We start from the raw sequence: 105,267 nt of genomic DNA on the forward strand, positions 1-105,267 counted from the left end.
TTAAGTGTTTTTATTTGTCTGTATTTTGTATTTTTTCTTTTTTTTCCTTTTTCTTATTTTTGTAACCTTTTTTGAAACTTTAATAAATATCATTTTAAAAAAAGGAAGAGAAAAGACGAGAAACCCAGAAAGATGGGTTATCAACATAATAATAAATCAAAATATTAAGAATCGTTTTCATTTATTATGTTGATAACCCATCTTTCTGCAACAATCTCAAGGTGGCTTACATTAGCCTACCTGTCTTCCTTCCTCATTCCTCATTCCATCGCTGAACTCTTCTTGAATCAGGGAGCTGCCCCCCACCCCACTCCGCAGCCAGATTCTCTCTGGCCTCCCTGTTCCTCATGAACAAAGATCAACACTCACTATCCATATTGGCATCGGTCACATTCATTCACTGGTCGTACAGTCGTACGTATATGGTTCTTATCTTCATTAACTCCTCCTTCTCATTTTTAATTGCATTTACTTCATCATCCCATTGATGTGGCGATATTTCTACTTCCTCCTCCACACAGACCAGGGGATGGATCTTTGGCATGTGACAGAAGGAGGCCCATGCAGCCTTTCAAACCTAGGGAAGAAGCGGGAAAATAATCAGGAAATGGGTCCTAGAGACTTCCTTGATACTCTATATCTCTGTGCTGAATTTGGAGCACCTGGCAACTAAACCTACTTTCAGAAGCCTTTGTTGGAGAGTACAGCGAGCAGTTGAACCCACGGAGGGGGGCATCTTGTCAAAGGACCCGCCAAAATTGGGAGATGCTCTTCTTGTGATGATGCCCACAAGGGGGAACGCAAGCCATTTCCCTCAAGGCATCTAAGATGGCCCTGAGGACAATCTTCAAAAATCAATCTAACCATGACCCGATTCCCTATGTTTCTAAATCTTAAGTGGTAGCAAAAGAAGCAGACTGTGGAAAAAAGAAGAGCTCCGAATCTTACAGGCGAGATGAAGACATTTTCATTTTTCAGAAGACACAATTCATGTAAACAACCTCATTTCTTTGAACTATCCTCAAATAGTTGCTCTTCCCAAATTCTCAGCCAAGTCACTCAGCAGGGGGACATGTCACAATGGAGGACATGACCCTGTTACTGTAGCTATCATACTTAACAATTGGCATTGTTCCCCTTAACATGCATTTTTCAAATATATCTTTCAGTGGGTTAAGCGGTTTTATTCAATTTATTTAGAAAATATTGCGAGCTGGCTTTACAGACACATTTCTCCTCTCTGTATTCTGTGCTTTTCCTACTTTCTTGCGCTGTAAAGCACTCCCTGCCAAGTTTGGGTGAAGGGTGGTGCTGTATAAATTGAATAAGCCACATAATCATAATAATTCATCTCTCTCTTCCAGAAAGCTCCCGCCCAGGCACTTGAAGGAGCAAGGCGCAGCAGCCGCACCCCATTCGTCCAGGTTTCCCCCCCTCAAAAACGTGTTTTTTGCAGAATCAATGGGGTGTTTTTTGCGGACTCAACAAAACCTGGACGTATGACAAGGGGGTTTATTTTCTTTTTCCTTTTGAAAATAACCCTTTAAAAATCCGAAAAGGCCCCCAAACTACTTCTTTTTTTCTTTTTTCGTTGGGTGAGCTGTTCCCCCCCAAAAATCTGTCCGGATTTTCACTTGAGGGAATATGGCAAAGGGCGAGGATAAGCCTCCTCGTCGCGCGCAGGCGCATTCGCGTCCTGAAACCGTTGGCTGAGAGCACGCGACGAACCGCGCGGTCGGCTCCAGTGCGCACGCGCAGGCTCCTTCCGTTATTTTCCCCTCCCTCCCGCTTCGGCCTCTCAGAGGAAGGGGCGGGGCACCCGGAGCTCGCCGGAGACCCCCCGGAAGTCAGCCGCTCGTGGCGCGAGCCTGACGCAAGCCGGGCGCTCTGGCGGGGGCGACGAGGCCGCTCTCTATGGTGGCCGGGACGATGCTGTGGCGGCTGCTGTGGAGCCTCGGCCGGGGAGGTGCGTCCCGCCTCGGGGCGGAGGGAGGGCGCGGCGGGGGCCTCTCGCCCCTCTCCTCATCTCTGTCTCTTTCTCTCCCGTGCGCAGTGAGGCTCCCCGGAGGAGGGGGAGGAGGCGGCGGCGGCACCGTCGCCCTCTACCGCCACCGGCCTGTGGGCCCGGCCCGGCCCTGTGACGGAGACCCCTCGCCGACCGAGGACAGGTGAGGCGCCGAGACCCCGCCGCACCTGCAGCCGCGCTCTCCGTGGGGGGGGGGGGCTGTCATTGCCGTTATCACTGTTATTTATTGGGGCTTGTGAGCCGCTTCGTCTTGCCCACAAGCAGAGGCAGGAAAAATAAAGCACCAAGCAGGGCTGACAGGAAGAACCCCACCTGCTTCTGAAAAGGGCGAAGGGCTGCCCAGGGAAACGATGGCGCCAGGTGAGCCTCCCTGGGTTACCTGCGCAGGTGTAAACGACAACCCCCTCCCCCAGGCCTTGAAAGTTCCCTTGTTCAGGGAAGTTTTTAATGTATGATATTTTAGTGTTTTTTGGTTTCTATGGAAGCCGCCCAGAGTGGCTGGGGAAACCCAGCCAGATGGGCGGGGTACAAATAATAAATTATTATTATTATTATTATTAAAAGTTGCTGGATCAGCTTCGTCCCTTACGTTAATTCAACGAGAAGAACCTGTAATTGGATTTCAAATTAAACATGCAATTAATTGGTCACTCTTTTGCATTTTATTGGGTTATCGTCTTTCTTAGCGGGCCATGCAAACCACAGGGGCTCCCAAAAAGTTTGGGAAACAGCCAATAAACCTTTGGCTGTTACACAGAGACTTCAGATAGAGAGCAGCATCAGAAACAACGGCAGGCATGGCTGTGTGGAAAGAAGTGAAGTGCTGTCGTTTCCTTTTAATCAGACTTTGCTCCTGTGTGGGTGGATTTTGAAAAGGCAGTGAAAGTAGAAAAATAACGAGATTTATCCTTGCTTGCAATCTGAAACATGTTTTGGGTTGGATCGCTTGTGGGAATCTAAAACAATCACTGACAGAAAGAGAATCCCTTTCCTGTATAGTCAGGTACTATATCAGTGGGGCGAAAGGAGAAATAAAGAACAGCGGCAATTTTCTTGTTTATTTCCCCAACAATATATATATATATAAAATAGTAAAACGAAAACCTTCTGAAATTGGACTACATAACTGGCAATCATTTATTACTGTACAGTAACCATTCATGGCTGAAATAAAGTTATAAAGCATGAATTTTGTGCTTTATAACTTTAGACTACATTTGGATTGGTAAGAACAATTGTTACTATTCTAAGTGCAAAAGAAATGATGGAAATCCATACAGTGGTATTTTGGTTTGCATACGTCTTGGTTTGCATACGTTTTGGATTACTAACACATCAAACCTGGAAGTGCATGTCCCGGTTTGCAATCTTTTTTTGGATTACAACCCACGGGGGGGTGGATTACGAATAAATTATTTTTGGAGGTCCCATTGGTGAAAGCGCTCCTTGAGTTACAACCTGTTTTGCTTTACAAACAGACCTCCGGAACGGATTATGGTTGTAAACCAAGGTACCACTGTATTTTTGCAAATTTTCTTTTTAAATGGTATCACAGCTGTGGCCTTAATAAAAACAAATTGGCTAGAAATGATGGCATAGAATTGTGATTTGCTATAGTGAGGATCATAATAAGAAATGTATACCGTATTTTTTGCACCATAACACTCACTTTTTTCCTCCTAGAAAGTAAGGGGAAATGTCTGTGCGTGTTATGGAGGAAATTCCTATGGGTGGCATGCCTACAGATTTTCCTCCTCTAAAAACTACGTGCGTGTTATGGTTGGGTGCGTGTTATAGAGCGAAAAATACAGTAATTTTCGTTCGTTCGTTCGTTGGTTCATTCGTTGAAGGAGACCTAGCTGACCAAGATTGACCCACAGGCCAGAAGTTTCTCACCCCTGGCCTAAACTGACACCTCACAGCAAGCCCAGAATCTGGGCAAAACCAGGCCATAAGGCAGAAATGGGACTCTCCCCACACCACACCCCCTGGCTAGAATGTGTCCTTGGATTTTGATCATGCTTCTTGGATGGAGGATAGAGAGGGATGTCTGAGTGTATGTAAATACAAGTCTACTATACAACCTTAAAGTTAAAGTTTGTTGCTCTAATTTTGCACTGGTATTTCCCCCCCCCCCCGGAATGCTAGCTTAAAAAGAATTCATTTCTCAGTCTGAAAACAGGTTCTCCATCCCAGCCCTAACCTTGGCTCTTTTCAGCATTAGTTCTGTCCTGCGATATTCAAGATGGGTGGCAGCTCAAGCAGTTGTCCAGAAGAAGAGTTCTTGTTTGCCTGAGGCTACATTCTTTAAAGCAGATTTCCAGTGTGCTTAAAGGGAAATATGTGCAATTTATATTCTCAGCATGTGATTGTAATGATCAAAGCCATTTTTTCTCTGGAACAAGACTTTCAAGCTCATGCTCATTTTTCAGAGCTCATTGGCTTTGGTTGCAAAACTGTACAAATAAAGGGCTTTAGAAACTGCAAAGTTTATTCACCCTGGGGTTCTTTTTGTGGGGTGCGGAGCAGGGAAACCTTAGCTATTTCAGAGGGAGGTCTTTTCACATGAGGGCTCTTCAATAGAGTGTTTGCTACCTTCACCTTAGTGTAGTCAAATTTTGGCAACTGTAAAGTGATCAGGAAATATTGCTCACTGCAGACACATAGATTATCAATATAGCTTTGGCAAGGATTATGTTATTTTAATATCTTTGGGAGTCTTATGGAAATAAAGCTTTGAGCTTCTTGTTGCCTGTGCTTTTATGACTTCTGGTCTGCCCAGCTCCACATTACAGGTGTTTCAAAGATGAATTTTGGGCATAGTTATAGTTAAGGGTGGGTTGGGGGAGCTAATGTGCCTTGGAAGAGGGCCAGGTCTCTTCTTTCTCTTACTTCAACCCTCCACCTTGTTGTGTTGTATCAGTTTTAAGCTCATAGAATTGTGCCTGCAAGCATGATATTCTGCCCCAACAAGACATGGGTCCAATTAGGAAACTCTCAAATAGGAAATGTACATTTTCCTCAATTTTTGTTCAACCCAATTTGTAATAATATTAAACACATACACACAATGCTCTTTTGACATTTGGAAAAAATGGCAGAAAAAATACTGTTCGTATATTAGCCACTAATGCCCGTGAAGTACTATTCTAAAGCTAATGACCTCTCTATTAAGAATACATTATTTTGACAACCAAAGGGTTATTGTTTGAAATATTTTTACCAAAATCCATGCCCAATCTCAAGAAAGCAATTAACCTTGGCGTTAAGGAACCTTACCTGTAAGATGGCTTCATGTTTATCAACTTTTAGATCTATTGCAAGACCCTGTAGTCCACTCTCATGCCATTCATCTGTTCTCCTAATGGAAAGGTATTTGTGGTAGCAATGTTTAAGAGCTTACTGAATTTGTATTATGAGATTTTAAACAAGTTTAAAATCTAATTGGGAGATGAACCTGAGGGAAACCAAAGATGAAGCTGCCTGGTCAGGAATGTGGGGAGAAGGCCCCTTTAAATCTAACACTGTTCTTACAAGGGAACAGGCATTAAAAATCACTCATAAATGGTATTTTTCACTGGTCAATTTTTCCGGTTTCTCTTTGGAGTCCTACCATTTGTGCTGGAGAGAATACAGTCAACAGCGCACATATGTGGTGGGAATGTCCAAAACAACAAATACGGTTTGAGATATAAGTAAACATTTTAAAAATTATTAAAGACCATATTCAGTTTTCTCCAAAACTTGCTTTACTCTGGATATTTGAAGGAATAAATGAGGACATTAAATCCAAAGAACTGCATACCTTCCTGATTTCTTGCAGCAAGACTGTCTAACTCAATGCTGGAAGACACTTTTGATTTCAATATTACAAACTAGTGGAATAAGATTTGGAACTTTGCTCTTCAGGAAAATAATAATAATTTAATAACAATAGTTTTATTATTTATACCCTGCCCATCTGGCTGGGTTTTCCCAGCCACTCTAGGTGGCTTCCATCACATATAAGAACAAAAGATGTCAAACATTTCAAAAAAGCCAAGACGGCATTTCAGATTCCTAAAGGGAAAGGTAGAACCAGGCTCCTTCATGACAGACTTTGTTAAAACCCATCAAATACATCCACCTGTTCCTTCGGCAGTTACGGACCTCTGGGTCAAGTAACTTGCTCCATACTCACCTTGGCTGGAAGAAACGCAACCATAATCCTTCTCAACATAATCCTTTGACCCTCAACTTCTTAGTTGTCAGCTTAACCGCACTGATCCTTTATATAATAGTATAGCAATATTATGAACAATTGTTATTGCCCTATGCCTCATGTTTGTTTTTCTGTTAATGTATATGCAGAATATTAGTTTTGAAACTTAATAAATAAAAAACAGCTATGCCTGCCAGCTTTCCTTGGAAAACAGTGCCCACTGTCACTACGCAATTCTTTTGTAGCCAGAGGAACTGGTCATGTCATTCCAGTTCTTTTTCCATCGCTACTTCTACGCATACACTCAGCAAGGAGCTGTGGCCAGTCCTGGCTCTGATGAGTGTACCTGCATTATATATCTGTTTTCAAGCAGCTCCCCATTAACGCTTTATATTTTTAGGTGTGCATTTTATTTTATTTTTTAAAGTGATGAGTTCTGAAAGTGGTTTGTGTCAGTGACCCTATTAGAATATTGCTTTGATGTGGACGCTGGTGCATGTTCTCAGATTAGCACCCCATGCTCCAAGCATAGCCTAAGTCCCACTGCCTCCCTGAATCCCTGAGGCACTTGGGACAGCCATTACTGATACAGATTTAATAACACTGCAGTTCATTACATGGTCACAGGTTATTAAACAGAGAAGACTGAGGAATTAGATTTCAAGACTTTAATAATGCTCCAAATGATAGATGTAAACCATAAAATAAGCTGCAATACAATATTCCCTCATCTTACATGGGACTCAGATCCAAGGGTTTCACACAGCACTATTTTTCTAGAAAAAGAGGTGCTGGAACTCACCATGAATGCCTCCCTTGTTCTCCTATAATGGCAGTGCTGCCCACCTGAGAGGTGCCAGAACTGAGTTCTGGTGAGTTCCGGCTGAAAGAGAAACCTGGTTACATCAAGTCCTTGGATCTGCCCCATGGCTTGTGAGTAAGGAGGTGGGAAGAGAGCATCCCCAGCACTCCCAGATCTGGCACACTGAGTGGGCCTTGCTCAGCAAGCAAAGCATAGAGCTTTAAAACTTTTTTCACACTGGGTTGCCAAAGCAGACCTGGTGCTAAAATAGCTTTTAAGATCTCCGTCTTGCTTGTGGAGCAAGGACTGCTTGGTGTGCTGGCATGAGATCCCCCTCAAAAGTCAGATTGTCCCATGAGATCTTGTGAGAGTATTCCAAAGTTGGTGTGCCAAGTGGACCCAGTTCAGAGAGATCTTTTAAGCTACCTGCCTTCCTTTGAACTTCACCTGTGTGGTTTAAACCAGTCTGCCTTCAACAGCGTATTGTTGAGATCGCATGAGTCAAATGCATGCAAAGTGAAGGATTACTGTTCTTGGATTTCTCAGTTAAACAGAACTTCACCCTTATCCCTTTGGGGTTTCGAGTGGAACATTGCACATGCAGGGACAGTTTTTCCAGGCCTGCACTTGAGTCCATGCCTTCCTGTCTCACCTGCAGGATACTGTCCTAGGTGTGGGGATTACTGTCTGTGGGAGACACTGCTCCCAGCTGTTGGTAGAGCACAGAGTGTTAAAGCAATACATTTTGGTCAAGACACAGTATTCACATATAGCACAGTGTTGAGAAGTAAGTGGTGTGTGTGCACGCACAACTGCATGCCTCTGTGTGTTTGTGTATATATAGGCAACTCTGATTCACAGGTGTTCAAGGCATGTGCAACTGCACACGGGCAGCTGCAGAAACAATACCTTGTGGCATGGTTGCTGCCTTTCTTTGTTTACCTCTGTGGGGTACTTTCTTCCCGTTGTGGAGGTGGAGTGGGAGTTGCTGTTGAATATTTGTGTCTAGAGTTCCAAGGCAAGGTACACGTCTGGGTTCTAGTTAAAGGAGTGTTAGCTATGTGCTCTGACAGGCTGCTTTGTGCAGAGTGCCCTTTCTCCCTACATACCATCACCCTTGGGTGTTCTAAGTGTGCACACCCTGAGGCAAGAAAGTAATAGCTCCAGCATTTGAGTTATTTAGATTTGCAATCTAAAATCCAAAAAAAATTTCATCATCCTCTAGAAATCTGCATTTTGCTGCAGCTTGAATTACATCCATGCTGGAGAGGCAGAACACAACCAGCATCAGGCTTACACAAGTTCACAGATGGAACCATGTCCTCAACTCAAACGTCACTACACATTGGACACTTGCCCAGAGCTTCCAGTGCTATTGTTCTGGATCCACCTAACACTAAATCGAAGCAAACATAGGGTGAATAGTTCATAGGGGCAAAAAGAAAATTGTTCAGTTAACTTTTCTACCTCTTCTTACATACAGGAGAAACCTAGATGAATATTAATATGAAAACTGGGTGGCGGGTAACCCCGTCCGCAAAAAAAGGTGGTGTCTGAGTGTAGATTTTGGAGTAGGTCACACATAGCCTTTTCTCCAAAGCTTTGGTGCAGGCTGAATTAAATGCAAGCTTATTTTTCTGGTTTCCATACCGTTTTCTTTTCTTGTCCTTCTTTCTGAAGCCGGCATAGTAGGCAGCAGCAGCACAGAAGTTGTGGATGTGGGAACCTCTTGCATCACTGCACATCCTTCACCTTGGTAAGTAGGCCTGGGATGACTGCATGGAAGAAGAGAGTGGTCGCTTTGGGGGCAGAAGTCTTTATAATAGGAACAGAGTTGTATCTAGCCTTTAACAAAGCTGTTCTGATAGTCCCTAATCCTTGCTCTCCTTTGTTAGAGTGCATTGGCTGTTCTTGCTGTGGAGTTGGTGAAGCATGTTCGAAGGCTGAGCTCTGTGCAACCAGGTGGAGGAGATGTTGGGTTTTACCAACTGGAGGGTCATCTTGCTGTTTTGCCCCAAAGTCAACATTCAGGTAAGCTTGCTAGGGAATAGCACAGTTGAGTCTAGAGCATCATGTGCTGGGAAGAATACACTGCGCGCGCACACACACGCACACACACACTCTTCAGCTCTATGTAATGCACTTGAAACTCCAGCAGCAAAATTGTATCAGAATTGTAAAGACTCCTAGATGTTTGAAGATCTCTCTTTGTAAAATAGGGACTGAGACAGCATCCTATGTACTTTTAATATGTTTCCTCTCCTTCAGTCCCTCCCACAGCCCCTTCTGCTTGCTCCAGTGGGAAAGAGGAACAACATTTCTTCGTGGGAGACGACTCCAGCTATGCACCAAAGAATCCATCTAGCAAAACTTCACAGCCAAAACAATATCAACATGTTTCAGAAACAGGTACAGATCTTGATTTTAGAATGCAAAGACACGTCAGAAGGCATGGGGTAGTGGCCAGCTGCAAACGAGGACAGGCAAATCAGCAAGTCTTGCAAGCAGCCTGTTCTGAGGCAGAAGCCTGGAGAGAATTTGGCTTGGGACATGGTTGCCTGAGATGTCTCTGGTTAAACAGGAGATTCTCTTGTGGGCTTTCCAATCAGTAGCTGCTTTATGGAACTTTCCAGTCAAGTACCTTGTGTTTCAAAAGCATTTGTTATTATTTGGGTTGTTAAATAATGGGGACGACAGGTTAGAATGAATATATCACCCTTATTTTCATACTTTTAATGAAAGGAGAAAGTGGGACTTAAAAATGTCTATAAAAAGAGGAAGTTTAAACAAACTGATGAGCAACATAGTCATCAATAAACTATTAGTAACACAAATAGCTGCAAATTAAGAAGAAAAATTGTTTACATTATGGTAATTACCTTCTGGCCATAGGTGAAAGGGAATATTAAAATATATTTGGGGTTCTTGTAATCAACAGGTATTTGGGTCATTACAGAATCTCTACAATTCAGTAGAGAGAGTGGGTATAGCTGTACAGTAGCCTTGTGGCTAATGTGAGAGAAATCCTGTTTCTATGAACCAGTGAAGTTTCCTTACTAATTACTGTTTAGCCCAGTACTGTCTTCTCCAGGTGGCAACTGTGTTCCAAGGTTTCTGCAATAGCAATTTCCATCCCTCCTCTAAGATCCAGGGGTTGAACCTGGGACTGCTATATGCAAAGCATGTGTTCTTACACTAAGGTAATGTGGAGGCGCAGGAGCGTGCCCATCTAATCACACAACTGCTAGTAAGGAACCCCCTTATTAACCACAGGTTTCATCCCAGTCTGGTGAGCTTTTGTGGAGACAGGCAGCAGTATAGGCCTAGGTATAGTGCTGTACCTGACTGGGCTCGCCTGCTTCTGTCCAATTGTGTCACAGATTCTTGGTCCTTATTCCACTTTCATGCCACAGGTTGCTACCCATGCTATGCAAAGAACGGTTCTGGCCAAATTATTTATTTGACTGAGTTCTCAAAGATGACCAGGATGACTGTTGAGTCAGAATAGACCCATTTAAATTCATGGATAAGGTTGAGTTAAACCTGTTAATTTCAGTGGGTTTATTCAGAGTGAAAGTTAGTTGAAGGGACGTAGAAGAGAGCTGTCCGCTGTAAGGCATATCACAAAATATTGCTGATTTAACAGAAGAGTAGGAGGGGAAGCTGCAACTTCCAGGCCTGTGCAACCAGAACTATGGCAGGGAAGGCAACTCGGTGTTGAGGCCCAGACGGTCATTGCCTTATCTTTTTTTTGTTTTTTTGCAGGGGACATCCTCTTCCTATCCAGCACAGGTCCTGAACCAGACTCGTGCCTATTACGCTTGCAGGTAATTCCTCTTTTCTTTTTGTGGGACTTGACTTTTAGCATGAATTTAGCTCAGAGTTTCTAAAGTAAGAGATAATGAGCTAGGGAAGGGTCTTTAATTTTTCGAAAGCATGAACACACTCTCTGCATAACCTTGATACCACTTGCCGTATTAGTATCATGCGGATTTCATGTACATTTTGGTATACTTCAGGGACACCCGTGATAGCTTTGAGACCAACTAAATTCAGGGTAGAAGCAAAGGCACATATTTTAATGTTTGCTTTGGAACTCCTACCTTGACATGATTGTACAATGAGAGTAAGAAATGGATATGCCTACGTAGATTGAGCTATAAGGCAACACAGTCTTGGGCCATGATCACTAGCACCACCCCAGGTGAAAAATCTTGGCTTGTTTACTGAAGCGGTATTGTCCACGTTTCCTTTTGTTACCCAGAATTTGCAGGTATACCTTGTCTCTTGAAATGTGCCAAACATTGAGACAGCTCACTTAATGCAAACTGTATACATTGACATAAAAAGTGTTTAAAGATTTTGGCTTGACTCATCTGACAACAGTTGGTTGATGTGCAGTCACACAATGTGCATGTTCCAACTGTTCAGGGGATAAAGCTAGCAACAGAACATTCTCCAGCTTCTGTGAAAGAAGAAGAAAATACCAACTTTGGCGGGGATTAAAATTCCTATGCCTTCCCCATTCTGGCACTCTCCAGATGGTTTGGACTTCAGTGTCCATCAGCCCCAGCCAGCATGGCCCATGGTCCAAGATTATGCAAGTTTTAGTCTAAAACATGTGAAGGGCACCACATTGGGGAAGGCTGCCCAGAAACAGTGAGGAGAGATTCAGAATGGAGCAGAGCCTCAGAAGGAGGCTGAGTAGTTAGTACAGGCTTCCTCAAACTCAGCCCTCCAGATGTTTTGAGACTACAATTCCCATCATCCCTGACCACTGGTCCTACTAGCTAGGGATCATGGGAGTTGTAGGCCAAACACATCTGGAGGGCTGAGTTTGAGGAAGCCTGAGTTAGTGTGATGAGATACAGGAACCCAAGGGAAGGATAGGTGAAAGAGACTGAAACCTTTAAAAAAGCAGGACAGAGAAGACCAAGTGGTATCTGATAAGAAGGTGGAAAGCTCACATGGCTGTACAGATAGAAGAAGCTATATGGGAATAGCAGGAAGTAGGCTTGTGCAGGTAAGGAGAATATCTAACAGAGAGTGGTGGTGTCTCATCTAAGTGGTATCAAGTAGATGTGGGCTGAAAAACAGAGACTTGGGGAAATGATGGTGTCACAACCGAGATTGGAGATGGAACTGGATAGTGAACTTTAAACAACAGCCTTGCTGTGTCTGCCAGGTTGTTCAGGCCTGAGACACATGGTTCGGGAATTTTTCACCTAGTGCCTTACTAGGATTTCCAGTTTTACTAAAATCATGTTTAAAGATACAAGATGCATTTTAATCATGACTGTAGAAGTTTGGATTGATGAAAGAGGCAAGGAGAGTAAGGCTGGGGCAAGAGCTCACACAGTGCTGTGGCTGTGTACTCTTGAATTCAGGTTGTTGTCATTATTATTGTTGTTGTTGTTGTTGTTGTTGTTGTTACAATGGTACCTTGGTTTACAACCATAATCCGTTCCGGAGATCCGTTTGTAAACCAGAACAAGTTGTAACCCAAAGCACGATTTCGCCAATGGGGCCTCCAAAAAATTGTTGTTTGTAAGCCAAAAAAAATGGGTTGTGATCCAAAAAAAGGTTGCAAACCAGGACACGCACTTCCGGGTTTGACGTGTTTGTAATCCAAAACGTATGCAAACCAAGGTACCACTGTATTATTATTTCCTGCAGCATGTTGCACTCAAAATACCATACAAAAGGAAAATACGGGCAATGACCGATTAACACGCGTCTGAATGATGCGCAATCATGCACATGTGAACGATGCCAAACCTGGAAGTGACCCCAAAAGTCTCTAAACACTTCACTAAAAGGGTGGGATGGGGGCAGGGCAGGGTAGAACGGGGGTTACTTACCCACACTCCACCGGTGCTCACAGGGGCCAGGGACAGGTGGGTAATTTCTGGATCCAAATCTGGAAGCACACTTTTCATGCCAGAGGGCTGCATTCACATCTTTTGTATTATTATCAAGCCAGGCTTTATAGCTTCTGATACAAAAGCATTTTTAATTTTCCATAAGGAAGGACTAACCCATCTTGTTTTCTGGCAACAGTCCTTCCTGCCTCTTAATCCCGACAAGATGAAGAGTATCCTGTAATATATACTTCTGCCATCTGATGGCACCAAATCATTCCAGTACTGAAATTGCTGACTCTGTAGATTTGCTAAAGATTCACTGAAAAAATAAAACACTTACTTGGCTTCAGTAAAATTAGCATGTGCTAACTTTCTGAAATCTTCTTTTAAAGTGTTGACTTTAATGTCAAGAAATAAGGGATATACTGAAGAGTTAAGAGGGCAAAAAACCATTGTGTATACTTCACTTAAAAAGCCCTCTAAACATCTGACAGGAAGTGAAATAGCTATGTTGTATCTGATTATTAGAGATTCTCCAAATGTTCATTGCTGGTACTAGATTGAGAGAGGCTGGACTCAGTGAACCCTGTGATCAAGCAGAGCTGCTCTTGCTATAGCTGCATGTAAAGTCTTGAGTGCCAGTAAGTTATGAGTGCCACAGCTGTCAGGCTGAAACAGAAGGGAATAGTGTTAAAGGTGGAACTGCCTAGACCATCTCCCCACTAATGTGGTTTTCCAGGGCTTCCCCCACCACCACCCTGCCGCCTGATTTCTGTGACATGTTCCAAGTCTTCTCTTAGTAGATCCAGGGCATAGACCCCTGGGAAGAGGGATTGATTGAAGAACCACCGTGAGGGGAATAGAAGTCTCCTAGCAACTCTCAGCACCCTTAATGAACTATAGTTCCCAAGAATCTTTGAGGGAAATTCCTCCAGGGAATCTTGACTAAACACCCCAGATACAAAATTAGTTTGATCAAGACTTACAAGAAAGGGACATTTGTTTAAATGTAGGTCAGTTAACGCACAGACATGCAACCACAATTCAGTTCTGAAGCAAACTCCAAGAGCATGTTCTTCTACTACTGCAAATTTAGCATGCATTCTAGAAAAGTAGTACAGTTTATGTGTGTAAGCAATACCATTCTGTTCTACAATAACTGTGCAACAAACATGTAACATGATAAAGAAGGAATCTGTTCTGAAGAGATGGAGAATATGATTTAAAATGCATCATTTTGAGCTTTGGCATGTAGCCATTAAAAGTGCGGCCATATGTCATGAGATACATCTGAATGTATCTAAATTTCCAATTGAAAGAAAGGATAATGGCAATTTTGGATATTTTGAACTGATCTCTTACACTATATTTCTGTTGAGTTTTGAGTTCCCTCTTTCCATCTGGGGCCTATTCACATGGAGTTGGTATATTAGATTATTTGTAAAGAGTACCAAATTCACAGCCAGGATAGCATATTTCATGTCACCAAGGTCTGCAGTCCAAAGCAGTGTGAAAATGCCAGGACAGCCACTTGTGACATTTGTCAGTTCACACCTCTGAACTGCGGGGTCACTGCTATGGCAACATTCTGACCAGCAGTTTCCCAAAGCCCAGTGACAAGTCTACACTTCAGGAAATGACTCCACCTGTCCAGTCTCCTGCTGGAGGATATGATTATCAGTATATTAGTCTTGATATTCTCAGCAGTGATAGGAAATCAGACTTTGTGTTCAACACAAGTGGGAGAATGAAATAGTTTTTATCTGTCCACTTGCAAATTGCCGCAGTTGCTCCAGAAAACCATCCACTTCTTCCTCTCTTATTTTCGTGATCCTTCGGTTAAGAGCCATTAGGAAAGGACAGTCTTTTAATTCTCACTCCAAATGTCTGGTGACTGTAGGATTGCCACACAGTATGAGCATTTCTTTGGTACAGAACCTGGAACTAGCCCCCAAAACATCATAAAGATGTCACAGAAGGGGCGGAATGTGCGGGTTTGGAACATAACGCCTGCACAAAATGCGGATTCCTATATGTGAAATTGCATATAATGGGGAGCACCATCTAAAAAGCCAAACTCTGCCCCAAATCCACCAAACTCCATCACAATCATTTCTTCCAAACCTCCTTTCTCAAACGCATGTAGGTGGGGAAGATGCCTGTAATGTGAAAGCTAGTGCAAAGAGAGGATTGTCCACAGATGGGCAACCTATACACGGTTTTCATTTTTGCCTCTCCTGTGCAGGGTAATCTGGAAGAGGAGTCATCTGTTGGTGAAGCTGCTTCTCAAGTGCACCAGGTGTTTCAAGCCAGCATTTCCGTGGCATCAAACATCCTTGGTAACAGCTTATAGAGTTACTTATCCAGTCTTCGTCAGACAGGTCTTCTGTCTTCAACTGTGTCATAGACCTGACAGAGATACTAGAGGTTTAAGCCACTCACTTATGTTAAAAAGGGCAATGACTCAGGCCCAGAGAAAGGACTTATCTAGCACAGCGTTCTGTAGGTCCCTTTCCTTTCAGTTTTATGCAGCTTACTCAGCCCCCTAAGTATTCTGCATAGATTTATCTTGTAACATTTGCTGGGAGAGCAGAGCTGTTTGTTCTGGGATGCAGCAAAAACTCCCTCTTTGCCCCCCTTTTTATATGGCTAAACCTTTCCTTGGTCTTTGGTTAAATCACCTTAGCTTGCTCCATTCTCTTGGATGACCCAGTCTAACTTTGTAGAAGCCAGTTATCTTGTATACACCTCCCCCCGCTCCAGTACTTTCCCCATGAAAACCCACCCTTAACCACTGAATCAGAGCAAACAGCAATCCGCAGAAAACTCAGAATTGCCATTCGTTCCGCTTCAGCGTTAAAAGAGCAGGTTTCCGCAGGAAAAGCACTGGGGGGAGGGGGAGTGCTCAGACCTGGCACTTTAAAGCACAGACCTTCCTCTAGGAAGTGCAGCACAGAAGGGAGTGTGAATGAGCCCTGAGCATCGCAGCAGCAGGGAGAAACTCAAAAATCCTTCTGATGAGTCTTAAAATACAGTGGGAGCTTGAAATAATAACAAAGACAGTTAACATGCTGGGCTGGGCTGGGCTGGGGAGGGAATGAATTAATTAAAAACCATGATTTATAAACCTTTATACAGTTTTTTTGTGGGGAGGGGTTGCGGGGAAGAGGAGATGGAAGAATTAATAATGTGATTTGCACTGTCTTGAGGGGGGAAATGAATTAATTGGATGAAATGAATTAATTGCACTATCTTGAGGGAGAAATTGATTTATAAGAGTGGAAATAATAATTAATAAGTTTTCGCACGCTGTCCCTGGGGGGCGGGGATAATTTGTGCACTTTGGATTCAGTCATGGCCATTTTTGTGTGCAGTGCCGGATGGGTGGCCATGGGGGGGTAGGGAAGACCTGGGAAAAAGGTTCACCATAACGGCTCAATGGTTTGTGGCAATGATAGAGAGCATGTGTTGAATCCAGAAAGTCTCAGGTTCATTCCTCAGCAACCTACGTTTTCAAAGGGTCTCAAGTTAGAAGGCATTGGGGGGGGGGGTGTTTCTCACAGTGAAAACTGCTGTTGTTGAGAGTAGATACCAAGATGTAGATACCTAGATGTACCAAAGGTGTGACTTCATACGAAAGAGCTTCATAGGAGCTGTGCTTTAAGGTAGTTTCTTTCCATGTGTGCCTGGGTACATGAAATGACATGTGAAATATTTCCCATTTAAGTAAGAAAAAGCATTCATCCTGTGATGACTAGATAAGTAGGTGAGAGTGTGGTGCATTTGAACATTTTTTCACCAGAGTGCTTTTTTGCAACAGCATCCTATTTCACTATTGTCATGTCCTGCCTAGTTAAATAAGATAATAATAATAATAATAATAATTTATTATTTATACCCCGCCCATCTGGCTGGGCTTCCCCAGCCACTCTGGGCGGCTTCCAAAAGAATATTAAAATACTATAATACATCAAACATTAAAAGCTTCCCGAAACAGGGCTGCCTTCAGATGTCTTCTAAAAGCCTGGTAGTTGTTGTTCTCTTTGACATCTGGTGGGAGGGTGTTCCACAGGGAGGGCGCCACTACCGAGAAGGCCCTCTGCCTGGTTCCCTGTAACTTGGCTTCTTGCAATGAGGGAACCGCCAGAAGGCCCTCGGTGCTGGACCTCAGTGTCCGGGTAGAACGATGGGGGTGGAGACTAAAGGAAGACTTTGCAGAAGTTACATGACCAGCTGCTTGCTGCATAACTCTGTCCAATTTTATACTCCGTGCCACCTTAAGTACCTGAGTATGTACTGTTTTCTGTGTTTTTAGCTGTAAAACAGAGATAGTAGGACTTGTTGGATGTAGTGTAGTGCAGTGGGAACTTGTCTGAAAATGAATTTGAAGGTGCGTAACAGGAGGTACTGGAATCAGTACATTTTATATTGAATTGCCACTGCCTGCCTCATCTTCACTGCAGGATAGCCTCTGAATTAGTGAATAGTTTGAAGCATGAGTGTCCTCCTGAGGGTATTCTCTCTTTGATCATAGGTGCAATCACCATCTCAGGTTAGAATTTGGACCACTGTTTTTACATTATTTTCCCAGGGCTTGAGAACATGCATGACAAGCAGTGGGAAACGGCCTTTTCCTGCTTCAAGCTGGCTGCAGATCAGAACCACAGCAAAGCCCAGTTTAATGTGGGATTGTGCTACGAACACGGAAGAGGCACCAAGAAGAATGTGGCCAAGGTCCTCTATTCCCATTTGTTTCTTGGCTTGTGTGTTGCTGCTGTGCACAAGAGGGAAGGAGAGTGTGGGTGCAACTTCAGTGTGTGCCATATGTGTCGGGAGACATAATTTGTTTCTCTTTCTGAGTCAAAAGCTTTAACCCAGAGACCTGCAGTGGGATACTTGCTGCAGTTCATCACACACATTGGATTTGTATGTGAAAGTTCCGAGAGTCAATCCCCAGCATCTTCAGGTAGGGCTGGGAATGCTCCCTGCCTGAAACCCCTGAATTCAGCTTCCGGTCATTGTAGGGAATGCTCAGGTAGATGGTCTGACTCAGTAGAAGGCAGCTTCCTGTGTCCCTTCCTCAGATTTTCCCTGATAGTCTTCCCAGCTGATCCCAAGAGAGCATGGCTATCCCTGTAACACTCACTGTCATAAGAAACTAGCAACAAAACAGCTTTATGTGCGATGGCAGGCTAGAGTGGAGCATTTGCCATAACGATGGAGGTGGGGGTAGGGGGCAGCCACTCCAACTGCAGCAGTGACCCAGTTCATCTCCTGCTCCAGGCTGCCTGAGCTTCCTTTGTCAGGCTCTAGGCAGGAAATATCGGTCCTCCAAGTTGTGCCTTTTCCAAGTGTTCCAGTACAAGAGAAACTCATTTATTCAGTTACGAAGAATCTTCCATTATGCCGAAGCTCAAAGAGAACCTCAGTAGAGGTACTTAATGCCCACATTATAGCAGAGCCTCCAGTTGCATTATGCAACTTGTGCCTGCAGCTTAGTCAAAAGCTACCCTGTAAGGAGCCAATGTTTTCACACAGGAGAGCTAAAACATTCAGCAAGAGAGAGAAGGATGTCAGGGCTGTCCGAAGCAGTCTCCAGCTGCTGCCCCCTCCTCCCCCAGGCAGGTATTCCACTTTGTAGTAGTTCTTCCTTGCAATGGGGTTGGGGCTAACATGCCAGGCCACTTTCCTGCCAATCGTGCGTGGGACTGAAGCCAGCAGGGAGGGACAATTGCTTGTCTGGCAGGAGCACAGTTTATCGGATGTGTAGTAGTGTCCCTGTTCTCTGTTCTAGGCAGTCTTCTACTACCAGCGGGCTGCTCGCCAGGGACACCCCATGGCCCACCACCGCTACACTCAGTGTCTCCTCCGCCACTGCCCAAGAGCAGACAAGAAGGAAAATGTGCCCCAGGAAGCCGTGGGTTTGTTGGACGAAGGCGCTGCTGCTGGGCTGACAGAGGTGAACATCAGCTTGGAGAGATATGGCGTACCGTTCAGAAGTAGAAGTAGGCTGTCCATGGGTGACATGAGAATCCTTTTCTTTTGCCCTTTACAGTTTAGCTGTTTGGCATGCTTAGGTGAAGAGGTGCTCACCTGTTTCAGTCAAGGCATTTTAATGCAGGCTGCGCAACTATCCACTCCTCTTGCTTTCCATCTGGCCACAAACACAAGAGCCATGAGCTGCTATGCCTCTGTTTTTGCTAGGCTTTCTTTGTTCCTTGATAGCTATTCTTCAGTTCACTAGAACAAATGGCAGCCCAGTATCTGCCACAATCTAGGTATTTTTAAAGTGAACATAAGCCTTGGCAGCTGGGCTTTTCTTTTTAATTATGCATAGTGATAGATCTGGCTTTGGAGAATTTGCAGTTTTTTAAAAGGCAGCGCATGTGGAAAGGCCCAGGGCGGTGTTTACAGCTTAAGCATGGTCTTTTGCCTTGAACTGGATGGTTCTAAAATAATAATATACTGCATTTCAGGTGCATTGGAGTGGATGATTAATGCTCTTTATACGCATGTACTTGCATGTAGGATTTCTCAAGCAGCTTTCATTTGTGTGTTTGCTATGAAAAGGGCAATGGAGTCTCCCAGAACTCACCGACAGCAAGACAGCGTTACCAGGAAGCAGCAGCTGCTGGCTCCAAGGCTGCACAGGAGAGAATCAAAGTAATGGCACAGGAGGAGATAGCAGGTACTGAGTTGGGGGGGGAATGGTGTGGAAATGGTTCTTACTGGAGAATGAATGAAATGTTGGCTACTGCAGTTGTGATAATTATGCGATATTCTCTCTCACTTAGCTACACAGATCCGGGACCAGTCACCACTGGCAGCAAAAACCTCTTCATCCAGCCCTTGCCTTCAGCTCCTGGATCAGCTGCCGGCTTCTCACTTTGGACAGCCAGCTTTTGGCCTGCTTCACTCCTGGAGCACAGGAAGCCTTAGGGATGCAGCAAATAGCTCTGCAAACTGCATGCCTACCACAGCTTTCCCAGATAACCTCAAGCTGCAGTCTTTAGCGTGGTCTTCAGGAGTAGCAGTTGGATAACATGGCTAATGAGAAACTTTCTGCTCTAGATGGTGGCTGTGTTACTGGCTGCCACAGTGATCCTTTTAAGAGGCAAATCACATGGGCATAGCCGGCACCTGTTTCCGTCTCTTCCTAAATGTATAACTTCTTATTTGACAGTTTGCCCACAGCATAATGATACAGTGGAGGCTATCCACCTAAGCTATCCACCTGTGAATGGAGTCAGGATACAGGGTTCCTGCTGAGTGACCCTGAGTTCCTGCTGAGTGACCCTTGCACCATGGAAGCAAATGTTGCATCCGCAACACGGGGAGCCTATAGACTGCAGTTCTGAGGGCCAAGCCTTAAAGCACTTGGTGCTGAAGTTAAGCAGATGTGGACTTGCACATCCCATGTAAAAAGGGGATACAATCAAAAATGGTTTCTGAAAATCAGACAAGCGATTTCACACTGTAGTCAGAAATTGGGGAAGGAGTCTGCCCTAGTCTTCTTTCTCTAACAGATTTGAGCTTACTGAATTTGTTAATTGCACAAGGAATTCTGCTGGTTCTCCCCTTCAGTTCAGAAAGGAAAGGAGATTTTTAGCCATGTTTCAGAATCTTAAGGGAGCGAAAGGACCTTCTTTCTAATGGGAAGGAAATTTTAATGCAATAGAATAAAAACAGGAAGTGGAGTTTGGGAGGTAGACTGAATAATTCAAAGAACAGAATTTGGTTCCTGAGAGTTTTATTTTTATTATAAATAAATAACGGACTCAAGCAGCAGCTTCTAAATTTCATTGTTGTATTAAAGCCTGGTAACGGGTAAGAAGCACCTGCTGGAGACTCAGTGCCTGACCAAGAAGCAGCATTCCCTTACCTTAGCTCCTGCTCCCACTCAATTCAAAATAATTAAATAGTGGCCGGGAGGGGGTGGGCAGGGAGCCTTATTCTCCAGCTTGCCTTTCATTGTCCCATAGAGGTATGCTGATTTCCTGCAGCAGGGATGTGGTAAGAACAAAGAGGACTGGCCGCTAGTAGTTGTTCCGGAAGAGGTGAAGGTCTCCTTGCTACTGCAATTGCCAGTTCTGTTGCCCAAAGCACTGTCCGTTTCAGCCCCCACATCATCTCTAGTCAGATCTTGGGGCTCGCTACATTCTGAGAGTTGCTCAAGAGCCCCAATCATCAATCTACCTGGGGACTGACTTTCTGAGCCAAGATCTTCTCAAAAAGTGTATTCATCTCTGAGAGGAAGGTACTGGAGAGCCTGGGCTCTTCTGAGTTTGGCTTGTGCCCAGCTGCTTTGCCAAAGGTTGCAAAAGTGTGAGGTTCATCTCTGCCTGTGGTTTCCTCGCTCAGTGGAGACGGTACTGCCCCTGGTGAGACAATATTGTCCTTGTAGTCAGCTGAGATGGGAAAGGACAGCCTCGCCATCCATGCTGGGTCTTCCACGCTCAGCTGATCAAGATCCAGCCCTACAGGGTGGGGGAAAGAATAAATTAGGCTTCATTGATAAGGATAGACTCGGGGCTACACGAGTCCTGTAATTCCATGTGAGTACTGATTTCAGAACTCTGCATCATGTTAATCTCATTACTCGTTTTAAAATCAAAAGCAAATTTCTACCCCTTAATGTTTCCAATGCTTTGTGGGTCGGGGGGACACCACAATAAGATTTTTGTTGTTCATCAGCGGTTGACCTAACTGCTGCCCCCTCCATTTCTAGCAGAAGCAGAATGAATTATGTACTCAGGATTTTACACAGAGAGCCAGTGTGGTATAGTGGTTAGAGCAGGCATAGGCAAACTCCGGCCCTCCATATGTTTGGGACTACAGTTCCCATCATCCCTGACCACTGGTCCTGTTAGCTAGGGATGATGGGAATTGTAGTCCCAAACATATGGAGGGCCGGGGTTTTTTCCTGTGCCTGGGTTAGAGCGATGGACAGAGACTTGGGGGACCAGAGTTCGAATCCCTGAAGCTCACTGGGTGACCTTGAACCAGTCACTGCCTCTCAGCTGACCCTACCTCACAGGCTTGTTGTGGAGATTACCGTATTTTGCGCCCCATAGATGCTCCGGCTCATAGGACGCACCTAGTTTTTTGGGGGGGAAATAAAGGGGAAAAAATTATTCCCCCCCCCCAGGTGCGGGGCTGGAAGAACCAGGTCGGGGAACAGTGGGAAGGCACGCTCTGCCTCCCCGCTGTCCCCCGAGCTTGTGGGGCTGGCGATGGGGAGAAATGTGCTGATCCCGGGACTGCAGGCAGCTCTGCGCGGCCATCCGGAGCGGGGCGGGACTTCGCGCCCAGCTTCCGGTGGCCGCGCAGAGCTGTGCTGATCCTGGGACTGCAGGCAGCTCTGTGCGGCCATCGGGAGTGGGGCGGGGCTTCGCCCCCGGCTCCCGATGGCCGCGCAGAGCTGTGCTGATCCCGGGACTGCAGGCAGCTCTGCGTCGCCATCCGGAGCGGGGCGGGACTTCGCTCCCGGTGGCCGCACAGAGCTGTGCTGATCCCGGGACTGCAGGCAGCTCTGCGTCGCCATCCGGAGCGGGGCGGGACTTCGCTCCCGGTGGCCGCGCAGAGCTGCGCTGATCCCGGGACTGCAGGCAGCTCTGCGCAACCCTCGGAGCCGGTCTCCCGAGGGTTGCACAGAGCTTCCTGAAGCCTGGAGAGCGAGAGGGGTCGGTGCGCACCGATCCCTCTCGCTCTCCAGGCTTCAGCAAAAGCCTGCATTCGCCCCATAGGACGCACACACATTTCCCCTTCATTTTTGGAGGGGAAAAAGTGCGTCCTATAGGGCGAAAAATACGGTAAATGAAGAGGATGAGAACCATGTATGCTACCTTGAGCTTGGAGAAAAAGAGAGTATTTTAAATAAATAGATAAGCCTGTCTACCTCCTTCCTTGGAGGTTGGATGGCCATCTGTCATGGATGCTTTAGTTGGGATTCCTGCATTGCGGAGGTGGGAATAGATGACCCGCAGAGGTCATTTCCAACCCTATATAATTCTATTATTCTACCTTGATCACTAGGAAGAGGATCCCAGCAATGCAAAACTCTTCCTGTGTCTTTTCCTAGGTAGCATATGGGTAGCATAGGTAGCATATCACAGAACAGGGATTAGAGACAGAAATGTGTCTCTAAGGGTGCCTAGTCAGCTATTATGTGATGGGCCCGTGAAAGGATAAGATCAGCTAGGATACAGCTTCAGAGACTGCACCACTGAGACGGAGGAGACACGAGTGATGGTATCTCACCAGATGGGCAGTCCAGTAGGTTCCCTAGCTCCTTTCCCAGCAGCTCCCAGTCATGATGCTCACAGCCGCTGCCCTCCTTGGTGATGAGATCCTCAACATTTGAATTGGGGTTCCTGTGGAAAAGGAGAAGCATCTTAAGTGATTGGGTCTTCACCCAACACAGGGTGCCTGCCCCTTCCATTGTCCTCAGTCTGCGCTTTGCAGAGATCCCACAGTAACAAGCCTAAGGGGATATGCCCAACAGCAGCAGTGGATAAGAGAGAACGTGCATTAACTGTTAATAAACAAAACCACAGTACTATGCCTTATACAACCTTCATTGTAAGAGAACCATTAGACATTCAGTTCTTTAGACATTCAGCACATTATGAGTCAACTCTTTAAAAAATTGTAGGAACTGGCTGCACCTCTACCGAAGACTTCCTCTCAGCAAAAGTGCCTGGCTCTTTAAATGTACAGTGGTGCCTCGCAAGACGAAATTAATTCGTTCCGCAAGTTTTTTCTTCTTGCGAGTTTTTCGTCTTGCGAAGCACGGTTTCCCATAGGAATGCATTGAAAATCAATCAATGCGTTCCTATGGAAACCGCCTTCAGACCAGGTCCAGGGACAGTCTGTCCCCCGACCTCTTCTGAAGGCTGGGGGGGGGGGGACAAGGGCTTTTCTTCCCACCGCCAGCCTTCAGAAGGCTGTTCTGAAGGCTGGCGGTGGGAAGAAAAGCCCTTCTCCCCACCTCCCGCCCCGCAAGCTCCGGGGACAGGAGCGCTTTGCTGCCGCCCGCCAGCATTTTAAAAGCCCCCGCTGTCCCGGGGCGATTTTAAAATGCTGGTGGGCGGCAGCGAAGCCTCCGCTGTCCCGGGGCAATTTTAAAATGCTGGCGGGCGGCAGCGAAGGCTTTGCTGGCGGGCGGCAGCGAAGGTTTTGCTGGCGGGCGGCAGCGAAGGCTTCGCTGCCGCCCGCCAGCATTTTAAGATCGCCCGGGACAGCGGAGAAGTCTCCGCTGTCCCCGGAAGGCAGGCGGGGGGGGGGAGCAAAGACTTTTGCCCCCCGCCGGCTTTCAGAAGAGGTCCAGGACCTCTTCTGAAGGCTGGCAGTGGGCGAAAGTCTTTGCTCCCAACCGCCAGCATTTTAAAAGAGGTCCCCGGAGATTTCCCTATGGGCTTTCTTCTTGCGAAGCAAGCCCATAGGGAAATTCGTCTTGCGGAACGACTCAAAAACGGAAAACTCTTTCGTCTTGCGAGTTTTTCGTTTTGCGAGGCGTTCGTCTTGCGAGGCACCACTGTAAAGGTAAAGGTACCCCTGACCGTTAGGTCCAGTTGCGGATGACTCAGGTTGCACGTTCATCTCGCTCTATAGACCGAGGGAGCTGGCGTTTGTCTGCAGACAGCTTCCAGGTCATGACTAAGCTGCTTCTGGTGAACCAGAGCAGCACACTGAAATGGCATTTACCTTCCCACCGGAGTGGTACCTATTTATCTACTTGCCCTTGACATGCTTCCGAACTGCTAGGTGGGCAGGAGCAGGGACTGAGCTCACCCCGTCTCAGGGATTCAAATTGCTGACTTCTGATCAGCAAGCCCTAGGCTCTGTGGTTTAGACCACAGCGCCACCCGCGTCCCTTATCTTTAAAGGTACAGGACCTATTAAACAGTGGGCAAACCTAACACCAGTGATAGGGAGACAAGTTTCTAGAGGACATGAGGGATAGGCCAGTCATTTCCAGTGAAGGAGAAAAGCTGCTTTACAAGGCTGGGCATATAAGCTGCACAAAACTCACCTGCAAGAAGCATTCTTGGCAGTGTACTTGTTCCCTCTGTGGTTGGGCTTTGGCTGCACTTGGCCCTGATGCAGTAGAGACAACAACTGCGAGATTTGCTGAAAGACAGGAAGAGCCGGTATCCGCATACAATCCTGACCAGAGCTGTTTCCTAACAGGATATCCCCACTCCCCTATGCTCCGCTTGAGCTATTTATACTGTCTAGTGCTCTTGCCCTCTCTGCAAGAAAACAAGCCATTTGTGTCTATCTGCATTTCTGTTTACTCACAGCAGCTACCACCCATCATGCAAAGCTGACAACCGCTGCAGCGTTACAGTGGTTTGAATGGTGCTGAACTTGCCAAGTTGGACAGTTTCCTCTGAGTAATTTCTAATGCACACTCTAGTTGCAAGCCTACGTAGGTTGGCACTGCTTATAAATCTAGCAACCCTGAATAGAACAGCGGAGGAACTAAATCTCACCCCTTGCCCACCACTGGCAGCTCAAAGATGTAGCCATGCAGTGCCACAGCTAAGTGTTTTGAAGCCTGGGCTCCCAATTCCTTTCGTCCCTCGTCTCTCTGGGATCTGTCACTATACAGATTAAAAGGATGATAGGTGAAGTGGCAGGAAGTTACAAAACAGAAGCTGCCCCTGGACAGTGATTTGTAAAACCAGAGTGACATATGTGAGGCTGAAATCCTAGACACATAATACAGAGCAATCCCCGTTACACACCATGGGACATACATAACTTCCAAGTAAACTTCCTGCACAGGACTGCCCTGTAAGCAATGCTGAAGTAAAGGGTAGAAATCAATCCTGCTACAAGTGTTTACTGCTCAGATAAAGAAAACACAGAAATGGGTGCAAAAATAAAATTCTGCCAGATCCTACTGACTAGTTTGTCACAGCTTTCCTGTTCTTTCCTCGCTCCATCAGCCATATTTAATAGATGAACCTGTTTTACAAGGTTAGGCAAAAAGAGTAGAAGAAAACCAGCTGCCCTCAGTAAGCCTATCCGTTTGTTGGCATCTAGGGCTTTGTCTACCACTTTGAAAACAAAATTACTTGAATCTGAAAAGGAAGCATAATATAATTTATATTTATTTCAATAGCCAACTATGCATCACCACCCACAAGAGGTGGATGACTATATATCCCTATTCTGTGGTACCTACCCCTTTCCCACAACCCACCCTATTCCCCTCCTGAAGTCTCTTACCTGGACGGGGGCAGATTCCATGGCTAGTTGTCCTCCGGGGCCTTGCTCAGCAAGAGCTGCCAGAGAAAGCCTCACAAGGCTTCTCAAGATGTGCTGGCGACTAGGAGCCTCCTCTGGACCTGCCATAGCCTTTTCCGACAAGTGGTCTTTAGGCCAGAAGATGGAGTCGAGCAGTTTTTTATCCGTGGGCTGCACATCCCGAGCGGTGGGGCTTCTGAACCTTTGTGCATAGCAAGGAGCCTGCTCAGCAAGGCTGCTGGAATTTCTCTGGTTCCTGAGGGTCCTGTACAGCGTGGGCGTCATGTGGCATGGCACCCCCAAGGCCTTAAGCCAGGCAGCTTCCGATGGATTCTCTATCTCAGCCGGCGGCGGCTGGGCATCCTCCTGCCGCAGCACAGGCACAACATGGATGTCTGCTTTCTGGATGGGTTTGGGGGGTTTCTTCGGCTGCTGTTGGCTGTAAGCCTGCTCTGCTTCCCGACAGTTATATGCCATGCTGCCGTGCTTCTCCCTTTTGCACAGGGACATAATCAGTCCCAAGCCTACCAAAGAGATGGCAAGCAACCCTAGAAGGCAGATCCCCGTCACCACAGAGGGGCTGAGGGGCTGGGACACCGGGAAAGAATCAGGCATGCGCTCACAATGGCTCTTGAATGTGATCTTCACCAGAAATCTGGTGGAGAGTGGCACCGGGCCTCGGTCACTCACAGATATCAGCAGGTCCCATTCCCTGCCCAAAAGGCTGCTAGCATTGCTACCATTCAGATAAAGCTGCCCAGACTGGGGATCAAGGACACAGATTCCGGCTTCGTTGCCACTCAGGATGCTGTAGAGCAACGTCCCATTCAGACCGGAGTCTGCATCGGTTGCCAGTATAGTGAGCAGAAGGGGTGCATTAAGCGAGGCGGCTAGTTCGGAGCTCCCTTCTTCCTTGGGCACCAGCACATGTCCAGTGTCAGGATCCACAAGGGCAGTGACACTTGCACGGCCACCTTCCAGCTCTGGCTTTATTACCACTGGGGAATTGTCATTCACATCAAGCACAGTGACCGTCACGGAAACGTTGGCCGATAGCTGAGGCTGGCCCATATCTTCTGCTATTACAAGGAAGTCAAGGCTGGTAATCTTCTCGGCATCAAAAGCCGCATGGGCCCTGATTTCCCCAGTGCTGGCATCAATAGCGAGCCACTCTAGAACTAGTGGATCTGGGATTCTGTACACAACTTTCCCATTAAGGCCTGAGTCTGCGTCTTGGGCCCTGACCATAACTAAAACAGAAGGCGGCTCACTGTTCTCTGCAATGGAAACATGATAATGGTTGGTTTCAAAGCAGGGCATGTTGTCGTTGACATCACTGACATGGACAGTGAAATGTCTGGTTGTGGCCAGCAACGGGGTCCCTCGGTCCTGGGCCAGTAAGGTCAGGTGGTGCTGTGTCCAGCTCTCCCTGTCCAAGGGGGCATTTGTTAGCAACATGTAGCTGCCGGGCGAGAACCTTTTCAAGGCAAAGTGTTCTTCACCTTGCCTGATGTAACAATCCACCTGCCCATTACGGCCTGAATCGGGGTCAAATGCTGTCACTAGAGCAACAAAGCTGCCCTGGGGCTGAGCTTCTGATAATACGGCTGCTTGTTTCGCCCAGGTGACTTGGATCTCGGGCGTATTGTCATTGACATCCAGAACACGTATGAAGAGCTTGCAGTGAGCTGGAATGGAGTTGGCACCCTGGTCTCTGGCTTGCACCTCCAACTCATAGGCTGAGTTCTTCTCATAATCCAGTGACTGCTGCAAAAGGACACTGCCAGTGTGACGCTCCACAGCAAACGTTCTTAGCACCTCCTCAGAAACATGTTTGCTGAAGGAGTATTCAATCTCTCCGTTAGGTCCTTGATCAGGATCAGTGGCAGTGAGGTTGATCAGAAAAGTCCCGGGTAAAGCATCTTCCCTGATCTCCACCGACACAGAACCCTGGGCAAACGTGGGGCTGTTATCATTGGAGTCCAGCACGTGCACAGTCACAACAGTGGTCCCAGATCTAGGGGGCACTCCATGATCAACTGCAGTCAAGACCAACTCAAACGAGGAGTAGAGCTCCCGGTCCACTTCTTTAATGACCACCAGCTCTGCCTGCTGAGTTCCGTCAGAACCGGCTGTGACCTCTAAGGCAAAGTGCTCACTGGGCGACAAGAAGTAGGAACAGAAACCATTAGAGCCAGCATCTGGGTCCAGGGCTCGGCCCAAAGGGATTCGAGTCTGTAAGGATACACTTTCAGATATCTCCAGCTCCAGTGCCGCTTGAGGAAACCGAGGCCCATTGTCGTTGATGTCCAAGACATGGATCTCCACATGGATCAGGGTGAAGTATTGGGCCGCTAGAACGCTGAATGAGAGGACACACGGGTCTCTGTGGTGGCACAGCTGCTCCCTGTTCAGCCTCCCTGTGGTGCTCAGCAAACCGTCTCGAGAGTCCATCTGAATGGGAAACACTGCAGAAGACTGAAGCAGCTGAAAAGTTCCCCAACTGCCCTCTGTCCGGCCAATTTCTTCCGACAGCCTTCCCAGAACAGTCCCAGGCTGTACTTCCTCCAGAATCTGATACTGCAGGGTGAACGTAGAAACTTCCTGACAATCCATCAGCAGGAAAAAAGAGCACAATATCGGAACACATAACGCCAAGGACATTCTTCTGAATGGTGGCATTGCAAATTTCAACCCCTCTGTACGTGGGGTTGGTCTGAAAGTTGACTAAAGGTCTAAAGACTCCAAAAGAACACAAAGCCTTCCTTAGAGGCAAGATCCATTTCTACCTTTCTGCTGCAGGAAAATCAGACTCTCCAGATAATGCCAGCGATTGTACAGCTCCTTCTCTTGCTAGCGCTCAACCCCCCCTGAGCTGGGGGCTTGGAAAGAGCAGAGAGCGTGTATTCTGCCCCCCTAGAAGTGTAGACTTCGCCCTGCAGCTTCCTGCCATGGCCATTTCCTAGGGAAACTCCACCTACAGGAAAGGGGAGGTAGACCAGCTGCACAATGGCCGGCTCTAGGTGGGATTTGCAAGGAAGCTGAGAACACAAGTGGTCTCGCCTACATCCCAGAGCAGAGGTAATGCACAAATCTAGGGCGTGGTGATGATCAGCCTATACCTAACCTAGATATGCCAAAGCAAACAACACACATGGATCTGCTTGGATCAGATTCTAGGGATCTGCCCCCTCTTCCCCAAGGTGTTCTTGTATAGTGTGAACAGTAGGCTCACCTGCCAAAATCAACAGGATAAAGTGTTTAGTGGCACGGAGATCACTATTATCACCTGCTAAATGTGACAGCAAGGACAACCCTACTTCCTCTCCCCATATGTAATAATAATAATAATAATAATAATAATAATAATAATAATAATAATAATAATAAACTTTACTTATACCCCACCCTCCCCGGCTAGAGCTGGGCTCAGGGCGGCTAACACCAGTAAAATTACAATAAAAACATAATAATAAATTTTATTGTACCCTGATTACAGCTCCCCCTGCTCCTATTCTCTCTTGAACACTGCCTACCACTCTGACTGTCCCATCATGTCTTAACCCTCCTGCACACTGTTTAAACTGAGAACGGATGTTGCAAACTGCAAAATATAAACCCTTTACAAAGACACGAGGTCCATCAATATGAGAAACTACAGCTGTTCGTGATTATGAAAGAGATGAGGAAAAAAGGAATTTCACATGAGGAAGCAGCAGCGTTGTCCATACTTCCCGTTTTTGTTATTTGTTTAAAGAGGACCACCACACTGGGTGTCATTTTACAGAGAAAATATGGAACAAGAAAAGGAAATATGCCTGTTCCTATGCACCGGGAGGTGGGCGGGAATGTCAACAAAAGGGAGAGACATTGTGAATCATGTAAGCAAACACCGTTACCATGTTAACATTATCCACCAAGTATTATTTTGTCTGGATTAAAGAATCCAGTTCTTAATAAAGATTGTGCAGCAGAGGGAGCGCTAACATCACTAAGTTAAATCGCTGACTGTGGCTCTCTGTTAGAAGATCTTGCTGAAAAGATTGCCAGCAAAAAGGTTCTTGAGGTGGGTTGGGGAAACCAAAAAAAGCTTATTTAGCACATCTGAAGATACAAGTTCCCAGATATATTGTCTCAGGATTGCTTTGTCAGGGAATCCAAGAACTGTAACCCACAGCCCCTCACATTTACCTTCCCACTTAAATACACAATCCCCTCCAAAGCTCCTACAGTGGGGTAGGAGAGCTGGCGGGGGGAAATCACATCTGAAACCCAATGTGCCACTTTGGTTTCAGATGGGTAAAGGTAAGGGGACCCCTGACCATTAGGTCCAGTCGTGGCCGACTCAGGGGTTGCGACGCTCATCTTGCTTTACTGGCCGAGGGAGCCAGCGTACAGCTTCTGGGTCATGTGGCCAGCGTGACTAAGCCGCTTCTGGTGAACCAGAGCAGCACATGGAAACAGCATTTACCTTCCCGCCGGAGTGCTACCTATTTATCTACTTGCACTTTGACGTGCTTTCGAACTGCTAGGTTGGCAGGAGCAGGGACCGAGCAACAGGAGCTCACCCCATCACAGGGATTCAAACCGCTGACCTTCTGATCGGCAAGTCCTAGGCTCTGTGGTTTAACCCACAGCGCCACCCGCGTCCCATGGGTCAGATGGGTAGACGAGTCTAAAAAGCCCGGGACACAAATTTTCATGGCCTTCTAGCGGCTCATTTACCAGAAGCGATGCATTTAGTGTTAGCTCTGGGAGTATATACAGTACCAGAGTCTGACCAAAAAAAGCCTCCTACAGCAAAATATAGATCAGGATTATAGCAACATACTCTATGTGGGGCTTTCCTCATGCTAGATCTGGAAGCTGCAGTCGGAATGTCAGCATATAGTACCTGCGCTCAGAGATTTGCACCGGTTGCCAGTTTGCCAAAAGGTCAAGTTTAAGGTGTTACTATTAGTATATAAAGTCCTTAAAAACAAGATTATGTTCCCCCACATGTGCCAGCTCAGCCACTTCGATCTGCAGAACTTGTACTGTTACAGGTGCCACACATAGAACCTATTCAAAAAGGTAAAGGTAAAGGACCCCTGACAGTAAAGTCCAGTCGTGAACGACTCTGGGGTTGCGGCGCTTATCTCGCTTTACTAGCTGAGGGAGCCAACGTTTGTCCGCAGTTTTTCCGGGTCATGTGGCCAGCATGACTAAACCGCTTCTGACCAGAGCGGTACCTATTTATCTACTTGCACTTTGACGTGCTTTCGAACTGCTAGGTTGGCAGGAGCTGGGACCGAGCAACGGGAGATCACCCCGTCGTGGGGATTCAAACTGCCGACCTTCTGATCGGCAAGTCCTAGGCCCTGTGGTTTAGACCACAGAGCATTTGTAAAAAAAAATGTATTAAAGTGGCAGCACCTACACTTTGGAATTCCCTGCCTACTGACATTAGACCTTAACTGTACAGTGGTACCTCAATTCTCAAACGTCTTGAAAGTCAAATGTTTCGGTTTTTGAATGCTGAGAACCCGGAAGTAACTGCTTCGGTTTTTGAATGCTTTTCAGAAGTAAAACATGCTACACAGCTTCCATTTTGAGTTTTCCATAAGTAAATTCTTCCGGAAATGCATGCTTCGGTTTTCGAACGTTTTGGAAGTCGAATGGTCTACCAGAACGGATTACGTTCAAAAACTGAGGTACCACTGTACTTTGGGGGGGGGGAGAGAAGCCTACCCAGATATGCAGAATGTTGATGTGTGTTTTGTCTTCAGTTTATCTTTTCTCAATGTTTCTCTTTTTTTAACAACATTTTATCAATTGTTTCAGATAGTTTTAAAAGTTTTTACTGATTTTTTCTTCTCTTTGTAAAACATTTTGAGGGTTTTACAATCAAGCGGAATATAAATTTCATGAAATAAATGAATATTTCTCTGTATATGAGGAAAGAGGACAAGGGATCATCAACAGATTATTGCCCTCCGGAAACTACAAAACCCAGTATATTGAGGAAGAAGTCATGGCTGTAAACCGATATAAAAATGTAAGTTGATCATATAAATACCCCAAGGCAAAACAAGTTATGAAACATCCTGTACACTAAAGTTTGAATACTTGACAGTAATTTGGCCAGGCCTGTGGAGGGTGTGTGCAAGTTTATAACCACATGAATGTGCTGGGAAGGCAAAGAGACCTTCATTTTCCTTGCTGAAGCCGGGGGTGGGGGGTTGGGGAGGAAAAGGCGGCAGCAGAGCTAAAAGTAAGAGAACATAACACAGAGAAGTGGGCAATGCTCCAAGCAAGACAGGAAATGAAGCTCAAAGTCCGTCAACAGAGAGAAGCTACAAGCAAAGAAAATTGCTGATCTAATTTCCTGCCTTCCAACCAGTAGAATCCACTTGGACATCACTCACACTCAACTTACAATCCATTGTTTTCGCTGAATTGGATTTTACAATTTAAGACAAGCACCTGGAAAAGATTTGCCAGAACAAAAGATGTAGAACTTACAAGAATATCTCCGCTTCAGCCCGCTTGTGTTCCTATGCACCTCCCAGTTACATGGATAAGGCTTCAACAAGAGAACATTTGGGTGGATTGTGCCCACCCAGTACCACAAAACAGGGCTGCTTCTTGTTCAGCTGCTCTCTACCACATTATGATCCAAAAGGCACACTGTGGGACTCAATGGCAATTTAAATTATTTATTTTATTTAGCACAGGTATCAACAAATCTCCCAAAAGGTCAAAATATAACTTGCATCTCTAAAAAATATGCAGAACTCTGTGCCTGCATACAGTTTATACAAGAAGCAATTTCGGAGTCTTGGCCCCTTTCTTTCCATGTGTCCAGTCAGTGCCTGAAGAGAGATCAGAGTCTTTGCCACGACAAAGACACCGTCAAGGATTTTTGCATTCTTCTTCAAGAAAAGCAGCGTCCATAATTAGAAGGTTGATCAACCTAGGTTGCAATAAGCTCTCTCCACTTACTGCTAAAATTCTAACCACTCTACCATATAAATACAATTTGATGGAGATATCTCACCACCTTCATGGCAGTCATCAAAAACCTAGGAAGAGAATTAAACATACATACAATTAGTTTATGCCATTTGCTAGATCAATTCAGTTATATGTGCATACAGTACACCCCCATTCGGCCCCAAGGACTGCATGTTAGTTTCTCAATCATATCCTTGGGGCATGGGGGGGAATCATATGGATGAAGGAACGTCTCCACCCCCATCATTCTGCCCGGACGCTGAGGTCCAGCGCCGAGGGCCTTCTGGCGGTTCCCTCATTGTGAGAAGCAAAGCTACAGGGAATCAGAGGGCCTTCTCGGTAGTGGCGCCCGCCCTGTGGAATGCCCTTCCAGCAGATGTCAAAGCGATAAACAACTACCTGACATTCAGGAGACATCTTAAGGCAGCCCTGTTCAGGGAAGTTTTTAACGTGTGATATTTTACTGTATTTTTGGTTTCTATGGAAGCCGCCCAGAGTGGCTGGGGAGGCCCAGCCAGATGGGCGGGGTATAAATAATAAATTATTATTATTATTATTATTATTATTATTATTATTATTATTATTATTATATAAGGTACCACTGTGGCGGGAAGGTAAATGCCGTTTCTGTGCACTATGGCGTTCGTCAGTGTCCTGTTGCACCAGAAGCGGTTTAGTCACATGACCCAGAAAGCGAGATGAGCGCCACAACCCCATAGTCGCCTATGACTGGACTTAACCATCCAGGGGTCCTTTACCCTTTTGCCCTTACTACGTTTCTGATTTTTTTGTAAACACAGCTGTTGTTGGTTTCCCCCACCCCAAAATAGTTATATCAAAATAGAAGCTAATAACACAAGAGCAAATGCTGGAAGTCACAAGATGAGTGTGTTGTGCTTGTGTTCACACCCTGCTTGCAATTTCCCCACAGGCCTCTGGTTGGCCCCTGTGAGAACCGAATGCTGGATCACGTGGGTCACTGACCTGTTCTATTCTTGCTTAAACATTTTACAGCTTATTGGATTTGTTATGTACGTTCTCTGCAGTCCTGCCTGAATGGCTGTCTAAATGAGAAATAAGCTTAAATATGTCAGATTAGCTAAATATCTTCATGTTATTCCTGAGAAGTAACTCACCGGACAGAGTCCACAAGGCGTCCGAACTAAGCCTGTAGGCTGGATGATGGGGTTGACGGCTCTGTACAGTTTCATGTGCCCGTCCACGCTGCCGGCAGCTGCTTCTTTTGCAGCAACAATGGTCATTTCTACCTTTCCATCATAGATTAATGTGTTGAGAATGGTTTCAATATCTTCCATTGACAATTCCACCTTAAAAAAAGATTTGTAAAAATGAAACAACAGAAGAAGCTTTTTCAAACAAAGAAGATATGTATCGATATCTTAATTATCGATATTTTAAGCTTTATTTCAAGCCGTATTTTAATTAATTAACTTTTTTCTATTACGTTTTATTGTCATTTATATTTGGTGTTAGCCGCCCTGAGCCCGGCCCTGGCCGGGGGAGGCGGGGTATAAATAAATTATTATTATTATTATTATTATTATTACTTCTAGACTGCGACTAACACTGCACAAAATTTGAAATTAATGCTGCAGAAATTAGAGGTGCTAGGAAATAACAGTAAGAAAATCAAAGGTTTATTAAGCAGGAACTTAAGGCAGTACGGAAAAAACCTCATCTATTATTGTTAAAAACAATTTATATACTGCTTAACTACACCTTCTTGGGAGCCGAAGAGGGAATGAGGAGCTGGTAGTGCAACAACAGAATCTTCGGCTGGACCTAGACCACCCACAGGCCTAATTAGGACCAGCACAGGTCTCCATTTGACCTGCAAGGCCCTTTTTACCAAGCCATGGCCACCTGCCCTATACCTGACATGATATGTGACATCAGGTGTGGAGCAGGTAAGGATGCGGTTCCACAGGAGCAATGAAAGCTCCTGATTATTCCTTTCAAAACTGGGGCTCACTGATCAACCCACTGGGAGTGGAGACACAGGGATCATGGCAGTGCTTGCAAGGCCAGCGCCAACAATCAGCTGAATGCCTTTACCTGAAACACTCTGATTTCACAGACAAAGGAAAACAAGCAGTAAAAAAAAAGTTTTACTGACTGCTCCCATAGTTCCCCCCAACTGTGAAGCCATAAGGTTTATTTTATCACTTTCCAAGCCCACGCCCAAATATTTGTCCTTTTTTTTTAACTGAGCATTGTTTTTAAGAACTTTAGCAAATAACCATAGGAGATGAAATTTTTAGGGGGGAAATGAAAACCCGATAAAATAAGATTACGCAAATGCAGACTGTAATAACGATAAAAAGCTTTTACAGTGGTGCCTTGCAAGACAAAATTAATCCGTTCCGCGAGTCTCTTCGTCTTGCGGTTTTTTCGTCTTGCGAAGCACGGCTATTAACGGCTTAGCGGCTATTAACGGCTTAGCGGCTATTAACGGCTTAGTGGCTTTAAGAAAAAGGAAACAAACTCGCAAGAACTCGCAAGATGTTTCGTCTTGCGAAGCAAGCCCATAGGGAAATTCATCTTGCGGAACGACTAAAAAAATGGAAAACTCTTTCGTCTTGCGTGTTTTTCGTCTTGTGAGGCATTCGTCTTGCGAGGTACCACTGTCATGCTCTCCTATACACCAACAAAGAAGTAAGTATTTCCCTGGGGAGGATATTTCTAAAATATAGGCTCATCAGAGAAATATGTAGCTGAAGTTAAGTTGAAGCTAAAAAAATAAAAAATCCAATTACAGTGGTGCCCCGCAAGACGAATGCCTCGCAAGACGGAAAACTCGCTAGACGAAAGAGTTTTCCGTTTTGGAGGTGCTTTGCAAAACGAATTTCCTATGGGCTTGCTTCGCAAGACGACAATGTCTTGCGAGTTCCTGCTGGGTTTTTTTCCCCTCCCCCCCCTTTTTCTAAGCCGCTAAGCCTCTTATCAGCTGATCCGATCAGCAGATAAGCCGCTAAAAGCCGCTAAAAGCGCTAATCCGTCAATGGGCTTGCTTCGCAAGACGAAAAAACCGCTAGACGAAGAGAATCACAGAACGGATTCTTTTCGTCTTGCGAGGCACCACTGTATCCATAGCTACAATGCAGTATTGATCATTGTGCAGAAAATGCAAGGAAAGAAATAGAATGACGGCTTCACCTTACTGACACCTAACTCACTGATGTATTTCCACACCTCGTGAGAGGATGCAAACGAGCTGTTTCTCTGGATCATGGGGCTCTGCTTGCTTTCTCGAGCTGCTTCGGCCTACAAAATACAGAGAGAAGCACGGTGTGTGGCAGAGCCAGTCTTCATCGGTAAAGGAGGATACGTTCCTAGTTTAACATAATTTTAGAGAGATTATTGGACGTGGGGATCAGTGGCAAAGCACATGCGGTAAAGCACATGCATCAGGTTCACTTGCATAGGGGTGGTTCTCTTCCAGTATTTAATCTCACATTCTGGGACACAGTGAGGTTAATTACGTGGGAAATATAGCAATGCATCCCTGTGAACCATACGGCATGTCTTTAGCCAGTCCAGCAGTCAAACCACTTGGCAACACTGCCTGACAGCACTGCACTGTTAGCACCACAGTGCTCCTGTCCCCAATGGAGGGGAAAGTGTAGCGTAGTGGTTTGACTACGGAGCTAGTTGCATTCCCTTCAGAAGGAGAGAAAGCGAGCAGGCAATCTGGAGGGCAGGAGCCACCCCCACCCCCACCCCACCCCACCCCCCGCTGCATCTGGGTCTGAAAGGCCACGGGAACCTGCAAGCGGATGGAATGTGTTAGGAAGCACAACTTGCATCACAATTGTGCATTGTTGCCGATTGTGGGGCATGCATGTTAAGGCACTGTTTTTGGTTTATTGCCGTATTTTTCGCTCTATAGGACGCACCGGACTATAGGACGCACCTTGTTTTAGAGGGGGGGAAACAAGAAAAAAAAATTCTCCCCCTCTCTGCCCAGCACCCCTTCAGCGAAGCGGCAGGAGGCACTGCAGAGAGAGGGGGAGAATTTTCCCCCTCTTGTTTCCCCCCTCTAAAACAAGGTGCCGTTTAAGGTGCGTTCAGTCGCCTTCAGGCGGCTACCTTGGAAGCCTGGAGAGCGAGAGGGGGGGTCGGTGCCCACCGACCCCTCACGCTCTCCAGGATTCAGGTTCCTTTCGACCTGCTCTTTGGGGCTGGCAGGGGGAAGCCCACCACCGGCCCCAAAGAGCAGGTTGGGGAGCGGGGAAAGGAGCGCAGCGGAGAGGCTCCTGCCACAGCCCCCCGCGCGCTCTCCAGGCTGGAGAGGTGACACGCAGCTATAGAGGCTCCTGCCGTAGTCGCGCGTCACCTCTCCAGCTGGGAGAGGGTCGCGGGGGGCTGCTTTAGCCGCGCGCGCGCTCTCCCGGCTGGAGAGGTGGTGTGCGGCTAAAGAGACTTCTGCCATAGTCGCGCGTCACCTCTCCAGCTGGGAGAGCGCGCGTGCGGCTAAAGCAGCCCCCCGCAAACCTCTCCCAGCTGGAGAGGTGACGCGCGACTACGGCAGGAGCCTCTTTAGCCCCGCGCTCGCTCTCCCGGCTGGAGAGGTGGCGCGCAGCAGAGAGGCTCCTGCCATAAAGAGGCTCCAGCCGGGAGAGGGTCACGGGACTATGGCTTCTTCGCTCCATAGGATGCACACACATTTCCCCTTCATTTTTGAAGGGGGAAAAGTGCGTCCTATAGAGCAAAAAATACGGTAATTTAGGAAGATTACAGACACTTCAGGTTACAGACGCTTTGGGTTACAAATTCCACTAACCAGGAAGTGGTTGCTCCAGGTTAAGAACTTTGCCCCAGGATAAGAACAGAAATTGCATGCCAGTGGCACAGTGGCAGCAGGAGGCCCCATTAGCAAAAGCACGCTTCAGGTTAAGAACCGTTTCAGGTTAAAAACAGACCTCTGGAATGAATTAAGTTCTTAAGCCGAGGTACCACTGTACATAACAAAAATGTAGAAAAACACGCACACACACAAACCACAAAAATATTTAAAGAACAAATATACATAAGATAATTATACAACTAAATTAATTAACTAAAACCAGCCAGCTTTGTGGTGCTTGAACTAACATGAGACACCCTTAAACCGCCAGGTTTTTTTAAAAAAAAATCACTGAGTTTACTTTGTTCCTTGCAATCATATGGAAGGCATTTAGTGTCTGAGATATTTGCAGAGCCCCATCCTATATTCTGTTTCTGGGTAACACTGGAGTGTGATGGAACCCTTCAAACTAACAATACCAGGGCTCATCACCAACAGCACTCCCAAAAACGCGACCAGCACTGGTGACAAATAATATAACAATATATTTCTTCTACAGAATTTGGGATTGCCTTTTTAAGAATAAGGAAAACTGGAGACAGTTAAAGGACTTTATAAGTTTATTCCTGCAGACTGTTCCTTAGCAGCTGCTCCTTCCTGCTTCAAGCTGGCCAGCCAAGATATGCTATCAGTGAAAACCACAAAGCAAAGATCTCTTTGGCACATTATTGGGATTGCAGTCTGACATGTCACAAAGAATCATGCACAAAACAGGGACACTCACCTTGGTCTGTAAGAACTTAAAACACTGTTGGTTAAGCACCTCTACAAATTCAGATTCAAAGTCTTGGTCGCTATACCAAGCTCCTCCTGTCACAGAGCGATCTGGTTGAAGGTTGTATAACATATACACTTTCTTCTTGGAAGCCTAGTGAATTAATGGTACAGGTTTTGTTCACATGTTCTCTTTCATTAAGAGAAAAATTAAGCCTGGATTGCTGGGTTGGTTAGAGCATGAGACTGAGAATGCCAGTGCTGCAAGTTCACAGCTGCATGTTCCTGCGTTGCAGGGGGTTCAGGGGTTGGACTTGGGGTCCGTTCCAACTCTACAATTCTATGAAAAAGTGTGTATTCTGGAAAATGCCACAAGCAGTTTAGTGCATGCATCTCTCTGACTCTGCCAAAGTGAATTGCTTAAGCACAATTGTATATTCATCTCTACCTGCTATACATTGTGTGTGCTTATTTTGTTTTTGGTTTTTTAAAATATTTTTCATTGGCTTTTACAAAAACAAATTCAAAATAATGAAGAAGAAAAACTTTTACCATAGACATATATGAGATTCTCTGAATCTTGCGACCTCCCCCATCCCCTGCCTGGGTCCTTAAAATAATTTTTCTAAAACTACATACTGTACAGTGGATGCTCGGGTTGCGAACATGATCCGTGCGGGAAGCACGTTTGCAACCCACAGTGCCATGTCTGCACACGCGCAGGTTGCGATTCGGCGCGTCTGCACACGCGCAAAGCGCATTTAGCGCTTCTGCGCATGCGCCGAAACCCAGAAGAAACCCATTCCGGGTTTGGCGCAGTGCGCAACCTGAAGCGTCTGAAACCCAAGGTATGACAACAACAACAACAACAACAACAACAGCAACAATAATTTTATTATTTATACCCCACCCATTTGGCTGGGTTTCCCCATACCTTCTCTAAATTTTCATTTCTAAAGTTTCATTTCTAAAGTCTCTAAAGTTTTCATTTCTCTAAATTATCCTTATTTTTTATTTCTTTACAAGTTATTTTTACAGTCCAGCTAACATTTTTATTTGTTTACAATGGTCTCCTAAGTAAATTTTAAATTTTCCCCATTCTTTTTTAAAGTCAGTATCGTCTTGATTCCTGAGTCTCGTGAGACTAAGGCACAACCATGGTGTGGGACTATGGGTGGCTCTGGCAGTGTCCGTGGCAGAGGTTTGGGCAGCAGCAGCACTGCTCATTTCTTTAAGAGCATAAGAACAGCCTGCTAGATAAGGCCAGTGGCCCATCGAGACCAGTATCCTGTTCTCAGAGGGGCCAACCAGAGGCCTGTGGGAAACCAGCAAGCAGGACCCGTGTGCACAATATCACAGAACTTTTAGATTTGGGAGGGACCCCTGGGGTCATCTAGTCCAACCCCCTGCTATGCAGGAATCTCAACTAAAGCATCCAGGACAGATGGCTGTCCAACCACGGCCACCACCTCCAGGAACCAGGACATTCAGCCCTTGTATATCAACGGGGAACGGGTGGAGAGGGTGGCGGAATTCAGGTTTTTGGGAGTAGCTATCGATCAGGGTTTGACTTGGAGTGCACATACCACTGCTCTGGTGAAGAAGGCCCAGCAGAGAATTTATTTCCTCAGACTTTTAAAGAAGAACAATCTGAGTGAGAGACTGCTGGTGTCCTTCTACCGAGGCTCCATAGAGAGCATTCTTACATACTGTATTTGTGCTTGGTTCTCCAGTTGTACAGCTAGGGAGAGGAAGGTGCTCCAGAAGGTCATAACCACAGCCCAAAGGATTATTGGTCATCCTCTCCCATCTTTGGAAGAACTGTACGGTTCCCGTTGTCTTAGGAAAGCAAATAACATCCTGCAGGATTCATCTCACCCGGGACACTGTCTGTTTGCACTACTGCCTTCTGGCAGAAGATATAGGAACATCAAGTCAAAGACAAATAGACTGAAAAACAGTTTCTATCCAAGAGCTGTGGCCCTTTTGAATGCTGTAACTCGTTAGTGTGACCTGGGAGTTTGATGGGTGTGGTGTGGGTGTGGCTGGAATGTGGTTTGTTTGGTTGTTGTTGTTGTCTTGCTTTTGTTGTTTTAAGGGATGGCATCCAATTTCGTTGCACTTTGTGCAATGTTGCACTTGTGTAATGACAATAAAGAATCTAATCTAATCTAATCTAACCAGGAATGGCTGCAGCTCCTGGTAAAGGGCGCTCATTAGAGACTAACCCATTATTTCTACCATTTAACACAGGGGTCGGCAAACTTTTTCAGCAGGGGGCTGGTTCACTGTCCCTCAGACCTTGTGGGGGGCCGGACTATATTTTGAAGGGAGGGAAATGAACGCATTCCTATGCCCCACAAATAACCCAGGGGTGCATTTTAAATAAAAGGACACATTCTACTCATGTAAAAACACCAGGCAGGCCCCACAAATAACCCAGACATGCATTTTAAATAAAAGGGCACATTCTACTCATGGAAAAACAACCTGATTCCCTGACTGTCTGCAGGCCAGATTGAGAAGGCGATTGGACCGGATCCGGCCCCCGGGCCTAAGGTTGCCTACCCATGATTTAACAGGTGAAACCACAATTAGACGACGACTCTTAAGAGCTATTTCTTCTGTGACACGATAGAAATGCTTTACCCCCACACAACGGTCAGGCAGTACAGACTGTTTAGCTAGTTCAAAAGTATGAGCTACTCACCGCTACAGACTTCACAGCTTTAATGAGTTTCTTGCTTTCCAAGTTCTTCAGGATCTTGTTGATCTCAGTTAACGGAAGATTGCTTTTGTATCTAATATCCCTGCTCCAAATACCTGTTTTGGATGTTTACAAAAAGGAAAATTAATTCATCTTGAGCATGAATCATATTTTTACATATTACATGTATCCAGGTTCTCATAATACCGTCCCCACATCCTTTTCCTGCATTGAATGCCATTTCCCCAAGTAAAATAAAAACCTTTCTAACTCCACTGCATTCAGGAATTAAAAAGCTACAGTGAAGAAGACCATAAAGAGGAAAACACAAAGCGACAGACAAGCACATTACCTTTGTTTCCTGCATCCTCTATAATCTGATACACCAGCTTCTCCTGATTGTCAGATCCCTTCATTTTACTGCAGAAAGACAAAATAAGAAGTGAATAGTGTTTAGTTTTTGAAAACCTGAGTGGATTTGATCGATGTGAAATTAAATACTAAACAACTTTGAGGTCGTCGTCCCCGACAATCAAGAGGCATATACATTTTATGAAATAAATAAATACTATACATATTTTGAGATGTCAAAAAGAAACTAGAATTTGACCTCGGATGAGAGAGCTTTCTACTGGTTATTTAGAAAGGTTCCTTCACCTAAGGTGATTTTCCAAGCTACAGTATCATGGTAATTACAATCATGTCCATCAGTGCCAGAAGCAGAAAAAGTGTTGATGCTTTGAGAGCACAGCTTACCCAGCATTCTGAGATTCCTTGATCCTGTAGAGGAGGCCAGTGCTGCTCCTCAACAGATCCAGCTGTCCCTAAGAGAATACACATTATTGTAATATTTTGACAGATTTCTAAAATAATGATTTGACATTAGGATGCAATATGAAAGATACTCAGTACTAAACTTAGACTGTATTAATTTAATACTGCATATCCCCTTATATAATTAATATTCATTCTTAATGGATCAGAAAAAAATATTTTCCCCTTAAGATGTTATACATTTCATTTTCGTGACTCTGAAGGACACCTAAATGGATTACATTTTTAGGCATACTCTACAAATTGTAATGTGTGCACATGTTTATGGATATGCATGGCACAAGTTTATGGGCACGTGTGGCCAACAGATATATTTGTCAGGGAAATCTGGCTGCAGTTCTCTGTTGAGCCTATGTTCTATAGTAAACCTTGATTTGCTGTTGTACAATACAGTGGTACCTCGGGCTAAGAACTTAATTCATTCTGGAGGTCCTTTCTTAACCTGAAACTGTTCTTAACCTGAGGTACCACTTTAGCTAATGGGGCCTCCCGCTGCTGCCGCCGCACAATTTCTGTTCTCATCCTGAAGCAAAGTTCTTAACCCGAGGTACTATTTCTGGGTTAGCAGAGTCTGTAACCTGAAGCGTCTGTAACCTGAAGCGTGTGTAACCCAAGGTACCACTGTATGTGAAATGGTTCTAAGCAGCAAAGCTAGACAAATGGATGAAGATTATGAGATGCGCTAGATTAGCGGCCTTCAAGAGAAGACTTAAACCTGTGATGTTGCTTGATAGACGGGGCTGGGATGTGATCAAGGCACCCATTTGCCACCAGAGGCCCCTGCTTCACATGCAGAGGGCTCAGTGGGCAGAACACAAATGTGGTGGTGTTTCTGCCAGCAGTAGCAAGAGTAAAGCAGCATGTTACACATATTGCCCAGAGAATGTAGCCAAGATACAAACATTCTCCAATAGGCTTTGAATAAGGTCCATATCCTGGATGCATTCTATACATTCTCTGAGTAATATGCACATTCTCTAATAAGTATGTAAAGTCTCCCAGAAGCATGCTCCCCCCTTACACGCAATTCCATGAGTTTTCATGAATATGCACAATAGCTTGTTGTTACGCACATTAACCGCTTAACGTGCATTATCCCGATATATAATCCAGTTTAAATACTGTCAAAGAACTAGGTGCACTCTGTTGTCTTTTGAGACAACCAAGAACAGAACGAGGGATGGTCTTACCATTGAGAGCAGCCTGTTAATGGCCACTGCCCGTTGCTGAGCCTCCATGTGAGGCATGTCATTCTGAATCACCTGGTCTGTGATACCCTGGGGAAACTGATGGCACAGCTCAATGATCCTGGCAAAAGTAGAAATAGCAAGTAAAGTACCACTAATTATGGAACAAATCCACAACTAACATAACATAAAGCCTCTATATCCACTCTTTTCTTAAGTCCCAAGTAACTAATAAAATATAAATTGCAATAAAAAAAACAAGAACTATCACGGAGAAAACAGCAGCAGAAAAAATATGTAAAAACAAACACCTACAACAATAAGAAAAATAATCAAGAACACGCAAGCCATTTATTCTGCGCCAGGGAGTAAAAGGCTAAAAGCTCCCTGGAGAATCAAACTAAGTCAAATTTCTGGCTGAGTGATTATGGCCTGGTCCACAGCCTACCTTGCTACAAGAAAAGTGTCTGCCACACTGCTCCTTAAGGACTGACCGACAAAAGACTAGGAGAGGAGGCTGGTTTGGTACCAGCCTGGTGTATTCTTCTACCCAGCAAGACTGTATGGTTTTTGCCTGCATTATTCTGTTTGTCCAGTGAGATATCTGCCTGCAGGTAAGAGTGGCGACTGCAGTGTGGGATGCTATTTGACTACTGGTCGAATGCCACTGGAGTGTGGTCCAGAGCTTGCCTTGCTGTAAGAACAAGCTCTGTTGTGGGCAATGGGGATGACTGTTTTGGGTTGCTACAGGGGTAGGGTAGTCCTGCAGTGTTTGTCAGGATATGGCATTGTAGGTCAGGCACAGTGACTCTCACCTGGTGTGAGACCATGGTAGAAAAGTCTGGTTTGTTTCGGTTTCCCCTGAGGAAGAGACAGGAGGGGTATTGAAAAGGACATCATCTGCCATCTGACAATGTGAGACGTTGCCTGCTACTGTGCTTTAATTTATTATCTGTGGCTGAATTTCCAAAGTCAGAGATCCTTATAATGGGGGACTTTAATGCCAGAATCAGAGCAGAGCTGGAAGGGACCCTAGGAGTCATCTAGTCCAACTCACTGCAATGCAGGAATCTCAACTATATATCATCCAACCTCTGCTTAAAAACCTACAAGCAAGGAGAGTCCACCACCTCCCAAAGAAGACCTTTCCACTGTCAGACAGCTCTTACTGTCAGAAAGTTCTTCCTGATGTTTAGTTGGAATCTCCTTTCTTGTAACCTGAAGCCATTGGTTCAAGTCCTACTCTCCACAGCAGGAGAAAACAAGCTTTCTCTGTCTTCCATGAGATGGCCATTTAGATATTTGTAGGTGGCTATCATATCTCCTCTCAGTCTCCTCTTTTCCAGGCTAAACATACCCAGCTCCTTCAACCTTTCCTCCTAAGGCTTGCTCTCCAAACCCTTGATCATCTTGGTTGCCGCCCTCTACCTACGTTCCAGCTTGTCAACATACTTCTTAAATTGTGGTGCCTAGAATTGGACACTGAACTCCCAAGTGTGGTCTAACTAAGGCAGGATATAAAGGTAAAGGTACCCCTGACCATTAGGTCCAGTCGTGGCCCTTGATGTGGACACAACCTCTGGTTGCGAACAGGATCCATTCTGGAGGCCCATTTGCAACGTGAAAAGCCCACAACCTGAAGCGCCATATCTGCGCGGGTGCGTGGTGCGACTTGGCACTTGTGCGCATGCGTGAAGGGTGATTTAGTGCTACTGCGCATGCGTGAGCGACGAAACCTGGAAGTAACCCTTTCTGATACTTCCGGGTCGCCACGGGACACAACCTGGAAAAAGGTAACATGAAGCAAACGTAACATGAGGTATGACTGTATATTTCTGTGGATGCAGCCTAGAATAGCATCAGCTCTTCTTCTTTTTGCTGCCGCATCACCCTGCGAACTCCTTCTCAGTTTGTGGTCCACCAAGACCCCCTCGGTCCCTTTCACATGTACAGTGGTACCTCGGGTTAAGTACTTAATTCGTTCCGGAGGTCTGTTCTTAACCTGAAACTGCTCTTAACCTGAAGCACCACTTTAGCTAATGGGGCCTCCTGCTGCTGCCGCGCCGCCAGAGCACGATTTCTGTTCTCATCCTGAAGCAAAGTTCTTAACCTGAGGTACTATTTCTGGGTTAGTGGAGTCTGTAACCTGAAGCATATATAACCTGAAGCGTATGTAACCCGAGGTACCACTGTACTAGTGCTAGTAAGCCAGGTGTCCCCCTCCCTACCTCCTGCCTGAGTGAAGGAGCTTAACCTTTGACCCTCCTGAGATCCTTCCCCCCCCCCTTGCGCCGTAATCCCTTTCAGGGAATCGCGTCTCCTGCGCTGTTTGCCACCCCTTCCCCACTTCCAACCCAGCAGAGGGGACGCGCCTCCCCTCCATTCCTGAGGACAGAGCCCTGCGGCACCCGGGTCCCCTGGGTGCAGGCGTCGGTTTTGACTCGGGCTCGGCTTTTACCTGCTCTCTATCTCCAGCGGCTCCGGGGCCTTCGCTTCCGCCATGGCGGAAGCCTCCGTCGCAAAGCGAGACCAGGGGAGTCGCACGGGGGGGCGGTGACGTTAACAGAAGGCGCCCGTCGGGAAGGCGGGGCTGGCGTGAAAGAGCGGCTGCGGTTGCCGGGGCGACGGGGTCGGTGACGTCAACAGAGGGCGCCCGTCGGGGGGCGGGGCTGGCGTGAAAGAGCGGCTGCGGTTGCCGGGGCGACGGGGCCGGTGACGTCAACAGAGGGCGCCCGTCGGGAAGGCGGGGCTGGCGTGAAAGAGCGGCTGCGGTTGCCGGGGCGACGGGGTCGGTGACGTCAACAGAGGGCGCCCGTCGGGGGCGGGGCTGGCGTGAAAGAGCGGCTGCGGTTGCCGGGGCGACGGGGTCGGTGACGTCAACAGAAGGCGCCCGTCGAGGGCGGGGCTGGCGGGAAAAGGAGGCCGCGGTTGCCGGGGCGACGGGGTCGGTGACGTCAACAGAAGGCGCCCGTCGAGGGCGGGGCTGGCGGGAAAGAGAGGCCGCGGTTGCCGTGGCGACGGACGAGGCTTGGGCCCGGAGCGAGGCCGCCGGTGAGTGTCGCCTGAGGGGCGGCTGGGGCTGCCTCGTTCGCCGGCGGGAAAGGCGGTGGCTCCGGGGCTCTTCCGTTGCACCTGGTGGTTCTTCCCGGTGACGAGGACCGTAATAGATACAGGACGAAGGGGGACGCTTGGTTTTCTATCTCCCAGTTTCCTCCAGGGAAAACAAGGATGAAATTGGTTTGTGGTGGTTGTTTTTTTTAAAGCTTACTGAAAACAGGATAATCACGATCAAATTCTGAGGCTCAGACAGCATAAAATGGTTCCAGCGATATTTTTGAGGACTAAAACTTAAGGGGGCCAAGTGAGCCCACTGAATGAGGGATTCCTAGAGCAGGTGTGGAGAATAATTATTATTATTATTATTATTATTATTATTATTTATTATTTATACCCCGCCCATCTGGCTGAGTTTCCCCAGCCACTCTGGGCGGCTCCCAATCAGTGTTAAAAACAGTACAGCGTTACATATTAAAAACTTCCCTGAACCCTGGCCATTGAGCATGCTCGCTGGGGGTGATGGGAATTGTACTTCATTAGCATCTGGAGGGCCAAAAAGTTCCTATCACCTGTTGTAGAGCCTAGATCCAGGTGACCTATCTCATTGACTCAGCAAGTGCGCCTCAGACAGTGCCACTGAGCTTCCCTGGAAGATACTGGCATGCAAACAGCCTTTAAAGGATCCCAAGAGGAGAAGTTTACAGCAATCCTCCTGCAATTCATAGCATGCACAGTTGAGATCATAACCATTTCTATTTAGATAGAATTACTGTAAATCCCACTGGCTACAGTGGGCTTACTGTCGGGTAAGTATGAATAGGATTGCAGTCTCAGTCTTGGAGTGGATGTACATATGTATTACTTACTGCATTGTTGTGTTCAAAATAATAATATTTTGCTTTGTTCCAATAGACCTTGAGGGAAAAAATGACTGCTGGATCCATCTTAGTGCCTCAAATTATACCACTACGATTGCCAACACCAGGCAAAGCTAAACATGAAATAGATACAAATACACTTATAGAGATCAAATCAGGTATTTGCAACAGCTCAGAATGCATGCTATATGTTTCATTTTATATGGGCAACACACATACTGCTGGTCTTTCCGTTTCACTTCATAAGTGATTTCATCTTGTAAAAAGGAAGACACTTTAAAACAGAGGTGGCGAACCTCTGGGCCAGAAATGAATCACAGCCCTCCAGGCCTCTCTAAATGGACTTTAGGGTACTACCAACACCACACTTCTCCCTAGATCACACTTCATTCCAGCTCTGCCCCAAACCCTTCTGGGCGAGAGGGTTGCATGTTCTTGAACTGTGATAATGCCTCTTGTTTGTCCTGGATCGAGAGAGGTGTGCATAGGAGTGTGAATGTGTGAATGAATGAATAAATGAATGAATGTGACCTGATGTACAAAGGTAAGAATCACACCTGTTGGCTCTTGTCCAACCCACTACAGGCATTTTTATCTGGGACAGCATAAAAACGGTGGTTAGAGGTACTGTTTTGGGGGGACAGGGCAGGTGGGTGTGGGGGACTCCCAGGTCCTGAATGGGGAAACTGTGGCCCTGAAGGAGCAGGTGCGCAGCCTGGGAGTCATTTTGGACTCACAGCTGTCCATAGAGGTGCAGGTCAATTCTGTGTCTAGGGCAGCTGTCTACAAGCTCCATCTGGTACACAGGCTGAGACCCTATCTGCCTGCAGACTGTCTCACCAGAGTGAGGCATGCTCTGGTTATCTCTTTGGACTACTGCAACGCCCTCTATGTGGGGCTGCCTTTGTAGGTTCAACTCACAGTTACTAATATTTGGGAAAGCTTGCTTCCAGGCTGTACAAATTCTGTACAGTGGTACCTCAGGTTTCATACGCTTCAGGTTACATACGCTTCAGGTTACACACTCCGCTAACCCAGAAATAGTGCTTCAGGTTAAGAACTTTGCCTCAGGATAAGAACAGAAATCGTGTTCCTGCGGCGCAGCGGCAGCAGGAGGCCCCATTAGCTAAATTGGTGCTTCAGGTTAAGAACAGTTTCAGGTTAAGAACGAACCTCCGGAACGAATTAAGTACTTAACCCGAGGTACCACTGTATAGATTGCGGCTGAATACTGTGTGCATTTTTATGTACAGAGAAAAATGTATTCATGATCTTTAAGGGGGGAGATAGACATCTGCTCGCAGGAAGTCTATTCTTGTAATTTAAATTTGTGGGGTGTTTTTTTTAAGGAATATTTTAATATAGAAATTATTGTTTGTGTGGAGAAGCGATAACATCCTTTTTTTATTTTTCAGATACCCCTGATGTCACCATATATTATACTATTGATGGAAGTAAACCACAGCTCTTTAGGAAACTTAATTACAGAGATCATAATACTTTTAAGTATAATGGACCAATTACATTACCAGATGGGAAAATAACAATTAAGGCACTGGCAGTTACAAAGTAAGTGTTATCACTATGTAATCCAGCTTTTAAACAAAGGCAGATTTCGATGTGTGTGTGTTGATGGGCAATTTTTTTTTTTTTGTATCATCTTTGATATATAACAAATATAGGTGAAATAGTACTCTGTGTTATCATCTAAAGCTAAACTAGATATGACTATAATTGCATTAACACCACTGAAGTATACATTTTTTTAGATGTAAATAGCAACCAAGGGGAAGCCTGAACAGTCTAGGGGTAAAGGAAGTTTAACTTTTCTTTTCCACTGTCTCAACACAAATCCCCTCTCAAAAGCTGGTATGTACATTTTGAAGCAGTTCTTCGCTGACACTGTAACACTGCCTGCCCTTTTAGAAATTTTGTGGCCCAAAGGCTCCCTTGCTTGAAGTCTGGATAGGCAAATACCAAGTATCACTCCTCCCCAATATACAATAGTGTTTTCTCTTTGGTTAAGAAGAGCCCAAGACACGATTCCTCCAACTCACACCTCTTCCCTCTCTAGACAAAGGAATTATTTCCCCAAGCACAACTCTCTGAAGGTTTCCTGCCTCATGCTGCTCCAGGTCTCCACTCCATTAGCTGGTTCTCCTGCCTTCTATTTTATCCTCACAACAGCCCTGTGGTTAGGCTGAGCGATAGTGACTGGCCCAAAGTCTCCCCAGACCTAGTCCAACACTGTGATGCTGAAGGTTTACTGGTCACTGTAGGTCACTCTAAATGTTTATCTCCCGTGAGGTTGCTCTAGCAATACACGCCCAAGATTTGGGCAAGCAGGGAATCAGGAGAAGTTGGGCTGGCTCTTCCTCCCCATAGTGACTGGAGAAAGTCTGTAAGTTTCCCCATCTCCAGAATAAGAGACTAAAGTACTAGTGAGAGGTTGGGGTCATGAGTTGCACTTGAGGGTGCCATCCACAAGGTGGAATTATACAGAGGCTTTGTGACCGTGCCAAATGCAAAGAGCAGCTTCAGCAAATAGATTTCTGTTAGGACCATGCTAGAGATCAAAAGAGGTAAAGTTTCATGAGATTGAAGCATAGAATCACAGAACTGTAGAATTGTACAGCTGGAAGCGACCCCAAGAATCGTCTAGTCCAAGAAACACACACACACAAGAAAACCCTTTTTGCTCCTTCTTCAACTGCTGCCCTACAAACTCTGATAAGCTCCTCCCACAGCTAATCCCCTGCCTCAACAGAAACCCTGCCCCCTCTGACCTTTACACAGGGAAAACAGCTAATCAGCCACCAAGAAGGTGATCCCTAGATAACAATGATCCCTAGATAACAGGCCCAGTGGTCAGGGATGATGGGAATTGTAGTCCAAAACATCTGGAGGGCCGAAGGTTGGGGATGCCTGGACTCTAGTCCAGCCTCCATCAATGCGAGAATATATATCTCCATGTGGAAATTTCTACTGTTGTTTCTGTTACGTATTGGTTGGATGTTATTTTATGTTATTGCTTACTTTATGGATTGGTTTTGGTTTAGTTTAACTTTGATTATTGTTACCTGCATTGAGGAGTCTCTTTGAGGACTTAAAGGCAAGATAAAAAAAAATTTAATTAAGTAATAAAGTTGAAATACATTTAATCCTTATTTACCTATTATTTTCCTACTGTGTTAGAAGACAGACAACATGAGACCCGCAAAGCCAAATTCTTATACAGTTACCAGAGGCAGCAAAAAGAAGAGAATCCCTTATATGAGACACAAATTATGAGGCCTGGTCTAGAGTTTTTTTATTCTTAACTTACAGAGACGGCAGAGAGAGTACCGTTGTAACAAAAGTATTTATAGTAGAATATGTAACTCCCAACGTACATGTACCTGATGAAGATGAGAATGAGAATTTCTTGGAAGATCTCATCAGTCAGGCAAGTTATAAAAATGTTAAATCTACTGAAAAGTGTTATGAATCATTAATGCTGTTAAATATGAAGGTCTTGCAGCATAATAGGTCTTGTTGCTGGAGAGATCTAAGAGGAGTGTTTCAGAAAACATTGAGGTACTGGAAACAAAAAGTAGAATTCAACGTCACGCTAACACAGTTGTTCCATCAGCATGACCATTTTTGTTTGCCAAATGGAACAACCTCCCCTTTCCTTCTCTCAGGTTCTGTTCTGGGGGTTCTCCTGACCCTCCAGAGTGGATTTGTGGGAGAAGAGACAGAGAAAGTCCCATTGTACCAGCAGGAGTTCTTCCATTGGCTTCCACTAGTGCACTGGGTTAGTTGGATCTAACTCAAAGTAACTCAGGTTTATACAGGGGAAGCATCTATTTAAGTAAGTCATCAGAACCCTCATGGAGCAAGTTCATGGTCAAATAAGGCTTCTTCCATTCCTGCTGCAACTTAGGGAACAACAGTGGCTTAATAATCCATGTTCTTCCTGTCTGCCTGGGGTGTCACAAAAAGTGGAGAGATATTGAGCATCTGCAGAAGTTATTCCCTCCACCCCCAACCCCTATTCATGCATACCTGGTGGTCTCCATTCATATTGGAGGGGTCACAAGTTGTGCAAGCCTGTTATAATGTACAAAGGGAGATAGGTAAAAGGTGAAGGACCTCTGGAGGGTTAATTCCAGTCAAAAGTGACTGGGGTGTGGCGCGCTCATCTTGCTTCAGGCGGTGGGAGCCAGCGTTGTCCACAGACAGCTTTCTGATGAGTACCAGAGCGCACGGAAACGCCATTTACCTTCCTGCCACAGCGGTACCTATTTATCTACTTGCACTGGTGTGCTTTCAAACTGTTAGGTTTGCAGAAGTTGGGACAGAGAAATGGGAGCTCACCTTGTTGCAGGGATTCGAACCACCGACCTTCCAGTTGGCAAACCCAGGAGCCTCAGTGGTTTAGTCCACAGTGCCACCCGTGTCTCCCTACAAAGGAATATAGAAAGCTGCCTTACATTAAATAAGAATCATTGGTTCATTTAGCTTAGTATTGTCAGCACCAACGGGCTCATATGGCCATGGGTATCATAGAATTGTAGAGATAGAAGGGACCCCAAGGATCATGTAGTCCAGCCCCCTGCAATGGAGGGATCAACTAATGGTTGAAGATGAGGTGGAAAGGGGGAGAAAGGGTTTGTAGTAAGACTTAGAAAAATAAATAGGAGATACAAGAAGAGAGAGAATTATTGCCCCTTTTTGGACACCAAAGAAATGGGCAAGGAGCCAAGGGAGATAATCAGCCAAGAACTCATATGCTTCAGGAATAGCAGGGGCCAGGAAATGCAAAGAGAAAAGGGGAAACAAGACTCCAAAGAGAATTTCTGGATGAAAGGCTCCAAAGGGAAAAGAAAAGAAAAAAAGAAATATTCTGGCATGCTGAATGTAAACTATACATTTGTCTTGGCCTCTGGTTTATCCCTAATCAAATTATGGCTCTGAAATAAAAAATGGGTGGAATCCTGAAATGTCTCTGGATTGTAGAGTGTACCTAGATAATACAAAGATTAAGTGGAACATTTCATTCCATGCATGAGATGTTGTAGCAATTTATGCCAACAGATGCAGGGATTATGTTGTTTCTAGATAGCAGTAGAGGCCAACAATATGTAGGGTGTCCACAGATGCAGACATAACCTGTCACTTGCTACCTTGCCCCAATCATAATTCCCTCCTTCATTCTTACCACAAGGCCTATTACAAAAGCAGGCTGATAAGAGTTCTTTCAGAATGGTTAGAGCATGTGTAACAGACCAAAATATGTATATGGGATTATAAATCAGAATCTTTTTTCTAAGGAGATGGAAGATGAATTGTCTCATTTGAATCTAAGAAAGAAAGAAGCAAGTGCTGAAAGCAGATTCCATTTGCCTGATGTAGCACTGGAATTACAAGGTACTGTATTGTTAAATCCAGAATTGAGAGAACTCCAAAAAGGTCACTGGTTCAAAGAATTTGAACTGGCAGCACATGAGCTTTATGGATAACTTCCTGAACCCATTCTTTTCTGTACTCAAAGTTACTCTCTTGGATATTACCACTTTAATTTTGTATCAAAATGACCAGTGAAACTGGCAGTTCTGTAAATTTGACCTTGTGCAACTTTATCACTCCAGTTGTCAGTAAGCTTTAGGCTACCAGTTTACCATATACAACTGATTAGCATACTTATGCAAAGCATACAACCGCCTCCTCTGTGTTTTGTATTGTGTGCAAACGTGGTCCATATGGAATAACACCAGTGGACCAGTTCTTTATTATATGCCTAGTACACTTTTTGAATCATTGAACAGACTTTCAAGATACAGTGGTGCCTCGCAAGACGAAAATAATTCGTTCCGCGAGTCTTTTTGTCTTGCGATGTTTTTCGTCTTGCGAAGCACGGTCCGTCGCAACTGCGCCTCTTCAAGCGGCTTTAAGAAAAAAGCACAAGACGTTTTCGTCTTGCGAAGCAAGCCCATAGGGAAATTCGTCTAGCGAAGCAACGCAAAACCCTTTCGTCTAGCAAGTTTTTCATCTTGCGAGGCATTCGTCTTGCGGGGCACCACTGTAATAATATAAATAGGGATTAAAACCACAATAGTCTAAACTATGGGGCAGCATCTATATGTTATTATTTCCATGTATGTATTTTGTTATGTGTGAATTTGTCATTGATTTAACTCTTTTCTAATTTATTTCATTCCAGAACATGCTTTAGATGAGTTTTACACAGTTAGTCAAGGTTAACATTCTTTTGAAGTGTGATATTGAAAAATAATGAAATGAAATGTGTGCGTAATTTTAGGCTTGCCAAAAGAAAAACCATTTGTGCCCTCACAAATCATTGGAACACATCTGTTGAAAAATTACTTGAATACCTCAAGTGATGGAGAAAAGTCTAATTCTGCCACATGGATGCCTCGATCTCAGGTAATGAAAGTGGCTAGTTGGGTCAAAGGCATGTTAAGTGTTTGCACTGGCTTGTATAAAGAAGTAGTGTTAGAAAGGATTTGCAGATCTCGACTTTTTCTTAGTGGACACACAGATTTGCCCCAACCAGGTCTCCAGTGTTTCCATTGCCACCAGTGTCAGTTCTTGCCACCATTGTCACTACAACACCAGGAATTAATTTCCTAGTATTTTCATAGATATGCTGAAACAGTATAGTCTTGAGTGTGGTTGGCTGCTGTTGACGGTTCTTCCCTTTCAAAGTTTGAGGATTATTGTCCTGGTTTGGCAAGAAGATGGGTACAAATGTGTCTGTTATTTTCCTACAGATGGAATTGTGCAACAAATGCCAGACTCTGGTGCCAAGGAACTCACCAACATGTATCGTATGTGAAGCTCTGATGACGCCACGGCTGCAAGAACAAGCCAGCATCCGCCAAAAGGTAGCTCAGAGTTGATGTAAAAATAAAAGATTTCTTTATAGAAACAGTTTATTTTTGGGGGGGGGGGGTCTGCTGTAGCAGTGAGAACATAATACCTGATATATTCCCACATTGCTTGACACTTACATTTACTGAAATGTGCTTGTTCTATAATCCATAGGGCAAAGTAGTCTACTGTGTGTGTGGAGCAGGAAATCCAATTTGCATTACGCAGTGTGTGGTCTGTGGGATCCAATTTCCAGAAGCGCAAATGGTAAGGAAATTTCCGCACAAAATAATCACACACAAGCAATCTGAGAGGCCCAGACTGAGAGGACCACTTGACAAGTTTCTCAGTCATCTGGTTCAAGTGAGATGCCATTAAATATTTTACAGATTACTTGCTGTATAATTTGCATAGTAGAATGAAAGCCTTAGTATCAAAACCAGGTCTGCTGCATAAATAAGACTGCTAGTACACAGAACTGCATTTCATTTGGGTGCCTACAAATCGCTTTTTAGTGCTTTGTATCCCTTATCAGTAGCTCAAGGGAAGTCAAGCAGACAATTGCACAATCCTATACATATCTAAGTTCTACTGGGTTCAGTGGGGCTTTCTGCCTGAAATGGCTGCTTCTGACCAGCAAAATCCAAGCAAGTAAGAAAGTCGGCAAACTCTGGCTGTTCGGCTATCTGAATCAGCCACTTGTATAGCAAGGTTTGGATATACTTTTTTGGATTCAGGTAACTAAGTTTTCAGAGAATGAGTGTTACGATAGTGGGACCAGCATGTAATAAAGACTGAAGAGGAATTTTCTATGTGCCTTAGGCTGAAAATGAAAATGAGTCTGCTTTAAAATAAGCCAGTATATTGCACTTTGTTATAGCCTATGACTAAAATAAATAGCAGTGAACAAATATAAGCCATTTATGATCCACATCTATTTAGATTACAGTGGTACCTCAGGTTACATACGCTTCAGGTTACATACACTTCAGGTTACAGACTCCGCTAACTTAGAAATAGTGCTTCAGGTTAAGAACTTTGCTTCAGGATGAGAACAGAAATTGTGCTCTGGCGGTGCAGCGGCAGCAGGTGGCCCCCATTAGCTAAAGTGGTGCTTCAGGTTAAGAACAGTTTCAGGTTAAGAACAGACCTCCGGAACAAATTAAGTACTTAACCCGAAGTACCACTGTACAATACTGATGAGACAGTATCTGCAGGAGGCACCCCTGCATTTTGAACCCTCAAAATGGTGAGTGTAAATGTATGTTCAGACCACTGGATCAGATAGAGAATGTCAGAGTTCCTTCAGAAAACATTTTAATTTATTTAAGTTAAATATATTGGTGGGATTTTTTGTGTGTATCTGATAAACTGTGTCAGCCTTTTTACCTATAATACAACATATCTTTAACAGAGCAACAGCTTACAGACCAGGCAGCAATCAGTCATTTCATTGCCACCATCAATACCTAATTTGCTAGAGAAAAAAGAGCAAGGAACTCAAACCATTGGCTTGTACTACCCATCCATCAAATTTCTAGAGAAGAAAGAAAGTGAGCTCCTTTCTCAAAAGGAAAAATTGAACGAGACAAATTATCACAAACCTCTGCTCACAGCCATCAGTCCTGGAAGAGGTAAAAAGATGCTATTCAGAATGAATCCGTCATAAAACAGCCCTTGGGTTTCTCCTACTCCTAGGCTCCTTTGCAGATGAAGAACTTGAGTCATTGTGCTTACAGCAACTTTCAGCTATCCTTTTGTACTATGTTCAGCTTTTTATGCAGGTTCTTAGATTTTGATGCCGGTATGTTCTGCTGTATTTTTGATATGTGATTGATTTTGATTGGGGGATTTTAATTATCGTATACTGCCCAATTAACCATACCCTCTGGGGGATTCACTATTTATTTTTAAAGGTGATTTGTTACCCACCTTGGAGAAAATATTTTTAATGAAGGGAAAATAAATGTTTAAAGATAAAATAAATAACAAGGTTTTCAATCTGGCTGCTTAGGGGAAGTAGGGAGGGAGGGGAGATCTGATCCAATAAGTTCCTGGAAAATGGAGACAGGATTCCCCTCTCTGCTGTTTGTGTTCATCAGTGCCATTATATTCAGTCCCACTTTCAATACTGTTTGTCCCTGCAAAAGTTTCAGGGCAGTCATACGGCTTCATTTCCAATCAGTGCATGTTCCGCTGCCTTCCTAATGAAATATTGTTGTTTCTTTGTCTCATTTTTGTTGCCCACCCACCCAAGCAATAGTGTAATAACATTGGGGAAGCATCGCAGAACTAATAAAATGAAATGATTTGTGGATGGTCCAATATGGATCCGCCACTGTTGTGTTTATGACATGTTGTAGAAATCACCTGCAAGAGCCACCAGTCTTTCTTGAGCCTACTCTGTAACACCAGTGATATGTTCAGTCTATTTTCCTTCATTCAGGTTACTGGAGGAAGCAACTAGATCATGTTTGTGCACACCTCAGAAGTTACACGCAAAACAATCTGGAGTTCAGGACTCTGATTGGAGAGCCTCAAATGGGGAAGGTAAGAGAAAGAAGGGACCTTTTATGGCTCTAATCTTTCTCATGTGATGCTGATGCATAAAGAGAATTAGGGTAGTGATTTAAGGCAAAAAGGTGAGATGATTCTTGGCTTTAAAAATAAATAAATAGAGGCTTGCTGAGAAGAAGGGAGACAGTCCTTTTTTCCATGCAACTGGTGAGAGAAGTTAGTATCTGGATTTGTTTTATATCATTTTCTCAGTGGGAGTGAGGTCGATGTTAGGATGGATATCCTTTTCGCTGGTAATATTTTCTATAGATTTATAAATTCTGTGAGTCTTCAGTTTTATAAATGAGCTGGCCAGTTTTAAGTCTCTTGCTGACTCAAGCAGTCTGCATTATGTGGTATTCTTTTCATCAGACTGAAGAGAGGTCAAACTCTGGAGGTGCAAAAGATGCTTGAAGAGAGAGACCGTTTACAAATGTTTATACACTAATGCTAGAAGCCTCCAAGCCTAGATGGGACATAATGGAAACCTGATGGAATGGGAAGAATCAGTGGGGCACAGTTTTGTCTCTGGGTCAGTGGCATAGCGTGGGTTGTCAGCACCCGGGGCAAGGCAAGTAATTTGCGCCCCCTAACCCGTGGATTTGTGCCCCCTAACCCGTGGATTTGCGCCCCCTAACCCCCAGATGTTGCGCCCGGTGCGGCCGGGCCCCCCTGCACTCCCCACGCTACGCCACTGCTCTGGGTATCAACTTCGTGGGAAGGACGTATCGGAGGTGGTGTCTCTCTGTGTATCAAAGAGAGCATTGAGTCCAGCAAGCTAGAAATCCCCAAAGAGGCAGACTCGTCCACAGAATCACTGTGGGTGATAATACTGGGCTCCAAGAGTATGTTAGTATTGGGAGCATGCTGTCATCTGCCTGATCAAAATGATCCTAGGTAGACCTTGAGATGGAGAAGGTTAATAATCAAGCCAGTTGTAAGAGTTAATGATAAAAGGGTTGATGGTAATGGGGGTCTCAGTGGTCCACTTGGCTGGGGGGTCATGCCTGTTTTGGATGGGATCACACTCTCCATTCTCCTGTGAGGGTTGGGTTTGCCATTAGAACGTACGACTGAGCCTGGTGTTGCTCCTGGGTGCCTTGGTTTTAGGTCTGGCTGATTCAACAACTGCACTGCTACTGAAAGATAGACCCTAGATACCTTGGTTTAACCAGAGGATATTACTGCAGTGCACTCCACTTGGAGCTGTTTTTTAAAATAGGTCAGGAACTTTGGCAGGTGCAAAATGTTCCTGCTTGCCTCTTGGTGGGCTTGAGTCAGCATAATCATATATCACCTATTTTTGGCAGCCAGTTTCTGCACCCAGTACAAGGTGCTGGTTTTGACCTTCCAAACCAAAAATGACCAGGTCCTGATAAGTTATTTGAAGTACCCTTTTCTTCCCTGCCTGTCAGCCATTTGAACCTCCACGTTAAAAAGAACTAGAAGTAGAGCCCTTCAGATTCCATCTTGTGTTGAGACCACAGTAGCCTCTGCAAGAAGCAGGGCCTTTTCCATTACAGCTCTGACATTGTGGAATACTTTCCGCAGGTGGTGTTTGGGTCCCCTCCTTGGTATCTTCTTGCCAACTGGTCAAGGCTCATTTCAAAACGCTTTGTACTGCTGATTTATTTTTCTTACTGCTATTCCGCTTTTCTTTTCAACTAAGATTTTAACTGGTTTTCTATATAACTTAGCTGTATTGTACACTGATTTGAAAAATCTTTTTTGAAAGTAGTGTGTGTAAGGATCATAGCTATTTTTCTTTTTAAAAGAAGAAAAGAAAACTTAATCACATTTTTTCCTTCTATAGCTTATTTCTGCTACAGTCCACAAGGACAGCTATCAAGTCAGTCTCCAGATAAATTATGCACTTGCTATAAATAAGGTCAGTGTGGAAATCAAAGCTGATAAAAATGAGAAGGTGCTATAATGAGAATCATTGGTAGTCAGGAGTTAGTAAATCGCAACTTGGCTAATCAAGGCTCATTGCAGCTCTTTTAAACCAGTGGCATTCCAAATATCTACCTTTAGGGAAATCTTTCTTCAACACTGAGGAATCTGTGTGCAGCTGCCTTAGAGCATTTTACATTAGGGGTGACCCTCCAGAAGTGTTTTTTTTCTATCTATCCTCCCACCTTTTTTGTAACTATATGTTAGACAGGCTTATTCCCTTTCCTTAGCTTTACACATGTGCAGAAATGAGGTCACATTCTCAAAGAAAAAGCATGCCTGTATTACCAGAGCTAGATGACTGACAGTGGAGGATCAGTTTCTACTTTCTATCTAATCTGAGGCTGAGGTTTTCCTACACAAACATTCTTGACACGTTCTTAATACAGTCTGGGTAAGCAGATTCTCCTAACAAATATGCTTTCTAATATATTGCCCATCTGATCTTCCTTTATATATTCTTCCAAAATAACACTTTATCCTTCCTGCTTATATTGCCACCAAAATCATAGTCTGTATCCAGGAGTGGGATAGGTCTGTAATGGTTCGTGCTTTTCAGGATTGTTCCCAGATAATCACTATATGCACTTTCCCCAACATTAGGCACTCTACATTACTATTACTTCACTGAATTTGTTTGGTCAATCTAAGTGCCATTAATCCATTAAATTCCTGGAAGAATTCTCCACTTAGCCCATCTGGACATGGGTCCTTTTTTATTCCTTGGTCTTCTTCACTTAAAATAGAAAAATCTAATCTATATCACTGTTGTCTTGTGGTCTTAGGGATTCTACTGCTATTCATATAACTTGTTTTATCTACTTCCAAGGGTTCTTTTTATTTTTATAGCTTCAGGTAACAACCCATACATTGATTGTTGTCATGCTTGAATTGAGAGTTTCATTAAGGATTAGTCCACACAGATTAATATGAGCAGGTATTGTACTTGTGGATGCTCCTCAAAAGTTTGTTCATTCTTCCCTTGCGCTGTGAATAAAACAAACCAGAGACTGGTTTGTCATGTAGTCTGAACCTAGGCTCATGGTTTGTTTCCTCATAGCCATGAGTGGGCTTGTATTCTGTTTTCTTCCTTACACACCATGAGTTATAACCAAGATTTGCTCTTGGCTTACCACTTTTGGTTTGTTCAAAGGAAACAAACCATGAGCCCAGGTTGGATAACTCAACAAGCCAAGACTGTTGAGGAGTGTTGCAGAACATTGAGCGTGGTGCACCAGCATGGTGCTCATTCGAATTAAACCATTGTCTGTCTTTAAACTGTTATTTAAATTTTTGTGCAACATGCAAATTGCACCTAAGATTATTCCCAACACTTGCTGTAGCTACACATCATAGAACAGTGGTATGCAGATTGACTTTCAGAGAAGCTGAGCTGCCATAACAGATCTTCTCACCAAGAAAGTTTGCAATACAGTTTACAACCACTGTGTATATAGCTTATGTTGGTATGGCAAAGGTTGTCATATAATATACTGTTTATGCTTCTCCAGGATATTTTGACCAATAAACCACTGGCATTTGGCTATCACGAACTGAGCCCCAGCAAAGCAGGAAGAGCTGGATTATATGAAAGTCAAGCCAGTCTGGGTGAGCATTCTGGTGTGATTTGGTTCAAATGCTATCCTTGTTTTGTACATTTTCAAACAGTGACTTGTACCCAGAAAAGTATGTACTACTTAACACATCTGAAAATTAAACCTTAAAGTACAGTGGTGCCTCGCAAGACGAAAAGAATCCGTTCTGTGATTCTCTTCGTCTAGCGGTTTTTTCGTCTTGCGAAACAAGCCCACTGAAGGATTAGCGCTATTAGCGGCTTTTAGCGGCTTATCTGCTGATCGGATCAGCTGATAAGCGGCTTAGCAGCTTAGAAAAAGGGGGGGAGGGGAAAAATCAGCAGGAACTCGCAAGACATTGTCGTCTTGCGAAGCAAGCCCATAGGAAATTCGTTTTGCGAAGCACCTCCAAAACGGAAAACTCTTTCGTCTAGCGAGTTTTCCGTCTTGCGAGGCATTCGTCTTGCGGGGCACCACTGTAGATCCCAAGCGCATGGTATTTCCAAGGACCCTTCACTGCTCTCAGCACCTTTGCACTCTGCAGAGCCAGGGATCTTTGAGGATGGTCCACCCTCAGATGGGTTTCCAGATGGCTCTGGGGGATTTTCCAGCTAATATGACTGACGCTCCTGTCGAAGCCCTCACCAACCTCTGGAACACCCACAAGGCTTGGACCATTGACACAATATCCTCTGAGCTCCCTCTCCTGCTTTGTGGAGCCGATTTGGCTTCCTGATATACTCCAGATGAGAAGAGAAGCTGGGAGACAGCTCAAACACAAATGGAGAAAAACTCCAGTTGAGTGCAATCAAACACTTGTGAGGGCTCATCCTGGAGCCTACCTAGTGGCAGAGAAGGCAGCAAAGGTGGCTTACTTGGCTGCCTCCATTGCATCCTTGTTGTGCTCTCCAACAGAGCTTTTCCAGGTAGTGTGAGTCTGGCCCGAAGGAGGTGGTGGAACCAATGGTAGCTCACTGTGACTTGTTTACAAAGCATTTTGAGGACAAAATCGCTTGCATCCACCGGGACCTTGACTCCGTTGTTACAGCAGATGAGTCTCAAGGCATGTCAAGAGGGCGGCAGCAGAACGGGCATTTTTTGCAGTGGCTCCCTGCTTATGGAACAAGGGAGGCTGGCCTGTTGCCTTCATTGCATATCTTTAAGTGCCAGGCAAAACCATTCCTCTTCTCCCAGACCTTTGGCAATCAGTTATAGCAACTCAACACAATGACCCCATGGGGCTTTGCCTTGTAATTCACCTGATGCCTGCTGGTTCCATCTCAGATGTTGGTCTCTTTGATAGTGGAAATGTAGCCTGCTGCTATATGTCAGGCTGTGAGCTACAGACCGAGAGCCAAAAGAGGTCGCGCACACACCTCTTGCCTAGGTTTCTTGGTGTGGAGGGGAAAGGCGCTTCCATCAAGAGCTTCAGGTATTCACTGACCTGAAAAAGAGTATTTGATCAGCAGCAAAGTCAGAAAGCCATATACATCTTTAAAAAGAAGAAAAACGTCCCAGGCATCTCAGTGGAAATACCGGAAGATATTCTTGGGGGAGAAGACTGCAGGATTTGTTAGGAATATTGCAATAAACAAAAAACTTTTGTTAATCAGCTCATGCTGCTGTTAGGTGGGGCTCCTATGTTATTTTGCTATACTATGGGACATCACTTGAATATCATTGTAGCTTTCTCTATTTTAGCCCAAGAAGAGAGTCAAAGAGTGCCAAGCCCCAGCGAGAAAGTCAAAAGGATAATGAAAACAGGGACATGTCTAGAAAAAGAAGACAAGCTCACTGTATGTATCTGCTCTTAGTATGGCGGTTAACACCTCTGTAGGGATGCTGCAACATAAGCAGTGTTAGTACCAAGCTGGTTTTAAAAATGAATCTTTTCTGGAAAGTATTACAGTGGTGCCCTGCAAGACGAATGCCTCGCAAGACGGAAAACTCACTAGACGAAAGAGTTTTCCGTTTTGGAGGTGCTTCGCAAAACGAATTTCCTATGGGCTTGCTTCGCAAGACGACAATGTCTTGCGAGTTCCTGCTGGTTCCCCCCCCCCTTTTTCTAAGCCGCTAAACCACTTATCAGCTGATCCGATCAGCAGATAAGCCGCTAATAGCGCTAATCCGCTAATCCGTCAATGGGCTTGCTTCGCAAGACGAAAAAACCGCTAGACGAAGAGAATCACAGAACGGATTCTTTTCGTCTTGCGAGGCACCACTGTATTTCAGGTGGGGAAAGCACAGCAAATATTATTACTTCCATTGCATTTTCCCTTCCTCCTACTTCTGCTCTGAGGAGGGCATTTCCTTTTTTGTCTTGCTAGCCAGAGCAATCCCACAGGGAGAACATGCAGAGCAAGCAGCAGGCGCATACCTGGTTAAGGCCATGCAGTATATCCTTGGCCTTGGCACCAAAGTGGGTGGGTAGTGGAAATACAGGACAACAGCTATTGGGTCACGCTTCCATCCTGTCAAAAGTGGGTCATCAGCTGGCCTGCCATGCACTCATTTCCAGTATCACTTTTGTCCGTGCAAACGGAACTGTTTACAGTGGTACCTCGGGTTACATATGCTTCGGCTTACAGACTTCGCTAACCCAGAAATAGTACCTCGGGTTAAGTACTTTGCTTCAGGATGAGAACAGACATCGTGCTCTGGCGGTGCAGCAGCAGCAGGAGGCCCCATTAGCTAAAGTGATGCTTCAGGTTAAGAACAGTTTCAGGTTAAGTCCAGCCCTCTGGAACGAATTAAGTACTTAACCCGAGGTACCACTGTATACAAATCCTGGGAATTTGCATACTTGACTTAGAGGTCAAGTATGGTCACTGGAGTCTCTCAGCAAGAGTACCATGTGGCTTGGCCCTTTTCCTCACAGTTGTTGCGTGCCTGTAGATGTTCCTTCTGAACAGGGCTTCCCTCAAGGTCATATGCACACTCTTGGCAACATGGCTCTGGGGAAAGATGCCTTCCAAAGCGAAACAAATCTGTTGTGAAACTGGGACTGATGTCTCTCCAATATGTAGCCAGTGGTGATTTTCAGTGGGATGTCTCCCCTCTCTGTTAGGAGCAAGGCTGATTGGCTCCAATGAGCTCCTCATTTTCCTCTTGACTGAGTTCCCGGGGATGATTTGTGTGGTTGACTTATGTCACAATTCTGGCACCACAAACCCATCCTGACGTCTATTATCCAGAACTGACCTTACCAGCAAGCAAGCAATGTATAGCTCCATTCTGCCTGCCCTGTCACCTGACTTGGGGTTGCGATCACTAGAAAAGAAGAGTTTGGATTTGATATCCCGCCTTTCACTCCCCTTAAGGAGTCTCAAAGCGGCTAACATTCTCCTTTCCCTTCCTCCCCCACAACAAACACTCTGTGAGGTGAGTGGGGCTGAGAGACTTCAGAGAAGTGTGACTGGCCCAAGGTCACCCAGCAGCTGCATGTGGAGGAGCAGAGACGCGAACCCGGTCCCCCAGATTAGGAGACTACCGCTCTTAACCACTACACCACACATAAAAGGGTTTATATACTGATGGAGGGCGTGCAGCCATTGTTTGGTCAGTGTGGTATTCTTTGAAATAGAGCATTTCTGCCAGTAGCCCAGGGTGGTGGTGTAGGGAGGCACCTCTTGCACATGGAACACCCTCTCCAGGAGCTGAATGGCTGTTTTGCTTCTGCATTTTTCTAGACTGAATCTAGGCAGTTGCTGAAGGAAGTGGGTCCAAAAGGCCAAGGGCGACCTTTCGTTGTAGAACAACTGATTGACGAGGCAAGTTTCAGTAGTGTGGCATTCTGAAGCATTCTGTTCAACTATTAGGAATACATTTGTTTCTTTTTTTTAAATAACATTTCCCCAAAAGAAAATCAAACTATCCAATAGATCTATACCACAAAGGTACCTAAATTGTCGATACGTAGTTCTTTATGCTACTCACTTAACAGGTATAAGCTTGAATAGGTGATCCACTTAGAATTCTTCCTCTGTAGGTACAAGTTTCCCTGGCATATGTTAGTCAAATAGTTCAGACAAGTTACAGTATTTGCATGTGGTAAAGGGGATGGGGGATGAGAGCTGGTGAGCTCGGCCTTGTTCCTCTCCCCACTTCCTGCGTGTGAATCGTCAGCAAGTCCTGCTTTTATAGCCACCACTTATTATGCACAATCCTCTTTTCCTCCAGTTTAGTAAACATGTGTGGATATGTGAACCACATTGCCAGGATTCAGCCATCAAAAAGTGTCTGAGCAGAAATTGCTTAAATGTCCGGAAATCCCTGTTGGAAGCGTAGATTTTGCAAATTTCCTTAAAAGTAGCTCAAAAAGTTCTATTTTTTATTTTTATTTTTTGAGATCTTGCAAAAAAAAAAGGTCAACAACTTTTTAAAAATATGGCAACCCTAGTATATATATTCTAACAGTTGTAATTTTACTTAACATTAACCAGATCTTCCTGTAATTCAAATACCATTTGAGCAATGTGTAATGTGCAGTACTTTAAAAGAGGGAAGGAAGGGGAGGTATGTTTGATTCTCTACTTTTCCCACACACTCCAGGGAGCTGACCCCAACTGCACCAACAGCAAGGACCAACCTGCTTTAACGCTGGCTGTGTTGAACAGGCATCATGAAGTTATTCCCATTCTCGTGCAGAAAGGTGCCAACGTGGACCATCAGTCAAGACCGTACGTCAGCCTTCTGCATTCTGATTAACTGGTCTGACTATTTATGCTTATTTGGAAATGGAAGCTGTTAACATACAGAATGAACTCGAATACTTTTTAGCGGGAAGAAACTCCAATGACAATCCTTCTTGTTACATATTTTTACATGGCTGTTTATTTGTATATATTTTAAAATTTTATATATGGATGTTTTATGGTGGCCTATATTTGTAATACCTGATAAAGGTTTGGTGAAGTAACTCTGAATACTAGGGGGAAATCTAAATGGCATTTTTACATGCCTATATAGTTCACACGGCTTGCACTGCTGCCTGAAGCAGTCAACAGGTTGTTTGAAATATGCCATACCAATGTGCAGCCGTTCTCACAATGCACAGTTATCCTCTCCCACCCCCTTTTAAACATTTAATCTCACATGGAAATGTGTATTTTGTATGGAAGCTGCACAGTCACACTGAATGCTGCAGATGGGACACAGAACGATCAAAATGTCAGTTCCAAGCCATCTGACCAGGGGGGAAATGAACTTCTCTGGTATGCAGTCATATTGCATATTGGTTTTTGTTCTTATTTTGTGTGTTTATACATTGTTATTATTATGTTGTTGTCAGGGGTTCAGGAGCAGAGCAAGGGAGGAAACAGAGAGCGAGGGGGAGGAGGCAGAAGAAAGGATGAGTGATGACGACGACCCGAGATCTCCGAGTCTTTCCAGTGAATCAGAAGATTCACAGAAAGGAGCACCAGTGGCCAGGGCAAGGGGGGCACCTAGGGGAACACCCCAGGAGGAAAGGGCCAGAGGGAGCTCAGAGGGGAGCAGTTGGAAATCGGGACCAGCGTCACCAACAGAGAGCAGGGGAGAGGAAGGGCGTCAGGTATCAAGCGCTGGCAGCTCACAACAGGAGGGAGGGCACGAGTCAGGAGTGGCCACACCTTCATCGGGGAGCGAAGAAACGGTCAGACGGAAAGTGGAAGGTTGGGCGCGCGCGCCAAGTTCAAATGCACAGGAAGGTGGCGCAGTAAGCAGCCCGGAAAGGGAGCCAGGTCCTAAAGCCCGGCGCAAGGAGGCAGGAGGGTCCGGGGGGTCGGCGTCAGAAGAATCCAGGAAGGAAGAGACCCAGGGGGGCAGAGGGACCCAGAGAAGAACAGTCAGGCGGAAAAGGTGGAGTAAGGCTAGGATATTAAGTTGGTGCACAAGGGGCGGAGACTCAGACGGAGCTTCGCCGGTCTGACCCATAAGACGTAGAGTTGCGCGCAGCAGCTGGAGAATGGAAACTGTAACTCAATAAAGACTTTTACAAAGTGATTGCTGGCTAGCGTGATCCTCTGTGAGCTAGGATCTGGAAGCAGCTCTGACAGTAAGCTCCGTTTCACGTTGTGGGCATCTACAGCCTCGCGGACAGAGGAGAAGGAGGGTGCCTGCGACTCAGCTCACGAACGGCAGACAATATGACGGCCGAACAGAAGATAGGAGAACTCAGAGAAGCAGTGACACGTCTGAATGCCGAAATACTTGCATCCAGGAAGAGAGAGGAGGACGCAGCTGCCGCCTACAGGGATCTCCAGGTCAGGTTGGAAGTGCTTACGAAGCAAGGGGAACTGACACCCAAATGGGAGGGGATTGGATTGGGAAGAAGAACAGGCGGTCTGGTCTCTCACTTCGATGGGAATTTACAAATGTACCCCAACTTTAGAGCAGATGTACAGTGTGCACTGCAACTGCTGGACAAAGACTTTAGAGATGAGCAAGAAAAGGTGGGATTTATCATGTCCCATTTGCATGGAGATGCTAAAGCATGGCTGCGCAATTTGTGGAGGGATAAGGATCCAGCGCTCCAAACAGCGAATGCCTTTATTAAAGCGATGGATGGCTGCTTTTTGTCTAGCATAGACGTGGATCTTGCACGGAGGGAGGTGCATGGGCTGAAGCAAGGGAGGGCCAGCGTAAGACAGTACCATGCCCGCTTTTTTGCATTAGTCAGTGCCTTGGAATGGGACAGAGATTCAGCTCCAGTCAGAGATCTATTTTGGGAAGGCTTGAACAGTGCGGTTAAAGACGAAATTGCAAGGGGGGAGAGACCCCGGACCACGCAGGAGGTCGTTCAGAGGGCGCTGGCGGTGGGAGTGCGGCTGGAGGAACGTCCATGGAGCAAGGACGAAGGACGTGGAGGGCGCAAACCAGCGAGAGGTTTCTCCTTCGTTCCCAGGGAAGCTGCGCGTGCGCAATCCACGCCTCCGCCAGGAGGGGGAGCGGAACCGATGGAGGTTGGCGGTGCCAGGGCTCAGTCAGCAACCAGAGCCACAGCACCGGGAGCAGTCAAGGCGAAGCCTCCTAGAGGGAACAGGAAGTGTTACATCTGCGAAAGTCCGCAGCACCTGGTGAAAGAGTGTCTCCAGAGGCTCCACAAGCACACTGCAGCCTCAGCAATGGTAACTGCAGCAACTCAGCAAGGGGAACCACAGCAGGGAAACGACGCAGTCTGGCTGGAGAGAGAGGCACTGGGGCCCAGCCAGACGTGTCAGTGAAGCAGTCCCCAGAGATTTTGCAGCCCACAGACCCCCTCCCACCCAAACCAGTGGTGAGGCTCACCGCATCGCTCCAGCTACCCAATGGACTCACCATGGACGTGCCAATCACCATTGACTCAGGAAGCAATGCAGACTTTATAGGGCAGGACTTTGTCGATAAACACGCTATACAGCTGCTGCCTGCCACGCTGCCCCTGCAGGTCGTCACGGTGGATGGCAGGGAGCTGCTAGGGGGGCAGGTGGTGAAGCAAACGCCACCAATGGTGATGCGACTTGGAAATCACAGAGAAATCATCAGTTTTAATGTCACCAGACTGTCGGACACACCTATTGTCTTGGGCATGAGTTGGCTGGACAGACACAGTCCGACGTTGGCTTGGTACCAGCGGCAGCTAGTCTTTGGCTCCTCATACTGCGCTGAACACTGCATCCTGCCCCGGCAGGAGGGAGAGGAGGAGGAAGCGCAGCTGCAGCTGGGGACGCTGCAAGCAATCCCCCACAAATACGCTGGATTTTTGGAGGTCTTCTGCGAGAAGGAGGCGGATAGGCTACCCCCCCCACAGATCATATGACTGCAAGATTGACCTACTGCCAGGGGCGGCGCTGCCCAAAGGGAAGCTGTATTCCATGTCTGAGGACGAACTACAGGAACTCAAAGAATTCATAGAACATAATTTGGAGCGCGGTTTCATCCGGGAGTCGAAGGCAGCGGGGGGCAGTCCTGTATTCTTTGTTAAGAAGCGGGACACGCCCCAGAAAAGGCTCGTTGTGGACTATCGGACCTTAAACAGCGTGACCAAGCCATCGGACTTCCCCATGCCCAGGATCGACGACCTCCTCGCGACGGTACGCAAAGGCCGCGTGTTCACCAAGTTGGACCTGCGAGGGGCGTACAACCTCATTCGCATGCGGGAAGGAGATGAGTGGAAGACAGCCATGTTCACACCCCTAGGCACCTACGAATAGAGTTATGCCTTTTGGACTACAAAATGGCGCCCACTGTTTTCAAGCTTTCATGCATCACGTGTTAGCGGGGCTCCTCTACAAGACGTGTGTCTGCTTCTTAGATGACATCCTGATATTTTCTGAGTCCCAGCAGGATCACGACAGTGACGTCAAGGAAGTGCTGAGCAGGCTAAAGCAGCATAGGCTGTACGCCAAGCTGGAAAAGTGCCAGTTCGACGTGACGGAGGTGGATTTCCTGGGCTACAAGTTGTCAGACAAGGGGCTTGCCATGGACAGCGCCAAGGTTCGCGCGGTGTTGGATTGGAAGAGCCCGCGCAACCGGAAGGAGGTCCAGCGGTTTGTCGGCTTTGCGAACTTCTACCGCAAGTTTATCAGGGGGTTTGCTATGCAAACGGCGGCCATCACGGACACGCTCAGTTCCAAGAAGAAGAAATTCATCTGGACGGAACAGGCGGAGCGGTCCTTTCAGGCACTCAAGCGTCTCTTCGCGTCGGAAGAGCAGCTGCTGCATGTCGACCCCAGCAGGCCGATGAGGGTGGAGACGGACGCGTCTGACAGGGCCGTGGGAGCTGTCCTGCTGCAGAAAGACCCGCAGGGGGCTTGGAGGCCGGCAGCGTTCTACTCCAGGAAACTCAGCAAGTCTGAACAGAACTACACCATCTGGGACAGGGAGTTGCTGGCCATTCATGCAGCATTCAAGGCGTGGAGGCACTTCCTGATCAGTGCCAAGCACACGGTACAGGTCTGCACGGACCACAAGAATCTGGAGCACTGGCGCACGGCGCAGTTCCTGAACCAGAGGCAGATACGTTGGGCTGAGTTCTTTGCTAACTTCGACTTCCGAATAGAGTATGTCCCAGGAGACACCAACGTCATGGCGGATGCCCTATCCCGTAAACCACAGTATCTAGAGGAGGCGGCGCCAGCGGCCGCCATGCACATCTTCACACCGACCGTGTGGGCGTGCGCTTCGGCAACAGTTGACCTGGATGCGGTGAGGAGAGCGCTGCAGGACGACACCTTCGCGCGAGCCAAGATGGCAGAGGCGCAAAGGGGCGAGGCGGCGACCGGCGAGTTCCAAGTTCGCGATGGATTACTCCTCCGTAAAGGGGCCATCTACGTACCGGGGGACGATCTTCGCGCCAAGGTACTGCAGCAGCTGCACGACGCACCCACTGCCGGGCACTTTGGCAAGGAGAAGACGATAGAATCACTCGCCAGGGACTTCTGGTGGCCCAGAATGAGAGGGGAGGTCGCGGACTATGTGGCGAGGTGCGACACCTGCCAGAGGGCCAAACCAGTACACAGACCGCCGGCGGGACTGCTGGAACCGCTGCAAACCCCGTGGGAGAGAGTGGCCCTGGACTTTGTCACGGATCTGCCCAGCTCGAGGGGCAAGACGGCAGTGCTAGTGGTGGTGGACTTGTTCTCCAAGATGGCACATTTCATCCCGTGTGCGAAGGTGGCCACGGTGGAACAAACCGCCAAACTGTTCATAGATCACATGTTCAGGGTTCACGGTCTGCCGCGGTCTATACTGTCCGACCGGGGGCGGCAGTTCATCTCGAACTTCTGGCAGAAGCTGATGAGCTTCCTGAACGTCAAGATCAACCTGGCTTCGGCTAGACACCCGCAGACCAACGGGCAAGCGGAGCGGGTCAATGCCATCATGCAGCAGTACCTGAGATGTTATGCGAATCAACAGCCTGCGACGTGGGTGGATTACCTGCCTCTCGCCGAGTTCGCTTACAACAACACGAAGCACGTGTCCACGGGGGTCACGCCGTTCTTCGCCAACAACGGGAGGCACCCCAGAACCTTCCCGGGACTGGAAAGAATGGGAGAGGGGGAGCCGCAGACAGCAGATGCGTTCGCGTCGGAGTTGCAGGAGGTCCACGATCAGCTTCGGCGGCACCTGGAGCTGGCTAAGCACGCATACAAGGTACAAGCGGACAAACACAGGAGGGTTGGCGAAGAGATCCAGGTGGGAGACTGGGTCTGGTTAGCAGCCCACGCAGTGCCGGCCAGGTCATTGGCGAAGAAGAAACTAGGGCATAAACAACTGGGGCCCTACCAAGTCGAAGAGCAGGTCAACCCGGTGGCTTTCAGGCTGGCGCTTCCGGAGGGTTCCAGGATGCATCCGGTGTTCCACAGATCGGTGCTCACTCCCTACAAGGCACCTCACAGATTTCAGGAACCAGGAACGGCACCAAGTCCGCTCCGAGAGAGAACCGAGCAAGGGGGAGTGGCACAGGAGGAGCGCATCAACGAAGTCACAGAGATTTTGGACTCTAGATGGGGGGAAGAGGGGGTAGAATACCTTCTCGCCAAGGAGGGCACCCCGGCCAGTGCCAACAGCTGGGTGCCGGGCTACGCTTTAGACGAACCTCTGCTCAAAGAAGAGTTTCATGCCCTCTTCCCACACAGGCCCATGCCAGCTGATTTTTTCGACGACTGGCTTTTCACGCCCACGCTTTCAGCCAGCACGTTCCGGGGGTTCGACTCGGACGAGGAACCGACACGCGACGCACGTTCCCCGGAGGGGTCACCCTCGGGATCTGCCTCAGAACCCTCGTATTGGTGGGACGATAAACCAGAGGAGCAGTGGCGCAGAAAGTGGCTGGAGGGTCCAGGACGAGCAACGCCCCCAGAAGGAAGTGAAGGAGAGACGGACATGGACGTATTCGGGGACGACCCGGGTTTCGAGCACGGCGGCACAGAGATGGAAGCGGAGGTGACCGTAGTCAACGAGAGCAGGGAGGAAGAACCGGAAGACTTCAGATGGAAGCCCGCCACGGGAAGCGAACTGTATCCGACATTCGTCCCCCTGACACAGCAGCACCCAGCTCCCGCACCGGAAGGAGGGGAGGGGGGAAGAGGGGGCTTCGAGGGGGGGATGGATGTCAGGGGTTCAGGAGCAGAGGCAAGGGCAAGGGAGGAAACAGAGAGCGAGGGGGAGGAGGCAGAAGAAAGGATGAGTGATGACGACGACCCGAGATCTCCGAGTCTTTCCAGTGAATCAGAAGATTCACAGAAAGGAGCACCAGTGGCCAGGGCAAGGGGGGCGCCTAGGGGAACACCCCAGGAGGAAAGGGCCAGAGGGAGCTCAGAGGGGAGCAGTTGGAAATCGGGACCAGCGTCACCAACAGAGAGCAGGGGAGAGAAAGGGCGTCAGGTATCAAGCGCTGGCAGCTCACAACAGGAGGGAGGGCACGAGTCAGGAGTGGCCACACCTCCATCGGGGAGCGAAGAAACGGTCAGACGGAAAGTGGAAGGTTGGGCGCGCGCGCCAAGTTCAAATGCACAGGAAGGTGGCGCAGTAAGCAGCCCGGAAAGGGAGCCAGGTCCTAAAGCCCGGCGCAAGGAGGCAGGAGGGTCCGGGGGGTCGGCGTCAGAAGAATCCAGGAAGGAAGAGACCCAGGGGGGCAGAGGGACCCAGAGAAGAACAGTCAGGCGGAAAAGGTGGAGTAAGGCTAGGATATTAAGTTGGTGCACAAGGGGCGGAGACTCAGACGGAGCTTCGCCGGTCTGACCCATAAGACGTAGAGTTGCGCGCAGCAGCTGGAGAATGGAAACTGTAACTCAATAAAGACTTTTACAAAGTGATTGCTGGCTAGCGTGATCCTCTGTGAGCTAGGATCTGGAAGCAGCTCTGACAGTTGTGAACTCAGATGAAGTGTGGTATACAAATTTAACTAATAAATAATAATAAGGGCCTGTAGTTAATTAAAAGCAGGTTCCCATTTTATATGTTATGATTTAAAGGTGAGTTCTTACTGCTACTTGTCATTTGTGATGGCTGGAAGCAAGCCGGCCTCCCAGTTGGCAGCCTAGGTTTCTTACGCCTTGTCCCCTTTCCTCGCTCTACTTTTACACAGGCTTAACAATACAGCTCTACATGAAGCAGTCTTGCTTGGATTGGAAGGATGGGAATGCATGGATGCTTTGCTAGGGTAAGTACGGAGAAACCTTGGCTTAAAAACTGGACCAGCACCTACTTCTTCTCAGGATAAGTAGAGAGTTGACATCGTATCATTGGATTAAGGGACCCTGCGATGTTAGTTCCCCCTGCGATGTTAGTTCTAGTAACTCAGCCCCGTTCTTCTAACAGATACATCATTATAAAATAATTTTTAACTGGTTGTCCACAGTCCACCCACACTGAGGCCATGTTATTGTGATACACTACAGCTGCAGGTTTACATCTTCTCTGACAATGGTAGCAGGAGTAGTGGGATTGAGTGGCACAGCAGTCTGGGACCCCCGAGTTGGCGGTGGATCCCACTTGTGCCATCTGCCTGCATTGCAAGGAGAAGCTGAGCAGGGAAAAGTTCCAGAGACTACGCCAAGAGCAGCCTTAAAGTATACCTTTAAAGAGCCAGTGTGGTGTAGTGGTTAAGAGCAGTGGACTCATAATCTGGTGAACCAGGTTTGATTCCCTGCTCCTCCACATGCAGCTGCTGGGTGACCTTGGGCCAGTCACACTTCTCTGAAGTCTCTCAGCCCCACTCACCTCACAGAGTGTTTGTTGTGGGGGAGGAAGGGAAAGGAGATTGTTAGCCGCTTTGAGACTCCTTAAAGGTAAAGGCACCCCTGACCATTAGGTCCAGTTGTGGCCAACTCTGGGGTTGCGGCGCTCATCTCGCTTTATTGGCCGAGGGAGCCCACGTACAGCATTATTGGCCAGCATGACTAAGCCGCTTCTGGTGAACCAGAACAGTGCACGGAAACACCATTTACCTTCCCACCACCTATTTACTTGCACTTTGATGTGCTTTCGAACTGCTAGGTTGGCAGGAGCAGGGACCGAGCAACAGGAGCTCACCCCATCACGGGGATTTGAACCGCCGACCTTCTGATCGGCAAGTCCTAGGCTCTGTGCTTTAACCCACAGCGCCACCCGTGTCCCTTAGGGTACTTAGGGTACTACCTTGAGACTCCTTAGGGTAGTGATAAAGCGGGATATCAAATCCAAACTCTTCTTCTACACCTGCACATACGGTAGTAGTTCCTCTTGCTTAGGTAAGAGGCAGAGGCAGAGATGTCAGGCATGAAAAAGGTGTCCAAACAGAGGAAAAGAGAAGCCCCCGCTCACTCTCTGCTCACCCCAAGAAGTAGGAGCAGTTTGGGCAGGTGACTGGAGAGGAGGAAGTATGGTCCAGGAAATGAAAGTTTCCAGCACCCAGACCACCCGCCCCCTCAAATCTTGCTGCTCTGTGTCCAGTACCACCCAACACCATTGAATCAGTGCCCACAAACAAAACTACTGGTAGGAAACTAATCCCTTTAAGTTTTTTCTCCCTATCCCACCTCCCTATTTAAAGGCACCTAGAATGCAAGTGCTGGGCCAGTTTGTCTGAAATTTGGAAGCATGCATGCTATGGATGCCACTTTAATGTATGTTGTTTTTAGACCAATTGCACTCAAAATACTAGTGAAGATTATTTTTTCCCTTTTGTTACCTACCCCACCCCCCACTCTAAAAGTTGCCCATGTGGGGAAAGCACTGCAGTTATCCTTCTGAAATTTGGCAGGATTCATCCCTTGGGATGGGTCTATGACATGGGTAGGCAAACTAAGGCCCAGAGGCCAGATGTGATCCAATCACCTTCTAAATCTGGCTCATTGATGGTCCGGGAATCAGCGTGTTTTTTACATGAGTAGAATGTGTGCTTTTATTTAAAATGCATATCTGGGTTATTTGTGGGGCGTAGGAATTCGTTCATTATTATTGTTTTTCAAAATACAGTCCGACCCCCCACAAGGTCTGAGGGACAGTGGACCGGCCCCTTGCTGAAAAGGTTTGCTGACCCCTGATCTATGATACCTGCAGATTTAATGAAATTCTTCCTAAAAATAAAAAGACACTTTTACTTTGTGCTGGAGAGCTTTTAAAGTTTAATTTAAAGAACAATCGCGCCAACCCACACCTACAAAACCCCTTATTTCACTGTAATTTGGTAGGCATTGTTTACTCCAGGATGGGGGAAACTCTGCCTGTTGTGAAAAGAAGTATAACTAGTTTTGACTTCCCAGTGGCAAGAAGTGGGAGGGAACAAACCCTCATAGAATCATAGAATCATAGAATCATAGAGTTGGAAGAGACCACAAGGGCCATCGAGTCCAACCCCCTGCCAAGCAGGAAACATTTTTCTCATTTTTCCTGAAGAGGATGCTGCCATGGACGATGAGTCGAATCAATGGGCCTCGCTTCACACCATGGCATGTTGTTTTCTGAAACAGCAAATGAGGCTCCAAAGTTAATTTTGTTGCCCGGGAGCAACCCTAGTATTAACACATTTTTATGTAGTTTTGTTATAACTGCTGACAGCAGTAAGAGCTATTGACATTGTTTGAAACAAGAATCGTGACTTCATTTTCCTGGCACAACAATCTAAGCCCTCCTTCCGGCAAGCGAGAGAAAGGCAGTTGCATTGGGTAGAGGTATCCCTGATAAAAGGTCTTTTTTTCACAGATGTAATGCAAACGTTAAGAAGAAGAATTCCAGAGGGCTGTCAGCCTGTGATTTGGCACTGAAGAGTGACATTGACAAAATAGTTTCATTGTTTGCTAGAAAGCTAGGAAAGAGGATGTTAGACAAAACTTCCACAACACAGGCAGAGTCCACCTAATGGCTCAGGGCCGCAATACCTCAAGGACCGCCTCTCCCCATATGAACCGAACTGGACCCTACAATCATCATCTGCAGCCCTTCTTTATGTGCCCCCTCCACAAGAGGTCCAGAGGGTGGCAACATTAGAATGGGCCTTTTCTATGGCAGCTTCGTTTGTGGAATGTTCTCCCCAGGGAGGCGCACCTGATTCCTTCATTGCATATATTTAGGCACCAGGCAAAACCTTTCCTCTATAACCAGGCCTTTGGTCTTGTATAACTATCTGTGGCCTTTTAGAATCGGGCAGGATGCTTTTAATGTATCTCCCCCCCCCCCCCCGATTGCTTTTAAGGTATCAATATGCCGGGGTGGTGGTGGTTGCAAGTCGTTTTGCCTTGCCTTTGGAAAAATAAAGTTTCTAACAAAGCACCTCCACAACAGACAAAATCCCTAAGTAGCATGATTAAACCAACAAACCATGACATCAGACTGAGGTCACCTTGAACATGTTTGATGCCAGCATGCCTTGCTCACCTGAACATCATCACACTTATGGATGACTGCAGGAGATGTGAATGGCCAAAGGCAGGCCTAACCTACTTACTTCCAGGAGGAAATGCAAATGAGAATTAACATTGTACTAGACAAATCCCTGATAATGGACTATATCAATATAATAATTGGATACATACCTGCAACATATCTGTTTAGCATCAGTAGCATGTATGCTAATTCTCTTTTTGATAAAATAAAATTGCATTTGATTTCTCTTGGTTGTCCTTGTTAACTCTTGGAGTGTTAACGTGTGGAGCACGTTCAGGTCTCATTGCCAAAATATCCTCAAAAGGGGTGACAGGGCTAAATGTGCTAACTGCACACCTCATAACACTTTATTAGTATTGAATAACTACATTAGGGATCCTATAAATCTCATGGCATTATGTGAGTCCCTAAGAATTTGCACACAGCCTTTTTATTATGTATATATGCAATCTGAATTTTGACAGCTTAGATCAGGCTTCCTCAGCATTGGCCCTCCAGATTTTTTTGAGACTACAATTCCCATCATCCCTGACCACTGGTGCTGCTAGCTAGGGATCATGGGAGTTGTAGGCCAAAAACATCTGAAGGGACAGGTTGAGGAACCCTGGGTTAGATTTTTCCACCTAATAAATGTCATGTCTAGAGAGACTGAATCAAACATTTTATTGCTTTCTGCAAAGAATAGTTTGAACATTTGTATCTTCATTCAGTATGAGAACTCGTTGGGAAACATCAACTGGTTTGTCAAAAGGGTTCTTCATGAAGAACAGGGCGACCAATTCCATTCTTACAGAAAAAGGAAGGAGTTTTTGTATTTCTGTCTTGGCCAGACAGACACTATTGTAGTAAAAGTATATATATACTAATCTCAGTAAAGACCACAGACAAATAACTTGATAGCAATAAAGGCAACAAAGCACCTCAGTAAAAGCGCTAAACTGTATTTTATTGTAGTGACCAGATTTCCCTTGCAGTATCATCGCCGCAACCTTAGAAAGAACGCATGTTTGCATTCCTTACTGTCCAAAGGGTAGTATTTGTCATAGAAATCTAAAATGTACTCCTCAGTTTTAAATCCAAACTTCTGGTACAGCAGCATTGCAGAATTACTTGCAGATACATGAAGGGTTGCATCTTTGCCCATACAAGTCTGTGGAAAGAAAAGAGTTGTATTACATGTGAGGAAGGAAATGAGGAGATAACTAATTATGGGAGCACTGTGCAGTCAAAGCAAGACAACTTTCAAGGAGGAAGAGATACTAAAAGCAGACAGAAGTATCATCATTAATATACATCATAGATGGATAACAGATGATATAGTAAAGCACAGGTTACATCTTATACCAGTTTCTCTTGGGGAACTGAATTCAGGATACTAAATTTTCAGAATTGATAGCTTCCAAGTTTGACTGTCCTTCAATTCTGCTTGATAAGGACCTCAGTCATTCAGTACTTACAACTGGTAAATTACAAGAAGTAGCAACCTTCAGAAGATGCAAAGTTACAGCAGCACTGACATAGCCTTAATTTCACTGAATAAATTAAGAAAGGTACCAGAAAGAAGAGCTGGAAGAGTGGTGGAAAGTGGAAGTATCTCATTACTTGCAAACGGGGTAAAACAATTAGCCCCAGCAGATAATAAAGTTGGTCAATGAACTAACAGGTTTTGTGATGAGGAGCTTGTGAAGTCATTCAGTCTGGATATGAAAGCTACAGAACTCAAGACAACACATAAAAAAGTAGATAGTTTGCTCTGGGCTGGCCAAAACTGCCTTTGGGAATTTAGGGTTGTGCTGCTATTGGACCGACTAGGCATCTGTACCTGAATCCCAAATGCAAGCCACAAATTTTACAAGGGTGTTCTCCCGTCCTTAATGAATCCGCACCAGTAGCGTAGCGTGGGTTGCCTGAGCTGAGGTGCAAAAGGAATGGCAGCATCATCCTGGGTCCTCCCCCTTTTTTGTGCAACCTCCGAGATCTGAGCTCTCCTGGGAGGTGCTGGACGTGGACTCCAACCTCACAACCAGAGCCCCTCTTGCACCACAGCTCACCCTGTACCAGCCGCTTCAGCTGCTCGTAGCACACCCACAGAAAGCTCCGCCAGTCCAGCCAAGGAGCCAGCGTGCTGCCAGCCGAGGCTCGCATGGTTGCCTCTTCATTCACACCAGGCACTCCAACGGCACCTGCTGTGCCTACGGCTGCCTGCTCCCATACAAGGGCTGGGCTGGGGGCTCTGCGGTGGCCCCAGGGCAGAAGGGAGATGAGGGGACCACCCAGCATAGCAACGACCCAGCATGCACAACTGTCAGCACCAGCCATGGCATAAGAAGCGTGTTGTGCACAACACCTGCAAGCTAAGGATACGAACCCGTGGAACCAAAGGGGGCAGGGAGCAAGAGGGGGTTCTGCCCTGGCACAGGAAGGCCTGGCCAACTACCCACTCCCCACTCACAGCCCACCCAACCACCCAGGAAAAGTTCGCGCCACACCCATTGCCAGGCTAGAGAAGGAAGCCCCCTCCTAGTTTTGCAGCTCCTTTGGGACCACTGCAGCCCATCGGTATAACATGGGCTGCACTCTTAAGAATTCTGCACCCGGGGGAATTGCCCCTGCAGCTCCCCATTCTATGCTACACCACTGATCTGCACAACATAGATGTTACAACTGAACGACAAGTAGGTCATCAAAGGGATATAAATCTTCTTGAGTAAACCTGCCCTGTTTGCACTTATATTTAAAGTAAAAGGTACAGATCATACTTTTCAAGATAATAAATCATAAAACTACCTGAATAAGATGATAGATCATAAAGGTTGCAATTCCTGATCTTCTCCATTCAGGGTGAACAAACAGAAAAGAGATGTATGCTTCATTGTATTTAACATCTGGTACCATAAAACCAAACGCAACAATGACCTTTTTGTAAAGGACAACAACACTGAAGTCTGGATATTGCAAGCATTCTGAGAGGTCGATTCCTGTGGGAGAGAAAAGCACACCACAAATGATCACAGATTGTTGATGGAAAAGGAACATTATAATAAATATCTATTTAAGGCTTTTTAAAAAAATAAAAAAAAAGCTTTGCTCATGTGGAGCTCTCCTATTTTCATAATTTGACATTAGCATGGAAAGTAGTTCATAACATCCTAAAGGACTCAAAATCTAATTACGGGACTGGTAATAAATAATCCTACAATGAAATGTTAAGGACATTTCCATGTTAAAGGAATAATATACTGTTAGGTATTATAATTATGTGAATAAAATGACCCAGTAATTGAATCCTGTATGCATACATGCTTACTTGGAGGTATGTCCCACTAAATTCAATGGGTCTTTGACCAGAAGTAAGTATGTGCAGGATTACACCCCAAGATCACAGTAAATGTCTGCAGGTTATTCAACTTTTCCACATATACTTTCAAAAGCTACATTTATTCAGTCATGAGAGAGAATTAAAATCTGTTTTATAAGGTTATGAAATTCCACTGGGAACCAATCAGAAAAATAGGTGCTTGTTCTATTAGGAAGAGGTCACTTCAGCCAATAGAAAATGCACTGATACATGCACACAGGCTTTTTATTAATATTACTATTACATTTCTTTTTATTCCACAAGAGTGACTGTAAGCAACATACAGTGCAAAAACAAACATTTAAACTAAGTATAAGAACAATAATAAAATAAGAACCCACAATGTACAGTCATAATATATATAGCCAACTCAACCCACTCCACTAAAAAGACGTCACAAACATACCTAAGTAGCCTCCAAATTAAGGGCCAAAATTCAATGAGAATAAAAGTATTTTTGCCCAGCCCCTCAACACAGATAAATGATGGCACCAGGCTAAGTACACATTAGGCACAAATTCATTAATCAACGTCCCAAAACCCTTTCTTTTCCTTTTCAAGAAAAGCAGCTTCATAGCTTTTTACTACCCACTAGGTTTCTTTTCCAGCTGTCCCACCCATCCTTCTTCCGTCTTCTCGGGATTCAAAACTAATGTATGCCTTGTGGGGGGCAGCTGAAATTCTCTTAGGGAAGGGAAAAGAGAAGCAGTGGCAGCATTAGAGCCGAAGTATATCTACCAGAATGGAATGAGTAGTCGCCCCATTATTTCCCTTGACCACCTAGTAAATCCTACCTGGCCAAAAGAACTCATGGCACATTGAGTTAATAGTGGGGATGTGATTAGGGCGCACATAGCAGTAATCAATGGGTGCCTGTGACTCAGCAGTCCAGCTGGGATCATTCTTGTGCGCATGGGCACGGATCTCATTCAGCAACCTTAGTTTTGGAGGCTTGGTTTCATAATCACGCCTGGAGGGGACACAACAGCAATATTTGTCATTTTCAGAGTATAACAGCAGTCAGACTCAGTCGGGCCTGAAATTAAGTCACGGGTATGGTGCACAGAGAACAGGAGAGATTTGTTGTTGCTGGGGTCTAGTTGTCAAAGCCAGTCACATGTTGGAGAGCAGCCATGTTTAAGTTCAAGGGTGCAGCACTCTCCAGATGTCTCTCAAATCTTATTGTGATACCATGCTGGAAAGCATGTGTCTGGACTTGGAGAGGGCATCCTCCCTTTTCTGTCCATGCACTAAATATTTCAATCTGGGACCATATCCATCCACCAAGCTACCAAAAAGGTAACCATATCATCTATTTCACAGCAATTCAGGGACCCCATTGATGAAAATATTTTGCTATCTGTTCAGTCCTCTAGGTGCTCCATATTAATTCATTAAGCTATAAAGTGCCTTTTATTTTACTTTGTTATGAAACCTTCCTTTTTGTGGAGAGTATTCAACTACCTAGACAAAATTTCTAAAGTTGTGCATGCTGTGCTCCTGTACATTTGATAAATGTATTTGTTTCTGTCTCAGCTCTAGCACACTCACAATAAGAAGAGACCCTGGGCTGCAGAGAGAAAAGATCCTCCTAGCATTAGAGTTTTGCATCTTATAAAGTACCACCAAAACAGGAAAGATGAGCAAGTAATACTTCCTGTTTCCATGCTTTTGGTATAAAACATAAAGGGGGCAGTTGAGTATCTGCCCTGCAAGGCCACCTACACTGAGAACCCATACATCTCCCCACAACTATGGACTTAAAGGTAAAGGTAAAGGGATCCCTGACCATTAGGTCCAGTCATGACCAACTCTGGGCTTGCAGCGCTCATCTCGCTCTATTGGCCGAGGGAGCCAGCGTTTGTCCGCAGACAGCTTCCGGGTCATGTGGCCAGCAGGACTAAGCCACTTCTGGCGAACCAGAGCAGTGCATGGAAACGCCGTTTACCTTCCCACCGGAGCGGTACCTATTTATCTACTTGCACTTTGATGTGCTTTCAAACTACTAGGTTGGCAGTAGCTGAGACCAAGCAACGGGAGCTCACCCCATTGCGGGGATTCGAACCGCTGACCTTCTGATCCGCAAGTCCTAGGCTCTGTGGTTTAACCCACAGCGCCACCCGCATCCCTATGGACTATGGACTTAAAGGTAAAGGTAAAGGTACCCCTGCCCGAACGGGCCAGTCTTGACAGACTCTGGGGTTTGTGCGCCCATCTCACATCTATTGGCCGGGGGCCAGCGCTGTCCGAAGACACTTCCGGGTCACGTGGCCAGCGTGACAACGCTGCTCTGGCGAGCCAGAGCCGCACACGGAACGCCGTTTACCTTCCCGCTGGTAAGCGGTACCTATTTATCTACTTGCCCCCGGGGGTGCTTTCGAACTGCTAGGTGGGCAGGCGCTGGGACCGAGCAGCGGGAGCGCACCCCGCCGCGGGGATTCGAACCGCCGACCTTTCGATCGGCAAGCCCTAGGCGCTGAGGCTTTAGCCCACAGCGCCACCCGCGTCCCTACTATGGACTTACTTGGTGGCAAAATCACCTCTGCCAATTTCAGTTCTCCATCTGTAATATGGGGATAACAGTGATCTATTTAACAGAGTAGACTTAACAGACTGTTTTTACAAACTTTTAAACATATATTTCAGCCTGAAGTCATGGCCCTAAGAGTTGAGTGTTCAACAACTGACCAGAAAGAGAACAAATCTGTAGGGGGAAAGGAGAAAGAGTCATCTGCTCATAAGTGAAAACAGCTCTGTGGTCTGTACCTGATGTAGGGTTTCAAAACACGGGAAGTGTAGGGACTGATAATGCTGTGGTCAGTCAAAGCATCTTCTGAGCCTACGAGTCGGAAAAGAAATTTTGTTGGCATTTGTCGAAACCCCTTCACAGCAGACAGCTTAGTCTGTAAAGCAAAGCCAAAAAACAAGGAAATCAGCCTGGAATGAACATAAACAAGAGAGGTGACAGAATACAAATAACATCTGCAACTGATCCTTGCAACTTGGTAAAAAAATGCCAATGGCAAGTTAACTACAGTGTACCACTGGCTATTTTATAAATGGTAATTTGCACCAACCACAAGGTGGCTGTTACTACTGTCAAGTCCAGTTTTGAAAAAGGAGAACGGACAGTATTCTGCTAGAAAGCTGCACTAGCACAATGGGATTCCCTCCCTTTCCTCCCCACATGCCACCCCCAAATGTGTACCAGGGGGGTGGGAAACCCAGAACTGGTTTAGGGGTCACACAGAGGGAGAAGGGAAGAATGTTCCATTGTGCAAAGAGAAATTTTTGCACTACACATTGAACACAACCTAAGTTACCCTGTCTGCAAGATGTTGAGATTACCTAGTCCCTCTTAGGAATTCAAACAGCATTAGATTACTGGTCTTAAAAATGAAGTTACTGTGACACTGTAATCTCTTTAATGGATGGAGGTTACCCAGGAGTTTTTGCTACCCCCCCCCCCTTTTGCTTCAAGGGCAGAGCTATGCAAGTGACTTTGTGACTCGTCTTCTTTCAGTGGAAGAAGCCTCCCTCACCCAGTTTCAGGGCACAGGGAGGGATTCACATTACAAGCCCATAAGCAGAATCTCTCAGCAAGGACTTCGGCTTGTGCAGCAGGGCTTTCCCTACCTCTTCTCCCAACCCCCTTGAAATTGGCTCTAGGGAGATCAGGCGAACCATCAGTGAAGCATGCAGGGGGAGGAGACGTTGGATATTTTTGTGGCAAGCTGAAATGCTTGCGCAGGTGGAACCTTTGCTAGCACAATGTTGAATTCCACCCATAATATGCTCAATAAAAACGTAACTTGGTTTCCAGTTAACCAATAACTTCTGTAGCAGTAAATTATAAATTAGTGCGTACATTAACACCCAAGCATATACAGATAAAATGTCATTCCTAGGATTTGGACAATGTTAGCTATTGATCCGAGGAGTCACAGAATGCTCCAGATGTCTACAGCAGTAGAGAAACAAGTTGAGGTGTTTCGGGATGATCTCCATCGAGCCAAGAGTGTAACTACAGATCCCTCACTAGAGCTTTATGGATTTATAGAATTCCTGAGGTCCTTTAAAGCTGAAGAAGGATAAACACATATCTAGGCTTTAGAACTGGGTGATATATTGGTAGGTTGTCTGAAACCGAGATGGCATTCAGATTGCGATACCCGCTTCAGACATTTTGAGCTGGCAATACATTGTGCCAGCTCAAATTGCCTACAGACGGCAAAGGCACAGGCAGGCAGGCAGATGGAGCCTGAAAGTGAACACCTGAAGGTGAACACCTTTTCGAGCTCTGCTTAACTGCCTGTCTGCACCTTTGAGAAAGGCCCCCACCCCGTCCCTCCGTCTCACCTGAGCCAGAGCGGTATGGGGGCTTGCTCAGCTGAGCAGCGGAAGGCTTCCCATCCTCCAGCTAATCAGTTTAAGGAAGTCCTGATGCCCCTCTGGCTCACACAAGCTGGAGCGGTATGGCGGCTTGGGCTGGGCGATATACCAGACATCGTGGTATATCAGCATATTGCGGAATTTAACTGCTGCTATATCACAATGATGAGAGCCAGATACTGCCCCGCCCTACAAGGCTTTGTGGTGGCAGGCTCTTTTGTTGCCCTAGAGAACACTTCCTTGGTCCTTCTGGACATGAAAGCATCACCTAAGTATGCCTAGAAGAAATGGCTATAAAGTAAATGAAAACTGCCACATATAACTTCCATAAAAACAGCAAAGCACTCGCTCACTCTCTGGAAAAGAGAAGGGATTGAGCAGCCAGTGCCAAGGAATACATTGTCCCATTCCATTAAGAGAAATTTCACAATGGGTGTGATCATGGGCAGTGATTCACAGATAATGACCTAAGCAAGGGTGCCTAGACGTGTGGTGTATGGACTAGCAGGTTGTGTTCCCTTAGCCCACTATCCCCATCCAGAGTATGGGAGCTATCGAAAAAACAGTTGAATTGGAAACATTAACCTGGTATCGATCCAAGATTCTGAAATCCTGGCTGGTAGTTCTGTACATTGCGTAATTTGCTGGGGGACAGGGAGCAATTCCTTCCTTGGGTCCATAAATCCGATCAACCAGGAGAAGGGCTGCATTCACAATACTGTCCAAGTCAAAGAGGGGCAGCCCTCTCTCGCGCTTGGCCTGCCGGATTATCAACTTGCGCCGCAGTCTCTGAGCTTCGGGGGTCATGGCTGCAGCATTCGGGCAGCTCTCCAAGTTCCTCAAGAGAAGCTTTTCTTCATAGATGCTAACAGGTGCATACTTGGGCATGCCGAACTTAGCATTCTTATGTTCCAACTGCATCCTTCTTTTGTCTCGGCCCTGGTCCTGAAGGGATGTGCGAGTATTATCAGAGTTTTCAGTGTCACGTTCAAGTCTCTCTGCTTTTTCTTCCTCGCTCTCCATCTCTTGCTTAATCTGCTCTGGTGTCTTCACCTTCTTTCGGATCATTCCCACTGGACCACTCGGGGGTGGGATATACTCTATTCCTGGATCTATAACACCATCACCTTCCATCTCTTCATCATCTATAAACAAAACAAAATATTCCATAAATTTTCTGACAGTGTAATGAATGCAACTTATTTGAAGAAGTGTGCATGCACATGAAAGCTTATACCCAGAACATACTTAGTTGGTCTCTAAGGTGCTACTGGATAATTTTTTAATATTTTAATTTATTTTGACTGCATCAGGCCAACACAGCTACCTACCTGAATCTAGAATACAACTGTGTTTTCTTCCTAGGAGACTGTGGCTTTAATATGAAAGGGTACACAGTCATTCCCCATTAATATTCAGTTGAGACTGACCTTTCCAAAGTAGTATTCTCCACATTTGCTAGTTAAAGAGGTTTTGATTTATGAAAATCAGGCCACTTTAGTAGATCCAGTGTGGCTCTGAATAGGGTGCTTAATTCAGGAAGGAAGATGGACCACAAAAATCTGACAACAGAAAAGACAGACCTTTCTGTAGCACAAATATATCTAAAAGTATATTGATAGAATAGCCTGGAACAATAACTCAATATAAAGTATATAAAGACTGTGGTAAGTTGGTCAGAATGAAATGCTAGACTTACTAAAAGGTAAAGATAAAAGACCGCTGGACAGTTAAGTCCGCTCAAAGGCGACTATGGGGTTGTGGCGTTCATCTCACTTTCAGGCTGAGGGAGCCGGTGTTTGTCCACAGACAGCTTTCCGGGTCATGTGGCCAGCAGGACTAAACTGCTTCTGGTGCAACGGGACACCATGAGGAGTGCCAGAGCGCATGGAAACACTGTTTATCTTCCCGCCACAGTGGTACCTCTTTATCTACTTGCACTGGCGTGCTTTTGAACTGCTAGGTTGGCAGGAGCTGGAACAGAACAACGGGAGCTCACTCTGTTGTGGGGATTCGAACCGCCGACCTTCCAATCGGCAAGCCCAAGAGGCTCAGTAGTTTAGACCACAGCAACACCCACATCCCTATTAGACTTACTATGAGGTTCCATTACAGCAAAATATATATCAGGAGGCTTGGTTTGGTCAAAACCGAGTATACACTCCCAAAATTAATGCTAAATACAGCGTTTCTGGTAAATGAGCCACCATAGCCGCTAGATCAGTGATGGCCAAACTTGGCCCTCCAGCTGTTTTGGGACTACAACTCCCATGATCCCATGCTAACAGGACCAGTGGTCAGGGATGATGGGAATTGTAGTCCCAAAACAGCTGGAATGCCAAGTTTGGCCATCACTGCGCTAGACTAGAGCAGCAGTTCTCAACCTGTGGGTCCCCAGATGTTGGACTACAACTCCCATCATCCGAGCTCTGGCGTTGCTAGATAGGGGTGATGGGAGTTGTAGTTCAACAACATCTGGGGACCCACAGCTTGTGAAAGGCTGCGCTAGAGGATTGTGAAAATTTGTGTCCTAGGCTTTTTAGACTTGTCTACCCATGTAATATCTGAAACCCAAGGGGTGCATTGGTTGTCAGATGTGAAATATTTTCAGCATAATTTTCAGCTCTCCCGAAATTAGCTGTTTGAAGGAAAGGCAACATAAATTTTAATAAGCAATAATAAAGCATTAGGAAAGTTAAAACACAACTGTTTTGACAGGGAGGGGGTGGAATCTCCAGAACTAGCAACCTAGAAGGTCAACCAAAACCAAAACAGCAGCAAACAAAAAAGGCATTTTTCTATGTTCTAGTGTTATTGCTTATTTTGTTTGTTTGTTTTGGTACAGTTGAGAAAATTATTTTTTTCGCATTAAAGTACTATAATAATGCCCTTTATACAAGACCAAGTACACATAGTTTTAAGGAAATAGCACTTGCAGCATTTTCTTCTTTTTCGCCCATATATATGCTTCCAGAAGAGTACATCAGAGAAAGTTTAACATTCCAGCAAGTACCGTATATACTTGAGTATAAGCCGACTTTTTCAGCACATTTTTTATGCTGAAAAAGCCCCCCTCGGCTTATACTCGAGTGAGGCGGGCGGCGGCGGCGGAGGGATGAGTAGCCCAAATGGAGCCCTTTCTCACCGCTGGTCCTGCCACCACTGCCAGCCTCTTACAAGGGCAGGCACAGGAGAGGCTGCGCTGTGCCTCTCCCAACCGCAGCTCCTATGCCTGCTCTTGCGAGTGGCAGAGGCAGCAGCGGAGGGACGAGCGGCCCGAAAGGAGCCCTTTTGGGCTGCCTCCACCACCACCTTTGCCGCTGTCGGCAGAGGAATGAGCAGCCTGAAAGCTTGTTCTTCTTCCGTCACTGCCGCCACCGCCAGGTTTGTAGTGTGGTGAACCGGCTTATACTTGTCAATAAGTTTCCCCACTTTTTTGTGCTAAAATTAGGTGCCCCGGCTTATATTCGGGTTGGCTTACACTCAAGTATATACGGTATCTAGCAACACAGATGGCATATATGTGATTGTCAGAAGCACTGGTTGGGTACACAATTTGCTACAGTGGTATCTCGCAAGACGAATGCCTCGCAAGACAAAAAACTCGCTAGACGAAAGGTTTTTCCGTTTTCGATTTGCCTCGCAAGACGAATTTCACCTATGGGCTTGCTTCGCAAGACGAAAACGTCTCGTGACTTTGTTTCCTTTGTCTAAAAACAAAGACATGTTTTGTTTATAAAGTTAATTTATTTTCCCTTCAATTTTTGAACTGCTCTTTACAGTATGTGTGACTTTAAAGAGCAGTTAATAAACTGTTGTTGTACCAAATTTGGCTTTGTTTGGACTTTTTTTGACCATAGGAACGCATTAATTGATTTTCAATGCATTCCTATGGGATTTCGTGATTCGCAAGACGAAAAATTCGCTAGACGACAAAACTTGAGGAACGAATTAATTTCGTCTTGCGGGGCACCACTGTATATGAATTAACACTAGACAAGGAATAATGTTACTGATAAGTGCTTGAATATTTTTCACATTAGAAAACATTTCCCTTGGTACGTTAGTGAATATAATCATTGAGAGTAAGTATCACAGTTCCTGGTAGATGTTAAATACCACCAACAATAGAACTGTGCTCAAGAAATGGTTGTGGAAATGAGATCCAATAGAGGTTAATAGACAAGGAAATGTTAAAGTAGCTTTTACCATGAAACAGGGCCTGGGGAGGCATTATATCTGGAATAAGGTCTGCTTCTGAGAGCAGGCTGGGTGTAGCTGAGTGAGATGCTGGCGTTCCGGGAGCAGAGAAATCTGGAGAAGGAGATGGAGATGGGCTTGTCAAAGGAGTTCGATCAGAGGAGCTCAGGGAAGAAAAGTCAACCACTTCCCCCTTCTCAAGTATAATGTCAGGACGCCGGCTTCGACTGATGAATTTGACTGGCGTGGAGGATGTGCTTCTGTCCAGGAAGGCGGCTGCCTCCTTCTGAGCTCTCCTGATGTCCTTGGCTTCCTGAGTGCGAGATCTCTTCTCCTTCAGCTCCATGGCAGATTCTACTGGATTGCGGCTCACTCTCTTTCTAAGTCCCTCCACTGTAATGATAGGGTCTAATGATGGTTTTGAACCTGCCAGAGAACAAGTAGTGTGTTTGTTCCGACATGCAGAGAGAACACCAATTTTAGAACTTTAGGGAAGCTTTTAATATTTGATGAATTATTGTATTTTAATATTTTGCTGGAAGCCACCCAGAGTGGCTGGGGAAACCCAGCCAGATGGGCGGGTTTAAATTATTATTATTATTACTCCAAAACAAAGGCAGCATCTATTTCTACAGAAGGTATCCAACATAAACAGCTTTTTAAAGACAATAAAAATACACCTTTCCTGATACAGGAAAACGGGACAAGCAGGTGCTAACATTCTTTAATTCCAGACTGCATATAACAGAATGTGGGAATGCAATATATTTTGTCACATACATTGAAAAATTTCCACCAAATTTTTAAGAGGAAGAAGAGAGGCAAGAAGTAGTGAAAAGGAGAACTGCAAAGCGGTAAAAGAAGCTGGGGAAGAAACTGGTGAATAGAGAGGCTGAATAGAGGGGTGAGCTTGGGAGTGGCTAGGGAATGAAAACAAGAGTGGCTGAGAAGGAGAAGCAGTAACCAAGAAACATATAATGGGATGTACAAGGGGCAAGATACCTACCCTTTGCAGAAAGTTCACAGGTCTTTAAAAACTGAGGATGTCTGCATGATGGCGTGCCCTTCACAAATTTCTACATTTGAAATTTATTGTTTTTATTTTGATTGAAATCCATAATGTCAATAGTACAGAAGAGTGCAAACCCACTCTCTCTCCTCATGTACCCCCACCCTGCCAAAACCACCAGTTTTAAGACTATTGCATCCTTAAATGTGCAAATGATATGCAGTTTACAAATTATTACTGTCAGAGCTGCTACCAGGTCCCAGCTCACATAGGACCACGCCACACAGCGTCCACTTTAAAAGAGTCTTTATTGAGTTACAGGTTCCATTTCCGAACTGCAGCGTGCAGCTCTACACCTTCTGCCCTAGGTCGGCGAAGACCCATCTGAGTCCCCGCCTCTTGCACACCAGCTTAATACCCTAGCCTTGCTCCACCTCCTTCGCCTCTCCCTACGTCTCTGGGTCCTTCTGCCCCCCTGGGACTCCTCCCTTCTACTCTCCTCTGACGCTGACCCCCCTGATCCTTCCGCTTCCTTTCGGCGGGCTTTGGGACCTGGCTCACTCTCCGGGCTGCTTACTGCTCCAGCTTCCGCTGCATTTGAACTTGGCGCGCGCGCCCAACTCTCTACTTTCCTCTTGACCGTTGCCTCGCTCTCTGAGGAGGGCGTGACCACCCCTGACTCGTGCCCTCCCTCCTGCTGACGGCCTCCGGAACCCGATGCCTGGCTGCCTTCCTCCCTGCTGCTCTCAGTCTTGAGCGTGGGTCCCGACTTCCAGCTGCTGCTCTCTGAATCTCCTCTGTTCCCTTCCTCCTGGGGTGTCCCCCCGGATCCCCCCCTTGCTCTGCTCACTGGGGCTCCCTTTTGGGAGTCCTCTGACTCACTGCTTAGGCTTGGAGATCTCGGGTCGTCATCATCACTCATTCTCCCTTCGGCTTCCTCCCCCTCGCTCTCTGTTTCCACCCTTCTCTGTGTCTCTGCTTCTGAACCCCTGACATCCATCCCCCCCTCGAAGCCCCCCCTTCCCCCCTCCCCGCTGTCAGGTGTGGGTGCTGGGTGCTCCATCATCATGGGAGGGAATGCTGGATACAGGTCGCTCCCCGTGGGTGGCCGCCAACTGAAGACCTCCGAGTCTTCCCCCTCGCGGTCGTCGACGTTGACTTGTTGCTCTTCCATCTCTGTACCGCCGTGCTCGAACCCGAGGTCCTCCCCGAACACGTCCATGTCAGTCTCTGCGTCGGTCGCTCGACCTGGCATCTCCAGCCACTTCCTGCGCCATTGCTCCTCTGGTCGATCGTCCCACCAATACGAGTTGCCTGATGCCGAACCTGCCGGTGAACCTTCTGGGGAACGGGTGCTCCGTGCGGGTTCCCCTTCGGAATCGAATCCATGGAACGTGCTGGAAGAAAGTGTGGGTGTGAACAACCAGTCGTCGAAGAAGCTCGCTGGCATGGGTTTGTGTGGGAAGAGGGCATGAAACTCGTCCTTGAGCAGGGGTTCCTCCAAAGCGTAGTCTGGTACCCAGCTATTGGCGCTGGCCCGGGTGCCCTCTCTGGCTAAGAGGTATTCGACTCCCCCTTCCCCCCATCTGGAGTCCAAAATCTCCGTGACCTCGTTGATGTGGTCCTGGTGCTTCACCCCCCGCGTCTCCGTCCGTTCCCGGAGCGGACTTGGCGCCGTCCCTGGCTCCTGGAACCTGTGAGGTGCCTTGTAGGGAGTGAGCACCGACCTGTGGAACACCGGATGCATTCTGGAACCCTCCGGCAGCGCCAGTCGGAAGGCTACCGGGTTGATCTGCGCTTCGACTTGGTACGGACCGATCTGCTTGTGCCCCAACTTCTTCTTGGCAAGTGACCTGGTCGGCACTGCGTGGGCTGCCAACCAGACCCAGTCTCCCACTTGGATCACTTCGCCAACCCGCCTGTGCTTGTCAGCTTGCACCTTGTAGGCGTGCTTAGCTAGCTCCAGCTGCCGTCTGAGTTGATCGTGGACCGCCTGCAGCTCTGACGCGAACGCGTCCGCCGTCTGTGGTTCTCCTTCCCCCACTCTCTCCAGTCCCGGGAAGGTTCTGGGATGCCTCCCATTGTTGGCAAAGAACGGCGTCACTCCTGTGGACACGTGCTTCGTGTTGTTGTAAGCGAACTCGGCTAGCGGCAGGTAATCCACCCACGTCGCAGGCTGTTGATTAGCATAGCATCTCAGGTACTGCTGCATGATGGCATTGACCCTCTCTGCTTGCCCGTTGGTCTGCGGGTGTCTTGCTGATGCCAGATTGACCTTGACATTTAGAAAACCCATCAGCTTCTGCCAGAAAGACGAGATGAACTGGCGTCCGCGGTCGGACAGGATAGACCGTGGCAGGCCATGCACTTTGAACACGTGATCTATGAACAGTTTGGCGGTTTGTTCCGCCGTGGCCACCTTCGCACACGGAATGAAATGTGCCATCTTGGTGAACAAGTCCACCACCACCAGCACAGCTGTCTTGCCTCTCGAGCTGGGTAAATCCGTCACAAAGTCCAGGGCCACTCTCTCCCACGGTTCAAACGGCGTTTGCAGCGGTTCTAACAGTCCCGCCGGTGGTCTGTGTACCGGCTTGGCCCTCTGGCAGGTGTCGCACCTCGCGACGTAGTCCGCGACCTCCCCTCTCAGCCTGGGCCACCAGAAGTCTCTCGCGACTAATTCCATCGTTTTCTCTGTGCCAAAGTGACCGGCCGTGGGTGCGTCGTGCAACTGTTGCAGTACCTTGGCGCGAAGGTCGTCTCCTGGTACATAGACAGCTCCTTTGCGTAGGAGCAAGCCGTCCCGCACCTGGAACTCGTCCGTGGTAGCCGTGCCTCTGAGCAGTTCCGCCATCTTGTCTTGCGCGAATGAGTCGTCCCGCAATGCACGTCGCACCGCATCCAGGTCTACTGTAGCTGAGGCACACGCCCACGCCGTCGGTGCGAAGATGTGCATGGCCGCCGCTGGCGTCACCTCTTCTAGGTATTGCGGTTTTCGGGACAGTGCATCCGCCATGATGTTGGTGTCTCCTGGGACGTACTCTATTCGGAAATTGAAGTCAGCAAAGAACTCCGCCCAACGTATCTGCCTCTGGTTCAGGAACTGAGCCGTGCGCCAGTGCTCCAGATTCTTGTGGTCCGTGCAGACCTGCACCGTGTGCTTGGCGCCGATTAGGAAGTGCCTCCACGCCTTGAAAGCTGCATGAATGGCCAGCAACTCCCTGTCCCAGATGGTGTAGTTCTGCTCCGACTTGCTGAGCTTTCTGGAGTAGAACGCTCCCGGTCGCCACACCCCCTGCGGGTCTCGCTGCAGCAGGACAGCTCCCACGGCTCTGTCCGACGCGTCTGTCTCTACCCTCAACGGTTTACTGGGGTCGATATGCAGCAGTTGCTTCTCCGATGCGAAGAGATGCTTGAGCGCTTGAAAGGACTGTTCCGCCTGCTCCGTCCAGATGAATTTCTTTTTTTTGGAGCTGAGCGTGTCCGTAATTGCTGCCGTCTGCATCGCGAACCCCTTGATAAACTTGCGATAGAAGTTGGCGAAGCCGACAAACCGCTGGACCTCCTTCCGGTTGCGCGGGCTCTTCCAATCCAATACCGCACGAACCTTGGTGCTGTCCATGGCTATCCCCTTGTCCGACAACTTGTATCCCAGGAAATCCACCTCCGTCGTGTCGAACTGGCACTTCTCCAGCTTGGCGTACAGTCTATGTTGTTGCAACCTGCTGAGCACCTCCCTCACGTCTCGGTCGTGAGCTTGCTGCGAGTCAGAGAAAATCAGGATGTCATCCAGGAAGCAGACGCATGTCTTGTAGAGGAGTCCCTCCAACACGTGATGCATAAAAGCTTGAAAACAGTGAGAGCCATTTTGTAATCCAAAGGGCATAACTCTGTATTCGTAGGTGCCCAGCGGTGTGAACATGGCCGTCTTCCACTCATCGCCCTCCCGCATGCGGATGAGATTGTACGCCCCTCGCAGGTCCAACTTGGTGAACACGCGTCCCTTGCGCACCGTCGCGAGGAGGTCGTCAATCCTGGGCATGGGGTAATCAGACGGTTTGGTCATCTGGTTCAAAAGGCGGTAGTCCACAACGAGTCTTTTTTGGGGCGTGTCTTTCTTTTTCACGAAGAAAACGGGACTGCCCCCCACTGCCTTGGACTCTCTGATGAAGCCACGCTCCAGATTATGCTCGATGAACTGTTTGAGTTCCTGCATTTCATCTTCAGACATGGAGTATAGCCGCCCCTTCGGCAGCGTCGCCCCCGGTAGGAGGTCAATCTTGCAGTCATATGGCCGGTGAGGGGGTAGCTTGTCCGCCTCCTTCTCGCAGAAGACCTCCAAAAAGCTCGCGTATTTGTGGGGGACCGCTTGCAACGTTCCCAACTGCATTTGTGATTCCTCCTCCTCTCCCTCCCGACGGGGCAGGATGCAGTGTTCTGCGCAATAAGAGGAGCCGAAGATCAGTTGTCTCTGGTACCAAGCCAGTGTCGGACTGTGCCTGTCCAGCCAACTCATGCCCAACACAATGGGCGTGTCCGACAGTTGGGTGACATTAAAACTGATGACTTCCCTGTGGTTGCCAAGGCGCATCACCATCGGTGGCGTCTGCTTCACCACCTGCCCCCCTAGCAACTCTCTGCCATCCACTGTGACGACTTGCAGGGGCAGAGTGGCAGGCAATAGCTGTATAGCGTGCTGCTCCACAAAGCTCTGCGCTATAAAGTCTGCGTTGCTTCCAGAATCCACAGAAAGCGGCACTTCGATAGTGACGCCGTCGGGTAGCTGGAGAGACGCTGTGAGCTGCACTACTGGTTTGGGTGGGAGGGGATCCGTGGGTTGCAATATCGCTGGGGACTGCTTCACAGATGCGTCTGGCTGGGCCCCAGTGCCTCCGTCTCCAGCCAGACATCGTCGTTTCCCTGCTGTGGTTCTCCTTGCTGCGTTGCTGCAGTCACCATTGCTGAGGCTGCAGTGTGCTTGTGGAGCCTCCGGGGACACTCCTTCGCCAAATGGCCTGGATCCTCGCAGATGTAACACTTCCTGTTCCCTCTAGGAGGCTTCGCTTTCACTGCTGCCGGTGCTAGGGCTCTGGCTGCTGACTGAGCCCTTGCACCTCCAACCTCCATCGGTTCCCCTCCCCCTCCTGGCGGAGGTGTGGATTGCGCACGCGCTGCTTCCCTCTGAACGAAAGAGAAACTTCTCGCTGCTTCGCGCCCTCCACGTCCTTCATCCCTGCACCATGGACGTTCTTCCAGCCTCACCCCCACAGTCAGCGCCCTTTGGACCACCTCCTGCGTGCTTCGGGGCCTCTCCCCCCTTGCAATTTCATCCTTAACCGCAGAACTTAGACCCTCCCAGAAGAGGTCTCTGACAGGGGGCGAATCCCGATCCCATTCTAAAGCACTGACCAGCGCAAAAAATCGGGCGTGATACTGCCGGACGCTCGCCCTCCCTTGTTTTAGTCCATGAATCTCCCGTCTGGCAAGATCCACATCAATAGTAGACAAAAAACACGCATCCATCGCTTTGATAAAGGCATCTGCATTCTGAAGCGCCGGATCTTTATCCCTCCACAAATTGCGCAGCCAGGCTTTGGCATCCCCATGCAAATGGGACAATATGAACCCCACCTTCTCTTCCTCATCTCTAAAGTCTTTTGCCAGCAGTTGCAGTGCGCCCATTACGTCTGCTCTAAAATTAGGGTACTGTTGCAAAGTCCCATCGAAGTGAGCCACAAGCCCTCCTGCTCTCCGTGCCAATCCCACGCCCTCCGGTCTGGGTCCCGGTTGCCCTTGCTTAACAAGCATTTCAAACCTGGCGTGTAGGTCTCTGTAGGCGGCTGTAGTTTCCTCCTCCCGTTTCTTGGAAGCCAATACCTCTGAGGACAACTGGGTCACTGCCTCTTGCAGCGTGGAGATCCTCTGTTCTTCTGTCATCTTGCTAACCTTTGTGAGCTTGCTTACAGACACCCCTCTTCCTCCCCTAGCGGCTTCTGCTCCCGCTGCGAGGTTTCAGGTTTCTGAAGCTTTGAGGAGATGGGTCTTACTGTCAGAGCTGCTACCAGGTCCCAGCTCACATAGGACCACGCCACACAGCGTCCACTTTAAAAGAGTCTTTATTGAGTTACAGGTTCCATTTCCGAACTGCAGCGTGCAGCTCTACACCTTCTGCCCTAGGTCGGCGAAGACCCATCTGAGTCCCCGCCTCTTGCACACCAGCTTAATACCCTAGCCTTGCTCCACCTCCTTCGCCTCTCCCTACGTCTCTGGGTCCTTCTGCCCCCCTGGGACTCCTCCCTTCTACTCTCCTCTGACGCTGACCCCCCTGATCCTTCCGCTTCCTTTCGGCGGGCTTTGGGACCTGGCTCACTCTCCGGGCTGCTTACTGCTCCAGCTTCCGCTGCATTTGAACTTGGCGCGCGCGCCCAACTCTCTACTTTCCTCTTGACCGTTGCCTCGCTCTCTGAGGAGGGCGTGACCACCCCTGACTCGTGCCCTCCCTCCTGCTGACGGCCTCCGGAACCCGATGCCTGGCTGCCTTCCTCCCTGCTGCTCTCAGTCTTGAGCGTGGGTCCCGACTTCCAGCTGCTGCTCTCTGAATCTCCTCTGTTCCCTTCCTCCTGGGGTGTCCCCCCGGATCCCCCCCTTGCTCTGCTCACTGGGGCTCCCTTTTGGGAGTCCTCTGACTCACTGCTTAGGCTTGGAGATCTCGGGTCGTCATCATCACTCATTCTCCCTTCGGCTTCCTCCCCCTCGCTCTCTGTTTCCACCCTTCTCTGTGTCTCTGCTTCTGAACCCCTGACAATTACCTTTTGTTTTTAGGGCAGATGCAGAAAGCTTCTCTCCTTCGGGCTTCATTGTAGGGGGCCTATTGTGGACAAGTTTCCACCATCCTGGTTCTCCAAACTCTTGAGCCCCTGAACGGAAATATAAAGGACTCCCCACAGAAAGACAACCAGCAACAGTGCTCCACCAAGTAGAAGTCTTCTTCCTAAATCAAAGAAAGAGAAAAATGTCTCTGAAAGAGAGCTCTTTTTACTACATTGGTAGCAGATTGCTAGTTCCTCTTCAGATCTTAAGTGATATTAATGGGATGAGCACAGTAGCAAGGACTGGAAGCAGGAATCAATTTCTGCAACCAACTATAGCTGAAAGGTATACGCATTATTTCAATTTTTATTCTGGATTCTCAAAATCATAGGACAAATTACAAATGAGGGCTAGTAGATGTTAAGAGACACTCTCAACATGGTGCAATCTTGTACTATTTTGAAAGACCAGAATAAACTTTGAAATAAAATGGCCGTATATTTTGGCCTTCGCTGCTTGCAGAAACCAACTGGAGGGAGACAAGCTAGGGGAAGTCATACTATGCAGAACTATACAGAAGTGAACTAGCTATTGACCTTCACCCACTATGGATACCTTCTCTCTTTTACTCTCAACTAGGAGAAAAAAAATGTTTTCCTACATTTTAATAATATGTGGACGTTTTGTTCTTTACCTTCAGTTTCAAGACAACATAATGGCATTACCGGTTTCCTAGTAGAAAATTCCAGTGTTTTTCAATGAAAGAACAAATGTCTTCCTTCCACCTGAAGTAGCCTTGGCGGCCAGTTCCTTCCAAGGATAGATTGTACATTGCCAGCATAACAACCTGAAACACAAATAGGAACCTCTCATTTACAATAGCTAAGAAAGATTTTTTTTCTGGGATAAAATGATTCTCTTCTCCTAACGGGGTTATATAAAATAATCAACTCTTAGATAATATAGGGTTTTGAGGGGGATTAATCTTGCCTGGATTAAGATTATCCTAAATGCATCTATTTCAGTTAACGAATGTTCAGATATGTTTTATCCTTAAAAAGGAACACGACAAATGTGTCCTTTATTACCCTATCTGGGGAAATAAAAATACAAATGTAAATACAAGGAGCTAAGATCAGACAAGAGCAATTTAAAACTAACTGGTATGTGGATGAAGTCATCTGGGAAACTCCTAAATTTGTTTTACAGAATTCAATGCAATTTCCAGATACAAATTGATTTTCACAAGGCCTGAATGGTTGGGCTTCAACTTGGATAGAACTACAAAGGGAAAAACAACAGGGTACAGTATCTGATTCTATGGAGGGACTTTCTAATTAAATACTTAGAAATTTGATACTACTATAGTCCTAACTACTATGGGAACTCATGGAAGAGTTTAAGGAAGATTTGTAGCAATGGGCATACTTGAAGATACCCTAATAAGGGAAAATCTCAGATTTTTTAAATCTGTACCATTTGATAGTATTTATATTTTTAAATATCTCTCTGCAAGTACTCACTACAGCAATTACTAATTGGCAAAAACTCAAATTGCATTTCCTATTGAATTGGAAGTAGCAGAAAAAGTTATATCATGATGAATAAAAAAACAATGATGCATTAAAGAACTTTTGCAATGTTGCTATGTCAATGCAATATAAGGTCTTGCTTTATTTAGATGAGAATATTTTTGGAACGAAGTAACAAATCAATGAAACTTAAAAATACACTCTTGCAATGTAGTTAATCTGATGACAGACTTGGTTAAAACACATACAGTGGTGCCCCGCAAGACGAATGACTCGCAAGACGGAAAACTCGCTAGACGAAAGAGTTTTCCGTTTTGGAGGTGCTTCGCAAAACGAATTCCCTATGGGCTTGCTTCGCAAGACGACACTGCCTTGCGAGTTCCTGTGGGTTCCCCCCCCCTTTTCTAAGCCGCTAAGCCGCTTATCAGCTGATCCGATCAGCAGATAAGCCGCTAAAAGCCGCTAATAGCGCTAATCCGTCAATGGGCTTGCTTAGCAAGACGAAAAAACGCTAGACGAAGAGAATCACAGAACGGAGTCTTTTCGTCTTGCGAGGCACCACTGTATTTAACCAAGCAAATGCTTTAAGAAGGAATTGGAGCATAAACCTTGTTAGGCAATTTACAGCTTGGAGAAGGATAACTGAGAAATTTATTTATTAAAGAAATTTTGAAATTTTATAACTGATTAGATTAGCCAACACCATTCCCTTGACTCCAATATTCACAAATAAAACATAGTTAATAGTTTTTCTTCTATATTGTGGGGTAGTAGTCCTACTTGCAATTTACTTCAGGTACTGTATCTTCAGGAGGCAATTTAGGGAATGGGATTAGCATGTCAGTCAACCGACTACATGTAATTTGTCCAAGTAAGCCACTATGCAAATGGACTTTCTCTATTTCATTATGGTATGTCATCTGTCAGCAAGGAGTAAAGGCAACTTGTCTCATGGCACTGGAGCAGTCTGGCTAAACTGCAAAGTATCTCCCACAGTTTACCTAGTATAATATCTAATTTAACTGAAGACATCGCCCAAGAGCAGCATTAGTAGTCTTCAGTAGTTGGAAGAGTGTTGGAATAGGAGCAGGGAGCCCAAGAAAAAGGCTTCTTCCCCTTACAGAGGCACTGTTGGACTTGAACTAGTTTCCTGGGGTTTCTCCCCACACATGTGCAATACTGAACTATCTATGCTTCCTTCTCTGTATGTCATTCTGTTGAAAGAACTGTTGTATGCGTGTACATGTTAAATTTAATGGAATTTAAGCTTCCGAATGCAAAGATGTTTAGAATGTACTCTTCTATGTACATCTACTATGCTTTTAGTAAGGACCCTCTGACAGTTAAGTCCAGTCGTGAACAACTCTGGGGTTGCAGTGCTCATCTCGCTTTACTGGCTGAGGGAGCAAACACTTGTCTGTAGACAGTTTTTCCGGGTCATGTGGCCAGCATGAATAAGCCGCTTCTGGCGAAACCAGAGAAACAAGTTTACCTTCCCGCTGGAGCAGTACCTCTTTATCTACTTGCACTTTGACGTGCTTTCAAACTGCTAGGTTGGCAGGAGCTGGGACTGAGCAACAGGAGCTCACCCTGTCGCGGGGATTCGAACCACCGACCTTCTGATCGGCAAGTCCTAGGCTCAGTGATTTAGACCACAGAAGGAAGCGCACTCAAATTGTTGAAACATATATATATATACTTGTTTGTGGGGGTTGCGATTTGTGTGTGGTGAGGTACAGCAGTATCAAAAAGGCATTTCTCCGTCAATATCGCTTATGCGGGTGTATCCTCAGCACACTGTATTTGTGGTGTTGCCTTGGACACTGGGCTGAGTCTGGTGCTATTGCTAAATGTTATCTCTTACTTAAAGTGATATCATGGGTATACAGAATATCTAGGTTATTGATACATGGCTTAAGTTTGTTTCAAACATTTGCAAATTGATTCACATGTAGAAATCAAAGCAGCCTTGGAAATGTAACTTAGGGGTGACTATAGAGAAAGTAATGTCTGTTACAGTATGTCTATTGTTAAAAACACTGCTTCCCAGTAGCCAACATGGTGACTGAAAAGTGTACCAGCTTCAGCACCAGATAAAATCTTACTAAGCTGACACACCTAGAAAACCAGGCCTCCTATACGTGAAACAATTTACAGAGCTGTGAATCATTCCTTGGCTAGTCATAAGATTTCGTTGTTGTTGTTATTATTATTATTATTATTGTTATTATTATTTCCCCAGCCATTCTGGCGGTTTACAACATATCTGAAAACATAAATACCAAGTGTTAAAATCTCCCGATACAGGGCTGCCTTCAGATGTCCTCTAAAAGTTGTGTAATTATTTATCTACTTGACATCTGAAGGGAGGGCATTCCACAGGGAGGGTGTCACTACCAAGAAGGCCCTCTGCACATATAAAACATTGAGTTTCACAGAGTCCACATTACTGTCAATGTGGTTCCCCATCTATCCACTAGAGGAGATGCTGGACCAACACAAGTTGTATTATCTACCTTGCTAATCTCCTGAGTTTTTGGAGAGTCAAGTACTCTATGAGCACATTTCATGTTTCTCAGTTGTGTACTGCAATGCCAAAAAGGCAGCACAGCTGATTAAATTTGGAACAATTATTTTAACAATCCATGGCCAAAAGATAATTTCCTTTCTGTGTTTACATGACAAATAAAGAACTCTCAAATAAAAAAAAATATCTGGCTTTTTGCAATGAGTTTTTTAGACTCCAAAATAGTCATGTACCTTTAAGGGTAAGCAAATATAAAACCTTAGAGTCACACTTAGAAGCTTGCTAACAACCCCTCCCCCTTGCACCTTATTGTAATACACAGAAATGTGAAATCCAGTTTGGGTGCAATTACTAAGGGTCTGCTTGTTACTTACCTGCTGCCAAGTTAGCCTCAGCCGTTCAAACTGTTCCTTCCCATCTTCTGAGCAATCAGAGCAAGTAAATCTGAAAAAATTATCACCTTTGAGATAGGTGATCTGTTCTCTCACCTGATCTGTAAACAAGCAAACAAAACCTTAGGCCTTCTTTCCCAACAAATGGGGCCTACACACCAACACACTATGAGCAAGGTCCAAAACAGCATAAATGGGGTTCATTCCAACAGCATTCATCCACTCTGCATTTTGCTTTGTTAATCACCTCTTACAGAAATCCATGTAACCTCAATCGGTGGGCACATCTGTCTCTATTTTGGAGATATCACATATATATGTATCATAAGTGCAATTCCTTTTGAAATCTTAAGAATTGTGCATGCAGATTTTTTCCACCTAAAACAGAAAAAAAATCTTATCTATAGCTTTTATGTAGTTCTTGGGAACGCCATCCAGCCACTCCCTTGAAGAGGCTAGTCTAGCCCCTTCTAAAGGGATCACTGGAGAGGCTAGCCTTGGCCTTGAAGTCCACATGCCAGTAGACTCTGCTAGAGCTGAAAACTGAAGAGCACATGCAATTGCATCTCTGTGTAGGCACAGGCTTTAACTACTTTTCACAGTCCCTAGTGCTGATGGGTGGTGCTATGGGCAACATCCAGCAGAAGGGGCTGAGCTTAGAGGAAGCATACACTTGCCATGAAGGAAGCTGCCATAAAGGCTCGGATGGCTAAGGCTTGTGGGTCCTGCACAGCATGATCTCTGCCATTCTGTCAATGGGGTTCTTCGGGAAATCCTCCCCATGTTTTAAAAAGGGGAATGGGGCACCCACCCATTCTTTCTTCTGAAAGGGGCATAGCTGATTTACCAGCAAGCAGGAGGCCCAGGAAGCTTCTGAGGTCTGCCACTCACTCATGATTGTGGACTACAAGTCATGTGGAAAAAGGAATCCCCTTTTGTTAGGTTTGTGCCTTGGGAGAAGGTGCTTTCAACTGGCTTTCGTCTGATCTGCTTCCTGAAGGCCCAGCTCAGCAAGAGTCACAATCTTGTAGGTCTTCCTGACCAAGGCCTTGAGGTCAGAAGGGCAAAACAAATGACACATTTTTATTATTTAAAATAATCAATAATTAGGAAGCCTTACTTGCTGGTATCCATTTCTGACATCTTTCACAGTAATAAGACATCTCTTCTGTCCAGGATGTGTCCCCTTCATCACTATTTATAGAGTCTCCACTCTGATCATGACTCAAATCCACAGATGCCTGATCTTCAGACTCTACTATGAGAAGAGTTTCTCCTTCCACTTCTCCTTCTTCCAGCCCTTCTGAAGGCGATGTCCTTGTGGCTTCATCATCATGACGGCTCATCATCTCGCTCATGTACACATTAGTATCCATTGTGAATTGACAGTCACTTTTATTATGCAAGAAGCCCAGCAAAACAAAGACTGTTCCAACAAGTACGAAGACATTTAAATAACTGAAATGAAAAGGGAGATCCCAACTCTTCCTGGCCCTTACTGTGAGGATTCTTTTCCCATGAGCATTTTGCTTCTTTCCATTTCAAGTTGCTCAGTCAAGGCAATCTGTTGCTCCAAAAGGCGAAGATTTTCTTGCTTACGATTCTGCCTCTCAAAGTCTCTCAGAACTCCTTCACGTAGCCTCTGAAAGAAAAATCTCATCATATTATGGTATATATCTCTTAATAATCTACTGTTCAAAAACTTGAGAAAGTGTAAAGGTACTGCTATAGGAAATTAAGGCCAACTGTGAATCTTACAAAGCAATCATACTGTTGCAAAAGCAACTTCAAAGGTTTTGCTAACTGTAGGAAGTATACACCCTCATTCCAATACAGGACTAAGCCATCTGCAAATCATAAAGGGTCATTACCTGAAGATCGCTATATCACAAACCAATAATCAGAGGCCTTCTGTGGCCATATGAAACACTGGGGCATAAAATGCTGGGGGAAATTTATGTTACAAAGTGCAAAGATAACATGGAAGAAGGAATGGTTGAATTGGGGGAAAGGGCAGCAACAGCAGATGCAATTTCTCCTCCTATGCAAAGTGTCAAATACCTCTGTTCATTTTTGCTTCCTTTTCTCTCTAGCTCCTATACACCTTTTTGAAAAGAAACATATGAAATGGCTTCATAGCAAGTGTATGTGTGTGTGTGTAAAAAACATCTGGCTATATAGGAGAATTTCCTACTTCTATCCCTCCAGGCTTTTGGACAGAAATCCACGGAATATTCTCATGACTACTTGGCAGTCCAGGCAGCCCCCCCCCCCAATCTCCCATTTGTGTGGGGGTTACGTTTGGAGTAGGGCTTTTTATCAAGTGGGTGCCACTGCCATGCTAGGAGGGAGGTGTTCATGGTGAGTTCTGGCACCTCTTTTTCTAGGGAATACAGCATGGTTTCCAAGGCACCACACACATTGGTGAAATTGCGTACGATTGAAAACTCACTGGAAAAGACCGCAGACACCCTGTCCCACCCTTTCAGAGATTTTCCAGTGACATCTTTACAACATTTCGGGGTCCCTTCTGGGTTCGTTGTGATGTGTGATACTGAACCCATGCAGTGCTTTTTTCTGGGGAGACGCAGGGGTAAGCATACCCCTAAACATTTTGTCAATCTAACGGGAGAATAAACTAAAAATATTAAATTTTTAGTTGCTTCTCTAGTGCAGTAAATCTGTTGCCAACCCCCGACGGGTGTAGAATGTGGATGTGTGGAGTTTTACTGATGGAAGTTTGGCCTCATTGAAGGGCAGCGTTTCAATATGAGTAGGAAAATTACTGTAAGCTGTCAGCTGTGTAATACAGTGGTACCTCGGGTTAAGTACTTAATTTGTTCCAGAGGTCCGTTCTTAACCTGAAACTGTTCTTGATCTGAAGCACTACTTTTGCTAATGGGGGCCTCCTGCTGCTGCCGCGCCACCAGAGCATGATTTCTGTTCTCACCCTAAAGCAAAGTTCTTAACCCAAGGCACTATTTCTGGGTTAGCGGAGTCTGTAACCTGAAGTGTATGTAACCTGAAGCGTATATAACCCGAGGTACCACTGTATGAGGTAATGCTGCATGTTCTTTGTACTTTTGTCCATTTACTGTATTTATTTCCCCCGACTTGAACTGTACAATGGTGATTTTCTAGAGTCAAAACGAGAGTACCCCTAAACATATTTTTTTAGGGGGGGAAGAAGAAGAAGAAGAGTTTGGATTTGATATCCCGCCTTTCACTGAACCCGTGTCATTTTAGGAGAGGGGGCGTGCCCGCTGCCTGTGCGCCTCCCACAGCCATCTCACCCGCTGCTTAGCACGGTTCAGTCCCTACTCGGTAAAAGGGTCGCATGCATTCACCCTAATAATAGCGCAGCCCCCCCGGCATGTGGGCGCCCCGGAAAGTCAAGGGCTCTTTCTGCCGCCGAACCCGCCCCTCCCCCGATGCTCCCGCCTGGCGGGGGGGGGAGGGAGAGGCCTACCTCCCTGACGCGGCTCTGCTGGAGGTGGACGCCCGCGACGACGGCGGCCGAGACCGCGACGGAGGCCGCCAGAACCGCCTTGGACACCGCCGACATGCCCGGCGATCTCGGCCTTCCCCTCAGCGCCCGCTGGGACCCCAAGGCGCATGCGCGGCGTCCTGCGCATGCCCAGCGGCTCGGCGCCTTCCCAGCGCTCTTTCGGCCGCGGCTTAAAGAGGCAAAGGCCCTGGGCGCTCCCCTGACCGCCGCGATTTCCGGTTACATTCGGAGCTCGCTGTTCCGCGCCGCGAGAGGGGCAAAGAGCGCCCAGCACGTGTCTTATGGCAGATTTAGTTCGGGTTCAGAAATCCCGTTTTTTTTGCTGCAGCCACGAGGCTTGAACTCCCCTGGGGTGGTCGGAGGGAGAAACACGGGCTTTTCAGTTCGATGTAAGATTTTTATGGACGTTTTTCATAATTCAGTAATATATAAAAAACTAATCTAAGCAAAAAACAAACCAAAACAGCTACCCAAAATATGCAAACAGAATAAATAGAAGGTGGAATCCTATGCTTCTACCACCCACAGAAGGTAGCAAGAAGGAGAAAGACAAGAGAAGGAGAGGGGGGGGGCAGTTTTCATTTTTTCCTCCCCCCTACAGGGTGAGCTCCCGTTGCTCGGTCCCTGCTCCTGCCAACCTAGCAGTTTGAAAGATCATCAAAGTGCAAGTAGATAAATAGGTACCACACCGGCGGGAAGGTAAACGGTGTTTCCATGTGCTGCTCTGGTTCGCCAGAAGTGGCTTAGTCCTGCTGGCCACATGACCCGGAAGCTGTATGCCAGCTCCCTCGGCCAGTAAAGCGAGATGAGCGCTGCAACCCCAGAGTCGGCCATGACGGGACCTAATGGTCAGGGGTCACTTTACCTTTGTGTTTCGGGGACTGGTGTCTCTGTTTAGGTGCAAAAACGGAGTCCTGTTCGTGGGCGTAGTGCCAAATGGGGACAGGAAGGGGCAGCTACCCCCCATCAATAAAAATCAATAAAAATACATAGCAAACTGAGGTTCTCCCCCACAACAAAAGGCCTGCCCCCCCCAACAAAAATCCTGGCTACGTTTGTGGTCCTTTTTATATGGAAAATAAAATTTCTGCACCCAAATGAAGGAAACGGTGAAGCTGCCATCCAAAGTCCTTCCTATGATTTGGAAGGAAAAGGTCACCAGTCCCTTTTAAATCCATTAATTGCAATGCTTCAGGAGCCAGCCATTTCTTAGGAAATGCAGGGAGTGTTGGTTCCCTTGTGAGAGTCTTGTTATGGCAAAGGGATCTGGCTGAGAGGGGATGGGTATTTTTCTTTATCTTATTGCTGGAGAGGGGGCAACAGAAAGCAAGAGTTAATTCTGGAGGAGCTTGCATTGTGATGTGGGGGGCGCTGGCTGAAGAAGGGAGGAGTGGCATTCATTTTATTATTTAAAATAAGTCCAGAGTACCGTTTAAAAGAAACTAAGTTAGGATTCAAGCAGCCTACAGACTTATCATGGAGTAGGCTTACTTCTGAGTAGACATGTGTTAGCCCTTGCACTTAACTGCGGGATAAACGCACTCCAGCCCATGGGGGCAGCGGCTGTTATTACTGCAGCCTTAATAAACACAAGCACAACCTTCATGTGAGCGTCTCCAAGTGGATTAAACCTCCCCCCTGTCAGGAATTGTGCTTTGCGATAGGAATTGGACAGCTAATCCAGTTTCAGCCCTAGATAACAGAAGCTTAGTCAGCCTGTAGGATTCCCTTTAAAACAGGTCACCAGTGGTAGAAGAGAATTTGACAACTAACTGCTTAATCCTAACCATGGTTCTATTCAGAGGTAAAGTCCATTGAAGTCAATGGGGAAAGGATTACTCCCAAGTAAATGGGTTTAGAATT

The 105,267-nt window shown here is 46.4% G+C and overlaps 6 protein-coding genes and 1 long non-coding RNA gene across 10 annotated transcripts; 2 read left to right on the forward strand and 5 right to left on the reverse strand.

Annotated features, from left to right (window-relative positions):
- Window positions 1-375: 375 nt before the first annotated feature.
- LOC309539005 lies at window positions 376-1,722 on the reverse strand. Its single transcript, XR_014222598.1, has 2 exons — window positions 949-1,722; window positions 376-577 (listed from the first exon to the last, which is right to left on the reverse strand). It is a non-coding gene; the product is annotated as an uncharacterized lncRNA (long non-coding RNA).
- Window positions 1,723-1,809: 87 nt separating this feature from the next.
- On the forward strand, window positions 1,810-20,678 carry DELE1 (DAP3 binding cell death enhancer 1). The gene is made up of 11 exons (XM_082234529.1): window positions 1,810-1,966; window positions 2,054-2,168; window positions 8,710-8,785; window positions 8,925-9,060; window positions 9,298-9,438; window positions 10,795-10,856; window positions 15,139-15,232; window positions 17,485-17,627; window positions 18,688-18,852; window positions 19,464-19,581; window positions 19,688-20,678. Exons 1-11 carry the CDS (start codon window positions 1,915-1,917, stop codon window positions 19,933-19,935), a joined length of 1,350 nt encoding a protein of 449 aa, XP_082090655.1. The 5' UTR covers window positions 1,810-1,914; the 3' UTR covers window positions 19,936-20,678.
- Window positions 20,627-31,004, reverse strand: PCDH12 (protocadherin 12). Its single transcript, XM_082234248.1, has 4 exons — window positions 26,133-31,004; window positions 24,928-25,025; window positions 23,154-23,266; window positions 20,627-21,370 (listed from the first exon to the last, which is right to left on the reverse strand). The coding sequence occupies exons 1-4, from the start codon at window positions 28,830-28,832 to the stop codon at window positions 21,081-21,083; spliced, it is 3,201 nt and encodes a 1,066-aa protein (XP_082090374.1). The 5' UTR covers window positions 28,833-31,004; the 3' UTR covers window positions 20,627-21,080.
- Window positions 31,005-32,832: 1,828 nt separating this feature from the next.
- On the reverse strand, window positions 32,833-46,042 carry POLR3F (RNA polymerase III subunit F). 2 transcript variants are annotated; one of them, XM_082234643.1, is made up of 9 exons: window positions 45,914-46,042; window positions 43,459-43,576; window positions 42,191-42,258; window positions 41,787-41,854; window positions 41,438-41,550; window positions 38,738-38,881; window positions 36,324-36,431; window positions 34,283-34,474; window positions 32,833-33,214 (listed from the first exon to the last, which is right to left on the reverse strand). In XM_082234643.1, exons 1-9 carry the CDS (start codon window positions 45,955-45,957, stop codon window positions 33,137-33,139), a joined length of 933 nt encoding a protein of 310 aa, XP_082090769.1. In that variant the 5' UTR covers window positions 45,958-46,042; the 3' UTR covers window positions 32,833-33,136. The 2 variants fall into 2 exon arrangements, with proteins under 2 accessions (XP_082090769.1, XP_082090768.1); XM_082234642.1 differs by lacking the exon at window positions 45,914-46,042 and having other exon boundaries at window positions 36,360-36,431.
- A 378-nt stretch (window positions 46,043-46,420) lies between these two features.
- On the forward strand, window positions 46,421-75,901 carry DZANK1 (double zinc ribbon and ankyrin repeat domains 1). 2 transcript variants are annotated; one of them, XM_082234444.1, is made up of 17 exons: window positions 46,421-46,506; window positions 47,425-47,548; window positions 48,806-48,959; window positions 50,718-50,835; window positions 52,706-52,802; window positions 53,695-53,819; window positions 54,167-54,280; window positions 54,441-54,533; window positions 55,681-55,900; window positions 56,713-56,816; window positions 58,636-58,710; window positions 60,287-60,383; window positions 62,051-62,145; window positions 64,039-64,123; window positions 64,905-65,028; window positions 72,399-72,473; window positions 74,996-75,901. In XM_082234444.1, the coding sequence occupies exons 2-17, from the start codon at window positions 47,440-47,442 to the stop codon at window positions 75,150-75,152; spliced, it is 1,842 nt and encodes a 613-aa protein (XP_082090570.1). In that variant the 5' UTR covers window positions 46,421-46,506; window positions 47,425-47,439; the 3' UTR covers window positions 75,153-75,901. The 2 variants fall into 2 exon arrangements, with proteins under 2 accessions (XP_082090570.1, XP_082090571.1); XM_082234445.1 differs by lacking the exon at window positions 54,441-54,533.
- Window positions 75,902-76,601: 700 nt separating this feature from the next.
- On the reverse strand, window positions 76,602-101,272 carry KAT14 (lysine acetyltransferase 14; the record flags this gene model as incomplete). Of its 2 annotated transcripts, XM_082234360.1 has the most annotated exons (10): window positions 76,602-76,826; window positions 78,464-78,654; window positions 79,829-80,004; window positions 81,801-81,937; window positions 84,012-84,571; window positions 87,636-88,052; window positions 95,445-95,626; window positions 96,171-96,292; window positions 99,879-99,997; window positions 101,017-101,272. In XM_082234360.1, 10 exons carry the CDS (start codon window positions 101,270-101,272, stop codon window positions 76,653-76,655), a joined length of 2,334 nt encoding a protein of 777 aa, XP_082090486.1. In that variant the 3' UTR covers window positions 76,602-76,652. The 2 variants fall into 2 exon arrangements, with proteins under 2 accessions (XP_082090486.1, XP_082090487.1); XM_082234361.1 differs by lacking the exon at window positions 87,636-88,052.
- A 17-nt stretch (window positions 101,273-101,289) lies between these two features.
- On the reverse strand, window positions 101,290-103,526 carry PET117 (PET117 cytochrome c oxidase chaperone). The gene is made up of 2 exons (XM_082234733.1): window positions 103,366-103,526; window positions 101,290-101,538 (listed from the first exon to the last, which is right to left on the reverse strand). The coding sequence occupies exons 1-2, from the start codon at window positions 103,459-103,461 to the stop codon at window positions 101,392-101,394; spliced, it is 243 nt and encodes an 80-aa protein (XP_082090859.1). The 5' UTR covers window positions 103,462-103,526; the 3' UTR covers window positions 101,290-101,391.
- Between the last annotated feature and the right edge of the window lie 1,741 nt (window positions 103,527-105,267).

This window comes from Podarcis vaucheri (assembly GCF_965113315.1).
Source record: "Podarcis vaucheri genome assembly, chromosome: 8".
Taxonomy (NCBI): Eukaryota; Metazoa; Chordata; class Lepidosauria; order Squamata; family Lacertidae; genus Podarcis; species Podarcis vaucheri.

Coding starts and splice junctions, on each gene's coding strand:
- DELE1 (XM_082234529.1), top strand. CDS start 1,915: ATGGTGGCCGGGACGATGCTGTGGCGGCTGCTGTGGAGCCTCGGCCGG. Junction 9,439..10,794: donor TCAACATGTTTCAGAAACAG/GTACAGATCTTG, acceptor GTTTTTTTGCAG/GGGACATCCTCTTCCTATCC. Junction 10,857..15,138: donor CGTGCCTATTACGCTTGCAG/GTAATTCCTCTT, acceptor TCTCCTGTGCAG/GGTAATCTGGAAGAGGAGTC.
- PCDH12 (XM_082234248.1), bottom strand. CDS start 28,832: ATGCCACCATTCAGAAGAATGTCCTTGGCGTTATGTGTTCCGATATTG. Junction 23,267..24,927: donor GCCAAGAATGCTTCTTGCAG/GTGAGTTTTGTG, acceptor CCTTTTCCACAG/GAACCCCAATTCAAATGTTG. Junction 21,371..23,153: donor CCTACTGGACTGCCCATCTG/GTGAGATACCAT, acceptor CCCACCCTGTAG/GGCTGGATCTTGATCAGCTG.
- POLR3F (XM_082234643.1), bottom strand. CDS start 45,957: ATGGCGGAAGCGAAGGCCCCGGAGCCGCTGGAGATAGAGAGCAG. Junction 41,855..42,190: donor AAGGAATCTCAGAATGCTGG/GTAAGCTGTGCT, acceptor GTCTTTCTGCAG/TAAAATGAAGGGATCTGACA. Junction 33,215..34,282: donor CGCCTTGTGGACTCTGTCCG/GTGAGTTACTTC, acceptor TTCTCTTCCTAG/GTTTTTGATGACTGCCATGA.
- DZANK1 (XM_082234444.1), top strand. CDS start 47,440: ATGACTGCTGGATCCATCTTAGTGCCTCAAATTATACCACTACGATTG. Junction 50,836..52,705: donor TGGAAGATCTCATCAGTCAG/GCAAGTTATAAA, acceptor CTTTTTTCTAAG/GAGATGGAAGATGAATTGTC. Junction 72,474..74,995: donor TGCATGGATGCTTTGCTAGG/GTAAGTACGGAG, acceptor TTTTTTTCACAG/ATGTAATGCAAACGTTAAGA.
- PET117 (XM_082234733.1), bottom strand. CDS start 103,461: ATGTCGGCGGTGTCCAAGGCGGTTCTGGCGGCCTCCGTCGCGGTCTCG. Junction 101,539..103,365: donor AGCAGAGCCGCGTCAGGGAG/GTAGGCCTCTCC, acceptor TTTTTCTTTCAG/AGGCTACGTGAAGGAGTTCT.